The sequence below is a fragment of the Magnolia sinica genome, chromosome 6 (genome assembly GCF_029962835.1).
Source record: "Magnolia sinica isolate HGM2019 chromosome 6, MsV1, whole genome shotgun sequence".
Lineage (NCBI taxonomy): Eukaryota > Viridiplantae > Streptophyta > Magnoliopsida > Magnoliales > Magnoliaceae > Magnolia > Magnolia sinica.
The window spans coordinates 47,936,800-48,080,978 of record NC_080578.1 but is presented as its reverse complement, the minus strand read 5'-3'; the positions used below and the strand labels follow the sequence as shown (position 1 = coordinate 48,080,978).

General features: G+C 39.7%; 1 protein-coding gene, 4 long non-coding RNA genes, 1 other non-coding gene and 1 pseudogene across 15 annotated transcripts; 3 read left to right on the top strand and 4 right to left on the bottom strand.

Annotated features, from left to right (window-relative positions):
- Positions 1–36,015: 36,015 nt before the first annotated feature.
- On the bottom strand, positions 36,016–38,549 carry LOC131250024 (uncharacterized; annotated as a pseudogene).
- A 1,739-nt stretch (positions 38,550–40,288) lies between these two features.
- On the bottom strand, positions 40,289–40,975 carry LOC131250023 (uncharacterized). The gene is made up of 3 exons (XR_009172984.1): positions 40,931–40,975; positions 40,555–40,797; positions 40,289–40,453 (listed from the first exon to the last, which is right to left on the bottom strand). It is a non-coding gene; the product is annotated as an uncharacterized LOC131250023 (long non-coding RNA).
- Positions 40,976–43,869: 2,894 nt separating this feature from the next.
- LOC131250022 (uncharacterized) lies at positions 43,870–44,320 on the top strand. The gene is made up of 3 exons (XR_009172983.1): positions 43,870–44,064; positions 44,141–44,213; positions 44,301–44,320. It is a non-coding gene; the product is annotated as an uncharacterized LOC131250022 (long non-coding RNA).
- A 3,841-nt stretch (positions 44,321–48,161) lies between these two features.
- On the bottom strand, positions 48,162–52,280 carry LOC131248748 (uncharacterized). Of its 6 annotated transcripts, XR_009172420.1 has the most exons (9): positions 52,100–52,280; positions 51,622–51,770; positions 51,014–51,062; positions 50,680–50,768; positions 50,454–50,531; positions 50,187–50,280; positions 49,031–49,090; positions 48,742–48,826; positions 48,162–48,327 (listed from the first exon to the last, which is right to left on the bottom strand). It is a non-coding gene; the product is annotated as an uncharacterized LOC131248748 (long non-coding RNA). The 6 variants fall into 6 exon arrangements; XR_009172417.1 differs by lacking the exon at positions 49,031–49,090 and having other exon boundaries at positions 49,625–50,280; XR_009172421.1 differs by lacking the exon at positions 49,031–49,090.
- A 750-nt stretch (positions 52,281–53,030) lies between these two features.
- LOC131250021 (uncharacterized) lies at positions 53,031–54,550 on the bottom strand. The gene is made up of 3 exons (XR_009172982.1): positions 54,461–54,550; positions 54,192–54,270; positions 53,031–53,534 (listed from the first exon to the last, which is right to left on the bottom strand). It is a non-coding gene; the product is annotated as an uncharacterized LOC131250021 (long non-coding RNA).
- A 12,068-nt stretch (positions 54,551–66,618) lies between these two features.
- On the top strand, positions 66,619–117,082 carry LOC131248746 (uncharacterized). 5 transcript variants are annotated; one of them, XM_058249183.1, is made up of 15 exons: positions 66,622–67,338; positions 67,756–68,064; positions 75,747–75,926; positions 85,354–85,489; positions 88,928–89,265; positions 90,458–90,587; positions 99,441–99,569; positions 99,707–99,751; positions 101,632–101,711; positions 101,838–101,934; positions 110,977–111,066; positions 111,187–111,240; positions 115,312–115,377; positions 115,601–115,792; positions 116,684–117,082. In XM_058249183.1, exons 1-14 carry the CDS (start codon positions 66,875–66,877, stop codon positions 115,751–115,753), a joined length of 2,271 nt encoding a protein of 756 aa, XP_058105166.1. In that variant the 5' UTR covers positions 66,622–66,874; the 3' UTR covers positions 115,754–115,792; positions 116,684–117,082. The 5 variants fall into 5 exon arrangements, with proteins under 5 accessions (XP_058105170.1, XP_058105169.1, XP_058105168.1 ...); XM_058249184.1 differs by lacking the exon at positions 99,707–99,751 and having other exon boundaries at positions 66,621–67,338; XM_058249187.1 differs by lacking the exons at positions 115,312–115,377; positions 115,601–115,792 and having other exon boundaries at positions 66,619–67,338.
- Positions 117,083–120,293: 3,211 nt separating this feature from the next.
- Positions 120,294–120,442, top strand: LOC131250461 (small nucleolar RNA snoR77). Its single transcript, XR_009173388.1, has one exon. It is a non-coding gene; the product is annotated as a small nucleolar RNA snoR77 (small nucleolar RNA).
- Positions 120,443–144,179: the final 23,737 nt, after the last annotated feature.

Sequence of the window (144,179 nt, the reverse complement as noted above, 5' to 3'; positions counted from 1 at the left end):
GTGATGCCGTTCGGACTTACAAATGCGTCGGCCATGTTCATGGCCCTCATGAACCGGGTGTTTCGGCCATATCTGTATCGATTCATCATCATGTTTATAGATGACATCTTGATATACTTCGCGAGTCGGAAGGATCACAAAGAACACCTGCAAGTTATTTTCAATACTTTTAGGAAGAATCAATAATTTATACAATATCGAAAATATGACTTCTGGAAAGAAGTCAAGTTTCTAGGACACGTGGTTTCCAAGGAAGAAATAGTCATGGACCTTGCTAAGGTGGCCGCAGTTCAGGACTGGGAGCAGACCGATTCAGTTACAGAAGTGAGGAGTTTCCTTAGACTTGCTGGCTACTATTATTGATTTATTAAAGATTTTTCCAGGATAGCTAGGCCGTTGTCTCAACTCACTTGGAAGGATCTTAAGTTTGCTTGGAACGAGAAAGCAGAAGCAGTCTTTCAAGAATTAAAGGACAAGCTGACGTCCGCACCCAAGCTAGTATTGTCAGAGCAAGGGGTCAGATATACTATATACACCAACGCGTCTCGTGTTGGGTTGGGTTGTGTTCTTATGCAAAAGGACAGAGTGATTGCCTACACATCACGACAGTTGAGGAAACACGAAGAAAACTACCCTACACACGACCTAGAATTGGCGGCAGTCATCTTCGCATTAAAGCTCTAGAGACATTACCACTACGGAGAGGAGTTCGAGCTCTTTTACGACCACAAGAGCCTCGGATACATTTTTACGCATAGGGACCTGAACATGAGGCAATGATGATGGATGGAGACCTTGAAAGACTTTGAGTTTGAGGTCTCCTACCATGGCAAGGCCAACCTTGTGACCAATACGTTGAGCCGTAAGAAAATAATAGAATTTACGGCTCTGCTGATGATAGAAGAGTGGAATATGGTAGAGTTCGTGCGAGACTTCGAACAGAAGCTTACAATAGAGGAGCCATTCGAGAACGTCGCACACATCTATGTACAGCCACTTATTGATGACCGAATCATTGTGGCTCACAAACAAGATGAATTGTTGGTGAAAATGAGAGAGCGAGTGAGTGACAGTGAAGAATCTGAATAGAGAGTTGGCTCAGATGGGGGTTTTATGATATCATGACCGCCTGTGCGTCCTGAATCTCCATGACCTGAGAAGATAAGTCCTAGAAACCGCTCACAATTCAAAGATGGTGATGCATCCGGGCAGTACGAAGATGTATCGAGACATGAACCGTTTGTACTGGTGGGACTGTAAGTGCTATAGTCTCATGCTCCTTTAGTTGTCAAATTTTGTGGTGCCAAAACCTCTATATGTGTCTTGTGTAGTTTGTTGTTGTATGGATGTTCAAGACACTACATCAATGCTTCAAGTCAAGTACGGTGATCTACTTTAAGAAATGCAAGGTACTTGATCCTCTTCTGTAAGCTTCAATGTTCAGAACCACGTCAATCCGAAGAGCGCTTGTTCAAGTCTAAAGATGATGTTTAAAAATGAAGTACAATCTAAGAAGACAAATCCAAGCTATAGCAGATCGCAAGATCAAGCTACATCAAGTAGAGATCTCAAGCTTCATAAGGTTCAAAGGTCAACCTTCATCTGATTGAATGAAGTTTCAATGTTCATACTTCATGTCTCTGATAGACCTTAGATTAACCTTAGGGTAGGTCATTTTGAATACATAATTCATATTGAATCACTTTATAAGTATTTGGTCTGTTCTAAGACTAGTCCTGGACCTTGTTCGACTAGTCCTAGCACTGATTCGACCAGTCCTAGAAAATCCAGGACCAGTCCTAAGTTTGTTGCAATTGTTCGAAATTTTCTATTCATCTACGACCAGTCCTGGACTCTATTCGACCGGTCGTGTGAACAGTGTTGACTAGTCATCCGACCAGTCCTAGTTCTCTGACTCAAACTATAGCAACGAATCCTTAAGTCCTATGACCAATCGTAGGTTTTCTACGACCAGTCGTAGAGGTCCAACGACCAGTCGTAGATACCCTATGACCAATCGTGTAACTGTCTATTTCAATCTCGCTTGAAAGTTCAAAAATCCGTTTCATCTACGACTAGTCGTGGAGTACTCAGGACCAGTCGTAGGTGTGATTTTTGCATCTATAAATAGACGACGAATTTTAGACATTGATAACACAATTCAAGTAAAATCAAGGCATCACTCTGGGATAAGTTTGTGTTTATTTTTAACCTACATTGTGCTTATTTAATATTCTCTTTTGTTAGCTTATTTAATTTGATTTTCTTTCTATATTCCAATCTAAATTGAAAAGAGGAATTGTTGTATTCCTTCTTCTTGGAATCAAAATCAAATATAGCTAGCCCAACTGATTTAATTTAAAATCAATTAGAACATAGAACCATATCAAAGTGAGTATTGGACATTGAACTTCACATTTGAACTTCTACTCCAATTGGTTCTTTCGAGCTACAACAAAAGGAGAAATCCAGGTATTTTACATTTATTGTAAATTCAATTATTTTGGCTTTGTTTGAGGTTAAGCCAGAAAAATCTTATTGTGTTGGTTATCTAAGGAGAGCCAGAAAACTCATAAAGTGGGGTTTTTGAATTGTGTAAGCCCATATAAAATACACAATTGTGAAGGTTTTAGGTGAACCTGTGAAACCTATTTTGATAGTGAACGCTGATATTCCCTATATGAGGACATTAGGAGTGGAGTAGCTATGTGGCTTTTGTTTAACAGTTGGTGTACACACAGGCAAACTACTATAATTCTTTATGTCTTGCGGTTTGAATGTTCGTTTAATATTTCCTATCTTTTATCATTCAGAATTGTGGGATGTATGTATGGACGTGAATGTTGTAATATTTACATTTCAATCATTGTGGGAATGTTGTAATAGTTTAGACTTTACTTTCTGCTATTTCCCTTTATTATTCCTCTTCGGTTTGGGATATTGATACTTATAGTTCTAGTAAGGTTGTCCTGCCATAAACCCTTGGTTTTTATGGTGCAAGGTTGTCCTTAGAACAACGTTTGTATCAGCCCTCAAGACTTGAATTTGAGGTTGCTTTACAGTTCTGTATTGTGATTTGTTTCATTTCTTTTATTGGCTATCATATTCTTTAGTTTCCACTGTTAAAAGTTTAATTTGGCATAGTCCTATTCCTCCCCTCCCCCCCTCTAGGACATATAGCTTCGTCTTTTCGAGTGGTATCAGAGCCTAATAGCTCGTTTTTAATTCTTTATTCTTGGATTCATTTTCTGAGCTAACAATCTAAACTATATATAAAATGTCAAATTCTTATAGCTTTTCAGTCACTAGGCCTCCACCATTTGATGACACCAATTATGCCTATTGGAAAACCAAGATGAGGATTTTCCTTAAATCCATGGATGAAAGTGTGTGGCTAGTCACAATGAATGAATGGACCCCTCCTACCACTGAAGTGACTGGTATCGATGGTTCAAAAACAATGAGAATAACAGCTTATTTTTCTTGGACCATACTTCAGAAAAGTGAGAGTAGTGCAAATACAAAAGCACTAAATGCAATCACTTACACACTATCACTGGATGAGTTCAAAAGAATTATATCTTGTGATTCTGCAAAGCAAGCCTGCGATATATTAGAAATGACACATGAGGGTACATCAATCGTCAAGAAATCTAAAGTCCAAATCCTCACAACCAAATTTGAAGAAATTCATATGGAGGAAAATGAAATGTTTATGGACTTCTACACTAGATTAAATGACATTGTAAACTCTATATGGGGTCTTAGTGATAAAATCCCAGAAAGTAAAGCGTGTGCAAAGATACTGTGCTCACTTCCTGAACGGTTCAATTCTAAGGTAACCGTGATCCAGGAACTTCGTGATACGGACAATATGAGGGTAGAGGAATTAGTTGGCTCTTTACAGACTTATAAGTTAACTTTTAAAGCTCCAAAAAGAAAATCGATTGCTCTTAAATCTTCGAAAAATAGTTTTCAAGAAAATTCTGATTTCGAAAACTCTGAAGATGATATGGCGAAAAAGTTTTACAAAATTTTCAAAAGTAAAAAGAAGGTTGATTTTCAAAAAGTAAATGATAGGAAAAGATTTAAACTTAAATCTAAATCTTGGAAATCATTAAAAGACAGTCAGTGTTACAACTACCAAGATATGGGCATTTGGCAAGCAAGTGTCTTATAAAGGACAAACCCAAAAAGAAGGGTATGTTGGCTACTTGGGATGAATCTTCTAATTCTGAAGCCTCTTTTGAATCGAAGATTCTGAAACCGAGTCAGGCAATGAAGTTAAAACTCTTATGACTCTAGCCAAATTCACATTTTCAGATAATGATGATTTAATAAGTGAAGAAAATCTGAATAGTGATGGTGAAAATGAAGATGATCTTCAAGATGCTTACAATGCCCTATACAAGGAAAGTTATAAAATTGCTATCAAACTTAAACTTCAAAAAGAAAAATTTTCAAAGCTTAAAGAAAATTATGAGTCTCTTGTTTTAGAAAAATCCCATATTTCAGATTGCTTTGAAAAGACTAAATGCGATTTAGAATTCAAAACCTCCCTGATTGAAAATCTTAAATCAGAAAATGATAAACTTAAACTTGAAAACTCTTCACTTTTGAGTTTAAAGGATACATGGAGGTATGCTCAAGGAGATTCAAAGTTTGAAAAACTCTTATCCGGATCTAGAAAATGTGGCGACAGATCCGGGTTGGGCTATGATAAGAATATACCTTCTAAACAAAAGAATACTCCTAAGTTTGTAAAAGGAGAAACCTCTAACTCAAAAGGGAAAAGTACTATTCAAGGTTTTTCTAAAAATGTTAAAACTTTTCAAAAACCTAAAAGCAACTTTGTCAACTATAAAAATCAGAATCGAAACCCTTTAGCCAAAAAAATAGTTAATTTGCTTAAGGAGCTTTTAAAATCTAACTCAGTAGGTCATTCTTACAACAACAGGCAGAAGAAAACTAACTATTCTCCTAAACCCAAAACTGTTATGAAATGGGTTCCTAAGGTTACTTGCTTGGTTGCCCACACTGCTTTCAAAGCTACAAGTCATTCAAAGTGGTACCTAGATAGTGAATGCTCCAGGCATATGACAGGCGACAAGGCTTTATTTACCGATCTTAAAGATACGACTGATGGGTCAGTCACATTTGGTGATGGTAGCAATTGCAAGATTATTGGCCAAGGTACGGTTCAACTCTATAATCTTCCCTTATTTAAGAATGTTTTATATGTTGAGGGATTAAAACACAACCTGTTAAGCATATCTCAAATATGCGATAACAATCATAGTGTGAAATTTTCAAATCAAGGTTATTAAATCTTAAACAAAAAGGGTTCTGTAATATTAACTGGTCACAGGATTTCTGAAAACTGTTATATTGTATGCGATGGTAGCTCATCTAATCAATTATGTTACATGGTCCATACCGATGAAACGGAATTATGGCATAAACGCCTTGGACATGTACACCACCGTAATCTATATAGATTGAGCAAAAGAGAACTAATAAGAGGTCTACCTAAAATACAGAAAGTAGACAAAATATGTGGTGAATGCCAGATTGGCAAACAAATAAGGAGCCCTCACAAGAAAGTGAACTCTAATGCCACATCAAGACCACTCGAACTTCTTCATATGGATCTTATAGGAACAACGAGGTTGGAGAGTCGAGGTGGCAAAAAATACATTCTGGTGATCGTGGATGATTATACCAGATTCACATAGGTAGTCTTCTTAAGGGATAAATCAGAAACCCTTGATGAAGTAAAAAGAGTGCTCAAGCGGATTCAAACTGAAAAAGGTTCTCAAGTTAGTAAAATTCGTAGTGATCATGGATCTGAATTTGAGAATAACAGTTTTGAGAAATTCTGTAGTGATCAGGGAATATCGCATGAATTCTCTGCTCCCAAAACACCACAACAAAATGAAATTGTAGAGAGGAAAAATAGAGTGCTTCAAGAAATGGAAAATGTAATGTTGAATAGTATGAAGCTCCCTAGAAATCTTTAGGCTGAAGACGTAAATACTGCATGCTATATTATTAACCGACTTTATACATGTAAATCTAATAATAAAATTGCTTATGAACTTTAATTTAATAAGAAGCCTACTGTCAAATACTTTCGAGTTTTTGGCAGCAAGTGCTATATTTTGCGTAACCGTGAAAATCTGAGAAAATTTGACACAAAAAGTGATGACAGAATCTTTTTAGGATATTCTTTAAACAGTCGTGCATATCGCGTACTGAACAAAAGGACTGGTATGATTCAAGAATCTATAAATGTGGTCATAGACGATCATTTGAATACACCTACCCCAAGTTCAGATAATGATGAAGTTCTTTTAATTGACAAACTAGATACTTCACAAATCAAACTAATACTGAACAGAGGTCTGTTAAAGATCATCCAACTACTCAGATTCTTGGAAACCCTCTCACTGGTGTGCGCACTCGTAGACAACTAGAAGACATGTAATTACATGTGCTTCACATCCCAGATAGAACTGGCAAACGTAAAAGAAACTCTTTCTGACGAAAACTGGATAGTTGCGATGCAAGAAGAGCTTAACCAATTTGTGAGAAATAATGTTTGGTATCTAGTTCCTAGACCTAAAGATAAACACATTATAGGAACTAAGTGGATTTTCAAAAATAAGTCTTATGAACTTGGTAATATTATTCGAAACAAGGCTAGACTAGTTGTACAAGGGTACACTCAAATAGAAGGCATTGATTATGATGAAATCTTTGCCCCAGTAGCTCATCTTGAGTCAATCAAACTTTTTATATCCATTGCATGCTTTAAGAAGTTTAAAATTTATCAAATTGATGTAAAGAGTGTTTTCTTAAATGGTGATCTACATGAAGAAGTGTATGTGGAACAACCAATGGGTTTTGAAGACCCTAAGAACACTGATCATGTGTATCGCCTTAAAAAGGCTCTCTATGGTTTAAAACAAGCTCCCAGGGCATGGTACGAAAAATTGACTAGGTTTTTACTAAGTCATAATTTTAAAATGGGTAGTGTCGATAAGATGCTCTTTGTTAAGAAACATAATGATGATATCTTAATGGTTCAAATCTATGTTGATGATATTATTTATGGATCAACATGTACTAACGTAACTGTTGAGTTTGCAGATTTAATGAAATATAAGTTCAAAATGAGCATGGTTGGGAAATTAAACTATTTCCTAGGGTTATAAGTAAAACAATAACCTGATGGTATTTTTATTTCTTAAACCAAGTATGCCTTGAACTTGATTAAAAGGTTCGGATTTGAAAATGGTAAGAACTTTGATACTCCTATGAGTACAACTTTAAGACTATTAAAGGACTCTACAGGTAAAGATGTGGATCTTAGACTGTATAGAAGTATGATTGATAGTCTACTTTATTTAACTGCTAGTAGACCTGATATTGCTTTAAGTGTTGGTATTTGCACTAAACATCAGTCTAACCCTAAAGAGTCACATCTAACTGCAGTCAAGCGAATTATGAGATATGTTGCAAGTACTGCTAAATTGGGTCTCTGGTATACACATGATACTAGTGTTCAATTGGCTGGGTACTCTGATGCTGATTGGGCTGGTAATATCGATGATAGGAAATCAACCAGTGGTGGTTGTTCTTATATTGAAAATTATTTAGTTTCTTGGTTCAGTAAGAAACAAAGTTCTATATCGCTCTCAACTGCTGAGGCTAAATACATTACAACAAGAAATGCATGTACTCAGCTTGTTTAGATGAATCGTATGTTAAGCGATTATGGAATTGCACAGGAATCAATGATATTATATTGTAATAATTCCAGTGTGATAAATATTTTAAAAAATTCAATCCAACATTCACGTACCAATCACATTAACATTAGGTATCATTATATTTGTGAATTAGTGGAAGAAAAAATAATATCTTTAGAATACATTCCGACTGAGACTCAACTTGCTGACATTTTCACTAAACCGCTCGACAAAAGCAGGTTTATTAAATTAAAATTTGATCTTGGTATGTTTATTCAAAATTAATTATTCATGCATTTATTATCATGGTGTATATATATATTTGATACTTTATGTGGTTAAATTATAAATTTTTATGAAAAAATACATGTTTTTTCCTGTACACGACCGGTCGAGGACAGTTCAAGACCGGTCATGGAGCACGTTGAGTCTTTTATAATTTGGAAAAAAATCTCATCTTCCTCATTTCCTATTTCCTCTCCAACGAGCCGACGCCCGACCAGTCGAAGCCACCAACCTAGATCTTCAAGGTTAGTGCGTTATTTGCATTTTTCTTATAGATTCTAGTCTATATTACTTCATTTTCACTCTTGGAATAATCTATTTGATCTTTCATTGCAATTTTGGGGTTTTATTTTGAAAAATCTGATCTAGCAAAACCCCACTTTACATCCTTTGTATCTTCTTGTTTCCTTGAGTTTCTTGTTACAAATGGACTCCAGAGGGAAAAATAAAACAACACGTGGTGCTTCTTCTTCTAGGTTGAATTTAACTCGGCGACATCTTCGGTCTCTCAAAGATGATCCCTCATATGTGCGGGATTTGCGTATGCACAATGTCATTGTCGAACGTGCGGTTGATCTTAATCATATTGCTTAGTTTGGTATCCTATCTCTACTCTAAGCTGTAAGATGGGATAACATCTTACATTGGAGTGGGCCAGCATTCCAATATATTGCACAAGCCATGTTTGCATGTCTTTCTGACTTTTCTACTGAAAATTTATCATTTAAGATTGATGCTAGAGAAGGGCCATTTGATGTAGATCGTCATTTGATATCTAGCCTTATGGATATTCCTGTTAATGATGAGGGTATTCCTATTCATACTTTAACTGAAAAACCCTCTGAATCAGAGAAATGTATGCTAACTAGAGATCTATGCAATATGAATGTACAATGGACGCATAAAGGGAATGCGCTCCTCGCAAAGTATTTGTTACCCAGATACAAAGTGCTTCATAGAATTTTTATTTCAAATCTGTATCCTCGTTCAGGTAACAAAACTGAACTAACTTCTTTTATGGTTCGGGTCTTGCATTCTGTCATTTCTGGTACTGAAGTTTGTCTACCTTCCTTGATATGTCATTTAATTATTCAGTTTCGTCTCCATCCAGGTCATAGTGATATTCCATTTGCATATCTTATGACTGTTTTAGCTAATCATATGCTAGTGGCTATGCCTGTTGGAGAGGCTCCTATCCATCATCTCATTTTCGACAATTCTAATATAAACAAGATGAAATTGGAATTGGCTCCTAGCCAAGTGGATGTTGGTGGAAGTGGAGCTGAAGCTGGGAATGAAGAAGATGCTAGTGATCTTCCTCCTGATGATATTAACATGGATGACATTTTTGATGAGATAGAATCTGACTCTGGAAATGATCCTGATTATGAGCCATCTGAGTTTGATGCGCATTTACGTGCTTTGGAAGAGAAGGTAGAAAATATGAATGTTGCCCACGATTTAAGGTTTAAATATATGCGCAAGTATCTCAGGCGTATAAACAAGGGCCTTCATCAACTTGATCCTTCTATTCATGCTCCTTCTTCAGGATCTAATTAAGTGATTATATTGGTCTGTATTAACTTTATTACTTTTTACTTTTTGTGGTGTACGAACCTTAAGTAACTATTTTTTTATTTGAACTAGCTTATGGTGTGTGGACTTTTTAACTTGCTTATATCTTGAATAGTTCATCCATTATTTACTCTCCTGCTAATTATCATTTTATTTCTTTCTTTTTCATATTGTGACAAAAAGGGGGAGAATTTATTGGGTATATAGATTGATATTTGTGGAGGTAGTAGCATAAGCATTTCTTTTGGATTTATATATGCAACTAAGGGGGAGTAATATTTATGCTTGTTAACAACTGGTGTGCTTGTTAACAATTGGTGCATGATTCGTTAACCAGGATATAATATTTGTGCTTATTAACAACTGGTGCATGATTCGTTAAGTTAACAACTGGTGCATGATTCTTTAATCAAGCTGTAACTGGTTCTTTTATATATGAGTCGTACTTTTCTTCTTTGGAGTGTGTTTTGTCACAAATTTGACAAAGGGGGAGATTGTAAGTGCTATGGTCTCATGCTCCTTTGGTTGTCAAATTTTGTGGTGCCAAAACCTCTATATCTGTCTTGTGTAGTTTGTTGTTGTATGGATGTTCAAGACACTGCATCAATGCTTCAAGTCAAGTACGGTGATCTACTTTAAGAAATGCAAGGTCATGTACTTGATCCTCTTCTGTAAGCTTCAATGCTCAGAACTACGTCAATCAGACTGCTTGTCCAAGTCTAAAGATGATGTTAAAAAATGAAGTTCGTTCTAAGAAGACAAATCCAAGTTGTAGAAATCTCAAGATCAAGCTACATCAAGTAGAGATCTCAAGCTTCATAAGGTTCAAAGGTCAACCTTCATCTGATTGAATGAAGTTTCAATGTTCATACTTCATGTCTCAGGTATGATAGACCTTAGATTAACCTTAGGGTAGGTCATTTTGAATACATAATTCATATTGAATCACTTTATAAGTATTTGGTCTGTTCTAAGACTAGTCCTGGACCTTTTTCGACTAGTCCTAACACTGGCTTGACCAGTCCTAGAAAATCCAGGACCAGTCCTAAGCTTGTTGCAATTGTTCGAAATTTTCTGTTCATCTACGACCAGTCCTGGACTCTGTTCGACCGGTCGTGTGAACAATGTCGACTAGTCATCCGACCAGTCCCAATTCTTCGACTCAAACTACAGCAACGAATCCTTGAGTCCTATGACCAGTCATGGGTTTTCTACGACCAGTCGTAGAGGTCCTACGACCAGTTGTAGACACCCTACGACCGGTCGTGTAACCGTCTGTTTCAATCCCACTTGAAAGTTCAAAAATCTGTTTCATCTACGACCAGTTGTGGAGTACTCAGGACCAGTCGTAGGCGTGATTTTTGCATCTATAAATAGACGACGAATTTCAGAAATTGATAACACAATTCAAGTAAAATCAAGGCATCACTCTGAGATAAGTTTGTGTTTATTTTTAACCTACATTGTGCTTATTTAATATTCTCTTTTGTTAGCTTATTTAATTTGATTTTGTTTCTATATTCCAAACTAAATTGAAAAGAGGAATTGTTGTATTCCTTCTTCTTGGAATCAAAATCAAATATAGCTAGCCCAACTGGTTTAATTTAAAATCAATTACAACTTAGAACCATATCAAAGTGAGTATTGGACATTGAACTTCACATTCGAACTTCTACTCCGATTGGTTCTTCCGGGCTATAACAAAAGGAGAAATCCAGGTATTTTACATTTATTGTAAATTCAATTATTTTGGTTTTGTTTGAGGTTAAGCCAGAAAAATCTCATTATGTTGGTTATTTGAGGAGAGCCAGAAAACTCATAATGTGGGGTTTTTGAATTGTGTAAGCCCATATAAAAGACACAATTATGAAGGTTTTAGGTGAACCTGTGAAACCTATTTTGATAGTGAACGCTGATATCCTCTGTGTGAGGATATTAGGAGTGGAGTAGATGTGTGGTTGTTGTTTAACTGTTGGTGTAGACACAAGCGAACCACTATAATTCTTTGTGTCTTGTGGTTTGAATGTTCATTTAATATTTCCTATCTTTTATCATTTAAAATTGTGGGATGTATGTGTGGATGTGAATGTTGTAATATTTACATTTTAAGCATTGTGGGAATGTTGTAATAGTTTAGACTTTACTTTCTGTTATTTTCCTTTATTATGCCTCTTCAGTTTGGGATATTGATACTTATCGTTCTAGTAAAGTTATCCTGCCATAAACCCTTGGTTTTTATGGTACAAGGTTGTCCTTAGAACAACATTTGTATTAGCCTCTCAAGACTTGAATTTGAGGTTGCTTTACATTTTTGTATTGTGATTTGTTTCATTTCTTTTATTGGCTATCATATTCTTTAGTTTCCGTTGTTAAAAGTTTAATTTGGCATAGTCCTATTCACCCCCCCTCTAAGACATATAGCTTGGCCTTTTCAAGTGGTATCGAAGCCTAATAGCTCGCTCTTATTGCTTTTTATTTGGATTTAATTCCTGAGCTAACGACCTCCTGGATTACTTCAGCCCATGCTCATATCTGAATGGAAATGGGATTTCGTATGTATGGATTTCATTTCCGGGTTACCGAAGACGAGAAAGGGGCATGAATCCATTTGGATGATTATGGACTGACTAACGAAATCGGCCCATTTCTTCCCGATCAGAATTTCTAACTCCACAGTTGATTTAGCCAAGTTGTACATCAAGGAGATCGTACGGCTGCATGGAGTGCCTATGGAGATTGTGTCGGATCGAGACACACGATTCACGTCCATTTTCTGGTCTCAAATCCAGGAAGCAATGGGAGTGAAACTAAAGTTCAGTACCACGTTCTACCCACAGACAGATGGGCAGACGGAACGGGTAAATCAGATATTAGAAGATATGTTGCGAGCGTGTGTGCTCAATTTTAAGGACAGTTGGGATGACCCTCTTCCCTATGCTAAGTTCACTTATAACAACAGCTTTCAAGCGAGCATTGGCATTACTCCTTATGAAACCTTGTATGGGTGCCTATGTCGAGCACCACATTGTTGGGCAGAAGTTGACGAGAAGAGTTTGGTAGGCCCAAATTTAGTATAGGCGACCTCAGAGAAGATTGATATTATTAGGCATCGACTTCTTGTAGCCCAGAGCAGACAGAAGAGTTACGCTGATACAAGATGGCGACAGCTGAAATTCGAAGTTGGGGACCATATATTTCTTAAAGTTTCCCCCATGAAGGGAGTCCTTCGATTTGGCAAGAAAGGGAAGCTTACGCCATGATTTATTGGTCCATTCCAGATTCTAAACTGCGTGGGTATGGTAGCATACCATCTTGCCTTACCCATATCACTCACGGGCGTGTACAAAGTATTTCACGTATCGATGCTGAAGAAATACGTTCCTGATCCTACTCACATTATCAAGTGGGAGCAGGTGCATGTACTGCGACCAACACGAATTCTTCATAGGAAGGAACAGGTGCTACGAAGCAAGGTTATCCCACTTGTGAAAGTGCTATGGACACACCATACTGAGGAAGAAGCTACTTGGGAAACAGAAGCCAAGGTTCATAAGAACTACCCTTAAATCCTCGAGGAGTATGAAAAGGTACTAATTTCGGGGATAAATTTTTCTTTAAGGGAGTAGATTGTAACGTCTCTGAAAAATCCGTACAAAGACCGGAGTACCACCTCAGCCAGAAATCCCTAAGGACCGTATTCTGTAGAAATTAGATAAAAATTAATTAAGTAATAAACTGAAATAATCGGTGGATTAGTTTGAACCACTATTTATACAAACAGCAAGACCCAAAACCATCAAAATCGCTAACTCAACATTACTTAAAAAACCTAGGAGAAATCCTAAAAGCCTGTTGCTATCGGAAGCACATTGAAACACCGTATCAGACCTGGACTGCACGTCGAAAGTCTGATAACCGCGAAACTATAGGATTATGACCGTCTTATTGGGCTTGACAATCATCATGGAACCGAGCCCAAATAATGTCTAGAAATACACAACTAAAGCCCTAAGCAAAGTGTGTGAGAAACGTGAATATCTTTAGAAAACATAATGAAACTTAAGTAAATTGGGTTGTTCGCTTGCACGTGAAATTAAAGATTTCAGACCGTCAATTTCTGGCCGAACTTCACCTATGGATCAGGGAAATTTTCTTACACATATTGGTATACTTGTGGCCCTAATCAAGTGACAACAACCGTTGATCTGATATAGGTCCTTCATAGTTGATCGGCCTATCCAATCGCATTGAAACTACATCCTGGCATAGATCCATTGTCAGGGAACTTCCCTGTGCTGTAAGTGAGTAGTGGACCTCCAGATGAACCCCATTCGTCAAAAAAAGTCGCCCTTTGGAAGTAAATCAGGTATACCATGGCCCTAGGGCCATTTGCACCAGTTCTGAGCCTATATAAAGCCCTTAAACCACCCCATACCTATCCCGTACGAATTTTCTCTAACCCTAGGAGAGAGAAGAGAGAAAGGAGGAGAAAAGAGTAGGGAGTGAGGGGAAATCCTTAGAGTTTGTTACAGTGAATCTTTCCTGCTACTCTACGCACTGAATCGCCTTTACATCTAGCTAACCGATTCATTTCAACTATGATTTGGGTAAGAAATCCTAACCCTAATCTTGATTTAGAAAGCCAAATTGAGTAATCGACGAAATAGTTAACCTATTTCGTGATATAGGTACCCGTTGTTCTGTGTTTGGGAACGTAGAATTCGAACCGCGTCCGAATCGTGTATTCCAACGAAAGGTGCGGACTATAAACATTTAGGTTATAGTTTTCAAGGCTTTCAATGTCAGCAATGATTTATGTCTGACTTGATTACTACCATATGATCTTAGTTACGATGTTCTCGATAAATTATACATGTGTGAACTATGTTGAATATAAGATGCATTCCATGTGTTTGTTGAAATGTTTGAATGAGTATGAAATTCCGATTCATGCTTGTCATGATTTCTAATCTAAGATTCATGTTTGTTATATGTTTTATAACCGATGTTGTGTAATGAATTGCTATAGTTCATGTCGTAACTAATCTAGTCTGTGCATTTAGTAATGTGTAGTTTAAGTGTTTGATAAAATATTTGAAGGAGAAATTGTTGATGAATTATATTTAATAAGGGTATTGAGATAGGATTCTTAATTACCTTATCTATAGGTATAGTTTCCTTCATGTAACCTTAATTTCGACTACGCAATTTATGGATGGAATGCAATATTTGGTAACAGGTTCAGTGTGTTCGATGAAATGCTCAAATGAGAAGTTGAATTTGGAATATTTGTTAAATGCTGATATGTTTATCACATGTATCTATCTATTGCATCTGAGTAAGATTGGGACTGCAACGTAGTTCAAGCAATCGGTAACAGTTCCCGTTCGAGTGGCCGAATTAGTCTCGCCACATTTGATACGTTCGATGAATCTGGGTCATACGACGATTGTTGACAATGGTTAGGCCACGTGGAGTGCTTATGCGCTCCATGTCGCTTAATTCAGCATGCACTCGTACTAATCGAACTTGTCTAATAAACCAATTGGCCTATTGTGTGTTTACCATATATGGACACTACTCTTGAATTTAAGGTACCACTTACCAATGTAAAAACCCGTTTTAACCATGGTACCACGATCCGTTAAAACTTATGATCCGGGCATGGTGGTATGGGACATCGTGGTCGAGCTGTCGGCCTACGTTGCGGTGACGAGCCTCCCCATAGTGACCAGTGAGATACCTAAACTCGTGAGCCTAATACGTTGGTATGGGACATTATATTCGTGCTGTCGGCCTGCGCTGAGGTGACGAGCCTCCCCGTAGTGACCTCGAGTATAAACTCTTGAATTTGCCTATTCATTACTTTTCATTAGGGGTGATGCCCTATAACTTGCCTATCGTATGTGATTAATTAGGATTGACGACCCTAGATGGATCCTTTGGTTTGGGTGAATGATATAAAGGGAGGTACCTTAGCTTCCCTAATCTGCTGTATGGATAAGCCTAATTAATTACTTGGTTAACACGACCATGCACCGCATTGCATGAGCTTTGGCAAGGAAGTTGCTCGTTTAGGGAGTTTGTCATGCGCGAATGGTTGATGAAGTCGCTTGAGGGAGCTTTGTGCGAGGGCATACATCATTACTGCATATCATCCCTGCATTAACAAGAGTAGTTAGGGAATGATTGTTGTATTGCTTTATCATTACTGCTTAATTGAATTGATAACATGTTAACCTTTGCCTTATAGTACCACTGAGTTGATCACTCACTCCCACTCTGGGACGGTGTTTTAAAGCACCAACCAGACTCTGGTTTAGATGCAGGTGATGCCTGAGTCTATGCAGCTGATCTGGACTTCATAGATGAGGGGGAGGAATTCTCTTACGTTCAGCTATCAGGCGGGTCTGCATAGACCTTATACTGATTCGACGGGATTACGGGGATACATAGATTAGTTGAACATGTACATTTTGATATTTTGTAAATTTTGAAACAATACATGTTTATATTCAGCCTGGTATCATACTCATAATCTGGAGGTTGTGAAACACGTACATACTTTATATATTTATCTCAGTCTTCCACTTGCTAACTATATTAACTCTGGAGTATGATATGCTGATTTAGTATAATCTCACTTATGTCTAATGCATTGATATGAACAACATTTAAACATCATTATCCATGCTGCATAAGTGATGCATTGAATCTCGTGAGTTGAGCTTTGTTAAACCCTTGAAATTTTGGGCATTATAGATATTCTTAATGGCTTAGCTTCTTGGGTATGATTTTTATTTTCCTCATAGATGGGTTGTACCTGAGGCTCATCGTAGCATTTTACAGTGATTGCAAGGTCGACTACAAGATATATATCCACATGATCTTGAGTAACTATGACCAGAGTCATAGTCCTTTCTTCCTCAAATACAAAGTTTTTAATGTTCGTGCTCCCACTATTTTCAATGTCCTCAATGAATCTGGCATTCCCAGTCTCAACGATCCTGATAAAGTGGAAAGGACAGTAGAATCAAAGCCTTTTGACCTTTCTAGATATCCAATAAAAAAACAACTTATGGTTATAGGATTGAGCTTCCTTTCATGCGGGTTGTAAATTAGCTTTAGCAGGACATCTCCAAATGTGTAGATATCGAGGACTTGATTTTCTCCCATTCCATAACTCATAAGGGGTTTTGCTTACTGCCTTGTTGGAGACCCAGTTAAGGATATGAATTACGGTTTTGATCGCATCACCCCACAGTGATTCTGGTAATGTCAAATTGCTAACCATGCTTCACACCATATTCATAAGGATGCGATTGTGCCTTTCAGCCACACCATTTTGTCCTAGAGTACCAGGCATAGTGTACTGGACGGCAATGCCACAATCTTATAGGTATGTAGCGAATGACCTGGATTGTGACTGTAACACCCCGTACTTTTCAATGCTCGGGTGTTACCGTATAACCTAACTTAGTATGAACGCTAACCTACCTTACTTGAACAGTCACCCTCAATCTATCCATCTTAACCATTTGACTTTAACTATGACAACAAGACCTTTAAGAGTTTAGTTCAATTTGCCATGGATCCCTAATGACCTTTCAACCATTTGATTTTGGACTATTACAACTCGCCACACAGTCATAAGATTTGAGATCAATCTGTCCATTTAATCACCTCAACATGATTAAATTGACCCTGTACTTAAATAAATAAATAAATAAAAATCCTATATTAGAATCTGAATCATGATGATTTATCAAAATACACCTATCTAGTACAATTAAATCACATAAAGAAAATTAGAGCCCGTTTGGCTGGGCAGATTGGAAGGGATTGGAAGTTAAATCCCAGGATTGCCCGGACGTGCCAAACAGGCGGGGTGATCTGATCCCCGGATATAACAATCCCATGGATCTTAAGACAATCCACTGACAACACCATCATTGCCTTTAAATCTCATCCAGTCCACCCTAATCCATTCAAATATGCCTGAAACGTGTTTGGTTCGAGAGATTGGAAGGGATGAGAAGGTTTAATCCCGGGATTGGCCGGGCGTGCCAAACAGACTCCATATAGCAATCCCTGGATATAGCAGTCCCATAGATCTTAAGATAATTCACTGACAACACCATCATTACCTTGAAATCCATGCCATCCACCCTAATACCATTCAATCCCTTCCAATCCACCTGGCCAAACGGGCCCTTAGGGATCAAAGTCACAAGATCCACCATTCATCAGGTTACAACATCTCATCGGATTATCCATCCTTGGGAAACACAAGCCGAATCATCTACCCTCATATTTGATTGTCAGAACATACCTAAATGCTTCTTAGGATTCCTAGGACTATTAATAACTAAAGATGAGTCAATTCAACCATCGAATTATTTAAATCATTAGGATGTTGAGAGTCGATGAGTGGACGTTCACTTAGTGTGGCTCACTTAACTGTTAAGATTAGTCGAAGGATGAAGGATGAGGTACATAACTCGAGGCGATCTACTCACCTGGAGGAATACTTCTGACCAGAGGAAGGCCCTACAATTTTAATTTTAAATAATAATAATAATAATAATAATAATAATAATAAACAATATTATTAAGAGTGCTGTACCATGATATTTAATGTTATAAAAACATAATAGGTAATAAAAATCCATAATCTAGCCATTGATTTCTATCTTAAATGGTCCCTTGGACCCTTTTAACCATTGACGTTCAATTTCAGAATGATTCGACCATTAGATTGACGAGAATCCACAAATATGACCCAAATCAAGTTGTGGGCCCCACCTAAGCCTTAGATCTACCTAACCTTCAACCTAGGGCCCTGATTAGGAACCCCGAGATCGAATGGACAGGGTGGATTTCCCACAAACATCACCATGGGCCCCACACCCATTGCGTGTGTACACCAACGCGTGGGGGATTGACGCACACCGAACATGAACCTGGGTCAAACTAAGTTTGACCCGACATTTTCTAAAGAAGGAAAAATTCCTTCTTCCTTGCTTCTTCCAGCGTCCGTTTCAAACGAATTGTCCCCGTTTGTGTTGATCTGCGGCCCACCATCACGGCCCAGGGCCACGATCTGATCTGTCCATCTGGTAGAGGGGTCGCAAGAGATCCAAATCTTACAATATCACAAGTTTTTGGACCCGTTCATGCACACGGCATCGATCGCAAGAAGGCTGGCAGGTATGAGGATTGTGTTTCCAGCCGCTTCTAAACTAAACCATTGTGAGTTGTGCGGGCCACCCTGAGATGATCCAAACTGTCCATCTAATTCAGAAGGTGGGGCCGAACAAATCCACACCGTCCGTAAACACACATGCACACGTACATGTACCCAAACTCGAGCCCAAACAGAGTCGTGGGTGGTTGTTTCCATAGACGAAATCTCAATTTTTGGTGCTGCCAGCTTGGCAATCCGCGTTCTCTCTCCCCTTTCCAATCCTAGCCGTCTGTATCACGAAATCCTGGCCCTTCAAAGATAGGTTTTTTGTAATAGAAAGAGAATGTGAGTGAGCAGCCGTGGGTGCGCTGGCACGATCTCAGTCGCCCGTCCACTACTAAAAGCTCCTCCAAATACATCTAGACCATCCATTCCAACGCCCTTGAGTGCAAAAAAAAAAAAAAAAAAACCCTAAAAGGCATGCTAAAGACGTTGCCATTCGCTGTTCTTGCGGTAACACGAAGAAAGCCGTCGTTTCCTTCTTCCTTCGAAACCACCACCCAAATCCTTTCCAACCTTCGTTTCAATGCATCGAGAAGCTCCATGGGGTTCATCTGCACTGCCCAGAAGAGACACTTCGAAGAAAGATGTTGAGCGGAAGAAAACACCATTAATGGCTAAGTCATCTTCCCCGACGCATCTGTCGAGTTTTGGGTGTGTCGGGACTGGTTCTAGAGTCCTTCCAGTTCATGAAGCTCCAAGTTTCGCTAGTGATTCTAGGAGCAGAAGGAAACGAAACAGATGGAGAAGAGAGAACAAGAGAATGGGATCGAGTCGTTACCACGCTGCACCGCGACTCGCTGCCGTGTCCAGCAATTCGAGTCGGCTCGATCCTGGGCGTTCAGTTTCTGTTGCTAGGCCTTCAGCAGGGAGGAAAGAAATGGAACGAGAAAGAATAGAAGAAGGAGACAAAGGAAGCAAGAGAGAAGGAGAGATGGTGCGTGTTGCACCAATCTCGGCCCACCCAAGCCGTCAACCAGTAAGGGCCACTGTTGTGTCTGTTTTGGCTGAGCCAGAATCATCTAGTTCGGGCCAAGCTGAGTTCCCAGCAAAAGGAAGAAGGGAATCAGAGAGAGAGGGTTGCAGGTCGCCTTCTTGCAACTCCACACCTATCGAGTCGAGGCGAGGTCCCGACTCACTGCCATGAACGTGAAGTGGGTCGAATCCGGGCTAGGTCTACCGAGTTGGGCCTGTGTTTGCTAGACGTGTTTGAAAAAAAAAAGAGAAGAAGTAGTAGAGAGAGAGAGAGAGAGAGAAACATCACTGAGTCGACTCGGTTGAAGTCCATGAGTCCAACTATGCAAGTTGGGTCAAGACTTGCTGGATGCTACTCTTCAAAGAAAGAAAGAAAAGAAAAGAAAAAAAATAGGAAGGAGAAGAAGGAGAGGAGTGAGAGTGGGGCTGTCGTCATGTTGGCACTGAGTCGACTCGGTTCGAACTCGAACTGAGTTTGGTCGGGTCTAGATCGAGTCTGGGCCGAGGCTAGATAGGGTTGGACTTGCATGAAGGACAAGAAAAGAGGGAGAAGAGAGGAAAGAAGAGAAAGAAGATGTGTAGGTGAGGCGATGCTTGCCTCCAAGCCACGTCAAATTGCATAGTGTTGAGCTACCAACCCAACCTATGTAAGTCGACCTTCTCTCCCAAAGTAAATCATTTGGTTTATTATTATAATTGGTATTGCTATAGTTATTGCGATTATTACTCATGTTTAGCTATTAGCAGGTTATGTATGCTAATATTAGTTATTATAAATGAATTACAACCATTGGATGTTAAATATTAGTATTTACTTGTCATTCCTAGATATTATCATTGATAATAGATCACATCATTTATTACCATCATAATGGTCATTATTATCATGATAGTTAATTTAATTTCATTGTTAACGTTAATGATAGTTTTATGATTAACATTGCGATCAATCATACATCAATTAGCATTTAAATCCTAAATATCTAAGCTTGGAATTAAACTCTAGGATAAAGCTCTAAACCTAGGTAATCCAAACCTTAGGTTGGATGGTAGGTAAAAATCCCCTAGGTAACATAATTAAGATCCTAATGTTAAACGTAGCTGTAGATAGTTTGTAAACCTTGATCTAACCATGTGGTTCGCAATTCATGGTAGGATTTGATTCTTAAGGTGCGCACGCTCCCTAGCAACACTAGCTAGAGAACTGGGTTGTAAGGTGATGATTTCTTCCCCTTAAGCTTTCCATTTCCAAATTAGTCTAAGTAATAGTTTTTACTTGAAATTACAGAAGTTATCTCATAGCATGTGATTTTTTAAATTCTTATGGCATAACTTATGCTTGAATTATAGTTGACTGCTATGAACCATGATTTCATACAATAACTACTTACATGATGGTTTCATTTAAATTTCAATTGATAGTTCTTATCATGACTTATTATGATTATCATGAATCAACTTACGTCTGGTATGCTATATCTATATGCTTTCACATGAATTGTTGCAAGTCACTTATGAATCTCTATTCACTACACTTACTAATGGGTAATTCCCTTTTGTGTACGAGAACCCATACTTAGAATGTAACAAGATGGGTTGTGGTAAGAAATGGGCTCTCAATTTAGATGTTATACAAGACATGAAACCCTAATGTGGGATTTACCATCCATGGGACATACGGCTTGAGCGGCTTAGAAATGATCTCTTTTAACCGCACTGATTTAGCCTTACCTGACCCTTTTTGCCATTTTGATTTGAAATCCATGTACCCTTTTGCTGCTATGATATGATATTTGTCCCATATTTTGAGGTTTGTCGTCATGACTTCGATGGCCTATACCATGTGATGGTAATCCCTACTTATTGAATTTGATTGGCCACTGGTCGACGGGCATCCATTAAGCATCCTAAGATGGAAAATCTCATGAGTCGGGGATGGTGGTCATGGGACACTATGCCCGAGCTGTCGGCCTATGCTCGGTCATGAGCCCCCCGTAGTGACCATTGAGTTACTTAAATTGGCTGATTGTAATTGGAATAACAATGGTTTGGCTAATCATGCATTCATAGTATATTAGCGATGACGGGTGGCTAATTCTAGATGTTGTAGCACGTGCCCTTTTATTGGGGTATCGTTTCGCTAGCTCTCAAACCACCGACTATCAAACCCTTGGTCACTATGATGTACGAGTTTTGCTACGCTAGTGACCTACGTACGAGATGTGTACGATAGCTTAGCCCCATGCTGTATGAGATATGCTACGCTGGTGACCAGTCATTTGCATGAGTGACGAACCTAAGTCCGACTGGATGAGCATCCCCAGGTCGATGTTCATCCACGCATCCATGCATTTAAAAAGACTGCATCATGTATGGTTTTGAATGCCTTGTTATTTTTTTAACTATGCTTAGATAGGGTGGCTGTGTGTAATCTTGAGGAGAATTCACACTGAGTTGGTCACCCATCCATCAAATATATAACCGTACAAGTAGCACAGGTGGCTTAAGTGATTTTCAAGTTCAAATTGACGAGGAGCTGGGTACAAGTACTAGGGGTGCATGACTGTATTGTCAAGAGAAGTTGTGGGGTCTTGCGACTCAAATTTACATGCATTCTATTATTTCTCATGTATTAAATCATGTAAATCTTGTATTTTTTTAATTTCAGAGACATTGGTTTGTATAAGTCATTATGGGCAGCCTCTTGTACATTCTAAATGTAAATACAAAATTTTCTTTATATTGATTTGTCCATTCTATGTTAAACTGCTAACTCTGAAAGATAAAAAAAATATATATGTGGAATTTGGCTTTCTATAAGTTAACACTCGGGTTTTTAGGAAACGAGTTATATACTCGGGTCCTAAAACACGGGGCGTTACAGCGACCTGATTTGTCATATCTACTATAGTATTCACTACTACAGTTAGATTTGACAACTTTAATATTTTTATCAAGTTGATTTTCAACTTTGGCCTTATAAATTTTAAAAGCATCCAAGGTATCTGATTTCTCACTAATAAGGTAGAGGTACTCGAAATGAGAGTAGTCATCTATAAAGGTAATAAAATATTTATGTCCACTTCAAGAAGTTGTAGGGAATGGTCCACAAATGTCCGTATGTATCACCTCTAAGAGTCCTACACTCCTTGTTGCACCTTTCTTTCTAGTTCTGATTTGTTTTCCTTTTATGCAATCAATGCACACTTTATAATCAAAGAAATCTAGAGAATAAATAATTCCTTCTCGCACAAGCATGTCCAATCTCTCATGAGATATATGACATAGTCATCTGTACCATAACATGAAGGAATTCTCATAGTCTAGTTTTCACTTAAATCTTACTTTATTTCCATACAAGGTATTAACTTTATAGACATGTGAGGCAATCAAGTCTAACTAGTATAAGTTGTTCACTATAGAGCCGGCGTCAACTTTAATAGATTAAAGTAAATACTGAATCTTTTATTCTCGAATTGAAATGAATATCCCAATTTATCCAAATGAGAAATAGAAACTAAATTATGCTCTATAGAAGGCACATAAAATGTATCTACTAAATTAAAAAAATAACCAAACTCTAACTTAAGCCTATAAACTCCAATTGCCTCTACATCGACCTTGACACCATTGCCTACGTATACTGAGCGCTTCGCATTAGTTGGTGGCTTGACCTGTAGTAATTCCTATATAGAAGTGCATATGTAAATAGTAGTTCCTGAATCTATCCACCAGGAATCCACCGACACATCGGTCAGATTATATTCAAAATAGATAAAAACAAAATTATTACCTTTCTTTATGAGTCATTTCTTATACTTTTCATAATCTTTCTTTTGATGGCCTACCTTTTTGTAAAAGAAACAATTATTACCTTTAGCCCGTTTGCGGTTCGATCCATTTCCTGATTGATTCCCATGGTTTCCTGCTGGAGGACCAGAGGATCCATTATTAGAACCTGGGTTCCTTTTCCTTTTCCCTTTATGCCCGTGCCCATGCCCATGTCCATGTCATGAGGTCACCATATTAATATTTTGTACTTTGCCCAACTGCCTAATCCTATCCTCCTCTTGAATGCACTGAGAGATCAGTTCGTCCAATGTCCACATGTCCTTTAAAGTATTATAATTCACCAGGAACGTACCGTATTGAGAGGTAGGTTGTTCATGATCAAGTGAATCAGCTGGTCATCAGTAAGTACAAGACCTAGAAAGTGGATCTTAGATACAACTTCGATCTGCTCTATAATATATTCATGGATATTTCCTTTTCTTTTGTAGGATGAGCGAGTTAATTTATTCAAAAGAAAACCCACTTCAGCTTTATCCAATTTCTTGAATCGGTTTCCCATTTCGATCAGTAAGCTTTGGCCTTATCTACTTTAGGCATGACACTTCTCATGGACTCAGAAACCGAATACTTTATAATTTTGAGGCACGTTTCATTTGATCTAAACCATGCCTCGTAATGGTTACTTTCTGATAAAGAGGCATTATCAGATGGTTTTGGCGGTTCTGGTTTTACCAAGGCAAGGTCTAATTGCAGGCAACCCAGTACAACTTCAATGGATTCCTTCTAATGAGCATAATTAGATCCATTTAGGATAGGAACGTGGTGCGTATGAGTTAAAATTAAGACTGAAATAAAAGAGATATATATACCCACATTAGTATATTATTTCATAAAACAATTTATGAATAGAAATAAATATCAGGCGAAGCTTAATCAATTCAATTACTAAGTAGGGCATCAACTGAATTATCCAAGATAAAGATGGGCCTAACCATCACATCCTGGCGAGGATCTGTTACATCATCATTATTCCTCCTGTGGGAGGTAATGATAATATATTAGTGATCCTCCTAAACATGAAGCTAAGCAATGTCAATTATGTAAATCTGAAACACTCAATACTTGAGTCTTTCAGTTTTACACCACCAGCACCATTTACTTCAACCATTCATGTTCCTATCAAACGGTAATCGTCTGTGTTTTTGTCACCGTATGTATGAAACGTGAATGCAACTGTATGCAATCCTTTAACTGAATCCCAATATTACAAGTCTAAATTCGTGAAAATTTTCACTGATTGAGGTCACTATGGTGGCTTACACAACCAGATCTAATCTGATGAATTTGGACTAAGGATTGCGATTATAATCCTGCCCTCAACGAATTATATCCAAATTAGTCTGACACGGCCCACAAGGTGGTTGGTAATGATCATTGGAAAATAGAGGAACCTTAAAGAGAAACAGACTGATGTGTTTCACTCTTTATGATCCAATGGTCTATATTAAGTCATAAAGGATGGGTAATGGGCCCATAACTGAGCCGAATCAAGACTCTACATGATCAGTACATGTTTAATGAGCATAACTAGTCTAGCTCCTGATACTCACATGATAGATACATAGTATTAAACTTTATAATTTGACATGTAGATCCATCCATGGGTGTCCATAAGATGGATGGATCAGCCCATAATCTTAATATTCATTAAATGAAGGTTATGTTCTTTATTATCTATCTAGTGAATGAACCAGATTGAGTGCTCATTGTGAACCAAACATATGGATCAGATGTGGGCCTACATATGATCTGAATTGAATGTGAACTATATGGTCCAAAAGATGGGCCCAACAAACATCCATGTGTATGATCTACTGATGAGGTCCACCAGTGATAGGAGGGAATGCATCTAATGTCCCAGGATATAAGTGATGGGCCCAGTGCAAGTATTAGGCCCAATCAAAGGGATTTAAGTGGATCCTGATTCATGGAATGGGCCCAGCACGAGTATTGGGCCCAACTAAAAGGATATATATGGATCCCGTTCGCGAGTCTACATGGCAGACCCGAATCAACTACAATCGGGTCCACTTACCCGATAGAATAAATGGGAGAAATCGTGATTTCAACTCAAAAGGGCAGAATGCCCTAGACTCTGATGTAGCCACCCCTTCTACGACAGAAACTGCCAAGAAGGAAGATCGTTGATGTCCCCTCCTGCACGATTCTAACACCCTGGATCCTGATGGAAGTCGACATCAACTAAGGTCAGAATCCATGGCTGCAGTGGTGGAAACGCATAGTGTTCACAACCCCAAGTGTAGGGTTGCGATGTAGTAATAATCTCAGTGAGACCAAGGTTGAATCCAGAGGGACTAATCTTATGTGTCTATTCTGAGAGTAATTAGAATCAAAACTAGGAGAAGATCTAACCTAAATCTGGAACTATAGAGAGTAATTGTGAGAGATTGACTAAAACTTAAGAAATTCAAAGGTGGGAAACTAGGGTTCCAAGGATCCACTTATAGCTATTAGGATGTTTTCTTATTTGATTCAAGGCACTCAATTGGAATTGGAGTCTTAACCTATCCAATTGGAAGATATTCAATAAGATCAGATCTGAACCTCCATTGACCTAATTCTCAATGGATGGAAGTTGTGAGGATTGGAAGTAATTTCATCACTTAACCATGCCCTTGAGATAATGGTAGACAACAGGATATACCGATCCAACAACTAACATGGGAGATTTGTGAAGGATAGAAGGGATTCCATCACCCATCGATGCCCAAGGGACAATGGAGAACAACAGGATTTCCTATTTTCACAAACTCCAAACAGAAAAAGAAAATACTTCAAGCCATCGCAGATCCATTGTAATTTCAGTCACAACAAACCATTAAACATTAAAAGTATTCTTTAAATATCAAACTAGAATCGAAGGACTTCAACAATAACAAGAATCAAATAAGAAAAACATCTCAACCATGCTATAAGCTTCACCCCTTAGCCCTAGTTAAGGAATCTAGCCAACCATAGACATGATTGGATTAAAAATCCTAGAAGAAAGCATTAAAAACTAAGGAGAAGGGAAGAAGAACTCTTGGGAAGCGGCTCCGCCTTGTTACTCTGCTCCTCCAAACCCTATATCTCCTAGAAAGACTTAGGAAACCCCTATTTATAGGGAAAGTTCTGCAAAATTACAAAATCGGATCAAATTTATGCGGTCTGCATAAACATTGCGTAACCGGTTCGATGTCATCAAAGGGGTTTGAATCCGAAAATCGCACCTTTTTTTTCTTTCGCACTGCGTAAGTCTCTGTGTCATTGAACCATCCTTTGATGTCATCGAGTGAAGCTTCGATCCATTGAACAGGTCTTCGAGCCATCAAGAATGTGTCTAAAATAGTCCAGTGAGTTACTTCAATTTCTTCAATAAATTCGATGTCATCGAGCAGTCTTCGATGTCATCAAGTACCTTCCTTCGAGTCATCGAACATGTCTTCGATTGATCGAGAAAGACACCTAATATGTCCAGTAACCAACTCGATTTTTCCTTATAAATTCGATGTCATCGACCAGTGTTCGATGTCATCGAATGGTTCCCGATGACACAATCTTTGTGATTTTTGTGCTTGTTCTTTCGACTTCCTTCCTTCTCTACTTAGTTTTCTTGGATCTTGGAGTCTTGAAATCTTCAATCTTGGTCTCTAAAGATCCCTTCTTTGCTTTGGCAATTCTTGAGCACTAAATCTATGCTTTTAACATTCTTTTCAATCCAAGTTCTTAAATTCACTTTGTAACACAAACGCATGTAAAATATACCATTAAGCCATATTATGTTTGTAAAACCAAGAAATAAATGGGGGATAATATGCAATATTTGACCCTCAACACACAGCTGTCGACTGTCTAAAGATGGAGAGGTGCTAAAGAGGATTTCAAAAAATGGCTACAGATGCTGTCGAAGATGATTTGTGCATCCATGGCTGCCTTCACCAATGATATAGGTAAGGGATTCAAAATCCCCAATTCCCTATCTGAGATTCAGAATTCGAAATCCCCAATCTGAATTTGGGAACTATAATTTGAGATTCCTCATTAGGAATTCAGGATTTAAAATCCCTAATAGTACTGGATTTAGGGTTATAGATCTGAAATCCCCAATTCTTGGATTTAGGATTTAAAGTCCCTAATCTGATTGAGGGAGTTGGAATCCCTAATCTGCGGATTTAAAATCCCAATCTCTAATTTGGGAATCAAATTCTCAATTACTAATTTGGAAATCGAATCCCGGATATTTTCAATTTCTCTGATTTGGGATTCGAAATCCCTAATGGCTGAATTTGGAATTTGAATCTCTAATTGTTGAATCCGATCATCCATACCGATGCACAGTGGCTCTGATACCAATTGTTAGACTTTTCTAATTTGCAGAATTGGCCCATAAATCTCTCTATATATAGAACATGGTGATCAAAAGAGGAAGAGGACATACCTATCTGAGAAGCCATAGCTGAGGATAATAGAATACCTTGATCTTCCTCTCTTTACACCCGAATATAGAAAATTAGATGAGACTTGTGTTTCTACAATGGTGAAGGATAGGGGACCTAGCCTCATTATATAGGTGATGGGGTGAAGAGAGTTTGAAACCCATCAAAACTCTCTTCCCACTGCTCCACACATACGCATCCTAGTAGCACTCAAATAGTTGTTTATCACAGCTATAACACTCCAACCCCTTATGAAGAGCAATCCAGAATTATCACAATATAGTGGGGTCCACTAGTTTACCCGATAACATCATCTAGCCTTAGGATAATCTAGATCGTTGATCGATAAGGCCCACTTCATAGAAATCTTACACAATAGTGCCCCAAATTTGCTGATTGAGGGTCCTTTTATAGGTGTGGAATTGCTTAAGTAAAAAAAATGTAGATTTTGATGTTTTGTCCATGCTCCCCTTGATTCAAGGGTTGATTGTCCCCCCTAATAAAGGTTAAAGGGCTTTAATTGCCTTCTAATTTGATGAAGGTTGCTTTTCTAAAAAAGCAAAGGAACAAGTTTGTAACACCCCAGTTCCTGGAACCTGAGCACACTACTCATTTTTCAAAAACCCGAGTGTTAACCTGTAAATATCCCAAATTTCACATACATTTTTTTTATCAGAGTTAATAAACTAGCGAGACAGAAGCAAATCAAGTATAAGAGGGAGTCCAAGTATACATAACCAATATTTCAAGTGGTTACCCAAAAACTTATACAAACCAATGTCTTAACCTTTAAAAATATAACGGAATAAATTAAATACAAATGAAGTCAGGAAAGAGAGTCGCAATGTCCTCTAGCTCCTCCTAATCCACAAGAATGCCAGTATGCGCATCATCTATGCCTCATGCACATTGAATACGGTTCGATAGCGTCAATGGCTATCGCAGTGAGGTATAACCCCCAAGATTTATCGTATCATCAAGATAATTAACCACAGTTATCAGAGAATGTATAACAATTATTACACAATGATTATCATGGAAATCAGGTAAGGTTCATCAAATACGCATTCATTAAATAAATTATAGAAGATAATCTTGTTTAAATGCATGGATGTATGCACATGCTTACAGACCTGGGGATGCACGTCCAGCTGGTAAAAAGTCATCCAAGGAAAACTAGCCACCTGAAAAAGTACTCAAAGGTATGCCCAAGGAGAACTAACTACCCGAAAAAGACTATGATATATAGATCACCCAAGGAGGACTAGTCACCCGAAAAAGTATACACAGGTATGCCCAAGGAGAACTAACCACCCAAAAAAGACCATAATAATATATAGATCGCCCAAGGAAGACTAGTTACCTGAAAAAGTACATAAAGGTATGCCCAAGGAGAACTAACTACCCGAAAAAGACCATAATAATATATAAATCACCCGAAGAGATCTAGCCATCCAGAAAAGTACTCAAGGTACGTCCAAGGAGAACTAGTCACCCGAAAAGGACCATATGCTATGAAAATGCATGATTAGCCCAACCATTATTATTCCAATTTCAAACAATCATTTTAAGAAAGCTCAAAGGTCACTATGGAGGGTTTGTCACCTAGCATAGGTCGACAGCTCAGGCATAATGTCTCATTCCACCATCTCTAACTCATGAGGCTAGCAAATAGGGTGTTTAAAGGTAACGTACACAACTAGTAGCCAATTATAGTCCTACAGGTGGAACTTATCATCATAAAGTTGTATAAAATAATCCATTAAAACGCAAAAAGGGCAAGTATTCCATAAAAGCCGCAAGGGCCAAATATTCTACCTAATGGTGTGATTAAAAGGGACTATTCCCCAAAAGCCACATAAGCATAAATGGTCCACAAGATGGTAGTTCCACCTCAAACATTTTATTTAATCTTATCAAGATAATTGACCACTAGCTTGAGGACCACCAAAAACACCATAAAGTAATTGCAAGTGGTAAAACAAGCCATCTACAATTTGAATAGTACTTATACATTTAAAATTTAATCTTAGTCCAAAACATATGTAATTGAGATCTACAACATGTTCATATTATTGAATTAAAGTCCAATCATCAGTTATTTATAAATAATTACACATGTAGAGACTAACATTTACCATCATTTCCTCTAAATACTATATTAAGAAATTAATTAATATAAATAAACAACATTAATTATCATGATTTAGTAAAGCTTGAAGGGTGATCCTCACCTTTGGTGTGGACATACTTTGCACTTCTCGTCAACGACCGATCCCGAATTTAAGACACTTCGGATCTAATCCAACCCCGGTTGATCTTTAATCAATTTCTCACAAAGGTTTATACCTAAAGGATTTAGATTCCACACTTAAATATAAATTTGAGTATTAACTAACGTGAAATAGAAATTACATAATAAAACCCAGTCAACTTACCTAACCCAACTGACCTGACTACGCTAGCTGGACATACTTCAACTCAACTTGATCTTAGTGCAGTCCATATGAAGGAAATACCAATCATTGTTTAAGTTAATACTTAAAATCAATATTCACAGATATATCAGCATTTAAAACCACACTATAGAATGGGCTTACCAAGGTTTCTTGAATCAACTTGGTTATGATTCGATTCGATGTGAACCCGCCACTCCACTCGAACTCAATCTTATCGCGTCGCCTTGTTGAGATTTGGATAAGCTCATCTTGGCTTGTTGTAGACCAGAGGGTTGACTCAGTGAGTCGACTCAGAGATTGGTTATCTCTTTCTTCATCTTCATTTTCTTCTTCTTCTTCTTTTCTCTCTATCTCTTCCTTTCTTCTCAATTTTTTTTCTTTGGGGAGACGGGCACCCAAATGGGGTCGAACCAGCAACTTGAAATACAAGGCTCGCCAAGTTGTTCTAACCAGTCAGGTCGCCCAAGCTGATCAGCAGTAACCCGAACCGCACCTTTCCTCTCTTGGTCTCTTCTTTCTTCTTCCTTCAGATTCATTTTCTTTCTCCTGAAAGGGTCTGGAATTGGCCCCAACTCGCTCAGCTTAGACCAACTCGGTCTAGACTTGGTGAGTTGAGTCCATCTGACTCAACACGGTAGTAGACGGGCGACGATCTCTCTCTCCTTTCTGATTCTCCCTCTACCTTCTGCTTCTCTCTCTGTCTTCTCCTCTTGCTGGAGAACTTCCGGTAACGTCCTCCAAACAGGCTTGACACGGTCTAGACTCAACTCGATTTGAGCTGGTGCGATGGCGCATGCTCTCTCTTTCTCCCTCTCTTGTTTTCTCCTTCTTCTCTCTTCCTGATTTCCTTCTTCTGCTGCTCTTTTTCTCCTTTTCTTCTTTTTCAAGGCCAGACATGGCCTGGACTCGGCATGCACATACAGGCTTAGAAGAAAGCCCAACCAGATCTGAGCCACTTATTGCAGCGGCTCGATGCGGCACGAATGCAAGCAGCATTCTCTCTCTCTCTCTCTCTCTCTCTCTCTCTCTCTCTCTCTCTCTCTCCTTCCACTCCTTCCTCACTGCTTCACTTTCTCTCTCACTGTTCGCCCATACAGAATCTGGACTCGGTCATGACTCGAACCGAGTCGACCCAGCTTAATGCAGCACTTGAATGGCGGCGATTCTCTCTCTCTCTCTCTCTCTCTCTCTCTCTCTCTCTCTCTCTCTTAGGTTTTCTATTTTTGGAAGGGGGTCGCCCTCAAAAGTGCACTTTAATAGCCTCCGCTAATCCTCTTCTAGAGGATTCAAATACAACTAATCCAGGGGATTAGTTACGGGTTCTCAGTCCCAAACCGCGAGATTTTGGGATGGTCCAATCGAGCTTTGATTGCGTGTATTTGATCAAGTGCCATGGATGCACTTCTGGGGTCATGTTCCATCAGTTGGATGGCTCTGATCGAGAGATGGGCCACATCACAGGTGATGGGTTTTATCGGCTCATCGGAAGATGGCTCAACCATTAATGGCGGATCACTTCCCAATGGTTGATCCATCGATCCACTGCACCTAGACGGTGTGGATTTATCCCCAGACCGTAGTGCGACCCATATTTTGGACGAGCTCATACGTAATCTTGGTAGTTCGTGAAATTTTCAGCTGCGGGCGCTATCTCGCGAACTCACGTTTTTCTCGCGAGAAATCCGATTCAAGTGGGTTGCTTTTGTTGGTTGCCCTAAATTTTAGGGCCAGGATGTATTTGACAGGTTCTAGGGGTCCATGAACGGTCAGGATTATTCAACCTCTTGGAATGGTAAGATTCCATCCGCTTTTTCCACCCAGCTAAGCAAACCTAGAAGGAGGTTGGAACGGAGGGCAGAGATTGTTTAGAATTAAAGGTTGAGATGGAGGGACTGAGCTGTCTCCGTTTGCCAGCTCACAAGAGGAACGGAGTTTCCATTCTCAGAAAGGTGCCGCACATGCCTCGCTTTGCTCCTCAGAAGTGCGCACGTGTGAAATTTTTGAGATACAAGATTCATTGGGTTTTTGTGAGGACTACCATCCCAACACGATGGACGGTTCAGATCGTTGATCGGGACCCAATCGGTGGGCCCGATTTCAAATCTCTCGCTGGCGGAAAACAAAGGAGAAAAACTCTCCTTTTTCCTTATTCTTATCGGGTCAACACGGTCAAACCGTGTTGACGGTTTCGGTGTGCTGCGAGTGCACAAAAAACTTTTGTACATGCAGCTCAGGTTGGGTCTACAGAGATGTATCAGAGAAATCTACTCCGTACATTCGATGCTACGGGTCCGATCATGACCTTTGACCAGCAATCAGGTAGATCCAAATCTCAGTGGGCCATATTTCTAATTTATTTTGTTCTAACTGTAGAGTTCTATTGGTTTGATAGTTTGGTCATTTCGTAATTGAACATCAATGGTAGAAAATGTTCTAAGGGAACACCTATCTAAAATTCAATGGCTAGAATATAGATTAGATGGCCTAATACATATTCATAATATTTAATATCACTTTTACATTGTTTTTAATATTCTTATTATCATTAAAATTATTAGTATATTTTTAATCACTAAATACTTTTTTTTAATCTGAGGGTTCTCTCCTCGGGGGATGTTTTACAGGTTTTCTAAAATAAATTATCATCATCATCATCATCATCATCATTATTATTATTATTATTATTATTATTATTATATATAATCATTATTATTATTATTATTTTTCTCTAGCTTATTTTTGTGGGTCCCATTCCAATCAATGCCATTTATTCATTCACTCGGACCCTATCAGTCTTTATTTTGAAGGACTGAATCATTTTATTTTTGTAAGTGGACCACAATGCATGGGTCTTAACCTTCAGTTATCGATTTATTAAAATTAACAGCTGGATAGAAACTTGATCCATGAGTGAAGATTACTCACAATGGTCACACTTAGGCTAGATTAGAGGCAAATGTTTAAGTAGGCTGAATATTTGTTTACACCAGGTTAGGTATCCATAGTAACACTCAAGTACTGAAAGCTATAGGGTGTTATAATCTACTCCCCTTAGAGGAAATCTCGTCCTCGAGATTCAGTGTTTTCAATAGGTTTAGGGACAATTATAATATCATTTGCGGTGATTCTAAGCATTCATTATTTTCCTATAAAGGTTGTTTGTATGTACGAATGTATACTACTAGCTATTAGAACTGGGGTTGTTACAAAGTTACTTGGTTCCCCTTGTTTTTAAGAAACCTTTTTGAATTTTTATTAAAGAAACCTTATTAGCTTGCTATTAATCTTGAATTTGGTTTAAATAAATATATTTAAAGCTCCTTAACAATATTCATGAATTACTTTTTTTTAAGAATTGGTGTGTTGGCACCACCTCCTTGGATCATGGGATCCCTTTGACTTTTGGGATCCATTGCTTTGTTAGTTTAACTAATGACTCCTTTAGGCTATTTACATATTACTTATATTTCTTAAATTTAATTAGTTTGTGTCTAAGCTTTCTTTAGAACTCATAAGTTGACACCCTCTCCTTAAATCAAGGAGATATGTTGAGTTTAAGAAAAGTTGTTTTTAACTTTTTTAATAGTTAATTATCTTGGCTTTTGGTCACTTCATGGAACCATTTGAACTAGTTATTTGTATTTAGCTTAATCAATGATTTTTTCTGGAAAAAGTTCTCCATGACATCACCTTGATGTCATCATGATACTATTTTAGAGGAACCTAGGGCATCCTTATGCACATGAGTGTCGGTTGATTGATATATCTCGAGATCATGTGCACGTATCTGTGCACGGGAGGTATTGTCGGATTCGTACCGAGGAGGCGGTCATCTTAATATAGGTTTCAAGTCTTTTCACCGTTGTTTTTCTCGGGTGAGGACATTGGGGTTTTCCTGGGTACATCAGGTAACCTGTTGAATTGTAGTTCGTGTCATAACCTAGTTAAGGAGAGATATGAGTGTCACACTCGTAAACTTGTGGCCCACTTTTAGACAACGAGATTGTCTCCTTTAAAGAATAAATTTTGATGTAATTTTAGTCATGGGTGTTAGCTTCGAAACATGCAGTCATTTGACCCAATCGAAGTTAAGACCGCAAAGTTATTGGACCGATAAGGTCGACTCTCTATTGACCAAGCAATGGCCTAAGTTGGGTGGGCCATATCTCAAGATATAAGGATGGAATTGACATAGATTTTTTAAATGATTTCTTAAATGTACATGTGAGATTGAACGTATTGGATTGGATATTGGGTGTCCACATTTGCTCAAAAACTTTATGAATGGTATATTATTAAAAGTTCCCTAGAAACAAATAGATTGGGTCCAAACATGAGCCCTAACCTAATTTGCATGTTCTGAAAACATATGTTGACTTAGATTGGTTCATGGAGCACTTGACCATGAAGATCCATCAGATTAGTCCATGGACATTGGTTGGTCGTTTTGGCAGTTAATTCATATAGAATTGATGATTATATGTATGATTATTTGGTTCCCTATTTGATCTATGATTAGTGACCAGACATGTGGAATATGTGGGGACACTACAACAAATGAGACTTTTAGCGGCGCTCACAAGCGCCGCTATAAGTTCATTAAAGCGCCGGCGATCCTGTTATTGGCGCTAGTCAAGCGCCGATAAATGGGTATGTCGCTAAAAGTATTGGCGGCGCTAGTAACTTCTATCGGCGCCTTTCTGAGCGCCGATAACTGTCTATTTTTCCGACGCGAAAAAGCACCGGTAAAAATCAATTAGAGCGCTGGTAAAAATGGTTTGTGGACACTTTTTCTTGCGAAAAAGCGCCATAAGATTTCTACACAAGTGCCGGTAGAAGCCTTTGTATGGATTTATGAGGCCCTAGCATGCCAGTAATTTTTTTTTATTATATATAATTCAATCAAAACCTGTATTTTTTAAATATTTGAAACATAAAAATGATGCAATACAAATAAAACTGAATATTAAACATAATTTATATTACCACACAAAAAAAAAAAATATTACAATAAATGGTCTTGAATGTAAATAAATAAATAAAAACAAATCCTCTATATGGTCTTACTCCTAGCACGAGTGGCGTCAAAAGGCTGAAGTGATTTGAACTCTGGATTGCCCCACTTGTATGCAACGAGAAGAGTGGATCACCCACCATTAGCCCTTTGAAAATTGCTCCTATGATAGCCAGAACCAGGCTAGTCCTTAGCTACTCCATGGAAGTTGGTTTTTCGGCGCTTTACATGGCTTCCCATCAATGGCATAACCATGGTTACAATGTTACTCTACTTATAGTATGGGGTCTATAAAAGAAAAGTGCTAAAGCATTGACAAGAGATTATATACATAGGTTCGGTCAAAAGTGCTAAAGCGGACATCTTTGAAATAACATAATTCAATCTCACCAGCATGAACACATTATCACCCTTAACCAGTGATAGCATTGATACTAACCTGTTTTTGGGTGTACACAGAGAGGTGCCTTTAGCAAATGATTCATGTGTTTGGACACCTAAAATGAGACAATGTTTTCGTGAGAAGAATGAAACAAATGCATGGATCACGGATATCAGAATCCTTGAATGCTACACATAGAAAAACATTCCACAAACCTCCATATCCAGTCTCGGATATGTATACGAGAAAACAATCTCTTCAACACACCGACGAAGCCCCTGTGCCTGAAACACGGAATGATTGTCAAAGAAAATGGGCTTAGAAAAGCAAACACAGATCTAAAAATGCCTACCAGATGCAAAGATGCACCATACCTTTTGCTTCCCAGACTGCAACGCATGTTTTAATTGCTCCCATCGGACAACATTAAGGTCTTCTTTTGAGATGGACCGTCGGTTTTCCTGCCACCTTGCCTGTAGCTCTGTAGCAATAGCTGCAAATATTGCACTATTACAATGTAAATAATGCTCTTTCCAAAAACGAGATTTCCTAGCAGACAGAAACATGTATCATGCTTATTCAAATAAAATCATTAGAAATGATTTTTGAGTTGCATACTTTCATCAGGAATCATGTCAAGGATCTTTTGATATTTCTCTTCGGATGCAAATAATTTCTGCCCACCAAGCAGTTTCTCTTCAAAAAAGACCTTCAAGACATCTGTATATGATCTCCTGCACCGCATGCAAGTATCTTCGTAATGAAAAGAGCTTAAATGACATCTTCTCAAGTTCCTTAAATATGTAAAGCAGATCATCGAGACTTACTCCAGTAAAGGATGCAGAGCTGGACCCATCAAAGACACTTTCTTATTACTATTTTCATTTCCCTATAACAGAGACTACGTCAGGGAGTTCCATGACATTGGGTCCTAAGAAAGATCTGGTATGTTGAAATTATTGACAGTTCAGTTATTGCTACCTTGTATACCCTGAAGTAGTCTGCAATAGCTGCCCTCTGTTCATTAGTCAACCTGAAGAACGGTGGCAGAATAAACACCATCTCAATACGCGTACAAAGGTCATGGGCAGATGAAATTCATGTTTCAGACTATATGTACAATTTACCTCCTCGCTCTCCCATCACAAACCCAACAATGAACACCGCGTCTGCCACTATATACCCAGAGTATGTGATTAAAACCAAAATCATCTGCATTAGGATACTCATAAAAGAAGTCAGTCATATCACCCTATAAATACATTTCCAAGGAAAATCCATGACATAAAGACCCGAACATCGACTATATAATATGGAGAGAAAAAAGATCCTGATGGAGGCTTTTTGAGGTACTTAGTTAATAGATATAACAGATAGTACAAAAGAGGAATCATAAGATCGTCAACCAGAGGCTTTGCAAAGTATACTGGGGTTTCAGCTCTAACAGGTGGGGTCCATAGTCAAGTGATCCAGAACATTGGTTAATGTCATTCCAACATGGATTGACCATGCCCCATAAATCTCTTGGACTGGTTTTTTTTTTTCCAGTTGAATGTAGAATGTTGTTGTATTTCTATTCTAATCTACTTGTCTGCTACGAATCTAAATGTTACAATTTTTAACAAGGGGCTTTTTGGGGCATGATCCATCCTCATTGTGATGGAAGGCCTCGATTCAAGGATCCTATCATTCCTTAGTATAAAATACTACCACTGGAACACCATGTAACCAAAAAGAAAAACTGTTGTTTCCCACCTCTGAGAGCAATATCCATCACTTTAATGGCGATGGTCATCAATGGCAGCATTCTAAGCAGACTTCTGCTCCTGAGCAGCAGTACCGAACATCATCATAATCGAACATATCCTATCAAAGAATCAAGCATTAGAGCTAAATAAAGAAAAAGCCCCACCAAACAACCACCTTGTTTGGTGGTGGTTGGTGGGGCTGGAAACATTCAGTGTCCAGTTCAGTTTATGTCTGCCAGAAGCTTTATACTTACAATATCAAAAACGAGCTCCCTCTCTACTGGCATGAAAACATTATTACCACCTTGTGCATATGCATGCCGTTTAGCAGGCTGGAAAAAAAAAAAGACATAAGAAGAGCTTAAGGATAGGAAATACATCAGCAACCATTAACTACTTGACCACCAAAGAGAATGTGCAAATCATACATCTACACTGTATACAGGTCCAATATCAATCTTAAATGGGCACTTTTCTTTGATAGAACTTTCCAGTTCAGCCGCGTTGTTGAACGATTGGAAGCGCAGATAAATGTCATTATCCAGTGTGAAGGAAAATTCTCTCTGGCCAAAGTAGGACAGGTCACATGCTGGATGCTTTCCATCTATAGACAGGCAGAAGAGACGGATAGTAAATAAGAAACATCCGAAACATAGCAAATAACAAAGATATGATTCAAGTTTGTCAGGGTGTCAAGTACCATTTCCATACATCATCCATTTAAAGATCTCAGCATGTGGAAAGAGCTTTCCTATCATGAGAGAAACTAGCACTTCAGACAGTTGTATCAGAGAGATTGAAACAAAGAAATCAGAAGCACATGACAAATGTTTTTACAGGGTTTTGGAAAATGCCTAAGCCAAAAGTTTGTAAATACCATTCGCTTTTCACATTTCAGAAGTGGGCCCATGTTTCAGTGATCCAAACCATTGATATTATGAACCCCCCCTCAATGTGGATGGGCAATGAACCAAACAATCTCCTAGATAGAAGAATCATAACCCATTGATGGGCCCCACTTGATGAATGGCCTGGATCTTGTTTGTGTATCTGCCTCAGAGATCCTCTTCAATCCTCTTTAGGTGATTCTCCCTTGCATTCATCATCCAGAGGAAGACTAGTATCAAAAGCAACAATTTCTTTCCCCTCAAGAACCAACCTGCTTAAAATAACCCAGAGATATGTAACTCCATATGTCTTTGTCAAAATCAATTGTCAATTGTCAGGCAACCCATGTATCTTGATCCCTTGGGCCAAAAATAAAGTGATTTTTCCATTCACATATTGCAACCAAGGCTCAAAATAGCGGAATTATTGATTTGAAGTGGGAGTAGCACATATTTAGAAGGATAGTGCAACTAAGAGTCTCAGTATTACAGTTAACATCAGTTCACATATTGCAACCAAGGCTTAAAATAGCAGAATGTATTGTAAGAATGCATTGTGACACACCCATGGGGCAATATGATAAAATTGAATTGTGCTGGTATTGGTAATGTATTGCAAAAAAAAAATTGTATGCCGTTCAAATGATAATTTGAACCCTGACTACAACTAACTATTTTCAATATCAACAATGCTTTCGGTACAAACTTCTTGTAATGAGAAAAGAAGTCCAAATCTGAGTATCTGCAACAGTGTAACATAAACTTAAGGAATAACCTAACACTTAAAATGACAGACAGTGTTGGCTTACCTGTGCAAAGTGCTCGAAAATTCTCTACAGCAATGACAAAAAACAAATAGAGATTAGGTGACATCCAAAAGCCATATGAGAAAGCACTGGAACAATCAACAAAATGGCAATGGGTTGCAACTTGTAAGGAAAACAAAATGACACTGACATTGCTAACCACAACAACAACAACAACAATAATAAAAGCCTAATTCTATACATACGAAAGAAAAGCCTAATGCACTTACATATCTTCTCAAATTCTGTGAAGGATCGTCCCTGAAACATAAAATTTCAACAATTCAGTCATATAATCTGAAAGTTTCAGATTTTAACATGGGTAACATCCATATGAAAATGCTGAAAATATCAACATAAAGCAATTAGAGATTACACTGCCAACAGAATTTTGGATCAACCCACTTCTCAACCTGTAAAAATGCTGAAAATTTCAACATAGTATTGCTGCATTAAAGAAATATGGAAGAAAATGATACAACTCACCTTGACGCTCAAGCCTTTCTCCCTCCTACTTTACCCGGGCTTGGGACCGGCAATGCAAGTAGTTGCATTAGCGGAGTTAAAAAAGGGGCTTAAGATCCATTTGGTTTGATAAAAAATTATATTCATAAAGATTGATGTGATGACCAAATGGAGCTTAAGACTTATAATACTTACATAAATGTAGTTGTTCTCCTTCGCTTGGCTTCCATCATCTAACACTACGACAAAAAACACATTAAAAAAGGTCAACGCCATCCTATTAATGTTGTAAAGAAACATGGAAAGAACAAGAGTTGCATTGAGTTATAAAGAAAATTGATAAGAACAAGAGTAAATCATGTTGGCTAACTTGTTGATTTAGTTACCCAACCTGTCATATGCATTGGATCTTAAGTCAATCCAAATTCCAAAATGAGAGTTAAACACTTTCTATCCAAAACCAATCACACATCAGTCCTAAACCCATGCACAAAACGTAAAACATTTACAAGAGAGAGAGAGAGAGAGAGAGATCCTTTCATTTAGCTCAATCCATCTCTCCTTAAACCTACAAAACAAAACAATAAAAAGAAATTAATTAGTACTCGCATTCTTGTATAAGAAATTCTATTGTATATGAAAAAAAATAATAATAAAATAAAATCTGACCTTACACATAATAGAGGGCCAAACAATACTCGTTCCAATAGCATCCCCAATTGTTTTATATCATCCATAGGGTCTTATCAAAACCTCCTCCCGTACTACTGCCACATGAATTAATACTTCCCAAAAACCAATTCCAAGTTCGTGCCCCCCTACTTTTGTGAGCGGATCCTTGCTCAAAACAATTCCTTTAGCAATAGTAACCCCGGGTTTGACAATACTTGTAAGAAGAACTCTAGTCACATCCTACAAAATAAAATTCACTATTTGACAAACTGCATTGTATTGAATAAACACTCATCCGTATACCACATATAATTAAGAACACAATAACATCAAAATATAATAAAAGAACTATTCACTTGGTATAAGGAATTACCCCAGCGCTAGTGCAACTCGTGGTCTTCCCCTTATTCGTCGAGTGTAAATGCAACTTTATCTAGCACATAATCCTCCGGCTTCCCTAATGCACGACCTATTCATGGGAAAATAGTGGATTGTTCTATAACGGTGTTACCATAGTCATCATTTCGTATTGGTCGGTTGAACCTTGTCTCCACATTATGCAAGTACCTCGAGCAAAAAGTTAAGCATTCTTCCGCCAAGTACCCTTTTGCAATTGAACCCTCGGGCCAACTTTTATTACGTACATATGACTTCAATGTGTGTAGGTACCTATGGTCACCAATATTAAACAATTTAGAAATATATGATTGATTACCGTGACTGGAATAGCATGAAAAATAAATTTAATTTATAAATATTTGTACCCACCTCTCGATGGGGTACATCCATCGGTATTGTACCGGTCCTGCTAGTTTGGCCTCACCCGCTAAATGAATCGGCAAATGCACCATAATATCAAAAAAAGCCGGTGGAAAGATCTTTTCTAGATGACAAAGTGTTACCGCAATTTGAGATTCCAGCCCATCAAAATCTTTTACTTGGCCAACTTTGGAACACAATTCCCTAAAGAAATTGCACAATTCAAGCAAGACTGAGCTCACGCACTTAGGCAATGTTGTTCGTATCGCTATAGGAAGTAATTGCTGCATCAAAACATGACAGTTATGACTCTTGAGCCCTGAAAACATGACAGGCAACCAGTGTTACCGTACTACCTTTTCCACTAATATACTGATTTTGTTGGAAATCAGTACCATGTAAATGGTCGGACCCACCACGAAGATCATGTGATACATAAATAAAGGTAAGATACTCATCATTCTGGTTGCACGGTTGGAATCAATGAACAATCCATCTGGGACGTCGAATTCAATTGCAAGTCAGCGTAAAGGTCAAAAATTGTGGGCATGTTGGGGCTCCATATATAATAAGTTGTTTATTGTCATTCACAATCACAAGTATCATTCATCATCCAACTAACTATTAACAACATTTACAAAAATAAAAGACATCCAACCAACTCTATATAATAACTTGTAACTTAACCTGCTGGGAACCGTCATACACCGTAATATCTTACGGCAGAGCGGGTTCTGAGGAGTTACAAGTTGGGCCTCTACTCTCTAGGAAAACACATAAATGAAGCGACAAAAATATAAATTAAGCAAGATCAATTATTTATGGAAGAGATTGATGAATAATACCTGGCAAACAAATGGAGAGAAACCCGCTGACTTACTTTGTAGAGCTATATAGGAAGAGATTGCTTGTATTGGTTCTAAGAATCAAAGATATGCAATTTGGAAGATCATGTTGAATTTCATCTAAAAAGAGGAAAAAAATCTACAGCTGAAATTCTAGAAGATACTAACATAGAACTTGGAAATTTGTTTGGAAATTTAACATATGGACAACAACTTTCAGTTTTGCTCTCCATTAAGCACCAAAAATGACAGAACAACAAATAGAGAATTGTAGCACCAAAATGAATTGGGACAGCACCTTATCGCTTTGGACATCGATTTGAAGCTTGCAACAAGTATAGTAAATAAGATAATGATTCTCTCTCAACTCTCCTTGCTTACAGATGGGACACCAAACCCTGTTGTCCTTGCCAACCTGGCACCCAATTTAGACAGTCTATACATGTAATCTATAAGAAACATAGTTATTGGTACACAAGTTAGAAGATTCATGCAACTACAATAAAAACTAAAATTCAAGAAAAGCGCAAATGTCGTGTATAGCTGTTTTTGTTGTAGTGTTGGTTGCATGTGGCAGCATATGAAGCTCGGAATGTGGATGCATCATGAACCAAAAACTTAGTTGAAAATACTTGGACAATGCATGCAGCATGCAAGCACTTCAAATCAAACAGTCCAAATTGTTTGCACAGATAAATTACAGTCTGATTGTTGGGCTGTTTCGAGAAGTGGGCTGCAATTCTTTTAGGTACATTCATAACTGACTCAGGAATTGGTGGCAGACAGAAAGCTCTTTTTGTGTAGCAGTGCTTTGCGCTTTCAAATTTCAACTGCTCGTTGAGATATGAAACAAGTGAAATTGTTTATTATTTGGGGACAGAATGTGAAAAAATGATAACTGTCATTTAGGTCCCATTGTGCTGCCTCAAGCATCAATGTTTCACTGTTTCAACTTTCAACTGTTTGTTGAAATTTGAAACAAGTGAACTTTTTTGTTATTTGGGGATGGAAAAGGAAAAAAAAATTGATAACTTTCATTTGGGTCTTGCAACTGCTCGTTGAGATTTGAAACAAGTGAAATTGTTTATTATTTGGGGACGGAAGGTGAAAAAATGATAACCGCCATTTGGGTCCTGTTGTGCTGCCTCAAGCATCAATGTTTTGCTGTTCAGATTTCAACTGTTTGTTGAAATTTGAAACAAGTAAACTTTTTTTGTTATTTGGGGATGGAAAGTGAAAAAATGATAATTGCCATTTGGGTCTCGTTGCCCTGCCCCAAAAATGATAACTGCCATTTAGGTCCTGCTGCCCTGCCCTAAAAAATGATTACTGCCATTTGGGTCCCACTGCCCTGCCCCAAACATCAGTGTTTCGCTGTTTCAACTTTCAACTGCTTGATGAAATTTGAAATGAGGGGAACTGTTTTTTATTTGTGGATGAAAGGCAAAAATAAAAAACAGAAAATTGATAATTTCTATTTGGGTCTCACTGCACTACACCAAATGCTTGATCAAATTTCATAGGGCTCCAAAGGTGCTGGAGGCAGGTGGGGCCCACTTCCATCGTCATTCAACGATGATATTCAACCATAGAGGAATGCCACTATTGGGTTTTGTTCTGACCTTCCAAGAAAGAAGGGAAACCAAAGAATTCCACCATTGCTGATAAATCAATTACCTCTCCTGCAGGGCCGACTGAAAATTGCAGATTTTGGATGGTCAATGCAATCCAGATCAAAGAGGCTCACCATGTGTGGAACTTTGGATTATCTAGCACCAGAAATGGTAACAAACAAAGCACATGACTACACAGTTGACAACTAGACCTTGGGCATCCTCTGCTATGAGTTCCTTTACGGCGTCCCACCTTTCGAAGCCGAGAACCAGGAAGATACATTCAAAAGGTTAGAAAAGCTTCATCTGCCTATCTACATTTCCCAAAGTTTACACAGAGCTTATAATACTACCATCTATGTGTAGGATTGTGGAGATCGACTTGAGTTTTCCTCCCACTGCTCATGTGTCTGCAGAAGCAAAGGACCTGATCTGTCGGGTATGATGATCAGAAGCATCTATGTATTGAAAATCATTACGCATAAGCGTCTATGTATGTGTTAACATTCTAGTTGTAAATGTGCAGCTTCTGGTGAAGGATTCTTTAAATTACAGCCCAACAAAATTCTTAACGCAGATAAATTACAGATCATATAGTTTGCACAATAGAAAATATGAGTAAAGCACCTTCAGTATTGTCAGCTGCTCAACATGATCTATCATATAGTCTGAACTGTTGAAGTTTCTAGGATGACTGTGGCTCTATCACAGTGCACTCTACCTGATGAATGGCCTTGAACTGTGACACATGGAAGTTGAATCATAGCCCTTTCAAATTTACGCAAAAATCCATCAGCGGTGAATTCTTACAAATGTTCTGGCCCTAATATAAGTTGGATAACAACCCTTTTGAATTAATGCAACAAAAAAAAAAAAAAAAAAAAGCACAGGCCCGCCAATCTGATCCATGTGGGAGGTACAAGTCCGTGGAAAATTCCTTCCAACACCTTGTAACAACCATATTAATTGTCATGACGAAATGAAAACAGTGGTTGAAGAACAAGCTAAATATCAAATATGAATGTCTCACACAATGCATGAATGCTACATGTACAGCGGCAAATACAAATAGCAAGCTGATTGACTCCAAGAAAAAGGGCCTGGACTTAAATCAATAAATGCCCATCTGATACAAAATATGTACAATAAATAGTCCTCCAAAATGTAGATTTTCTCACTATTATGTGATTATTTATCTGGAGATTGGATTAGTGGTCATTCGTTATGCTGTTAGAAAATGGAAAATACCTATTGGTCCTATTTCAACAAACAAGTGTCCACGAACCAGTGGTTAGGATCTTGCTCTGCATTTTCTGGATTCCCGCATATCAAGCTCTCATACTTTGCGACCATTCAGATCATTTAAACAAACAACTGTTTTTCTATTGTGGAGATGATGGCGTGTCCTTATCTACTACGTTTTTAGCACATACAAATGGGTCCTGCTGTAGATAGCCATCCATGGAAAAACCATGCTATCCTACTCACTGGATAAATGGTGACAATTATTAGAACCTGGGCAATATTCAACTTTCAAAGGAGAATAAACAAACAGCTGAGATCTCAAGGTTGTATTTGGGTGGCCCACCTGCAGACGGCTCAGATTCACAGAAAAATACAGCCACATGTACTATGATGAGTAACAAGAAACTAAAATACAATCATTAACAGCAATATGGGAAGGGGAAATGATCTAATTCTGCAAGTCAGTACAACATCAGAGTAAGGTTCGTTGAAATTAGACAAGCCATCTCCATCTTAAATGATCTGGATGGTGGGATAGGTGGGCATCTTCAATCATCCATGACCAAAAACCATCTCCACAGGGAAGATGGTAACCACTGTCAGATCAAACGCCTGAAAATAGAAAGACATGAAAACAGAGAGACATTCCATATTCCGTAATGGGCCAGCACCATCCAACCCCACATCAACAGTGCATTAGCACCATCCAACGAGGATACATTTGAAGAAGCGCCATGAAAATCGCAACAGAACATGACAATAGAAAAACAGTTGTTTGTTGAAATGGACTATCTGCTGGTGATTCGTCTCAAATCCTAAAACAGTTTCAACAAAAATGATGGACAAGATACAGACAGGAACAATATATGAAGGTTTTAGCTAATACCTTTGAACTTGTGAATCAGATCAACACCATCAACAACCCTGATTCGAGAATCTGCAGATGTAACAAGCACTTCTAAATTAGGGATTCGACCATGCAAATCCCTAAAAATGGATTCGACAATGCAAATTCCTAAAAATGGATTGGACAACGCAAATCCCTAATTAGGGATTTGTATTCAACAAAGCATATTCCTAATCAAGTATTCTAAAGTAGATCATACCTGAGAATCTGAGATTCACCAGCAGCAGAAGACCGAACTGCAGCAGAGTGCAGAAAACAGATCCAAAACCCTAGGAAACAAAAGAGTAGCAGATCTAGATACTACGGAGAGATCCCAAAGCAGCCGTGAGAGAGAAAGAGGAGAGAGAGAAGGAGAGACTCGTGGAGTTGCAAAGAGAGAGAGAGAGAGAGAGAGAGAGACGGGTAGGAAATAGGAGAGTGGTGGAGTTGCAGAGAGAGAGAGAGAGCGAGAGAGAGAGACGGGTAGAAAATGTGACAAGAGTTTTTTTTTTTTAAAATATGGTACGATATCCGTCGTTGGGCCTTCGTTAGCGCCGATAAACGCGCAGCGCAAATGCTGTTTATACCGCTTTTTGTTGTAGTGGGACCACACACCCTCAATGGATGATGGTACCACGTCTAATAATGATGGTCATGTGGGACCCTCATTTTGATGAGCCTGCCCATGCGAGCATGAGCACCGCTTGTTCGATCAGATTTCTATTCGATCGCCCAGTTACATGCTTGGGAAAACCTAGGTGGATTGATGGATTGATGATCTAACACTGGACACCGAGTGATGTGGTCATTGGATGGTGTTGGATGATTTTGATTGCTTATACTTAATTAGACGGTGTCTCACCCACTAGTTGGTTGTTTGGTCCCATATTGCACAGGAAAATGTTATTCCTTATGAAAAAGCCTCTAGATATTTAAGGTCTAAATCTTGATGATTAGACATGTCCAGAGTGAAATATGGACCATTGGATCCTTGGTGGATCGATCTCACCCATTAGATATCGCATTGGGCTATAATTTAATAGTTGGCCCAAGTTTGATGTGGTGAACACATATGAAGGTCCAGATTGAGTAGTCGAAGGCCTGATCATTCACTTATATTAGATCAATCCCTATCTTACATCGATGATGGTTCATGGGTTGGGTTTGGCATGATAATCATAGTGATGTTGATGTGATTTGTGTCACAAGGTATTACAAATATTGATGGTGCTCTGATCACATATGTGGATGTTCAACATAATGTGCGAGGAAGGACAACATAGTCCAAATAGACACGGGCTGATATTTGATTATATTACATGCTTGTTGTTGTTATGAGAATGTATGTGTTAAGTTCTTGTATGGTGTTGCATTTGCTGACAACCACATGCCTTAGTCCACACTTTACATGGGATGCTAGTTTTTTAATAGATTCTTAAGACTTTTGGGTTTGTGTTATCCTTTACCTGTTTGGTGCAGTGGGAGTCGTTGACCATGTTAGGGTTACACCAGAACAGTCTATATGCCCAAACACATTATATTCCCTAGCACAAGATGAAAGAACAATAAATTCTACGGCTTATGGTCACATACATGACGAAGTTAAATACGGTTTCTGAGGTTGTTAGTTCCGAGCAACTTTCTGGAAATGGTCCCAAATGCTCGAGTTAGTACTCACCTTAGATTGAGTTTATATGTCATACACAAACCTTATCCATACGAATTTGACCCATAGTCTACAAAAGAGCCCTTCGTGTTCTCTTCCAAGTTTGCTAAATGAAAAAGAGATAATAATGTAGCCAAAAGTGTACATGTTGGCTTCTAGCTTTAATGTGCTCCATAACCAGGTGTGGAACATAATCTAGGCCATAGACATATGCTTGTACCCGAAGGGTTTGTTTGGTACCTATGTTAATGCTTATGTTCAAGTCGTTGAGAGGTAAACTACAATGTAATTTTCCCCGTGGCCAAAACCGCCGCCAATACTCATTAGCGGCGCTAGTCAAGCGCCACGTATATCGGTAAATGTTTTAGCGGCACTAAGTGCTTATACCGGCGCTTGTACGAGCGCCGCTAAATGGAGCCTTTGGCGACACGCTTTCTGGCTTCCCGACGCTTTTGCTGAGCGCTGGAATTTCTAGCAGAAGCGCCGCAAAATGAAATCGATACAAGCACCGGTAAAAGTCTTTGTACAGATTTAAGAGGGCCCAATAATTTTGTTATATTATTATATATAGTTCTATTGAAACTTGCATTTTTTTAATATTTGAAACAAAAAATGTTGCAATATAATTAAAACTAAATATTGCACAAAATTTATATTACTATATGATAAAAATATATATAATATTTATTACAATAAATTGAAAATGGTCTTGAATTATAAATAAATAAACAAACAAATCCTCTGTATGGTATACTCCTAGCACAAGTGGTGTCAAAAGGCTGAAGTACTTGTAAGCCTTTTGACGCCACTCGTGCATAACATCCTGCACACATGGCAAAAAAAAGAAAAAAAGAAAAAGAGTAAAAGTAGCATTTAACAAATTGATGCATGGAAAACAATCAATCCTTTGATCCTTTGTCCTTAAAAAGTCAAAAATTATCAAGTGATAGAAATGCCCTGTGGGAAAAGAAGCCTGGGGGAGAATATCTAACTTTAGGAATTGGTCCTCAACCCCCTGAATTCAAGTGATAGAAGTGTAGTTGAACTTAATTGCAAAATGTCAACCAGATGACAGACACAAGCTGAAGTCTGTTGCATACATATGAAGGAATGCGTACGTGCACTATTGGATTAGTGCTCTCATTCCTCTGTGACAAAGAAAACATCTACAACATACCATGTCAGAAACATAACAGAAACTTCGGGTTTGTGTTGCTGGAGCTTGGACCGTCAAGGATTCACCCCTGCATAAAGTCTGAGCCAAATGATAAATTAAATTAGATGTGTGTGCAAATGAATACCAAATGGCTCCTCCATTCCACGAGACTACGAATAATGCATTAAAGCAATAACATAATGGAAAGACATGAAAAGACAAATTAGGAATTAAAGGCATGGGCTCTTAGAGATTGATAACTTATATAAATAGATAGATTCCATCTTGTCGCTACGAAATTACCTGTCCCAATTAACTGGATTAAGCCATACATGTTACAGCACTCATTATCATTGTGCTTCTCTGGACATCATTCCATAAGAAAAGCTTTTTGGACATAAAATTGTAGCCTTAGAAAATCTCTCTCTCTCTCTCTCTCATATTTTATATTTTATATTTTTTTATTGCAACCATCATGCAGATAACTGGTGAGACAGTAGGAGAAGTGAAGGTAGTAGTAGATATGCACGAAAGGAAGGCAGAGATGGCTAGACAATCTGATGCCTTTATTGCTTTACTTGGTGTGTGTGTGTGTGTGTGTGTGTAAAAGGAAAATATGCAAATCCTTTAGTCAAAACCACCAACACCCAATTGAAATTTTAAAGCAAAAAAGATTTATATATATATATATATAAAGGAAGAAAGGAGACTTTAATTATGTTTGTTTGGGGTTTACTAAAAAACCCATTTTGAGTTCAAAGAAAGAGATCACAGAACCATGTTTTGATGGCCCAAAACATATATCCAGATTTGAGGAGATTGATAAACAAACAAAACCCATGGTCTTTTTCTTTTTTTCTTTTTACTTTTTTTAGAGGGTCAGGGCTAGAGCCTCACCTGATGGTAAGACCTTAGGTGCACCATCCTTCCAACTAGGCGCCTCTAGGCGCCTCTCCTGTTTTGAGTCATGCTTCTGCATCCCACTAGTTTATATTTGAAACTATTTTGAAACATATACTTTCCCACTCCCACACCCGAATTTGTTGGTAATATGCTTGGTCTAGCTCTCTGCTAGGAGAACAGCGCACGAACTCAGATACTAAGCTGGTTGTGTTACAAAACCCATGCTTTGATTTTTCTCAAAGTTGTGAAAACAGTAACAATAAAGGTTGCAGATGGGCCAGTATATGCTGAATGTATGTTAGAATCCTGCCCATGAGCAAAGACATGGGTCTAGGCCAACCCAGCCCATAAGCTAAGGATCAGGCTCACTGCTGGGCCAGTCCCACCAGCAAAATATCCGGCTCAGCAATGTTAACAAAGTTGGATGGGGCTTTTCATACTTGTTATTGAGGCCCTTACACATGCAAAACCCTCTCCAGACCAATTAATTATTGTAATGGCTTGGTGGATGCATTGAATGATGTATCTCAAGGAAAAAGGAAAGAATTAGGAATACTGAAGTGCTTGAGCTATGAAATTGTTGACAACTCGACCATCATCAATATTCATGCGTGGCCCATAAGTATTGAAAATCCTAGCAATGCGGATTTCTGTTACAGAACAAATCCAAACATCAAGGGCATACATGAGGATTAAAGTCAAGTTCTTCACATAACCAATACATTTGTTTATATTTCAACAGAGAAATATCATTTCACAAACAACTTAATAGAAGCATCAGAGCTTTTTTTGCAGAAACACAAGGAACAGTGATATCTTTTACCTATGCCATATTGCCTATGATAATCAAACATCAGAGTCTCTGCTACATGCTTCCCTTCATCATAGCAACTCCTAACTCCTACAATACATCCAACATCATTCAACACGAGAGTGTTACATCCCAAATTCTAATAATTAATCATTAAAGAATCAACAAGGAAAGGCATCCACACGAAAAAAAAAAAAAAAAACAGAAAATTGATTGCTAGAAAGAAGAGTAAACATACCAATTGGGTTAACATTTCCCCAATACTCCTCCTTTTAGGGATATTCAAGAGGATCACCATACACCTCTGAAGTAGATGTCAGCAAAATCCTGTTGAAATTAAAAGTTTTTTCATAAGAAACAAGCATACTTAAAAACAATGCAAACAGCTTCTGGCAGTACTTCATGGTTCCCTGACATTAATGACATTGTTTGAGAAGGGTCCCACAGATTCCTTGCTTGCATGTGCAAGCATTTTGGTTTATCTCAACTGGGTTTCAATGTCCAACTTCACGGCTTCAATCTGTTAAGGCTGATACTAGGAAAAAAAGAATCTGAGGGAAACTGAACCTCACCCATTCAGAAGGAAAAGTAGGAACAAAAAAACATGAGAAGGTTGCTGACCTGCATAATTAAGAAACCATGAGAACAATCAATCAGATATAAACAAAGGCAACAGAAGAGGGGGGAAATCCAAAAACTTCTGATGACACAAATTAACAGACAATCTTTCAAAGAGAAATGAAATAAAATCAGCTAAAAGGCCCATCAACTAATAGCCATAAACCATCACACAAAATTCTTGAAATAAATAATAAAAAAACAAAGATCTGTCATAGAGCCAGTTCGCAAAAATAGAAATAAAATAAAATAAAATAAGAAAAGAAAAGGAAATCCTTCTGCAACAGCAACAACAATGATGATGATAATGACCACATAAAGCAATGCTTTAAAAGCAGGACCTGGATTCAACCCATTTTTTATGGGCAGTTCAGTCCAACGAATGGTCAATGAGTCAGACCTGGTCTGACTCATTTCAACTCCACTTGGGTCCTCAACCCAAACCAAACAATTCCCTTTAGTTTTAATAAAGTTGCAGTATCAATTAGAAAAGAATAAATAAAAAAATAAAAACAAAGAGCACCACTAACTCATTTAGTAAACATCCAACTCTTGTTGTTACCTCAGTTTCAAAAGGTTCCAGGTCAATGCTAGCCAATCTGTTCAAACAGACACAGAGACAAGTAAATGATACTTCTCATAACAAACATAGACAGGTGGCTCTACATGCATGGGAAGATATTCAAAGTAGAAGCCTGATTCCTGAGTTCTCTGTGTACATGAAAATATTGATCAGAAGAAGAAGAAGAAGAAGGAAATTTATTACATCTATAGCAATACATGGAAAGTGATGGATGTGCATGCCGTGCTGTGAAAGAGTTGCATATTCATTCCCTTATATATATATATATATATATATATATATATATATATATATATATATATATATATATATATATATGACACACACACACACACACACACCACAAGTAAGAATCATTAAATAATTCAATAAGAAAGCACAAGCACAAAATGGATCAGTATGCTTCAGAGTTCATGTTCTAAATAAAATGCATAATGCAACAAAAGAAATTACAAACCTGTATACATTCATTCAATGAATCCAACATACTCACACAAATCTTAGTCTCGGGCTCTTGCATGCCAGTTGCAATCCATGGAATATATACTTCAGTAAGCATGAAAGATTGGATATCAATATATATTAGACAATGAACACAAAATACAGAGCTAAAGATGTTGAGTAGCTGTAAATGTGAGGATTACCTTATGTAAAGCTTCAACTAGAGCAGGAATTATGTAATCTGATTTGCTTCTGTTAGAAGCAATCAATGCGTTAAAGGTGACAAGCATCATTTGCCTTAGTTTGGTGAAATCCACTTTTTTTTTCTTTTTCTTTTTTTTTTCAAATTCAATTTCAGTATGGCTGATGTTGTGTGCAGCTTTAATGTTCTCTAGTAGATTTTAGATCCAACAATTAGCATAGCACATTTCATTCAGTACCAATTACTCCCAAGACGGCACAATAAAAGGGAAACTACATTACCTGCCACCTCAATATGTAGAAGCTTTTGGGGAGATCTTTGCTGACGGTTTTGGAACTGGGAAGGATAAATGGCACACCTAATGTTATGAATCCCAGTACCTCTCTGGATGAAGGACAACGAATAGCGAAGCGGTAAAGACTCTCTAGATAAATGGCACACCTAATGTTATGAAATCCGTTGCATAGAAATCATAGAGCATGAACTGTCATGCTCCAAAGAATGTGACCATATGACCCCAAGTCTCCATGGACCAACTCTCTATTTTATGCAATGAAATCTATGAAATCTCTATGGAAGAACACTTCCAAAACCAAAACGACTCATCTTTAAAAACTTTCCTGTAAGGCATAAGAATTTTTTTAAAACACAATGAAATGCCTAAAATCCCGTTTTGAAGCATTTGTGAAACCCTTGTGAAATGTTTATGAAATGTAAAAGAAATGCAAGTGAGTTGTTTGTTAAAAGCAAGTGAATCCTTTTCCGCCATTCCACTCTATCGAGGTTTGAGTTTTGAATGACATTTTATTCGGATACATGTTGGTAAGTGCCCTGATAGTGCCCAATCCAGTCAGAAAAAAAAAGGTTTACATGCTAAAATATAGCATCTGTATGCATAGCAGTTTGTTTATAGTAACCTATTTGCAACTGTGTATACAACTGTTGAAATCTAGGTTACACATGGTTTTGGCAAGTTTATGGATGTTAGAACTCTTTAAAACAGATGGCACTTTAAAGATAGATTAATGGTTTTGAACTTTTACTTTCCCTTTTTTTCTTTTTTCTTTTTTGTCTTTTTTAGGGTGATTAATCATGTTTACACCTGACTTTGAGTCGAAAAGGTAGTTGTGGAAATTATTTCCTCCAAAAATCATGACCAATGAATTGGACAGAATATACATATAAAAGTCAATACCATCCAACTATGCCTTCGAAACTAACCAATTTTTATTGACAGAGCACCAGCAGCCTGCGTATGAAAAATAAAAAAAACGAAATCAATGTCTTTCCAACATTGGAAAATGAAATGGTAACATATAAATGTAAATAAATGCATTTAATGAAAGACAATTTGCATGTGTGATATGAAGTCCAACCACTATAATGCAACAAGAGCTGCAAAGATATAATTGCTAAATATTTAGGCATAACATTTACAAGAAAGGATGGGATAGTTCATGAGCATGGATTACGCTTGACATTTACCTATATTTTCTCAAAACAGGGGAAGCACATCAATTAAAATACTTAACAAAGAAAGAAAGAAATATAATTCATCAAGCAGAATGTCACATGGAGTTGAATATTAACATGCAACAGGGCAGTTGTGGGCACATGTACTGTAAGTATGCAATACAACCATCCAAAAGGTTGATCCAATCATTGGGTAGGGAGGCACCAAAAATCAGGCAGACCCAATCATCATGAGGACTACGCCATAGATAAGAATCAACAACAACTCGAAAATTCCAATTTCAATTTGGGGCCCACTGTGAGATGTGTATGACAACCAACCCTTACAACGTCGAATCTCGTCGAGAAGTCAGGATATTAGAAGAAATTTGGAGAAATAGGAGTAGAAATCTAGGGTTTTGAAATGAGTGAGTAAGTTGGAAAAGGGCAGTACCTTAAATTGGAGATGGAAGAGTGTGGAATGAGATCCGGATCTGTCTTTTTACTCTCTCAGCTCACGAGAGGAGAAAGTCCTAAAAAATACACAAGAAATCCACAGATGAAAAATGGAAAAAGAAAAAGCATCTTCTCACTTGAATTTTCTGAAATCCAAACCTTAGTTCTAGATCTAGTAAATCCCCACCATAACCGTCAAAAAACCTTGCAAAGTGCAGAAAATAGATCCAAAACCCTAGGAAACAAGAGAGTAGCAGATCTAGATACCTAATGGGTTATAAAACTGCAAATCAAATAGAATTCAAATTGAAAAACTCCACCCGTCACGAAATCCAACAAAATTCAGATAAAAAAACTCCAAATCGAAGTATCGAACAAATCAGAACTGTATCACACAACAAATCATTTCTATGTATTCGCATCAAACAACCTAGAAAAATTCCTAATTAGGGTTTCAACATTGAATTAAGGTTTTAATGTAGTAAATCCCTAATTAGGGTTTCAACATTGTAAATCCTTAATTAGGAAATCACTAAGGTTGAAATTGATGAAATCTAGACTCTTACCTATTTCAAATCTTCATCTAAGCCCAAAAATTAATAGCAGCTCACGTGAGAGAGAGAGTCGGGGGTAGGAAGAAGCTGAGAGTCCTGCGAGAGAGAGAGTCGGGGGTAGGAAGAAGCTGAGAGTCGGGAGAGAGAGAGAGAGAGAGAGAGAGAGAGAGAGAGAGAGTCGGGAGAGGGAGAGTTGTCGGGAGAGGGAGAGAGAGAGAGTCGTCGAGAGAGGGAGAGAGAGAGAGAGTCGGGAGAGAGAGAGTTGTCGGGAGAGGGAGATAGAGAGAGAGAGAGTCGTCGGGAGAGGGAGAGAGACAATCGTCAGGAGAAAGAGAGCTGGGAGTGAAATGGAAATCGCGTCCTGTTTTTAATTTTATATAACATTCGTAGCCCGCATTTAAATAGCGCTAGTGTATGATGCACCCAAAGTGCCAGTTTTATACAGTTTTGTTGTAGTGATTCTATGAAGCTCGAGAAAGGGGTGTTGGTTAGTGAATAGATTGTGAGGATGCTTGAATTGGTTAATGAACTAGAAATGATTGGGATGCCAAAGCAAATGAAACAACCTTAAAGGGGTTGGACATCATCCTGATAAGAAAAGCAAAGAAAATGGTTAATGCATGTACGAAAAGGAATGTTAACACTATGGGACGCTGGGTCTTTTAAGGCAAAGTGCAACACCTACTATAAGCAACTCACTTGAGAGGTCAATGTGGAAATGACTCTCTCTTCTCACCTTCCATGGATCCCAAGGAATGGTACTTGGTGTATCATCTGACAAACTGCTAACCTGTTTGTACATAAAGTTAAAAGGAACAAATTGGAAAGTGAAGTAAATGATGAGGATGCATTGGCCAAGAGTGAGAAGGCATCATAGGCATAATATGATAGGAGTAGAGTGGCAATTGAGAATGATTGGATCTTGGGTCTTCGACCTTGATGATCTACTTAGTTTTTATAAACATGTTTTATGGATCATCAATCTACTCGATATGAGGCGGATAATTAATAATTATTTTTTTAATATATATATATATATGATTTCTCCTTATTAGCTTTACTCCACAATTATCATTGTTCTTGTTGATGTAAAAATTTGGTTCACCCTTGCCAAGCTCCAAACACTCGTGTCGAGCCCTGTAAGCCTGCACAGGAGAAGAACAAAGTTAGGCTTGGAATCTGAGTCTAAGTAGTGTAGCTGGGGCTTAAGGTGTGAGATATTGCGTACTTGTTCCTCTGTATGAGTCCCCTATTTATACATTTTAGTTAAATTGATCTCGTCCGACAATCTCGGCACGATCTCCTCCATTAGGCGGAGAACATGTGCCCACTGATATTGTCGGTTACGCCACGAACGTGGATTAATGGCCGATCTTGTCGTGTGTTATGAGGTTAAATTAGAACGAATGTGCCGAACATATCTAACCCTAACAAGTGCTCGGACTACGTCGAGCCAAGCGTATCCTGAACACTGGTGACCAATTACTCGGGTGGTCCGAGCCCATGCATAGCCACGAGTTGGACCTTTGTATTTTTGTTATTGTGCCTTTTAGAGTATTTGGTGCATTTGCTCGTTTAGCCGAGAAGGCCCTAAAGACCGCTTGGATTGGCCAAGTATTGATGTGGCTATTTCGGGTCGGCTTCATTTGTAGTCAGTCCAGATTAAAACAGAAGCCTCCTACTCCTTGAGTTTGAGCTCGGACTCAGGGAGTAAATGCCTGGGAAATTGAACCACCGTTCCATCCATCAGGGTGAGTTGGTATGACCAAGACGAATCATCGTAATCATGTCCTTTCGTTACCATGGCGACGTACAACTGTGGCAGCTTTCTCCGGTACGAGCCTGTGATTGACGACCACGTGGTAATGGTTATAGATTCGAATCACTTAAGCATGCGAGAAACTACTGCGTGGATGCCGAGAGGCGAAGGGTCGTTTGCGCATTAAATGCTATTTAATGTTGGTGGCGCGCAGCTTGGAGGATGCCAGCTCGAATAAACGGTCTGCTGCCACGTATGCAGCAGGATTCGAAGTTGTGTCATTTCATCTTCAGAGATATTTGTTCGTCATAATTACAAGCGGCCGACTAAGGCTATAAAAGTCACCTTCCACTTTCATTTGAATTCTCCTACACTTCCTTTTCTTGGTGAGTTTTCGCTGCTAATCATCCTTCGGAGAGCAATTTCCTCTGAGTTTTTCCCTCTCGATTCTCATTCAACTTTTCTTTTGTCTTGCTATGTCGAATGGGTCAGACAAAGTTCGAGAAGTCCAAGCAGTCAGGAATGACTCCGAGCCAGAGAGCACCGACTCCAGGCACGGAGGCTCGGAAGATCCCTTTGAGGCGATACTTCTCCGACCTCCTGCGAAGAAAGTTGTGGGTCTTAAGGCAAAAGGCCGAGCCAAAGGGTCAAAAAGAATACCTTGGGATCTAGCCGGAAGGGCCGTGGCTGGACCCTCGGGAGATCTGTCTGAAGTGGTTGTTCCCAGGGGCTCGGTCTTGGTCAAGTCCCAAATGGCCCAGATCCGGGCAGACTATCAGATTCCCGACTCAGTGCAGATCAGAGCTCCTTCCCCTCTCGATGCTCCAGGGGACCCGGCCGACGGGGATATTGCAATCTTCATTTACACCCTCCAGTGTGGGCTTCAGTTTTCAATCCACCCTTTCATGTGTGTGATGACCGCACGTCTAAGGCTAGCTCCAGGTTAGCTCATCCCTAACACCTGACAAACCCTAGTTTCTTCCTTCATCATTTGGCGTCAACTCAAGAATCAAGACCTGACACCGAATGAGTTCCTGTCCATGTACCAAGCCAAGCACGACTCATGTGAGCTGTGTTGGTATTATTTCTCAGCGAGAAGCCAATGTGCCCCAGGTCTCATTACCAGACTCCCTTCTTCCAATAAGGATTAGAAGAGCAAATGGTTTTAGGCCTCTGGAGAGTGGGAAGCGCCTACATCCGAGTTCGGCAGTCTGCCAGTCAGGGTGCCGACTAAGTTCGCCAACTCAGGTTGAATTTTTTAAGGCTTGTGTTTTGCCTTAAATATTTTGATCTGCCCTATTCTGATCCTTGTCTTTTATTTGTAGATTATCCGAAGGGTCCTCCTGAAATTTCCTCCTTCCTCCGAGCCCAAGTTGTCAGGGCCCAGGTACTGAAGAAGGAGCAACGCATTTGACACAACATCATCAATCCGAAAAATCTTTTTCAGTCCAGGTTTTGTAGATTCAAGCCCTTTCTTATTGCCCTGGGTGAGTTAAACTTATATAGGATCTAAGTTTTCCTTGTAGACATGTTCCTGAGCTGAGCTTCTTTGATCAGGTATGGCTGAAGCCTCAGGTTCTAAGAGAAAGAGGGGGTCGCGCCCCCCTTTTAGTGTGATGATGAGTTCTAAGCCTCGCGTGAAAATCACGTCGAGGAAGAAAAAAACTACCCCCTCCGTGGTCAAGCCTACTGCCACCCCTTCCCCGACCATCAAGGTTCCTCCGGCCGCCCCTCGCCCTCCTCCCGGGATGGATAGTGAAGTTGTTGAAGAGATTGTTGCTACGAATCCCTCTCTTGATAGGCTTGAGAGGGACATCATGAAGGGGGCTAAGGATGTCATTCTTATGGTTGCTGAAGTAGCTTTCTTAACTAGCAAAACCGATACCTTGCCCAGAGGTGATGTTGTGCCCGAGGCTGAGCCCCAGGCCTCAGCTGCTAGTGGTGTCGGGGGAGCCGCCGAACTGGTTCCCCCCTTGGGATCAGAGGTATTTTCACCCTACTACCATATGTCCCTCTTAGTTGACTGGGCGGCAAAACATGCGCCCGAGACATTGATTGCCAACACCCTTACTCGCCTTCCTGAATCGTTCATCAATGACTATGCCTTGGTCTGTTATACAGTAAGCTTTCCACTTTACTTAATTTGTTGGCAATGATCGTTATCTTACATTTTCTGACCTTTTCTTTCTCAGGTGTTGCCGATGTTTCTCTTGATTTGGGAGAGGCTGTAGGCGATGACCAAAATCGAACGGGGGAGGGCTAAGCTGGAGGAGCTCCTGAAGGCCTCATCTAAAGAACAGGAGAAGCTGAAGGGCCTAATAGGAGAAGGCCAGTTGAGGGAGTTAATGCTCCAAGGAGAGGTCAACGGGCTTTAGTCTCGCCTCGACTTGTCTGAGTCTGAGCTAACGAGCACAAGGGCTCATCTTGAAAGGGTGGAAGAAGATAATACGCGGCTGGCGGCTGAATAGGGGCAGGCCAGACTTGACGTTGCTGAGGCCCTGGCTGCACAACGGGCCGAGATCAAAGCATTGGTTGCTTTAGCTACTGCCGCGGCCGCTGAGGAGTTTAAGTCTTCGACGGAGAGGGATGCCGAGATTGATTGAGTCTACTATTACGCCTACAACGCTTGTCTGGACGACATTAAGAGACTCTATCCAGACCTTGATTTGGATGCCTTGGCTACCGAGGAGGCTGATGACACTCCTGCTCACAGCGCTGCCCAAGCCAAAGATGCTCCTGTTGCTCAGCCCCCAAACGTTGTCGATCCCTCTCCTCGTGTTGACTAATTTTTTACTTCTATCATTTTGTAATCGAACACTATGACGCTTTTACGCTTTATACTTATTAATTTTATTTTTTAGTTGATGATTCCATTTGTTGGTTGTAGATTGCGTTTGTGGGAGTTGTCGAGTGACGAGTCGACCTCTTCTTTAAGGGTTAGCTCGTCGAGGGATTTCATTTCTGCATATGAGAAATGGCCCCTCGTAGCATGCTTAGTTGATGAGGAGATCATCTTGTAGGTGATCAGCTTGTCATCAGGATCTTCTTCCTCAGGGGAATTCCCATGTAGACTGACTTAATGTAGAAAATAACATCTTTATTTAAAATGTTGTCATAACAAGCAGTCTCAACCCTTACATTGTCCCCCTTTATGGATAGTAGATCTTCAAATGCTCGGCATTCCAGGGATGTGGCAGTGATCGTCCTTCCAAATCCTCCATGCGATAGGATCCCAGTTTGGTCGAGCTAGCTACTCGATAGGGTCCCTCCCAGTCTGGGCCCAAGGACCCCACTTCGGGTTCTATTGTATTCTGGAACACATGGCGAAGGACGATGTCTCCTCGTTAGAATCGCCTTGTTTTAACCCTATAATTGTAGAAATGGGTGACCTGCTGGTGCTGAGCCGCAACCCATAGTCTTGTGGTGTCCCTCAGTTCTTCGAACAAGTCGAGACTTACCACAATCTGCTTGGTATTCTGTTCATCTTAATAGGTCTGTACCCGAGCAGTGGAGAGTCCTATTTCGACTGGGACGACGGCCTCCATGCCGTATGAGAGGGAGAACAAGGTCTCTCTAGTAGTTGATCGAGCTGTATTTATGTATGCCCATAGAACGAACTGGAGTTCCCCGGCCCAATTACCCTTAGCCTTCTCCAACTTTGTCTTAAGGTGATTCTTGATGATTTTATTCATAGCTTCCACTTGGCCATTGGACTGAGGGTGACAAGGTAACGAGTAGGCGTTGACAATGCCGAGCCTTTGGCACATACCCCTAAATCTATCGTTGTTGAACTGCTTTCCGTTGTCAGACACAATGGTATGCAGGATGCCAAATTGATAAATTACATTCTTCCAGACGAAATTTGTTATCTTCTACTCGGTGATCTTTGCCACAGGCTCGACCTCAGCCCATTTAGTGAAATAGTCTACCGCTATGATTGTATATTTAGTTTGTCTTTTGTCTCGCGGCAGGGGCCTAATGATGTCGATCCCCTATTGAGCAAACGGCAACAGCCCAATCATAGGGGTTAGCTCTTCCGCCTGTTGCCTCGGGACAACAGCAAATCTCTGGCATTTATTACATCTTTGGATGAAATCCTTGAAGTCTTCTTAGAATGTCGGCCAAAAGTATCCTTGATGGATACTCTTCTGAGCCAAGGCTCGGCTGCCAGAGTGATTCCCGTAAATTTCTTCGTGTGTCTCTCAGATCACGTACTCTCGCTCATTGGGTCGTAAACATCTTAAATACAATTGAGAGTACCCTTTTTTATACAGAGTATCTCCTATGATTGTATACCGTGCTACTCTTACTCTTAGACGCCGAGCTTCCAGTTTGTCCTTAGGAACCTTACCGTTCGTGAGGTATCTAACTATAGAATCCATCCAACTCGTAGTCATTTATACCAGGTTGATGGTCCCTTAGTCGGCATGATCAATGCTCGGCTTATCCAGAAACTCCACAGGGACGATCCTTGGGATATTCCCTTCAGTTGCCAAGGCCAGCTTTGCAAGGGCGTCAACCCAGGAATTTTTAGCTCTTGGTATTTGACTTACGATACACTCCTTGAATTTTCCCATGATCTGTCATGCCTTGCCTAAGTAGGATATCATCCTAGCTTCCTTGGCCTCATACTCTGTCGACACCTGATTTACAACAAGTTGAAAATCGCACCGAACACTGATGAACTAGACTCCTAGGGTAATAGCTAACCTGAGCCCAGCCAATAGTGCTTCATATTCTGCTTCGTTATTTGATGCTTTGAAGCCAAGCCTTATCGTGTACTGAATGGTTGTCATATCGGGCACGACCAGGACAATTCTTGCTCCTCATTTTGAGCACATATAGGGTCCATTTATTAGTCCTTATCTTTGCCCTGGCATCCTCGGGTGGTGAAGGAACTTGGGGAACAACAGGGTTCATCACAGAGCCTGTAGGTGTCTTCGGATCGGGTCCTCTGAATTCACAATTTTAAGTGGTGAACTCTGCTATAAAATCAGCCACTACTTAGCCCTTGATTACAGTCTTTGGCCGATGCTGTATATCGAATTCCCCAAGCTCAATAGCCCACTTGGTTAGGCGTCCGGATACTTCAGGCTTCTGGAGCACCTGTCGAAGTGGTGAATCGGTGATGACGATGATGGAATGCGCTTGGAAGTATGGACGTAGTCGTCATGCAGAGATGACCAAGCCCAAGGCAAGCTTCTCCATACTCAGGTACCTTGTCTCTGCTGGAACTAGTGCCTTGCTGGTATAGTAAACAGGATGTTGTTTTCCTCCAACTTCTCTAAAAAGAGCCGAGTTGACGACTGATGCAGAGGTCGCTAAGTAAAGGAATAAGGGCTCTCCTTCCTCTGGCTTGGACAACAATGGTGGCGACCCTAAATATTGCTTCAGCTGCTGAAAGGCCTGCTCGCAGTTTGAAGTCCACTCAACCATCATGTGACCCTTCAATTGCTGGAAGAAGGGAAGACACTTATCCGTGGCTCTGGAGATGAAACGGCTGAGTGCAACGACTCTTCCAGTGAGGCACTGGATCTCCTTCATTGTCTGAGGCGAGCTCATATCAAGGAGGGCTTTGATCTTGTAAGGGTTTGCTTCAATGCCTCTCTACGATACCTCTGTAGGATAGAGAAGGTCTTTCTGAGGTTTGAGATATAGTCAGATGCTCTGATGCTCTTTACGAGCATGTCATTGACATAGAACTCCATGGTTTGACCGATCTGCCAGGCAAACATCTGGTTTACCAGTCTTTGATATGTTGTACTGCATTCTTCAGGCCGAAGGGCATACTCAGTAATAGTAAAGTCCCTTGTCTGTGACGAATGTCGTCTTCTGTCTGTCAGGAGAATGCATCGCTATCTAATTGTAACCAGAGTATGCGTCCATGAAAGTGAGAAGCTCATGGCTAGCTGTACTGTCGACCAATTGGTCAATCCTGGGGAGAGGAAAGCTATCCTTGAGACAAGCTTTGTTCAAGTCCGAGTAATCTACGCAGACCCGCCATTTCCCATTAGCCTTCTTCATGAGCACCACGTTTGCAATCCAATCTGGATAATGAACTTCTTCGATGAAACCAGTGTCGAGGAGCTTAGTAACCTCGTCAGGCTCGAAGGCTCTTCTCTTTTGTTTGACTGGCTTATGCTTTGGTTCCACGTTCAGCTTGTGGACCATCACCTCTGGAGCAATACCTGGCATATCATGATGAGACCAGGCGAAGACATCTCTATGCTATGCTACTTTAGAAAGTTGAGCATCTGTGTTCGTTGACTGTCGGATAGCGATGATCCGAGTTGAACTGTCTTGGCAAGATCCGTGTCATCAGACGGGAATGCCACAAGGTCCTCCATGGAATAACTTTCTTCTAAGGTGTCTTCTCTGGGGTCAAGCACGTTGACTGTAAGGGCTTGTTTTACCGCGCGCTTCCTAACTACCACAGAGTAGCAGTGTCCTGCCTCTCGTTGATTGCATCGGAGGAATCCAATTCCTCCCACCGTAGGGAATTTTATCATCAAGTGATATGTGGATACTATTTCTCTCATGGAGTGGAGGGAAGGTCGTCTAAGGATGACGTTGTATGCCGAGGGCATGTTTACTACCAGGAAGTCGACCAACAAAGTGACCTGATTTTGACCTTATTCGGCTGTGACTAGGAGGGAGATTGCTCCCTCTGAGATCACCTTATCACTAGCAAAGTCATGTAGTGGGGTCCGAATGGGTCGGAGGCGTGATTTGTCAATCCCCATCTTGACGAATGCTTCAGAATATAAGATATCGGCCGAGCTTCCTGTATCGACCAAAATTCAATACACTTTTCATTTGGCTATGGTCATTGTGACCTCCAGTGCATCGTCATGGGGGTGCTGAATCCCTCGCGCTTCGTCCTCTGTGAATGTCAAGCTGCACGGGCTCATCCGAGGTTCCTTACTCGGCCTGTTGGCAAGATGGATATAATGATCAGCATCAGTGTTACGAGCGTGGGCTTTTCAAGCTTAATTTGAATCCCCACCTCCTGATGGTCCCCCATATATTATCTGAATCTCAATGGCATTGTCCGTTGCTCAACTCGATGGTTCATCCTTCCGAGGTTGTTTCTCTTCTTTAACATACTATCGCAGATGTCCTTTGCGAATAAGAGTTTCAATCTCTTCCTTCAAGTTGACATAATCGCTGGTGTTGTGCCCATGATTGCCGTGAAAGCGATAGTATTTGCGCTTGTCTTGTTGACCTGCTTTTGTCTTCATGCAGCTTGGCTAATGTAACAGCTTCTTGTCCCGGATATCTAATAGGATCTGCTCCGGAGACGTGTTGAGGGGAGTATATGAATTGAATTTGCTCTCCGGTCTCCTACTCGGCCTTCGATTATGGGAGGTGCTCTCGTCCGACCTCCTTTTGTTTTCTTGTGACGGCACTTCATCTTTCCGCTTCTTTTCTTTGGATGAATATTCCTAGCGTTGGTTATTCTTTCGCGAGTTGAAGAACTCTTCAGTGTTCAAATACTTTTGAGCCCGACTTATGAGTTCTTCAAGCGTGGTTGGTGGATTCTTCCCTATAGAGAAGAGAAATCTTCCATCTCGAAGCTTGGATATTATTGCGGTTAATGTAGTTTTATCAGAGTAGTCATCTAGTTGTAGTGCCTCCTCATTGAACTATTGGATGTAATCTTTCAATGGTTCCCCATTTCTCTATTTGATAGTGAGTAGATAAGTAAACGGCTTGCGACACTTCTTTCCAACAATGAATTGTTTCAGGAAGGCTTTGCTGAGCTCAGCAAACGAGCTGATTGAATTAAGCTTCAACTGTTGGTACTAATTCCTTGTGGCTCCCATGAAGGTTATGGAAAAGGCTCTACACATCATCGGCTCTGAGGCGGATTGAATTTGCATCCAGGAGTGATATGACTCCATGTGTTCGGTCAGATCTCCAGAACCAAAGTACTGGATGATGGGAGGCATTCGAAACTTGGGGGTCATGATTGCTCCCATAATGTCGCTCATGAAAGTAGGTTCGGTCTCCTCCATCATTGCCTCAACTGCTGTGGGGGCCTGCGCTTGGTAGTCTCGGCGCATGGTATTCATCTGACCTCGAAGTTCCTCGAGCCGAGTTTCCCAGGCATCTCTGTTCTCGGCTACTGTTTCCTGAGCGTTATCGGGCTCAGGGGTCCTGCGCCTTCTCCGTTCTATCTCATGACGGAGATCAGTCGGAGCCAATGCCGAGGTCTCAGAGACGTGTGTTGGGGCTTGATTCGATGGATCCCGCAGTCGCGTTGTGATCCGAGCAGAAGCACCTCGTGAAGCGCCTTGGGACTCCAAAGGTGTTGGACACTCTGCCATCATTGGAGCATTCACCTCTTAATCAATATGTGGATGTTGTCTGTTCATCTATTGCCTCATCTAGCTGACCTCGTTGACTAATATCTCCATTTGGTGTTGTAATGCTTGGTATTTGCCCCCTCGATTCCTGGATCGCTGAGTAGGTTCTGTTGGTGCAGACTCTATCTGCAGCCCAGAAGTAGAATTCCGCGCCCTAGATGGCTCGGGATCAACCGCGACAGTTGGAGCATGCATTTTCTTCTTTCCTTTCGCCATTTCTCCTCGGTAAAGTACGAGTGGTTTTTTTGCTCTGCTTCCCACAGAAGGCGCCAAAAATTTGATGCAAAAATCTGGTTCACCCTCACCGAGCTTCGAACACTCGCGACGAGCCCTGTAAGCCTGCACAGGAGAAGGACAAAGGCGACCCTAGCTAGAGTAGGGGACCTTCCGATGCCAAAGTCAGGCTTGGAATCTAGGTCTAAGTAGTGTAACTAGGGCTTAGTGTGTGAGATATTGCGTACATGTTCCTCTGTATGAGTCTCCTATTTATACCCTTTAGTTAGACTGATCTCGTCTGGCAATCTCGGCATGATCTCCTCCATTAGGCGGAGAACACACGTCCACTGATATCGTCGGTTACACCACGAACGTGGAATAATGGCCGATCATGTCGTGTGTTATGAGGTTAAATCGGAACGAATGAGCCGAACATATTTGACCCTGACAAGTGCTCGGACTACGCTGACCCGAGCGTATCCTCTACACTAGTGACCAATTGCTCGGGTGGTCCGAGCCCATGCATAGCCATGAGTCAGACCTTTGTATTTTTGCTATTGCGCCTTTCAGAGTATTTGGTGCATCTGCTCGTTTGGCCGAGCAGGCCCTAAAGACCGCTTGGATTGGCCAAGTATTAATGTGGCTGTTTTGAGTCGGCTTCGTTTGTAGTCGGTCCAAATTTTCCCATAGCAGTTCTCTTGTGAATTTTGTTGGTATGTGTGATTGACCATAGATATCTCCAGTCTCTAAGGTATCATCTCTCACAAAAAACTAGCATTGAATTTCATCTAACATTTAAGAGAGACATGGTGTAAGCATTATTGGAATTTCACTAAAGATATATGCATACTTATTAGTACTATAGACTCATGTGATGCCTAGCTAGTTGGAATTAATGATGGGCACAATACATTGTTAATCAGGTATATGACACAACCTAGTTTTTCCACAACTCATTGGTTGACCAATGGTGATGAGAGTTGTTGTTCTGAATGCATAATTGGTCAATGCATGGTTAATCACGGTTTTGAGATAGTTTCTAATGAGTTTTGTAGAATAAGAAGATCAAGAGCCTTCTACTGTTGACTGAAATATTCGTCTCCGAGTTTGTGCGTTTCCATCCACAATGCTAGTTTTTTTCCATTGACTTCTTTAAAGATTATATTGAAGGTTTTGTACAATCCCTAGTGGATGAAAATTTTTAATTATTTTATTGCCACTTGTAATTCACATTCTACTGTTGTATTTTTGGTATCTAAGAGATTGTTATCTTAATGATTAAAATCTTCTAGTTGGGATGGTAAGGCTTGTACTTTCATTATTTTTATTATATTAAATTTTATTATGCTAGATGATGTAATTTTTGTCTTCACATGGTTTTTCATGTAAGTTTGATGATTTACCTGCCGCCGTTGAAAATGATTATTATCCATTAAATATTTTTATATAATTAATCTCATTAATTTTACACGTATAAAAGGAAGTTGAATGGTTTCCCAACACGGAGCGGAGTCTTCTCGAGCTTAGCCGCAGGCTTTAAAATGAGACGCATGACGGCCTGGCCCGGAATCCGTTCGGCCAGCCGAGCCCAATACCAGCCTTTCCACGCCATCTTCGACACGTGTGGCTCGCTCTTGGCCGTTAGTTTCCCAAAGCCATTACTCCCGATTCTCTCTTACATTCGCGCGAAAAACTGGTAAAGAAGCAATCCTTGAAACACTTCCTTCTCCGATTCTTCCTCGTCCTCTCTAAAAAAGCCCTCTCAAAATCCAAACCCTTCCTCATGTTCTCCTCCCAAATCCTCTCTTCCACCCTCAAACCCTTCTCTTCCCATTCAAATCCCTCATTTCCCTCCCACCATCGCTCAAATGCTCTCCCAATCCCTCTCTCTCTCCGCTTCGAACCCTTGGAATCTCAGCCGAAGATTGAAGAATCTCCGAGATTCCCCTTCGAACCCTCGGAGTCTCGCCCTAAGATCGAAGGATCTTCTGAATTCCCTGCCGATCCTTCGGAATCTCACCCGTTGATTGAAGACTCTTCTTCGGGCAACGAGGATTATAGAGTGGATAAGAAAAGCATCGATCATGGCGGTATAGATGCGAACGGAGACAAGGAAGAGAAGCGGATATCTGGAATTCATGTGCCGAGGCAGAGATATATTTCAGTTTCCAAGGCAGAGCTTCTCGATGGTATACTCTCTATGTTCGAGTCGCAGGAAAGCATCGATGACTTTCTCCAAGTGTCTTTGTAAGCTCTTACTTTAATTTTTTCTCCGTCAGTTAGGACAAGAAGAGATACAATGTGGGTCCGACCTGATGTTTGGTCTGTATCCTCATTCATGTGTACTTTGTGCATTGGTATAGGTGAACTGATGGTTAAGAAAGAAGAAAGTCTTTGACACAAAGGTTTTCTCTGCTTAAAACATGTTTTCATCAACCAATACGAGCTTCTCTAATTTAGAAATCTCTCATTGCAGCCTAAATTAGATTTGAAAATTCTTTTGTTTGCTATATCTCCCAATGTCTTGTTATTGATTTTCTACTATTAAAAATTCATTTTCTTTATTCCACCAGTGCCTTCTTTTTTGGTCATTAGTCTTATACATTAATGTTATTTTATTTGATTTGGAATGGCAAGTACCTAACATTGTTGTTTATGATTTAGATGCTTGGACTCCATTATTCATGCTGAACACAAAAGCATTTTAGAGGAGATGCGAATTGATTATTCCCTGACTCAATCGCCAGAATCCAAGGGAAACAGTGCGCCATCTTTGGCAGCATCTGAAGAAGATCTCATGGACAGCTTGCAGCCTTTAGCTTCGGATGATTCTCTTGGCAGCGAGAGTGTGGGAAACAGTCCGGAGAAGGACAAAAATGTCAAACCACCACCTTTCTATTATGGTTTGGACCTGAGTTTTCTGTTACGTTTATCTGTCAGAAGGTCTAGAAGAAATTCTGTTGCGGAATCTAGGTTCATTGCTCATCCATTGCTCCTTTTTTTATATAGTGAGGGTAGACTGGTGACCTAGAGTGAGTTAAATAACAATTGTCTACCAGAGAATGCTTGTATTATAGTAATTATTATTTTTTTTCGAAAGATAGAGTGCTTGTATTATGTAGACTTATTAATGTGGAATTGAGGATATTTTGGGGCTGTATATTATGCACTATATCATGACTGTTTAATATGGACAGCAACCGTTTGAGCTCCATCATCTGCTTTATGTTTTTTTGGCTGTTGCTTCTAATCCAATTGACTGGTTGATCTTTGACTGGCTAGGTCATTTGAAGTGGCATTTTTTTTTTGTTAGTCTGTCGTTTCTAACTTAAGTATCAGAGTTTTGAACAATCAGTATCTTGAAATCAAATCTTATGCGGCAATGCCACTCCCTATCATATGAACTTTCTGATGGGCATCTTTCCTCCTCCTTTCTGATGGCTAAGAAGTTTTCATCTGTTTAATGAAAGAAGTTCTTCAGAATTCAGATAGTAACAATGGATCCTTGCAGCTTGATTGAAAAAAAAATAAAAATCATGGAAAGGCAACAACATTGTGCCTGAAATGATAAAGTTGCATGTTCTAATATAAGTGTGTCCATGTGGGTTAATGGTATATCTGCTAATGAACATAAACTCAAGGTTTTACTCCCCTCTTCCACAAGTGTGAGCATACTCATGACCTTATGACGCAGGGAAGGACATGATGAGGTCGATCACTGTCTTCCTCAGGGATAACTACTCCGAATCCACGGAGCTCTCTGGATTCCTCACAGAGTTTCTCTCTGGATTCCTCATAGAGTTTCCTCGAAATAATTTTTAATAAATTCGAAAATAAATTGATTGATGATAAGAAATGAATTTACCATCCTTTAAATAATGAGCTCAAACCTAGGACGAAGTTTTAGACTCAAATTCTAACTCAAACTCCCTAAAAACGTGACTTACTATAAATAGTAAACTTGCCATTTATAGACGGTCACCATTCCTACTAGACTTCATGGTTTTCGGCCAAAAATAGTAGGTGTCCAATTTGGCCTAACCACGTTATTCTCCTAATTTTTCTAAGCCCTTTTCATGTTGGGCATGGCACGATTCCTAAAACTCAAAGGATCAAAAGTTATAATCAAACTAAAACTTCCTATTTATAGTAAAAACAAAAATAAAAGGGACTTTTGATCGTCGATCTGGTGGAATCTTGCAAATCCGGTGTGGGAAACCCAGGAAAACAAGTTGGTTGGCTAAAGTAGCTTCTCCTACCCCAAAATAATTTATGATACGTCGAAAAACTCATTCCGGTTTGCGAGATATGACTGTTTTAAGGTTCTGACAGTCCGGATCATTTCTGCCTCCGATTGGGCCTTCTCTAGTCTATCTTTGCCATGAAAGTGTCCGTGACCCGCTCTACATCAGTCCCTTCCACTTCAAAAGAACTCGACCTTAAGTTCTCATCCAACTTCGGCTCATGATACTTGATCGGGTCTTCAACGTCGAAAGTACATGAGATCTCCATGTCATCCGGAAGATCAACAACGTAAGCGTTGTCATGGATCTTTCGGAGGATTGGTACCGGTCCAATCTTCTTATTCTTCAAAATTTTGTAGGTTCCGGTCGGAAATCTCTCCTTGAGTAGATGTACCATAACATGGTTGCCCACCTCGAATACCTTTTGTCGCTGATGCTTGTTGGCTTGCTCCTTGTACTTGTCGTTCGAAGCTTGCAACTTAACTTGCACATATGCATGAATGCCCACGATTTGGTTCTCTATGTTCTGCTGCAACACTCATGCCCGAGAGCTTAGCCAAAGGGATCAAGTTAAGTGTGTGGTGGGGCACTCGACCATAAACAATATGGAATGGGGACTTCCTTGTTGAGCAGTTCACCATGTTGTTGAATGCAAACTCTGCTTGAGATAATGTCAAATCTCATTGTTTTGGTTTGTTACTTAAAATATACCAGAGGAGGTTTCCTAACGTGTGATTCACAACTTCAGTCTACCCATCGGTTTATGGGTGGTAGGAACTATTGAACTGAAGTCGCACATCGAACCGATTCCACAAAGTCCGACAGAAGTGGCCAATGAACTTTGTGTCACAGTCAGAAGTACTGGTCTTGGGAACCTCATGTAACCACACGACCTCTTTGAAGAATAGATTCGTCACGTGTATTACATCGAGAGTCTTCTTACATGAGATAAAGTGCACCATCTTTGAGAAACGATCTACCACCATGAACACTGAATCCATGTTGCATTGTGTTCATGGGAGACCAAGCACGAGGTCAATAGATAATTCTTCCCAAGGGCTGTCAGGCACAGCTAACGGGGTATAGAGGCCTGTATTTTGAGAATGCCCCTTAGAGGTCTGACAAACATGACAACTCTGCACTACTTTACCCACATCACGTACCAATTGTGGCCAGTAATACCGCTCCTCAATAAGAGCCCGCCTTTTGTCTCGCCCAAGGTATCCACTAAGGTCACCTTCATGTAGCTCTCGAAAATCTGCTCCCTCAGAGAAATTTGGGGGATGCACAGTTGATTCCCTTTAAAAAGGAAACAATCATACATATGTAGGTCACTGGGATGACCCTCTTGGCATCTCATTCATGCATCCTTAAAGTCATCGTCCTTGGCATATAGCTCCTTGAGATGGTTGAAGCTGACCACCTCATTGCTCATCGTAACAATTAGTGGTGCACGACGACTAATTACATCAACTACCTTGTTCTGCTGGCCGGACTTATGCTTTAGAACGAACATGAATTCTTGCAAAAATGCAACCTTTCTAGCATGCACACGGTTCATGTTAGTCTGACTATTAATGAACTTTAAGGCTTGATGGTCAGCGTAGAGAACAAACTCTCTTTGAATCAGAAAATGCTATCAATATCGCAGCGCTTGAACAATTGTGTATAGCTTAAGCTTAAATGTCAACCACTTCTTTCGGGCTTCGCTGAGCTTTTTGTCGTAGAAGGCTACCGGCTTGCATTCTTGTGATAAAATTCATCCAATTTTGACATGTGAGGCATCACACTTAACCTCAAACAAATTGTTGAAACTGGGAAGAACCAAGACGTGTTGTGGACAATTGATGCTTGATTTTAGCAAAGCTCTTGTCAGCCTCATCGGTCCACTGAAACGGGAATTTTTTCATGCAATCTGTAATGGGTGCGACTATAGTGCTGAAATTCCACACAAATTGACGATAGAAGGTTGTCATCTCGTGGAAACTTCTTCATGAATGTTTGTCGGAATCGCCCATTCCCTGATGGCTCACAACTTTTCATCGTCCACAAGGATGCCCTTAGATGTCACAACAAATCCTAAGAACAATAAGTTGTCCGTTAAAAAATTTCACTTCTTCAAGTTGATGCACAACTTATTAATTTTCAAGACCGGTAGCACCTTCCTGAGATGTTCCATGTGCTCCATCTCATCTTGGCTATATATTACGATGTCATCAAAATATACTACCACAAATTGGCCAATGAACAGCTTCAATACTTGATTCATCAGATGCATAAAAGTGCTCGGTGTGTTTGATAGACCGAAGGGCATGACCAACCACTCATACAACCCTTGGTCTTGAATGCCGTTTTTCACTCATCACCAAGCCGGATATGAATCTGATGGTACCTGTTCCTTAGATCGAGTTTAGAGAACACCTTGGTATTTTCTAGCATATCAAGTATGTCGTTCAACTACAGTATCGGGAACCGATATTTAATGGTAATCTTGTGTTAATTGTCCGATTGTCGACACACATGCGCCAACTCCTATCTTTCTTTGACGTTAATTAAGCTGGCACGACACATGGGCTCATGCTCTCTTTTAAAAGACCCTTACAGATCAATTCCTCCACCTGCCCCTGAAGTATCTCACGCTCTTTCGAACTCATCTGTTAGTGAGAGTGGTTGTGCAATCTAGCCTCAGGGACAGGGTTTATATGATGTTGGATGTCCGGCATAGGGGGCAATCTATTAGGTAACTCTTTGGACTATATTTCTTTAAATTCATTCAGCAACAACCTTAAACTTGGAGGAATGTTTAGCGGCTCCAATCCCTTGCCCTTTATTACCACGATGTACACCTCGTTGATTTCCTTAGATTCTTCCATGAAATTCCGAATGGTCAGAAGGAAGCTCCCCTCCATTTTAGAAGCTTTAGGGTGGTTCTTTGGTGCTATAAGGGCAAAAATCATTTTTTGACCAACCTTGACAAGACGTAAACATTGTCTCATCCTCGGTAGGTCGCATCATGGTCAGATTGCCATGGTCAACTGAGTAACATATGACATGCTTCCATGTCGACCACGTCACAAAATACTTAGATCCTTATTATTTCTACCAATTGAAAATGAGATAGTGCATTGTTCAGTTACCCTAGTCTCGTTCATATTTTTTATCTACCCAATCCAGTAAGGGAAATGATGTTTTGTCGTAAGTAGCCACAACTTTTCTAGTATCACCTTCGAGATGATTTACTCGCTACTGCCACTGTCTATAATTACATCACAGACCTTGCCGTTGACGGTACACTGCATATGGAAAATATTACGCCACTGTGGGTGCACCTCCTTCCTTGGAGTGTACAATAATCGCCTCATGACCAATGATTTGCTATGATCCTCAATCAACCATTCTTCATCATCAGCTCCTTCCTCAGCGGTTTGTTCATCTTCATCAAATCCAGGGCCTTCTTCTGCTGCCTCACCTTCAGTGCCCCTTCGTTAATGGCCAAGTGGGTTACGAGGTACTAATGGCAAGTGTTTCATAAGTGGCCCGGTTGGTCACATCGGTAACAATTGTTTGGCCTTAGTCAACCATAAAGATTTGGAATCATACTTAGATCTGTCGTTGTGGGTGCTGCATGTTAAAGTCTAGATGGACCGCTCCTTGTGTCATGGTTTATGGTTGTAGGAGGTTGAGGATGCCCTCCTACTGGTTCCCTTTATTTGGCTAGCGCTAAATCCTGCGTTGGACCCGTCATGGGGGGCTGAGTCAAAGGATAAGGCCGAGTAGGGATTCTTGCAAACTGTGTTTCCGCCATACCTGTCAACTGAACCGCTTCATCCATGGTCCTGACCTGGTTCATCTGAATTCGGTCTTGAATTGCCGATTGTAAACCGCCTATGAACCATGCTACCTTCTGCAATTCAATTCCGAGAAGTCATTCCACATTGCCAAATGCTGGAATTCTTTGGTGTAATCTTTGGCAGTTCGATTCCCCTATCGACAATTTTGGTATTAGTGGAACAATATATGCTCATAATCACTGGGGAGAAATCGTGATGAAAGAGGGCATCTCATCCGTTGCCATGATTGGATGGCTGCCTTATTCTGTCGGGCACGTGAGAATTATAACTGCTCCCACAATGCAGAAGCATCCGATTTTAATTTAAACGTAACCAATTTCACTTTCTTATGTTCTGGCACGTCCATGTAATAAAAATACTGCTTTACTTCGGATGACCAATCAAGGAAGTCTTCTATATGCAATAAGCCATTAAAACTGGGTAGTTTGGCCTTACCTCGATATTCTCTTTAGCACGATCTAGTTAATCGTCTTCATGGTTGGTCATTGGGAAACGACGCTGCCGATGTCCTCGTTGCTAGAGCTAGACTCATCTGGGGTAGCCTTACGATTTACCTCTGGAAGCGCTCTATGGAAATCGGGGTTTTGCCATATAGCGATCATGGGCGGTTGAGAATCGCCTTGGGCTCGGGGCAGAATTAGCGCATCCACAATAGGGTCAAGGGTTGCCTGCAACCCTTGCATGGTCAATTGACTCTCACGGTGGAGAGCTTCCATATTCCAAATAGATAACAAATCCCTAGATCATCGTCCATAGGATTTTGGTCCATTCTGTTGTAACTTGCCATCAACTCGAGGGGAGTCCTCGCTCCGATGCCAATTGACGTAGGAAAGGACGTGATGAGATCGATCATCGTCTTCCTCAGGGATAAGTACTCCGAATCCACGGAGCTCTCTGGATTCCTCATAGAGTTTCCTCGAATTCACGAGGGATAAAATATAAATAATATCTAATAAATTTGAAAATAAATTAATTGATGATTAAAAAAGAATGAATTTACAACCTTTAAATAATGAGCTCAAACCTAGGACGAAGTTTTAGACTCAAACTCTCTAAAAACATGACTTACTATAAGTAGTAAACATACTATTTATAGACTGTCACAATTCCTACTAGTTCATGGTTTTCGGCCAAAAAAGTTAGTGTCCAATTTGGCCTAACCACGTTTTTCTCCTAATTTTTCTAAGCCTTTTTCATGTTGGGCACTACTCCTAAAACTCAAAGGATCAAAAGTTATAATCAAACTAAAACTTACTATTTATAGTAAAAACAAAAATAAAAGGGACTTTTGACCGTCGATCTGATGGAATCTCTCAAACTTGGCGTGGGCAACCTAGCATAGTGGGTTGGTTGTCTAAAGTAGCTTCTCCTACCCCAAAATCACATATGATATGTCGAAAAACTCATTCTAGTTTGCGAGATACGACTGTTTTAAGGTTCTGGTGGTCCGGATCATTTCCGACTCCAATCGGGCCTTCTCGGGTCCATCTTTGCCATGAAAGTGTCCATGACCCACTCTACATCACCTTATTAGTGGTTTGATGAAAGAGGACTTGGATATATTATAAATATGAAATATGTTGAAGATTTACCTCAAACTATTCGGCTAATTTCATGATGAAGCTTTAAGGGTTATTTGGAAACATGAATGGTGGGGTGGAAAAAGATGTTCCATTTTGAGGAATTTTACAGTACCCATATTTGGCTACTTGATTTGCTTTGGAACAAAATTTTCATTTGGAAAATTTTTTGACAGGAAATGTCCCAGTTTGGATGAAAATTTTAAACCAAAACAAGGAGTTGCTTTTTTCCTAGTTCTTTTTCCTCTCTCCCTTCCTAATCTTCAATGCTACTATCATCCATCAACCACCGATGATCATCATTGGGCGTCACCATCTGGCAGTGACTGGAATTTGGTAAGTGATGGCAATGATGAGTATGATAAATTGACAATGATGGTTGAGGAAATCTTTGATACTTACTGGTTGGGACGCTTCACATGTATTCTTGTAAACCAACAAATAAGGTGAAATTACTTCTTAAGTGGTCAACTATTATGATCAATCTTGTGCATGTGAGCCCCGCACTTGATTCAATGCACCCTCTAGGCTAGGCCATCATGGTTGGAAGTTTACTGCCATAACATTTAGGCAACTGTGAGATCAAGAATAATGTTCTCCTAATAATGTCAGAAGACAAGTAATATCGTGATTGTATTGGAAATCTGATTTTACCCATGGGATAAAGAATTCTGATTTTCAGTATTGAAGAAGGAACTGGAAGTCTTTCTTTGTTTCCTCTTCCTTAAGATCTGCATCTGTTAATTATACTGGTTCTTTACTTCTTATTCAGTTTGCTACCGGAGTCTGTAGACATGCTCTTGTATTATGCCTTTGCTGTCTGGTAGGTAGACTCATTGCTCAAAACTGTAGCCACTCAAGCTGTGTTCTTATTCTTGATTTTGTACTCAATTCTATGTTTCAGCTAAGGTACATTTTTAATGGTTAAATATCTTTATCATTTAGCTAGGACTTTACTTATGATAGGCAATTGCGTGCAGAATTGCTGTAGCGACTCGTTTCCAGCGAGCTTTCATGAAACTTCTACACAATGCTGAGTTTGAGGAACTATCAGCTGCGGATTTGCTGCTGACATCTGCATTAAATACTGATTATCTCCTGACATTGCCAATATATGTTGACTGGAAGAAAGCGTCAGATTCTAAAGCAATAATATTCAGGTAAGGTCTATTACCTTACGATTATGTCTCTGTTTCTGAATGATGCTGTGTAACTATCTCAGCATTGTATTGCCTACAGAAGTGCTTGATTATGAATGCATTCACGACTTTGTCCCCTTGTTTTTATTATCATCATCATTATTATTTTTTTAAAGTGATTAGGATGACAGAGATACTCAATATACATGAGATTTTGAGGTAATGTAGATATGAATTACTTGAATTGGACTGAAGAATTGGGAGCTGATCTAGATCCTATGATTTTAAATGTCACACTGTTTTTGTGATTCATCTAGCATGTTCCACTTGAGACAGAGATGTTCTTTAAAGGACTTTTTTGACCTGTGTGGATATATTATTGATTGCCTGGTGACTGAGGCGGCATGTTTTATTGTTGAGGGAGGTGTTTCAATACTAACTTTTTAAATAGGGAATCAATCATTTCCATTGTTGTAATTCCTATATTTTTTGGTACAATATTTACTTTTTTCCCTGTAAATTTCATTGTTTGATCAAAGAACAAAAATAGTATTCCCTAAGACGAACATTTCCATTGACGCACGAGACGAGTAAACATATAGGGTCAGTCAGATGAATCCTGTTATCCCATTCCACTCTGTATCACTTGACATGTGAGATGTCGGGATTCATGATAAAAGTAGAGGCCAAAGTTTCAAACCTGTTATTTCCATTTTCCCAATCTATGTGGTGGATCCTTTCCATCTTCCGAGTTGATCGGGTAATGCTCCAATCTATTGGGGGGTTTCTTTGGTGCTTGGAACAGAATTGGTATGGGATGCAAGAGGAGGAAAGCCCTTTGGCGGATCTTTATGCATGCTGTTTTATAGTCGGTGTGGGCTCGAGGACCACTACTGGGTCTTTAGCAATTCTGGAAGCCACATTGAGACGGTCTTTCTCAAAACTAAGCATTCGGTGATGGGGTGGGGCAAAGTTCTCTTTGATTGTGGGATTGTCAGGGCCTTTTGTAATTTACCTGGACATACCTATATACTCTTGTCAGGGCCTTTCCTGTTTTGTATTCAGATGATGCCTTGTTAGAGGTGGGCATTGAGCCGAGTCGAGTTGAGGTGGGCCAAGCTCGGCTTGGCTTGTCCATGGTGTACTTGAGTTCGAGCTCGGCCTCGAGCTCAACATTGAAGCTTGGCTTGTTTGCCAAAGTTGTCGAGTCGAGCTAGTGGTTCGAGTCGAGTCGAGTTTACCTCGAGTCGAGCTCAAGCTTGTTCATATCATCATAAACAGAAATTTAAGTCTATTATCTTTCTTTTGTACTGATGGACATTATTGGACGGTTAAAAATTAGTACAAGAGTATATAGGTATTTAATATATATATTATAGGATAAGTAATCTAACAACTCAAACAATCTTCCTCAATAAGTTGGGGATTCTCCAGTCCATGGCATGGTTTGACAAATCATCCAAATCCAATACACGTCTCCCAAAACATACCAGGATCACCCATGAACAATACATCTGTATCAGCTCAATACAGAGGCAATACAGGACAAGACCCACATCTGTGGTGATGGATACATCCACCAAAACCGTTATGCAAATGACAGTCCACTGAGGATATTTAAAGGGGACCCAACCCAAAGTCCAACACATGAGACCCAACTTCAAACCAGGTTGGTGGTTTCCAATCCAAACCCAACTGGAGAACCTTAATAACCCAACCCCAAAATCAGGTTGGGTCAATAGGATTCAGATTGACCCACACCCAAGCTACAGCTTTAACAAATCAATCACATCAGGACAATAGATGTAATTTCCTCAAGTAATTAGATCACAAATAACACTTCCAAGATCTAAAATAAATATCAAGAATCAGGCTGATATCAGTAAAGGGCTTTGGGGTCTTTATGAATTTAAGCAGCTCAGTGAATTCAAATCCCCACAATGGCAGAACTCAAGTTAGCAGAAAAGATAAAGGGTTGTAGGAGAGAACGGCAAAATCAATCAGAGTAGAGCTTATTTATTACAGCAATTTCATCCGTTCCAGATCAAAAGATCAAAGAAGGGGCGAGCATCAGCTGCCGTCACAACTTTCAATATCAACTAAAAAGCAAATTCCTAAACAGCCCTCAATTTTGCTGGAAATAGACGAGAAACCTTCTAAAGTTAACTATTCTGAGGGGCATGTTCATCAAAAGTCCTTTAAAGCACCATTAATAACGAGATGGAAGAAAGGAAGTGGAGATTTTAGCAAAATACCTAACTGCGCATTTTAGCATCATTCAATTAAAAAAATGTAAGCGGAGAGAGAGAGAGAGAGAGAGAGAGAGAGAGAGAGAGAGAGAGAGAGAGAGAGAGAGAGAGGTTACGTTAGAAAACACCACTATCATTAGATTAAGAAACAGGGAAAAAAAAAAGATTAAGAAGAAGAAGAAGAAGAAGAATATTAAGAAGAGGAAGAAACAGATTCGTGCACCTTGTCGGAATGTCGGGATTGGCCGATTGGGCAAGATCGGGTGGACCGTGGACGTTCGGGTAGCGTTGCTCGTCGGGCGGGTGTGCGGAGGCAGCAGGCTGGGTGCCGGGTGGGAGGAAGAAAGGGAAAGGGAGGAAGAAAGAGGGCCGTGTGGCGGGGTGGGGTAGGGTTTTCTTTTACAGTTTTACTTGGGGTAGGGTTTTCTTTTACAGTTTTAATATATATATATATATATATATATATATATTCTAGAAAACCTAAACCTATTCCTAATCGAGCCGAGCCAAGCTTGAGTTTGAGTTTCGAGTCGAGTCGAGTCGAGTCGAGTTAAAATGGCCCCTGGTCGAACTCGGCTCGAACTCAACTCGAGCTCCACTATTTAAGCTTGAGTCGGCCCGACTCAGCCATTCAAGCCGAGTCAATCCTGAGCTGACTCGAGCTGAGTCAAGCGAGTTAGTCGAGCTGACTCGACTCGTGAACAGCTCTATGCCTTGTCATCCTTATTTTGTGTAATAAATCTTTGGAATCCTTAAAAAGAAAATTTTATGCAGGTTGCCAACCTGACGCAACCTTCCTCAACAAGGATATAAAGTCTTATCAGAGGGCACCTCAAAAAGCCACTGCAACATACTCTCTCTTATATCCGTAGAGTTCATGCTAGAATCCTCTAAGGCCATAAACAAGAGAGAACGAGAGAGGCAAATCTACACCTGCACGTGTTCTATATAGCTAGGAAGAACAACATGCACTGAGGCTGATGTAATCGCCATCAAGTTTCAGCCTAACCGCATCCAGTTGACCAACCCTATTAGAATTGAGCTTGGTATGCTGTCTATAATGGCGAGATTACAATTAGCCAATGCCGGAAACTTGTGACTTGGTTCAGACTTGGGCAGACCCTTACGTTGACTCAAAAATTAACCAGGTGACTCTGGCGAGTCCTTTTTTTTTTTCCTCTCTATGATAAATCTTTTAGAAATTTAAATATACACAGACATCATTGAAAAATGTCAAAAGGAAAAATAATGAATGTTCAAGTAGGAAATGAAAGCAAATTTGTAAATAAAGAAATGAGCAAACATATAGTGTTTCTAAGGATTCCATAAATCTGGGGTCCATGGTGTGTTGATCCAGGCCAGTGATCTGATGAGCCCCACTGTGGATGGGGAATTCCCCAAATAACTTTTATATTCGGAAAACTCAAAACTTCAATATGTGGTCCACAAATTGATGGTTAAGAGAAAGGAAAAGAAACATCCACATTTAAGAAAAGACTAAAGATTGGATTGATAGGATCTTCCAATCTGAGAGATTCTTTTGGTGCATCCCCATCCATGGCTGTCAGATCCATGGCTAAGAAAACATAACCTTTAAGCCCATATGGGATCTTGTGCCACAGTAAATTGTACGTTTGCCGCTCACGTTCTAATGTGTACATGGCCACATGATGATTAAATTGCATTGGTTTTTGGGCCGTGCATGTTCCACTGGAGGGCCTCAACTGCGACAATGCTATCTCTGATTATAGGTCTTTGTTTTTAGGCTAATGCATGTTCCATCTAAATTGATTGTTGGGGATTGTTCTGCGGAATCACACAAAGATGGATCTAGGATAACAATCCAAGAGCACCAAGCAAACACAAGAGAACACAGATTTAACGTGGAAAACCCTTTTGGGAAAAAACCAAGGCACAAAGCGACAAATCTTCACTATGAAAGTAGAAATTACGAAGAGAAAGGACTTACTCGATTCGAACAACCTTGAATCTCACCCTTGCTACACCCTTTACAAGTCCTAGAACCCTTTTAGAAACCCTTTAAATACTTTTAAGAAACCTTGGAATATCTTAGAATGACCCTAGGAACTATTTATAGATTAGGAAATCCTACTTTCGCACCGACTTGGAATAGTCCAAAATCCGCCTCAAATTTACGCAATCCGCGCACAATTTGCGTAACCTCCGACTAGTCGAACCAGAGCTCGAGCTAGTCGAAGCGCACAATTTGCCCAACCTCTGACTAGTCAAACCTGACCTCTGACTGGTCGAATTTCTCGGAAGTTCCAAAATATATTATTGCTAGAATTTCAGCCGAACTTTCTCGTGCTAGTCGAATATCCTCAGATTTAAGACATCTGTTAACAACAATCTCCACCATGTCTTCAATCTTCAAATGTGTAGCTTCTTGCTCTCTTCTCTTATCTTTGCATCACATCATAGCTTCAATTAACGCTTCTCGTGCACACTCCGTCTTCCTTTTACGCCATCGCCAAGCCCATAGAAGTTGTGTAAAACTTGAACTTCTCTGTAGGAACGACCTTAATGAGCTTGTCTGCCGGATTCACGCTGGTGTGAATCTTCTTCAGTGTTACGCCTCCTTCCTCAAGCACTTGTTGGATAAAGTGGTGATGAATATCAATGTGTTTAGTACAAGAGTGATAAATGAAATTTTTAGCCAAATTTTTAGCGCTTTCGCTATCACAATTAACCGGCACGGCTTCTTGCTGAAGCCCTAACTGATTTATCATACTTCTCAACCAAACACCTTCCTTAAACGCTTTTGTCACTGCCATAAATTCTGCTTCGGTCATGGAAAGAGCTACCATGGATTGAAGCTTCGACATCTAACTAATTGTTCCACCCGCTGGTACAAATGAGTAACCTGAAGTCAACTTTCTGGAATTCACACTGCTTGCATAGTCTAAATCCACATACCCTACTAACTTTGCTCCTGTCTTCTCAAAAGTTAAGACGTAGTCTTTCGTACCTCGAATGTATCGAAGTAGCTATTTCACCGCTTCCCAATGTTGCTTGCCGAGGTTTGATATGTATTTGCTCACAACACCGACTGCCTGTGAAATATCTGGTCTCGTACAGACCTTGACATACATTAAATTGCCATCTGCATTCGAATAAGGCACATGAGACATAACCTGCTTTTCCTCATTTAATTTGGACATTGTTCTGAGGAAAGCTTGAAGTGAGCCGGATGGGGAACATTTACTGGCTTTGCCTAGTCCATCCCATACTTGATCAGCACCTTTTTAAAGTATTCTGCTTGTGATAACCAAAGCCTGCTCCTTTTCCTGTCTCTATGAATATCTATGCTGAGAACCCTCTTTGCAACCCCCATATCTTTCATCTCTAATGTCCCTGATAACTGAGTCTTCAGTATGTTGATTTTAGATATATTATGATAGGCGATCAACATATCATTAACATACAATACTAGGATGATGAATTTGCCATCACTCAGTGTCTTGTAATAGACACAGTGGTCGTATTCACTCCGAGTAAATTTCTGACTCAACATGAAAGAATCAAATATTTTATACCACCGCCTAGGCGATTGTTTCAGGCCATACAACAACCTCGCTAACCTGCAAACCTTTTTCTTTGCCCCTAGCTAACAAAGATGTACTTTTTGGCTCTATGGTGTAGCTTATCTCTCTCAACTGACGGTACATGAGAGTAAGCCTCACAACCAAATATGCGCATATCTGGGTAGTCCAGCTTATGACCACTCCATGTTTCCTCTGGGATTTTACGTTCAATTGCCATACACCGGGATCGATTCACCAGGTAGTAAGCCGTGTTAATGACCTCAGTCCATAAGTCCTTGCCCAACGCAACATTACTTAACATGCATCGGGCCTTCTCCAAGAGAGTTTGATTCATCCTCTTAGCTACACCTTTTTGTTCGGGCATGTGGCGCACTGTGTTGTGCCTAATGATCCTTTCATCTTTGCAATATTCATTAAACTCAGTGGAAGTAAATTCTCCACCATTGTCAGTCTTTAAAACATTTATTTTTCTCCCTGACTGTTTTTCCACCATTGCCTTCCATTGTTTGAATATGATGAAAACTTCGGATTTATGTTTTATGAAGTAAACACAAACTTTCCTGGAGTAGTCGTCAATGAATGAAATAAACCATGACGACCCCCCAATGGAAACATCTGGCGATAGCCCTCATACGTCAGAGTGCACATAATCAAATACTCCCTTACATAGATGTTTTTTAGATCTAAAAGATAATCTAAATTGTTTACCATATATACAATGCTCGCATATATCTAAATCGGAATTTTTAAAAATTGGAATCAAATAACGATCAGATAGTACCTTCGTGCCCCGCTCGCTCATGTGGCCTAGACGAGCATGCCACATATGTACAGACGTGGAATCTGTAACAGCCACTGCAGCTGCACCTGTTGAAGTGCTCCCGATTAACCTCTAAAGGTTTCCGTACCTTTGCGCTTTTATAACCACGAGTGCCCCTTTTGAAACATTAAGGACACCATCAATACTAGTGAACTTGCACCCTATAGCCTCTAGTGCACCAAGAAAAATTAGACTTTTCTTCATATCAGGAATATGCCTGACATCAGTCAAGGTACGCTCCATCCCATCAAACACCTTAATGATCACTGTACCAATAGCCACAACATTATAGGCATTCTCATTGCCCATAAAGACCTATCCACCATTGCATTCCTTGTAACTGGCGAACCAACTTCGATGAGGAGTCATGTGATATGATGCTCCTGTGTCAAGGATCCACTCATCTCTAAGATTGTCATGCAAGTGTCCGACCATAGACACAGACAAAACATCACCTCCACTTGTTTCTTCATCAGATGTGATAACATTGGCCTCCCTGGAAGAAGCTTATAAGTTTTCTTTATTCGCTTTAAGATTTGTGCAATCCTTCTTCATGTGTCCATTCTTCCCACAGTTCTAGCACTTTAGTTTTCCTTTGCCCTTGCCCTTGGATTTGGATCTAGGTCTTGAAGATCCTCTACCTCGCTCAGTATTTCTTCTCCTTGTAAACAGTGCATCAGAAGATGACCCCAAGCCACCGTTCATCTTTCTCATGACCTTCCCTTGAAGGGCTGAGATAACGGTGTCCACACTTAGGGTTTTATTTCCAGTGCACAATGAGTCCCTGAATGACTCATATGGTGGTGGTAGAGTATTCAATAATATACATGCTTGATCTTCATGTTTGATCACTTCCTCCATGTCCAGCAATTTGCAAATCAGTTTATTAAAATTACTGACGTGGGCCTCCACATCTCCACCCTCTGCCAATCTGAAGGTAAACAACTGTAGCTTCAAGTGTAGGCGATTCTCAGTGGATTTTTTAGTATAAATATACTCTAACTTCGCCCATAAACCAGCTGCAGTTTTCTCTCTCAAAACATTATAGAGGACCTCATCCGTGAAACATAAACGGATCGAGGATAATACCTTCTTATCAAGAGTATTTCAATCATTGTTAGTCATAGTAGACTTTCTTTCCTCAAGAGCACCATCCTCACCTTGCTTGGTTAAGGAAATGATCATCTTGATATTTTATAACTCAAAGTTATTTTTCCCCGAGTACTTCTCAATATCATACCTAGTGCTTCCCATTGATGCTAATCCTGTAGATTCAAATCTGTCCCAATGATTGCTTTGATTTCACTTGTTGGGGATTGTTCTGCGGAATCACACAGAGATGGGTCTAGGATAGCAATCCAAGAGCACTAAGCAAACACAAGAGAACACAAAGATTTAACGTGGAAAACCCATACGAGAAAAAAACCACGGCACAAAGCGACAGATCTTCACCATGAAAGCAAAAGTTACAAAGAGAAAGGACTTACCCGATTCGAACAACCTCGAATCTCACCCTTGCTACACCCTTTGCAAGCTCTAGACCCTTTTAGAAACCCTTTGAATACTTTTAAGAAACCTTGAAATATCTTATAATGACCCTAGGAACTCCTATTTATAAATTAGGAAACCCTACTTTCGTACCGACTTGGAATAGTCCGGAATCCACCTCAAATTTATGCAGTCTGTGCACAATCTGTGTAACCTCCGACTGGTCGAACCAGAGCTCGGGCTAGTCGAAGCGCACAATCTGCGTAACCTCCGACTAGTCGAACCTGACCTCCGACTAGTCGAATTTCTTGGAAGTTCCAAAATACATTGTTGCTGGACTTTCAGCCGAACTTTCTCGGGCTAGTCGAATTTCCTCATATTTAAGACATTTGTTAACAACACTGATTAGACAATTTTTTTGTGCTACGCAGCTATCTCTAATTATAGGTCTTTGTTTTTAGATTTATTGACCCAGTATCTCCGTAATGATGACAACTTATCTAGACTTCAATCACTTGAAATAGAGAAATGATTAGTTATAGTGCCCCTAGTTGAATTGGACACTTGGACAGCTCAAACAGTTGATCTGGACTGTCCAATAGGTTGAGCACATATTTCATGGTTACAATGAATACTCAGAAGCAATCGGATGATTGAATCTATTAGTAAGATGACCTTCTTTCTTATTACTATCCATGTTCCATGCCATGGATGGGATGGTTAGGATCATCTGATAAAAGTGATGCTTTAGAACCACAACCAATCTATGGTGGGTTCCAACAAATAGATGTATCAAATTGTTGATTGGACCTAATTTTATATAAATGACCCTAGTTGTTGATTTTATAGATGCTTACTAGGTGGTTAGAGTCATTGTATCATGATGAATTTGCATTGTTTGGCAATGAAATGTGTGTTTGACCTGATGGACAGTCCATATCAATCATTTGGACCATCTGAGTGTCCCTATGCAACAAGGAACACTATAACTACTGGTGCTCTGCCTCTGAGATCACTGAATGATTTTGAATACTGAAATTTGGATACACTCATACAAGGGAAGACTTTGAGACATCTTCTTTGGCCAAGCTATTGGCTAAGGCATTGCCACCTCGAGGATAATCTGAAAAGAAGTGGGGCTGGCACCAGACATCAATAAAATCTAATTGACCATAAATCGCCTTTTCCAAGGGGCCTTGCAGGAAGATGATGCCCAGCAAATGGCATTCTTGGAGTCCCCTTCAACAGTAATATGGCCTGAAACTACTTGCTAGTCGGCTCTTTTTTTTTTTTTTTTTTGTATATAATCATCGCTTCTTGTACAGGCGCGGATATGCTACTGAAAGGCAGAAGGGGTTTTTAATTGGTGAAAAGCTGGATTATTTACAGTCGAGGCTTCTGCAAGGGATTTTCTTCACTATATCAAGACCATTGGAAAAAGTTGGCTTGTGGATAAATGAGGTTATTCGTGTGATATGATGTCTCCTTTTACTCAACTTTATTCTTTTGCTGTATTTGGAGCTTGTTTCGCTTTTATGTAGTGTTCATCATAATAATATGCAAAGAGGTTGTCTTGAAGAGAGAATTTTTTATTTATTTGTTTTATTTTATTTTATTTTATTTTTTTTGTGAAGTATAATTCATGAAAGATACACAGTTCCACAACTTAAATAACTATCCAGCATCTAGTAAAATACTAAAATTATATCAATATTTATGATTTTCCACTTCATTTCCTTCAATTTACATATGAGCCTTGTTTGAACACCTATGTAATAGGTTTAACAAAGGTAAGGATCGAGATTTTGGTCTTCCATGCTATGTGATGCTTCCTTTTGTATTTTCTTTGTTTTAGTTGAAGGATGCTGAATTCTAGTTTATATTTATGGGTGAGTTGATATCTTTCTCATATGTGCACTAATGTTTAAGCTTTTCTAACAAAATTATTTCACTTATGCCGGATGATTGGAAGCTTGGCGTATTAAAAAAAAAATCAGAAATGATGGTTGTGATAAAAAGTCATGAGCTTAGAAGAAGTGGCTATGGAGGCATGTTTGGATATGTGGAATCTAAGGCAAAAGAAAAGAAAAACAATAATTATCTAGTGATGATTCCATGAAAACCATTGAAGCATGGATTCCAATTTTGAGTTCTTGTTTAGGTAGAAAGTGGAAGTCTCGTATTCCTCTCACAATACTTGCTTAATTTCATGTGCCAAGAATCCAAATTATGGAGATGTGTAATGATTGCTTGGTGGAATCCACCCTTTCCTTCACTATCCAAACAACAAAGAGCATCACATCAAAGGAAATCCCTTTTCCTTTTTGGCTGTTTGGCATGGAATCATGGCTTAAAATTTTTTTCCTACAAAATGTAGTGGTTTTCACTGAATAAGAGGGGCAAGGTGACCCTGATATACATGAATGCACATAATGTTTGGGAACATGAACACGTCTCCAATATTTAGAATATTGGTGTCCTTTCATGTATTCATGGCCAGGGATATGGAAACATGTATCAGTATTGCTTATATTATCGTAGATACTCGGAAAAATATCGCTGTTTGGTGGAAACATTAGGGACGTTGGGAAAGGTGGAAATTTTCAGTTAAACTTCAAGAGATGTTAAAAGACACCTGTTTACATATATTGCAAAAAACAGCTATGTATAATAATTTCCCATTTTATAGGAGCCCAAGCCATGTGCTATCAAAAAAAATTAGTAGAAAACAATATATAAATTTTTAGCCTATCAATAAATCAGCCAACACTCATCAATATATAAATTTTTCACATCATTAACAGAGAAAACACATATTTTCCAACATAAAAATGGATAAATTAGGATTCCCCAATTGCCCCAATTTTCTACTTAGATGTTAAACTTTTTGCCACAAATCCATGTCAATGCATGAGAATCATGCATAGACATAGATTTCCATTACAATCCATGCTAACATTTGGAAAAAAAATAAAAAAGAAGAAGTTTCTATTGATTTTTCATCATCTTCGAGTTCCGGCCTGTCTCCACTTCAAGGCGAGATTTCTTCCCCAAATCCAAACTTTGATGTAATAAAAATCAAGAGTGATTTAAATAACCTAAAGGAAAAAAAAAAAACAAAATCTCACAAAAATGGAGATTTTTTAGGTTTTTGGGATTTCCCCAGTTTTTTTGTCGATTTTGGATTATTTATGTATGTTTTGCCTGGTATCAAGGATATTATCGCTAGCGAACTTGTGTATTTTTCTGAAAATATTTTTGGTATCGAAAATATTGGCGACAATTGAAATTTTTTTAAATAGCAGAAGTTTCAATATTGCTGACCTGGAGATACTGATAATATCCCGATATTTGGAACTCTACACGTCTCTGAGATTTTGCCAAACACCTTTGCCACTGGCATGGACATCCCAATCCTAGCATTTGGTTGAGATTTTGAGGATTGGTAACATGAATATCCCTAAACACCATCTCAAACTAATTCAAACACTTGGTAAAATGAATTGCTGAGCAAAGTTCGTATGCTCATATATGTTCACATTTTCTTTAGCGAGTCTACAAGCCAATCTCAAGAGAACTGCAGGTCTAGATTGACACTTAGAAATACTATGGAAATTGGTGGATGAATATAATGTTTGTGTGCTTAAGGAAGACATGGTTAAATGAAATATGAAAGGTGATTGTGTTTACACTGCATTAGAGGATTTTGTCATCATGATGATACCAAATCTATAAGGACGCTATGCTGCACCATAACACTGCTGATGGCATATATGTTTTGCAACGCATATTTCAAACACCATTTAGACACTTTCCGTTGCTTCTCTACTCTTCTAAAGACAAGAAGTGGACTAAGGAAAATGTTTAAACCACCTGTGAATGACAATCATTTGCAAGGACAGACCTATTCAATAACATAATAAGAATTAGCCTCCATTTTTTCGTGTTTTTGAACTCCATTATTTATAAAACATTGCTACTGGCTCATACTTTCCCTCTCGGGGCAAGGTAAAGGTGTAAGCCTCATATCTAGTGACAACCATAATAAAAAACAAACCTAACCATTTACATTATTAGTGTTCTGCATTTAGTAATGATCACTTTAGGTTTTTGGAGGGCATGAACTTAACTGATAATATGAATAGCATTAGCAAGCTTTTCACCTAGTTAATAAATAGATGAGATTGCTCATTAGACTTCAGGGGTCCTGGTAGCAGGTTTATGGTAGGAATTATCCAAAGCTTTCATTTCATGAACAAAATGCATTATATATACAGATAACCTGATTATTTATTTTAAATCAAAAATAACCACGAAGTAATCAAATAACCTGATTATATATTTTAAATCAAAATAACCACAAAGTAATCAAACACTTGGAGTGGACCATTCTACCATGTTTACAGTGAAAAAAATCCTAAAAGAAAGTGTTTTTTATTTTATTTTATTTTAAAGGAGCATTTTTTAACACCCCTTCAACCTGAGATAAGTTTCTATAGTACCTGAACGGCTGAACTGACATTCCTTTTTTCTTTTTTTGAAAAAAGCTATGAAGTAATTAAATGCTTGGAGGACCATTTTGCCATATTTATGGTAAAATTTCCAAAAGAATGTGTTTTTATTTTTATTTATTTATTTTTTTTAATTTTTAATTTTGAACACCCCTCAACCTGAGATAAGAATGTAGGGGTGGATTAATTTATGGTGTTATTGATTTGTACCAGCCAGTTGTATTTATTGAGTATTCTCTCTTCTCAGATTTTGGCTGATCTTTCTCACGTTTTATGCATTTCCCTCCTAGTATATTACTGCATGGGATGCTAGAGCATATTATATTTGCAGTATTGGGTGTTTTATCCTATTAGGTGAATGTGTTTACTTTCTATTAATTTTCGACAGGCAATGAAAAGCGCTAGCCAGACAGAAGAAATCCAAAATTGGATTGAGAGATTTAGGACTTGGCTCAAGGAGCTATCTTTGCCTCAAGGGACACATTCTTATGATGAAATGGCACTCAATGAGCAACTGGTAGTTGACCAATTATCAGATAGTGACCTTCCTATTTGGTTTGCCGCACAAAGAGCTGTCCCTCGATATGAAGGCCTTCTATCATCAGTACTTGGACCTCGTGGGAGGCTCTTAAGGAAATTGCTCATGTGGATCGGAATTATTCCCTCCATGCCAGAAACATCATTCAAGATTGATAATGCTAGTAAAAGTTCCGAACCTTATTTGAGGTCGGTGCAAATTGAGTTGCAGTTTTCGTTTGTTAAGGTCACATGCTCAGAAGTCTCTGTGTTATGAAGTGCTTATACATCCATCATTTCATTCTTTGTGTGGACAATGATTTTGGTTTACCATTATTTTCTTACTCCTGATAGGTTTTCTTTCAGCACTAAAGTGAAATTAAGTGAACCAGTAATCGTAGATTACCCACTGCCAAGTTGTATCCAAAGGAAACAAATTGTTTACAAATAATTGACCCAGTAATTATTTGATAGAAAATGTTAGCATTGATAATGCAAACTTTCTGGGAAAGAATATTTCCAGCACTATATTAAAAGGAAATGCTTTAACTAGAAAGGGGTAGCATTTTTAACATATGCAATAATGTAGAATGACAAATAAGGAAATTTATTTTTGCCTATTTCTTTTTGGAAAGATGATGAAAATTTTATTATGTGAAAACCAAAGGGGTATGAGTTCCCTATACAAAAGCCCTCATGGCTAACACCTACTTTGACCAAAACATTGACCATGGAATTTGCCTCTCTTTTAAGATGAGCAAACAAAATTCTTAGCCTAGAGGCAAGGTCACAGATCTCATAATACAGAAAAAGTTTCTGCAGCTTCGTCATTGGATTGTAAGCCAGAGAGACGACGTACTTGGAGCTGCTTTCCACAATGACTGGCCCACTGAACTTTTTTGATAAAATTCTTGAGGCTGCTCTAATAGCCTTGCCCTTGTCTTTGGAGGCATCCACCTAACAAGCAAGACCAGAAAATGACATATGAATTACTCCCTTATCATCTCTTAAGATGCCTTACATAAACTGATGCCCAGGTTACCAAGGGAAGACCTGTTAAAGTTAAGATTCCAAACGTCAAAGGCTGACATTTGGTTTCCCCTCTTTTCCTTATCAATGTTCATGTATCGTCCTTAGCAGTGGAGTTGACATGAAATTACAGGGAGAGCCCCATAGTGAACCCTGTCATTACTCAATTTGAGTTTCCATTTAGCCTGTTCCCACTGTTGAATTTATGTATATTTTCAGCAGTAACTGATGAAGATATGAATTTTTCCATTTACATGATGGGTTCCAAATTTCCAATGTCTTCTAGTAACCAGTTATTACTTTTCCAAAGTAGCTGCTGAGAATGATATTCATCTGATGAATGAACTCATAATTGACAAGCTGTTGCTACCAGGCCCAACTCTTTATCGAGGATATCACTTGCTGACATTTGGAAACCTGCTACACGGGAATCTTGCGGAAATGATCTCTGGAAAATGTTTAAAACGTCTATATCTGTACTTTTTTCCCAGTCAGTTCTCCAGGTAATCCCAACCGTGCAATCTCCTCTTTAGGTTACTTGAGATAAAAAAATCCCACCAGGATGAGATTTTGAGGCCTTTCCATTGACTTACCTCATTATTGCCAATAATGATCAGTACTAATACTATGTTCTTCTTTGTTTGTTTATTAGAATTTTGTGTAGGCCAAGTGCCTCATCTAGTTATGGTTCCTTGATTCCATTTTTTCTTCATGGCTTTGGCTGTCACACGATGATAAGAAATCATGTCATGTACAAGTTGTAGAATTGTGTGCTTGTTTATGGATTCATGCTCACTAGTAATAAATAAATTTCCATATTACATTCTATTCCCTTGGACTTGTTTAAAATCAAGTCAAACTGCTTCTGCGGTGGCCTGGTCTATTTGCAGTGAAAGTCAGCACATAGGTCTTCTTTGTGCTTGTCTGTGGATTGATGCTCACTATTAATAAATAAATTTCCTCGTTACATTCTATTCTGCAGAGACTGGTTTGGAAATTAAGGAAAATTGCTTATGAAGGGACTTGGTCTATTTGCAGTGAAAGTCAACACATGCATTTTCCCATGACTTGCACCTACTGTTCATACATAACTTTTCCTATTGATACTTAAAATAGTTGGTGATATGGATTCATAATTCAGTTAACAGCTCCAACGGGCTGGTTTGTGCTTGTTATATAATTCTTCATTCCTTAGGCTAGTGTATTTGACTTCATAGTTGGGTTTCATTTTTTCAATCTGGGCCATCCTTCAATTACAAAACACTTCCATGATTTTACACTGCTTAAGTATCTTCTTATGAGCATAGAAATATGTGAATATTCTCATATTCCACCAATGACTAAGCGAGGTTTAGAATTCTTTTTTTGGATAATGCAAAAGATGTATTCAAAAAGTGGAGAGAGATACAAGTGGGTGATCATCCAACAAATAAGTATGTTGCTTCTTTTACAAGGGAAAGAGCCCCATGGTTGGTACTGCAAAGGGGGAGAGTATATGAAGGGTTTAACTTACATGACATGCTTCCAATTTCGCTGAAAATAAAGACGAGAGCCCAAGGCTCATCGATCTTTGACTTAGCCCACCAGATGACATTTTTAGACCTGGCTTCAGTCAAGAGGGGCCTAAAATGTGATTCGTAAGTGTTCTAAGGCTGAAAAGGAGAAAGCTCAGTTGGCTTGGAGAAGGATAAAACATTAGCATCATTCTAGTTTGAACAATTCTATCCATTCTAGCAGAGGCATGTTTACCACTGTAATAACCACCGAAGCTTCAACTTCTAAGTATTGTGACCATTCAACATGTGTTTGGAGTAAGGGCTTTCAGATTGTAGCCTGCAGTTCCAAAGTCCAAGGGCAAGAGTTGCCGTCTTCCCAATTCTTATAGAAGTGCTCGATTTCGTGTTTTATTTATTTATTTATTTATATATATATATATATATATTAAAGTTATTATTATTATTATTATTTTTTTAATAGCATATGGGATCTTGGCCATGTTGTATAAAATAGCATCATGGATGACATAGATAGACTTCTCAGTATCAGACTGGGGACACAGACTTCTGTTCAATTTCTAGAGTACTTATCAATCAGCGTTTTGATTGTCTTGGAATTGTTTATTATGAATTGTTCTAAAAAAATTTCAATATAAGATGCTTGCGACAAGCCCAAAAACTTCTTGGGTCAATGTCTTGTAATTTTTACTCCTAGTATAAAGTCTACCTCATTAAGCTCTTTCATTTCATAATTCGATGATAGCCATTCTTTGGTTGAGAGTAGCATTCACATATCATTGCATGTTAATAAAGTATGATAAACATACAAAGATAATATAGAAAAGTGCTTCCCAAATCTCTTCACATACATGCAATTGTCTTCTTTACACAAAGAAAATCCAAAAAAAGTAATGGCTTCATGGAATCTCATGTACCACTTCCTCGATGATTGTTTTAGTCCATATATAGACTTCAAGAGCTTACAAACCTCCTTGCCTAACCTTTCTCAATATATTTCACAGATTGTTTCATATAAATATCTTCTTGTATGTCTCCATTCAAGAAAATAGTCTTTACATCCATCTGATATAATTCTAGGTCAAGGTAGGCTACAATAGCCAAAATTATGTGAATTGATGTAGATCTACCCACAAGTGAGAACATTTCTTCACAATCGACACCTTCCACTTGCATAAAACTTTTTTCTCCTAAACGAGCTTTATACTTATCAATTGAACCATCTATCTTTCTTTTATTTTTGAATAGTCACTTATTTGCAATTTCTTTACAGCCAACTGGGAGAGCGACTAGCTTCCAAACAATAGTCACTTATTTGCAATTTCTTTACAACCAACTGGGAGAGCGACTAGCTTCCAAACATGATTTTTCCTCATTAAATCAATTCCTTTGTTTATTGCAAGAATCCAATCTTCAGAATTTGGTGATGTCAACACCTCTTAATACAAACCAGGTTCATCTTCATTTATTGTGATGTAGGAGTATGATTCACCTACTATGTAAAAGTGTCTTTTAGGGATCCTACCCCACAAACTTCGTTGCAACTTGAGTACATTGGTCAATGCACTTCCACCATCTTTAGGAATAATATGAATGCCCTAATTATCATTGTTTAGACCACTGCTCTCACTTCCTTGAACTGCATTTGGCATCTCATAGAGTTCTACTTCTATCCTTGGCTTCTTTCTACTCGGATGTCTATTTTCCAAAAATGTCACATATTAGGATTCAACAATGTCACATATTAGGATTCAATTTCAATCCATCTACATGGGCCTTGCATACTAACACATACTCCTTCAAATGGAAGGATTATCGAAAGAATGTGCACTTAACTATTCTTTTATCTAATTTGCCTATGTTTGGAGTAGGAATTAAGACGTGACCCAATAAATCCCATGGAAGTAGATCACCCAATGACAATCTCCTACCTATCACAATTCAAAAGGCATTTTGAGAATCAATTTTGAAGGAATTCTATTTAATACATAAGTTGTAAACAATGCATGTCCTAAAAAGGTAGTTGGCAGATGTGTGTGACCCATGACAGATTTGACCATATATAGCTAAGTTCTATTTCTTCTTGTAGCTACACCATTTTATTGAGGAGCAGAAGGCATAATATACTATTGAGTAATGCCGGCATTTTCACAGTATAATTTGAAGATATGTGATGTGTAATCTCCACCCCTATCTATCCTCATCAGTTTGATTCTTTTATGTATTTTATTCTCTACTTTTAATTTTTATTTTTGAAAATAGTTGAGTGCTTCTGAATTTTGAGAAATTAGATATGCCGCTTTATATCACGATTGTAATCAATAAAAGTTATACAATATTGACAACCATTTCGAGCTCATACATTCAAAGGTCCACCTATATCACTGTGTACAATATGTAAAACTTCTTTAGATCTGGTTGCCTTAAGGAATTGTTTTTTAGTTTCTTTTCTTGACGCAGAATATTAACAAAAGGGCAAATATATTCTTGTCAATGTTCCCAATAATCTATCTTGTGCCAACCTCATCATTTGATCTTTTCCTATATACCATAAAAGACTTAGATGCAACACTAGCATCTCATACACCTAAAAAAAGAAAAAAGAAAGAAAAAAGAAAGAGCCGCTTGATATTGATAAAGATCTATTTATAACATTTAGGTGGAGTTGTATACATGAAGTGGGGCTGTAGTGGTTGTGGAGGTTTCATGGGTTGATATCTAGGTGGATACAGTTGATTTTGAGGTGGATATGATTGGTATTGAGGTGGGTGTTTGATGGGGACATCACGCACACACACACACCCCCTACACACGTACACAAGGAGGAGGAAGGCCTCACCATCGATCTAGATCGATGACGACATCCATGGAGGGCCTCGTAGTTAGAGGGCTGTGCTATGGTTCATTGGAGTGGACCCGATCATCATGTGGATCCCACCATTAGATCTTATGATCGTGACCCACTACCCTAAATGATCTAGGACTTTGAGTTTTGCTTATTATCGTTATCAGGAACATCATGAACGGTTTTGATTGCATTAATTAGTTGTTATTTTTGTTACTTCGTCTTTAAGTTATAGTGTGTGCACATGGCGCGGCCTTTGGGGTATAGGGTTCTCTTATACATAGGCAACCCCTTGTAGGTTTTTGTTATTATTATTATTGAAGATTATGAATAAAATTATGCGTTTTCCTGCTTCTCTAATTATCTGAGTTGTGGAAATCTAATTGGGTGCGAAACCCTCCCTTCTTCGAAGGGCTAAATACCGTGGTATGAAGCCACACCCATCCAAAATCGCCCCCACCTTCTACCCTTAATATTCATCATCTCCCACAACCATCCCATCATCAAATCCACCCCCTTTTGCAACCGATCCTTCATTTACAGCAGATTTGCAAAATCAAGCCCTCCAGGAGGGTTGAAACTTCGGCAGAACACCGTGCACAGATCGGACGCCTGATCGGCCTGAAACTTGTGTGTGGGTGGCCCACCCCTGGCCGACCAACCCCAAGTTGTCCTTTTTTGGGATCGTGGGTCCCACACACGTGCAGGCAGGATCCCACGCACGTGCGTCTGGGCCAGATTGATGTCCACATGTGTGGACTATTTTCAGGTTCTCTCTCCTTTAATCCTCTCCTCTCTCGCCTTAAATCCCTAACCCTAACCCTAGATAATCCTAAATTCCAAGTTCTATTCTACTTTTGCAAACCCTAGGCTTTCCCGAATTGAAACATGTGAATCCCTTGGATTGGGGAATAATCCTTTGCAAGAGTGGATAAATCTACTCTCCTTTGAGCATTGTTTGGTTTATAAATTTTAATTGATCTAGCCATAACATGTGTAGGCTTGGACCCTCGTAGATTCCCCTTGTTGAATGCTTGATCTTACGTGGGATGTGGAATTTTTGTGATTGTTTCTAAATTATTATGATCTAAAGCCTGAAATCTTGCATATCATGTTTAACTTTCATGTCCTGCACCAGCGTTGTTGGTAACATGGTGGGTATGGACAAAAATGAGGGGAAATGGGTGGATAATAGCACATATTGGATTGATTATTGGGAGCACTCTATTTGTGTGGTTTCCTAAACATTTTCTTTGACGGAATATGCTTCTTTCGACTTTTGGCAACAAAAAGCACACTGCTTCCAGATTGAACAACTTTTGACTCAATCTCATGTTCTAGATGATGGGCTAAATCCTTGAAGTTCTTGATTGCTCCATTGTATTTAGGATGTCGTTGATGTAAGGACCAAGAATTTGGCAGAGATTGAAACATTGCTATAATTTTAAGGTTTTCTATCAAGGCACAACTTACATTCATAGATCAATTATCATCTGTTCTATCTTCCTAATATGGTCCTTAATGAAGCATCCAATTGGCATTCTATATGCATCGAATTCCTTTTACATCGTTTTGATTTTGGCATCTGATATTTTGGCATAAGACTCAATTAGAGCATCCCACATTTCCTTGGCAGTCTCATGAATTTCATACGTGAGGATCAATTCTTTGTGCATAGAGCTAAGAAGGATATTTCTATTAGTTTTGTTAATTTTTTTCCATTTCTTGTATTTCTAAGTTTTAGACCACTTATTTGAATATTCCTCCCCCCCCCTCTTTTTTTTTGGTATTCTTCTAACGGTCTTTAATGTGCACAACACATTTTCTTCATCTAATGAGATCCTAATATATCTATGCTAGTCATTAAAATTATTGTTATCAGATTTCTCCATGTTTAAGAGGTTGTCCACGACTGATTTAGATGCCATTTCTAGTCACTATATAAGGTGAGAGAGGATCCTATATTAGTCAACCTGGAAACACGTCGAGACACTATAATTTTATTCAAGCATAATCATCATTAGTGGTCCAAAAGGTCCAAATTCGTATCACCCAAACCAATTGACACGAGATAATACGGTGATTGTCAATCTGGCCCAAAACTTCCACTTATCTGATTGGACGTAGTAGAAACAATCAAAGTCAAAAGGACAATAAAAGAATCCATCCATGGCAATAGTCAGGTGACCCTGACGCATGATAAATCTTAATAGCTTAGCAACATACTAGTGTAGCACCACTATAAGTTAGTGTGTTGCAACAACATTGCATGCCATGAAAACTACAAGTATGACATCTGTTGAATATTACCATGAGATACAAACTTTTGTATAGGATGATGAAGTGGTACATCGGCAATTCATTTCATTGTTCTCTCATCAGAATCATGTTAATCATGTCATTGACACCACTATTGGATGCAAGTGGATGATGTGGTACGTTATACTTGAGATTATCATAATTATGGATCAAGCAAGATGATTACATGACTGAGTTGTGGAGCCAAAATAGGGAACCCAGTGGCCTGCTTAAATCAACCACATGTGGGAAGACAAGCTAATTCACCTTCCCGGTCTGATCACAAAGATGGTAATGCCAACGACATGGTCCCGGTCAATGCAAGAGGATGGGTCCCACATTATGTCTCATCTCTTGCTTCTCTCACCTCTTAGTGAAATAGGGAAAAGCACAAACGGTATAGCCCACAGAATGCATGGCCCAAGGAGCACAAATATGTAGTCCCCAGAAAAGATCGTGAGTGCGTGGCCGACTAGATGGAGGTGTGAATGTTAATGGGGACATCAAAGGACTTACTCGGGTGTACCAGAGACGGAGGTGACCACCCACATAAGCGCAACTCTCTTTGTGTATGGGAGATGAGTTCTAGATGGGGCTCGACGGGTCATTTTGAAGACCCCACATGCATTGAACGTACATCAGGAAGACCCCATTTTCCGATGATGTGGTTTGCTTAGGAGACCATTTCAGTTAGGATTTTTACTTTTGTGTCGATCAGACTGTTGAATCTTGTCGATCAGGCCATCAGGCCACCAGATTTTCCAAATCTGGGCCCCTTGGACCTTGATCTTACTTTTTTTTTTTAATGGTTTCTTTCTTTTTTTTTTTTTTTTTTTTAAGGATTTATTTGACGGTTAAGATTGATAATAAGTTTTTTTTTTTTTTTTCCTTATTTTGAATGATGAGCCATATCACTTATGTGAGTGGCATAGTAGTAATTATTTTGAAATTTTATTATAAAAGCATAAGGGGTGGACGTCCAACCCTAGTGGAGAAGTTTGAGAAGAAAAAAAAGAAAAAAAGAAAGACTTTCTCGTGTGAATATATTTTTCCTTTGTTTTTTAGGGTTTGTGAGAAACCTTCCCTTCCAATTGAATTGGGGAAGGGTAGAGGCTTGTTTAGTGGTGGATTCCCTAATGTGCATTCATCCTCTTTCTCTTCTTCAACAAGTTATTCCTCTTCTCTTTTCTTCTTCCTTTCCCTTCCCTTATAACCTTTTAAAACTTGTCAAAACCCAACTTAATCCATCCATTTTCTTTTCTCCCTGCCCATCCACGTGTGGACCTGGACGCACGCACATGTGTCTATACGGACCTTCACGTGTGGGCCCCTTTTCGTATCTTTTCCTCATTGATCTCCCTCCAACACTACCCCATCCCTATATTCTTTAATCCCTAGAACCCTGACTCCCAAATCGTAGTTTGTGAACCTAAAATCCTAACAAAATCTGATTTTTTTTGTAAAACTTTTCCCAAACCAGAATTTTATTTGCGTCATTATCTATTCACTTGTTTGTTGCACTACCCATGCTAGATTTGAAGTTCCTACTTCCAAGTGGGCCAATCTCTTATTATTTTATATTTTCGTGCATCGCGTATGTGATAACCTAGGACCTTTGTCTTACAAATCTGAAATTTCTAAATCTATTATGGGGATTTGTTTGGTTTTACATGTTGATTGCTGAAATTAATACGTAATTGATCTCTCATCTTGAATCATAGGTTAGTTTCCATCGTCCTACATCAACTTTGGTATCAGAGCCTCGTTCTAGTGTAGTATAGGTGTTCGACAAAATTCCTATACCCATAGTAGAGCATATAGATTGCATATAACTTGCTGAATTTTCTGATTTGGGTTTCTGAATTTTCTGCTTGGGTATTTTCAAAGTACTATATTACTAGAGGTTTCAGATTTAGTGAATTTAAGACACCTAGTTGCTGAATTTTCAATTTTAGCCTTATTAGAATCATTCTAGGGCTGTCCATAGGGTTTAAGGTACTAACGGTCTTCATAAATAAAATACATGTGCATCAACAATATCACATTGAGCATCATCAAATCTGATTTTTGCACCGCATTTATCATATATTTGATTCAATCAACAAACTACTTGAAGATTAGAAGAGCTAAAAATTACAAGTTCTTGGGATGTTGGATTCAATCAACAAACTACTTGAAAATTTCATAACTGCTTTGTTTCTGTGACATCAGTCAAGTAGGGTTAATGAAGCAGTTGTATTCAGCTTTATACTGAGCTGCATAGTTTATCATGTACATTTGATCAATGATATTTTGTTGAACCATGCTGAAAGCATTGCCTTTAAGACGCCAGCATCATTTGGTCTAGAAGGTTTACCGAGGATTTTGATCAAGTGTAGATCTCTCAAGAAAAGGAGATTGGTAACTGCTCTTTGATTTTCAACCAATTGAGTAGGTTGGTTGAAAATAAAAGAGGGACTTCTAAGATGAGAAATTAATAACAGTTGATTCAGTGTTCATAATGAATCATACATTCCACAATTGCTTTTCCTCAATGATGCTGTCCCATCCTTTTCTTTTTGGCTGTGATATATTGGTTATAACAGCATTGAGTAGTTACAATTTTGTGAGGTAAATATTTTGCTGGGCTTTTCAAATGAAACCTTTTATATGTTTGCTGTCTTAGTGATGTTTAACTTTCGAGTTTAGTTCTGGAGTAGGAACCAGCTTTTGAAGAATTAATATTGCTTTATACTGAGGAACAAGGTCAAAGAGAGACTGAAGATGAAGCCGAGATTCCTTCTTTGCAGTTGAAGATCTATGAGAGAATCCCTATTCCGGATCTTCTTGTGAGTAGTCGTAACATTTTGTTTTGCATGGTCTTTTCAAAGCTCGTATGATTTTCTTTAGCTATTGTTGATTGCTTTCCTTGTTGTAGTTACCATGTTGAGATGCTTTTAGCAATATTGTGGTTAATCTTTTGCAGGTTATTTTTCCCCACAAAAAACTATCTTTCCGGATCCTAGATACGGTATGTCTTCTTCTAATGATCCATACAACAGCTTTGGTGAGTGTATTAAGAATCAGGAGCCAATACTTCACTGTTTGGACTGATAATATGCATATCTATTACAAGTTTATACTATTTCAACACTACAAGCACAATGGATGGGTGTTTTTATTAGTCAAAGTGGGTCTGATGACAGTTCCTTTAACTTTATTTCTTAGTCATAAAACCCTAGGATGATTTTTTTTTTTGTGTGTGTGTGTGTGTGTGTGTTAGTTTTGGTCATTTTTAATTTAAGAGCCACCTTTGAACTGATATTGTTGTAGAGATGGCCTTTGGTATGGTGGAAGGACCATGAGTTATTATCACTTTAATTTGAAGTTGGGCGATGGTGTTGTGTTTTGATCTATGACCTGGCTTTTGTATGTGCATCCTTTCTGAACTACCTCTAGGGCCTTTGCTAAGTTACCACTTCTGGTGGCTAAGTGTCAAACTCTTGTTATGGGCTGCCTTTACCAGTCGTTGTGCATTAGGTCATTTTAGCCATCCTGGCATCCCATTACAATTACCTCTAGTGGCTTTACTTGGCCTATCCTTGGCCACATGTTTCACAACAATCTTGGTCATGCGGTATCTAATCATGTAGTGACAGGACTCATCATCCCAATTTAACATGCATTAGCTGCTGAAAGGCTTCAAAAAAAGATGTTGAAAGGAAATGACTGTTTACATGCATTCTACTATGGTTTTAAAACTCAAACAATTTGACATCCCTCAAAAGTCTGTTGGGTTGAGTTTTCTCTAGTCTTGAACACCAATATTTTGATTTCTGTCTTTTTTATTATTATTATTATTTTTTTAAAAAGTTTCCCCAAGTTTTGTCAAGTTGAGTTGATTGACTGAGTCAACTAAGGCTTGAATGAATCTTGACCAAATTGTGGCCAGAAGGTTTTTTATTTTTATTTTTTATTTTTTATTTTTTATTTTTTAATTTTTTAAATCCGAAGAAATCCAACTGTGTTGAGTTAGCCAGCCAGTCAAGTTTTTTGGAGTTTTCAGACATTGCATTCTACTATAAGATATTACATGGAGAAATACATGTCATTAATTTGTTTTAAATGTGAGAATACATGGTCAATAGACTTTACCTTTTAGGTGCAAGGTTAACCTTGCTCTGAGGTCCGACAATAGTTTGTGGATCAACAGTCTCAGGCATGACCTGAAGGAAGTTGTCCCGTGGTTTTAAACTTGAAAAGTTGACTTGAAAATTTGTCAAGTGGAGTCAATTTTGTGTGTGTGTGTGTGTGTGTGTGTGTGTGTGTGTGTGTGTGTGTGTGTGTGTATCAATAATATTTAACAGTTAAAAATTATAAATATCTCAGAGTCTTGGTGAAGTTTGTCAATTTGAATCGAGTCGAATTGACCACTGAACCTAGTCTTGACAGAGTTGTGACCAAATCAAGTGTTTTTCTTTTTTAGTCTTAATGAAATCTGCCCAAGTTGAGTCAAGTTTTAAAGCAGAGGTTGTGCCTTAAGATCCCAATGGAAACCTCACCTGCTAATTACTCTAATTATCAGAAGGTCAGTTGACTCTTGATTGTAATCAACCTATCAACCTGTGTAATAGTCGATTACATTGCACCTGTTAGGACTTTTGTTATCTCATTGCCAGTCCACAGAGGCTTTCAGCAGGTAGACAGCCGGTGTCAAACTTATGCCATTACTTCCAACATGAATCCAAAGAGAGATTCATGTAGCCGACCCCAATTAGTTGGGATAAGGCTTGATGATGATCATGATTATCAGAAGGTCAGTTCTGCATGTCCATGATTTTGGCAACAGATGATCTGCCAAATGATTTTTTACTATACCTCTCAATTGAATATTGCAAGATTTGCTTGCAGGTACGCTTGGATGTTGCGAGCATTCTGGGACTGTTGGCATTCTTTGTAAATTACAAATTTGAGAATATTCTTTCATCTCCGTAAGCATCAACTCGTACTTCAATTGGATGCTTTGAAGTTCAAGTTTGAGGTGTATTGAAATTTGATTCTCTTTCATGGTACAGTTTCCCATGGTCTACTGATTACATCATATGATTGTCATACAGGTCAGCAATTTTGCTTGATGTGATCGCAATTAGTGCACTTATAATATATGTTACACGTGTAGCACTCGGTTACAAACAAACCTGGGATCGTTATCAAGTGAGTTCAACCTTTCCTTTTCTTTTTTTTTTTTTTAACCTACCCCCCCAATGGGCATTTGAACCCAGGACTTTAGTGTTGAAATGCAGCGCATCTACCACTGAGCCAGAGTTCAACATTTCCTTGCTGTAAAAGTTTGAATCCGTTCCGTTCGGATATTGATCGGTCTTGGTTTGACTGCTTTATCCATTCCCTTGATGGATCGTATTTCTGTTTCCTTTGTAAATGAGGGAACCATGATAAGTCAATCTCTTGCATTTTCTTACAACAAAAGTCCCTAATTCGGTCTTTGTTCTAACTAATTTCTTGATGGTTTCGTGAGCATTGGTATGTCTGAATTTTTAGGCAATGGTTTTTATTCTAAAGGCTTCTATTTCTATCGTGTTGTATCTTGCATTTCTTAGGTCAAAGTGGCATATGTTACCTTGAAGTTTAGAGACCGTGATATGTGTGGAAATGAGATGGAAATGAATCTTAGTAAATTGAATGATTAAAAAGAGTTGTACAAAAAGAAAAAGAAAAATAAAAAGGCCAACCCTAAATCTGTGAAGCCGAACCAAATAGAGCTAGGACATGGCGATACTATTGTTCGGAGTATCCCCGATATTACCGAAATATCCCTAATATTATTTTTTATCTCCAGCTTGGCAATATCAATTACATTGGTAGTATTAGAAATTCTAGGTATTGGCGATGTATCGCTAAATATCACCAATATTTTCAAATGTGTAAATTCTAGTTGTCGCATGTACACCAATGTATCACGAATATTTTCGACTTGTGTAAATTTTAGGTGTTGCTTGTATCACTAGCGTATTGGCGACATTTCAATAAATCGCCAATTTATTGATATCACCAAAAATGTGTTTATTAAAAAAAAATTCCGTTTCAATTTTCGTTTATGGGCGCATGGTGGTTGTATGCAATGTTCAAATTGTTGAGGATAATATCGATAATATCACGATATTATATTGTTATTACAACATGGCGATATTGAGACCACAATCTTTCGTTGCCTTTCCAGTCGTTGACGATATCTCGGCGAAATATCATGTGTTGTCGATATTCTGAAATATCAATGGATGATTGAATGGAAGGTTGGATGGATGGTCGAATGGGATTGATGGGATGGTTGGACTGATTTCTTACAACAACACATGCTTAAAAGCCCCCATTAAATGAAAACATACTAGTTATGCATTCTTTTTGCAATTTTTTTTATTCCTAAATATGAAAATATGTGCATTTTAGCATCTCTAGAAGTTTCACTGAAAAATTCCACCGTTTTCCCCATGTTTTCCCAATGTTCCTCCACATTTTCAGTTATCGGTGATATTATCGACGATATCGATATCGATATCGTTTCCGTATCCCTGGTTAGTGAAACTTGTAGCGATACTGATTCTTCGAACACTAGCGATGACCATGTTGATGATAATGATGTTGATGTGCACACACGCACATGTGGGATCTGGTATGTCATTGCCCTCACAATTGGAGGTTGAATTCCTTGATTAGCATGCAAAACATGCAAAATCATGAATTTCTATCTTCCTTGTAGCAATTCCAATTTCTATCTCGATTTCTTTCTAGAATTCAGGTTTTGTTCTCAAATATCAATGAGAGTTGGTCAAAATTAACTAAATACTATATTAGAAGCATAAAATTATGGGATTTTTTCTTCTTCTTTCTTTCTTTCTTTCTTCTTCTTCTTCTTCTTCTTCTTCTTCTTCTTCTTCTTTTTTTTTTTTTTTTTTTTTTTTTTTTTTTTTGGGTATTATTTGAGAGAGAAAAAAAATGCAAAGGGGGTTGTTGGTTTCAATGTATTGACAATAGTACTATTGTCGATACAAAGAAGCATATAACACGTGATATATTGGATACAATGCAATATATTGTGATATGTCGCACAATACAAGAAAGTCTTCTGACATTCGGCCTATTTCGTATCGGGGACTATCGATACCGATAGTATTAGTTGATATATCGACCAATACTATCAATATTGTAAACACTGACGTAGGCTGCATACACTACATGCCTTGTAGCTTGTAGCTTACGCTATGACACCTATAACATATGCTACAGGGGAAATATGCCATTTTCACATTTACGTAGCGTTTTTGCTATGCTATGCTATGTAGCATATGCTACAATGCCATTGCAAACACTATCAGAGACTGATCACCCTCCTGTCTCAAGTTACTTATTTCCTAGTAAGTACTGTAAATTCTAGCCATATTAGAGCATGAAGGTATGGCGAGAGAAACAAGGAAGGTGATGAAGGTATGGCAAGAGAAACAAGGAAGTATAAATGATCAATTGGAAGATGCAAGGTCACTTGCTAAAGTGAAAGGAAAGAAAGCAATATCGGATCCAACATCAATTGCAATGTTCACGAAAGAGGAAAACCCGGAAGGATGGATGGTGGTTCGTAGAAAGAAACCAGAGTCAAGGAAGACATCCCCTTTGACTAAGCTCCCGGCGTTATTTGTAGTAGGGTTTCCGGCCGACTGGCTCTCGATGAATTTTGATTGAGTCTTCGGGTGTGCTGGAAAAGTCATGGAGTTTGTCATCCCACGAGCTTGGAATTCCTCCGACAGCCATGGTTTCGGCTTCATCTGAATGAGCTAGGAGGACAAGGCAGAGAAGGCCGTAAAACTCCTCCACGGTGAAAGATTTGGAGGCTTGCAATTGGGTATGCAGAAAGCTTGCTTTGGGCCTGATATAAAGAACAAGGAAGCTTCAAGGCACGGAGTCATTGGTCGAAATTTGAAAAAAGTGTCAGCATGGAAACAGAGTCAGAGCTTCCTCAAGAGACAGGGCAGTGGGGAAATATACAACTGTGTCTGGGGTTAACAAATCTTACTAAGACACTCTAAAAAGCAATCTCATGTAGGATTTTAATCACGCAATTGACAACCCAGGATTAGGGGAATCATCAAAATCCAAACCAGAAAAATGGATTTGGAGAGGAATCAATTGAAGGCCCTGTTATTTCTATCCACCAAAAGGTGGTAGATGATTCACAAGAAGCGCTGGAATTTAGCTTCATACTTCCATCAAACCAGGGACAACAGTAGCATTCCTCAAAGAATGGTTGGAGCAGAACTGCAATTTAGAAGATGATGATGTGGTGGTTAACATACTAAACGATGATCATGCTCTGGTTTCAGTTAGCTTGTAATCAGAAGCAGATAGCTTCTGCATGTCGTGCAATCTGTTTCGGGACGATATGGTTCGAAGCATCCAAAAATGAGAGCTCTTGTTAGTGTTTGATGGGAAGAAGTTTGGGTTTGAATCTGGAACTTGCCTTCTACTACCCATCATCGTAGTCCGTCCTAGTCTCATTAGGCCTGGGCAAAGTCAGATATTTCACCTTTATTTTCCTGTGAGGAAAACCCTAACAAATGTAGCCCACTGTATATGGTTTGTTCCGTTCAGTTTAGTTGATGTGATTTGAAGAGACATCAACTTGGATGGCAACATAATGCTATTCTTTGATTCATTCTTGGTATCCATCTTGACAAACGTAAGAATTTTGGATACACACTAGAGAAAATTTCCAGCTGAATTGAATGTCAAACAAGTAGAAAGATGTATATATCTACAAACATAATCAACCAGATTATTACTTGCTTTTTAGTTGTCACCCGTATAGTATTTTTTTTTTTTTTTCGATTTGTACCATTAACAACTTTCACACATAATTTTTGTCTTCAAATATGACTTTACCCTTGAAATTTGATAGCATATCCAATTATAATGAGAGATGGCCCACTTTGACCCATCACATGAGTAGAGCACACAAGTGGGCCTTACACCCCTTTTTTGAATATGATTACACCAGTTAGCAAGTGGTGGTACAATGGAGGAAAGGGATTAGGTTAGGTCATACCCAAGCATGTTAGGGTTTCTGATGCAGGACAATTAACCACTTGCTCTAAAAGCTCGAACCGTTAGATTATAGCGAATTAATCCCTTTATCTCATAGCCTAGGCCCCACATCTCATGGGTTAAGACCTCAGCCGAACCCCCCTCGTGGGCCTCAAATCACATGGGTACCACCTCACACGGGCCGCTCACCCCGAGTGTGTCCCCGCATCCCATAAGCTACCCCACTTGAGCCCGGTGTGAAATGCTCATTAATCACCTCCGGTGAGGAGTCTCGAACATGAAACCTCCCCCGTGGGTCCCGCCCACCCTGAGTGTGCTCCTGCATCCCATAGGTGACCCCACTCGAGACCAGTGTGAAAATGCTCCTGCATTAATCACCCTCGGTGAGGAGTCTCGAACACGAGACCTCCCACTCTGATACCAATTTGATGTAGGACAATTAACCACTTGCTCTAAAAGCTCAAACTGTTAGAATATGGCGAATTAATCCCTTTATCTCATAGCCCAGGCCCCACATCTCATGGGTTAAGACCTTGGCCGAACCCCCCTCGTGGGCCCCAAATCACATGCGTACCGCTTCACACGGGCCGCCCACCCTGAGTGTGTCTCCGTATCCCACAGGCTACCCCACTCGAGCCCAGTGTGAAATGTGCATTAATCACTCCCGGTGAAGAGTTTCGAACATGAAACCTCCCTCGTGGGCCCCACCCACCCTGAGTGTGCCCCTGCATCCCACAGACGACCCTACTTGAGCCTGGTGTGAAAATGCCCCTGCATTAGTTTCCCTACAAAGAAGAGAAAAAAAGATAAAAAGAAAGGAGAGAAAACAAAGAGAGATAGAAGAGTAAGGTATTGGATCACTTACACTTTGACACTATGCAGTAAATGATAGAGAAAAGAGAAGAAGAAAAGAAGGAAAGTGAGAGGAGAAGGAGAAGGAGAGGAGAGAGCTTAGAATGCTCCACATGCCTCCATATCTCTTTTATTATAACTAGGCAATCACTTAATACAAGAAATTACAAATATACCCCTCTGACTAAAATATAAAATAAACCAATGACTTATGGGCCTAAAGACTATAGCCCAAACATATGACAAAGGCCCAACATAAACGTAAACATATGAGAACCACATGAGTAACTGTGGGACCACATTTGTGACCAGGGTGGTCCACACATTTGCTCATAATGCATCAACATGACCGTTGAAGATAACTGCTGGATTTAAGCTTATAAGTTGTAATCTACAACCCTGAATTCTCAGGTTGAACTATTAACTTCTCCATCTTGGAGTTATGGGACCGACTATCCTAGATGTTGATGAGGAAGCCGTATTTAATTCTCAACAAGTAAAAGAATACTAAGTACCAAAGCTTCAAACTAATCAATGCCAATTGACTGCAATTAATCAAATATAACTTGTGGCAACCTCAAAAGAATACCCAAAAAATCATTAAAAAGCTCCGAATACCAACAACAAACCAAATCACCAAAGAGAGGAGGGGATTGAATAGTTCAATCCCCAAATACCACAAAATCTTGAGAGAAAAGATCTCAAATACTTGATTGCCACAAACCAATTTCTGGAAATCTGGAAGAAATAATTCAAACAACCTTGGCCAGATCTGAATTTCCAGTAAATCCTGATTACCACAAAGGAATTTCTGGAAATCTGAAAAAAAAAAAAAAAAAAAAAAAAAAACCCAAAAAACCTGTCCGAATCTGAATGTCCAGCAAGTCCTGAATGCCCAAACCAGTTTCTAGAAAATATGGAAGAAGACAAACGACAAAACCTGTCCGAATATGACTGTTCCGCAAATCTTGATTGGTGCGAACCAGTTTCTGGGAAAAAAAAAAACCTAGAAGAAAATAACCGAAAAACCTTTGCCGAATCTGAATGTCCAGCAGATCCTTCAAAATAAAAAAATAAAAATAAAAATCCAAAAACACCGCAAGATCCCTCCTTTCGACTGACATTCAAACTGTGATCAGATCACCAAGACTTTCAAACCAAGAGAAAGAAGAAAAGAAGATTAGAAGACAAGAAGGGAAAGAAAGGAAAAAAGAAAAGAAGATTAGATCAAGGAGAGAAGAAACCCTAGGATCTTTATAGCTTTGATATCGTGTTAGAGAGAATAAGTAGCTTAGGGAGAAGAAAGACAATGTTAGGTTTGGACATCCAACCCCTATTCTTCTGTATTAAAATGATTGCCAAATTACATAAAGTGCCCTTAGTACATAGGGTAAAATGGAAAAAGAGAAGAAAATAAAAAAAAAGCCATGGTGAGACTATGAGGACCATGGTCATATAAATATACGTCCACAGCCTGTTGTATAGAAGTATCAAATTGTTGATTGGACATATGTTTCTATATAAATATCTTAATCATCCATTTTAGAGGATACTGATTGGATGATTAGGATGGTCCAATCAATGTCCTGAGGGACTCATTGCCTCCACAACTGTGTTGCTAATGACATGACTTGATCATTTCCACATATATATACATACATACATACATACATACATATATATACATACATACATACATACATACATATATATATATATATATATATATATATATATATATATATATATATATATATATATTTCCACACACACACACACACACACACACACACATATATAGTCATATGCAGATACATACATATATGATATGTGTGTATCTAATAAGACCACAGATCGGTTTTACAAGAGAAATGACAGTACATGGAGACAAATTTATGAATTTAGTACATCTGAACTTTATAAATTCAGTTCCATCTTTGTACTGTTTCTGTCCTATAGCTCAGTTACCCAGTGTTTTTTGTCAAAACTGTTAGGTCCTGAATCTTATCGCGGCTTATCTATAAAAGAAGCATAACACATGAAAATTCTGCATTGACTCACAGCACTACATAAATAGATAGCAAACTGTTAATGGCTAATTGAATAATCTCTGATAACCATTAGTCAAGAAATTTTTTTTTATTACATAATCGTTTTCTTAATGTTTCATACTTGCATATGAACTGAAAATTTCAGTCCCTAGTACTGATAGCTACCCTGCAGCTAAGCATAAAAGAAGTATTAAGAAATACAAATTCTTTGGGTTTTTTTTTTTTTGAAGAGGTATCCAACTTCATTGAAGAGACACAATATAATGGCCAAAATAATGATTTACCTTACTATCACTCCAAATGAAAAAAAGGCCAACAATATGAGACATAAGAAAAGCAAAAAGCTCATAAAGTCACCAGAACCAGAAAGGCAACAACCAACCATCAGCCCTATGGCTGTTCAATTCATAGCCTTTGACATTGCACATGATAATATATCGATGATCTCTCTAATCTTCTGGCATACACCTCTCCAATCCCTGAAGCAGTCAATCTTCGACACATTCCTAATTTCACTCATCACCAAAGCAAACTCAACTAAAAATTCCTTCTCTGAAATTTTAATATTCTCCACTGTTGTCACCTTGTTCATGAAAATTCTTATATTTCTTCTTCCCAATACTCCACAAAACAGCAAATGGGACCATCTTCCACATAATCCTTCTTTTTCCTAGGAAAAGTGACACTAGACCATCCTTCCCATAAATCCTCTAGCTAAGCCTGCATCACCAATTCAATACTGAACAGCAACGAGAAGTGGCTCCAAACCACTTGCCAATGAAGGAAAAGGTGGTCAATGGTCTCTTCTTCCTCCTAACCCATAAAGCAGATGTTTGGGAACTCATCATTTGTACAAGTTCTGCATTAATGGCTCAGTGATTAATCTCTGATTATCATTCATCAAGAAAATTTTCATCACATCACACCTTTTCAATGTTGCATGTGAAATGAAAGTTTCAGTACCTAGTGCTGGTAGTTATCCCCACAATTGAATGCTTGAGGCTATGAAAGTGCTACCTTGTGCTTTCATTCTAGCACACTAAGCTAGAATAGGTAAAAGAGGAAGGGCAAAATTTATATGGCCCTACGTTATGAAATAGTTAAACTGTAGGCAGTTCCATGTTATACTTAATGTTGACATGAAATTCATCTTGATATCACTTATACTGACTGTGAAACCTACAATAAATTAGTTTTTCAGAAACTTCATGAAATCATAAATATCCACACTAGAGTTTCTAGTGGCCTTGTCTACTGCTCCATCATGATTGCAATTCAAATTAGTTCAACTATGTCGCCAGTCATGCAAAACACTTGCTGAAGATGTACACAGTGTTCGAAGTATCAGTATCGCTACAAGTTTCACTGGCCAGAGATACAAAAACAATATCGATATCGCTGATAATATTGTTGATAACTGGAAATGCAGGGAAACATGGGGAAAACGGTGGAATTTTCAGTGAAACATCGGGAGATGTTAAAATGTACATATTTGCATATTAGAAGAAAAAAAAAATAAATGCAAAAAGAATGCATACATATAACAAGTTTCCATTTAATAGGGCCTTAAAAGCATGTGTTGTTGTAAGAAATCAGTCCAACCATCCCATCTAGCCTATTTAACCATCCAACCTTCCATCCAAATATCCATTGATATTGCAAAATATCAAGAACACATGATTTTTCACCAAGAAATGATCAACAATTGGAAAGGAAACAAAAAATTGTGGTCTCAATATCGCACATGTTGTGATATCGACAATATCGAGATATTATTAATATTATCGATGAAAAATTGAACACTACATACAACCATGTGCTCATGAAAAAAAAAATAAAAATTTGAAGTACTTTTTATTAATAAACAAATTTCTAATGATATCAATACATTGGCGATATTATTGAAAAATTGTCGATACACTTATGATACAAGCATTACCTAGAATTTACTTAGCAAAAAATATTGGTGATACATTGACGATATTGATGCATTGGCAATACAAGAGACACCTAGAATTTACATAGTTGAAAATATTGATGATTACATTAGCAATATTGATATGTTGGCGATACTTAGTGATACATTGCTAATACCTGAAATTTCTGATACTACTGGTGTTATTGGTATCACTAATAGTGTTATCGGTATCGCTGAGCTGGAGATAAAGATAATATCGGAGATAATTCGAACACTGGATGTACATTAATAATAACATACTAATATGGTCGTCCTCTATTACAGCTTCTAGTCAACAAGACGCTCTATGAGAAAACCTTAGCAAGTGGCTTTGGCTCTGTCCACTTCCTTCTGGATGCCTCTGAACAGCAACAAGTGAGCAAGTTCCTGAAGTTGACCATTGCTTCATATATATTGTTATGAAGCCAACAAAATTTAGTTTATCAAGGCTGTTTTTTGGTTTCCCTATTACTGTGACATTGATATTCCATGCAGTACAAGGAATCAATTTTGGCCTATGCTCTCCTACTACAAGCAGATGAACGTGAGGTGGGTTTCTTAACACTTCCACAATAGAGACCTCATAGTTTATGTTTGATAATCCTTAAGCATGATAAGAATTAATATCTGGTATCGGAGTTAGTGATGCTATCATCCTTTGCATTTACAAGTATAATGTTTGATAGTTGTTTTGTGTAGATTTTCCTGACAACTCTCAGGCTCACTGTGTGCATTGATGTAGTGTGCATTGATGTCATGATCATAACTATACGAGCATTGCATCTTTTAGATCTTAAATGTTTGCAGAGTCCCCCTTTTGGGTAACATGCAATGGTGGGGCAAAAGCAGTGTTGGAAATGATCTTCTCGTCAATGTAGCAGGGTTTGGTAAACACGTTTCTCTGGATTCCCTGCTATTCTGTGCATCATTCTACTTGAGCATGTCCTTTCTGCTTTTGGTCTGATGGTGGCACATGTTTCATTGGTGTAAATTTAGGCCTTGGTTTATTACTTGAAAGTCTGATAAGAGGGATTCCATGCATGCGTACGTGTGTGTGACTACTCAGTGGCATGTCTAGCAACTGGAAAAGTGCATGTATTAGTTGGATGTAGCGCTGTGGGATGGGACTGTGTTGGCATGCTAGTGTTGTGAATGTGTGCCTCTTGCATGACCAGTCCCAGTGCCCAGATAGAAGAGGAAGGTTGATCTCTGGTTGGCAGCTGAGTGACTGGAGGTGTACATGTTGGGCGCAGCATGGTGGGACTGAGTTGGCATGCTAATGTTGTTAGTGTGTTCCTCTTGCACGACCAGTCCCAGAGCTCAGGTAGAAGAGGAGGGGTGATCTCTGGTCGGTAGTTGATCATAAAACCTTGGCAGTCTACCACTTGAAAGTCCGGCCCTAAATTGTTGAGAGAAACCTTGAGAGAGAGAGAGAGAGAGAGAGAGAGAGAGAGAGAGAGAGAGAGAGTCATGCTCACCTTTGCACATGTCCTGGGCACAAAATCAGAACGGTCCATGTGATGCGGCACCCCCTTAAACACCCTAGGGCCCAACTTTCACCATGATTCAAAACTCTGGTGGGCCTGAGGGTTTCATGGGGTGTCGCATCACGTGGATGGTTCAAATTTTGTGCTCATATCACGTGATATGAGTTCTCAAAAAATTCTCACGAGTTATTGTGAGAATGGGTGCGCAGGTGAGCATTCCTCTCTCTCTCTCTCTCTCTCTCTCTCTCTCTCTACACGCACGCACACATTGAAATGCTCACCTGCGCACCAGTTCTCACGAGAACTCGTGAGAACTTTTTCAGAACTCATCTCCTGTGATATGAGCCCAAAATCTTAATGGTCCACGTGATGCAGCACCCCATGAAACCCCCGGGGCCCACCTTTCACCCCGATCCAAAACTTTGGTGGGCCATGGCAAAAGGAAACAGTTTCCTCCCTTTGATTTGTCTCTCTCTTTTGCCATGTCCCACCAAAGTTTTGGATCAGGGTAAAAGTTGGGCCACGGGGGTTTCATGGGGTGCTGCATCACGTGGACCGTTTAGATTTTGGGTCGTATCACGGGAGATAAGTTCCGAAGAAGTTCTCATGAGTTCTTGTGAGAACTGGTGCGCATGTGAGCATTCTTCTGTGTGTGTGTGTGTGTGTGTGTGTGTGTGTGTGTGTGTGTGTGTTTATATATAGCCCACCAAAGTTTTGGGCCCTGGGGGTTTCATGGGGTGCTGCATCACATGGACCATTCGGATTTTGTGCCCTTAACACGTGTGCAAAGGTGCGCACGTGTGCTCACCTAAGAAGGTGCGTAGGTGAGCATGACTATATAGGCTGATCTTCTGCAACTATTGTAGATTGAGCTTAACCTACATAACTCATTCATAAGCATGTAAAAGGTGTTCATATATGCCTGAAACTTCATATACGCCTAAAACTTATTCATGTACCTATAAAACTTAAGTGTTTTGAGTGGTTGTCCATTGTTTTCTATGGTCGGGCCCAACTAAAGATTGGATTGGCCTGATTTTTTGGATGCCCCATTTTCATGTTGGGGTGACCCTGCTGGATCGGTTGGATGCCATACACATACCATGGTGGGCCCCACACGCAGTTAGTTGCATTGCCTTCTCATCTACAGTAGTTGTACAGTAACCAGCCTCACATGATATATCTATATACTTGATTATAGATATATTTTTAATATATGATCACATACAGCTAGTTGTGTGATACACGTAAGGTTTCACCTTTTAATTGCAATTCCAAAATTTTGAAGGAATCTTTTTTTCAGATTAAATGTGAAAATACTTTGTACCACCTTATAATTGGGTGCATATGTGATCATTCCTCCTTAGTTAAACATCACCTAGCAGCAAAGTGCTTGCCAGTCCCCAGTCCAGTAAAGGAAGCTTGAGGTCAGATGGGCAGCTAAGCCTCAAAAGTTTGCCAAGAAATAATGATAATTATGTGTGTAGTGAAATGGGATTTGTAGATTCAACCTCTAATAGTTGGGACAAGGTTATGATGATGATGACTTGTTTAGTAAGGATTTTTTTTTTTTTCTTTTTGTTTGTTTGGCCTTCCATTCTTTATGATTACAAAGGAATAGTTTGCATGCACATGATTTGTAAACCACCATAAATATGCCACTTGAGCAATCTACATCATCTTGGGAAGAATTCATAGTAGTGTGTCGTTTACTTTTTTCATTTCTTTTCTTTGTTCAGAGCCCACTAATATACTGAAGGTGATTTATTTTGAAGATGCACATTGCAGGGTTACTGTGATTATATCGTAACTCATCTATATTTGTTGCTGTAGTATTTGTATTTGTCTCTTTATTTTAGTCAATATAACATTTATAATTATAAACAAATGTGGTTCCTTAGTCATGCCTTAGTGGTAGAATCACAAGAGTTTCGACATGAGGTCATGGGTTCGAGTACCCATTGTGGTGAAAAACCAGTGTGTTGTGAGTGCGTGGTGGTGTGAGTGCATGTGTAAAAAGAAAAAATAATAACAATATATATATATATATATATATATATTTATATATATATATATATATATATATATATATATATATATATATATATATATATATTATAACATTGCTGAATAGACATGTGGAATTTTCCTCTCTAGGTCATTGTAAACATCTCATCTTTACTCCCTGATTTCCTCATATTCTCCTCTCTTAGTCATTGTAAACCATCTCATCTTTACTCCCTGATTTCCTCATATTTTCCTCTCTTAGTCGTTGTAAACATCTCGTCTTTACTCCCTAATTTCCTCATTGCAATTTTCATAATTACGCACCGCACACCACTCATGTCTCGCACTCATATTTGATCCTGTCATATTATTTTAGTGGAGAAAGACTTAATTATCAACATGTAGAGATTCATAACAGTGATTTCTAGTGGTTTTTTAATGGGCGGTCGCGCAATTTTCCAGTTTCCCTACTGGGGGCCTAAAATCCTTATTTCTCAGGAATCAAACAACATACCTAAATATATCCTTGGGTTTATGCATCAAGTGTCCAATGAACAAATTGGGAAAAAGCAAGTTGTTTATTATCTTTCAAGAGCAATTGTGATAGTTCCAATACATGTAAAATGACAAATTTTTAACACCAGAATTCCAAAACTAGTCTAGAAAGGCAACTTTGTTGAAGTACCTTGATATACATTGAGGCACCATCCTCTCACGGCTCAAGCTTTTAGAGAAAGTGGTTGCATGGTATCAGAGCAGAAGGTCTTGTCTTCGAATCCCGGGAGCAGCAAATATGCCTCAGTGATATATTCTCCCACGGGGGGCTAGGAAAATCAAGCCCAGCTCAGGGACCAGGAAATCAAGCCCGGCTTTTTTATGGTGTGAGTGTACCTCCACCCTTGTCTAGTATGTTCCTGTGCGAAGTTCCACCCCGCACGTGCGGGTGAGTATTAAAGTCCCTTGATATACATTGATACACCATCCTCTAACGGCTCGAGCTTTTAGAGAAAGTGGTTGTTTGACAAACTTCCCATAAATTTTCTTTTCTTTGTTTGTCCAGCAGTTTGGTAATTTCAATTTGTACCAAGACTTATTCCTATTCTCAAGTGTATTGCTGGCAATGCAGGCGGCTTCTCGAAAAAGCATTGGGGATACCTGCGAAAGATTCATGTATGATAAATTCAACGAAAAGGTGAGTAAATATTCCTCTTGTCCTTAGTAGTGAGAACCTTGAGCCCAAGGTGCTGCTCCTGCTCCCAATTTCCACTTCTACTTTGGAATCTCAGTTCTGCTTGCTCCATAGGCATTCACAACCCACTCGACACCCAAATCCCTTTCGTTCCAGCAATGCTTTGTGCAACTAAACTCCAATAACGGTAAGTGTGCGGGCCAAACTAATTCATGATTATATGCAGGTTGAAATGCCCATTGATAAGGCTATGGATACATTGCTAAGGTTAGGTCTTGTAGCAGAGATATCTCCAGAAGGCAGCTTCAGACTACAGGCTCTTCCATGTTCCAAAGCATATGAAACCCTCAAAAAACGTTGGGACAGCTTGCTAGGATGAAAGATCACAGCATGTTTATTTCCCTAGTTTTGGATATAGGTATGCTGACGAAGCATCAGTACTAGATTTTACCTTAATGTTTGTTAGTGTGGAATGACACGAGTCATGTAGATTCATTTAATTAGAACAGCATGAACCAGCCATGGATGAAACTACCTATGACACGCACACACGCACGCATGTGTATATCAGATGTACAACAGTAAATGTAAAGTATTTAGGCCGTGGAAAATTGAGAAATTGCTTTCAGACATTCTCTGATTGCCATGGAGATTAGTGATGATTGACTTTAACACATCCTAGACAGCACCTTTTTTGGAAAATGAAGAGTCTTGGTTATATAGATTGTGAGCAATGACTCCTGGTTGGCCCATGATCAACATCCTCACTTTTCCATCTCCCCTTGAATCCAATGGCTCAGACATGTGACTCTGGAATTTGTACTCCTGCATATCAGATTTTGCTTAGCCTTATATGTACATGTACATATGCATGTATGGCATGGTATCATCTCTTCCCCACTTAACGGTTTTTATCTTCTAACTTCAAGATAAGATGGTATGGGTTTGGTATAGACCAGAAAGTAGAATTTGATGAAAAGCACCTTTCAACTTGGTATAATTTGAATTATATCCAATAAGAACGAACCTATATTTTCATTATATGACATGCCAAAGAAAGGCCAATTTCTAGACAAGCTTGTGGTACAAAATTCGGCAAAAATCTCTCAGCCCTTGCTTCCCTGAAATTTGGAGAAGTGTTTTTAATCCCTGCTCAGAAGTAGAAAGGCCAGTTCTACTTCCTACTTCAGTTTTCATTTCTAGTGAATCCTCTTTTATTTCCTAATGGTAGAAGATTTTTAATCACATGCATTTCTAGTTAGCACCGTTATTTAACACAGTACATCATACCAGCTCATTCTTCTTGCAGGCAATAGAAGGACCATAATTTTTTGTGGGCCTTAGCCTTCGACTTGTCCGGTCTTGAACCATAAGCAGGTTTGGAAGCAAATAGAGACCTATTTACAGGCTCGTAGAGCAGCTATATTTATCCAGTGGTCAGCAATGGCTAAATTATCTGCATTGAGCAGCACAATAGAAACTTCATATTTCTGGTGCAATAGGATATATTATAGGTGATGAATGGTGCAAAACGCATTCCAAGACAACCTCATGATCAACAAGCCAAAAATAATCTTTGTAAGGGTTATGCAGATGCTTTCAGATTTCAGGTCCTCCTCACCACTGTTTCAATGAAGATCAGTCCATTCCACCTCCAATTTGTAAGTAATAGCTTCAAATCACTCTCTAAGCTGATTCTCGTGTGCCACATCTGCATTCAGTTTGTACCTTGCATTGTGACATCTCTGGTCATAACATTGGCTTCAAAGAATATTGGATAGAAAACAAAAGTCTTTGGTGCTTCAATGATAACAGACAATGGCAACAGCAACAACAAGTGATAGTTGTTGCAAATGTTAGCCTAACACTCCAGTAATCGTGGTGTATGTGGCTGGAGTAGATGCTCTTCCCATGATGTATTTACATGGTACCTGGTAACATAGGGTGTCACTGCTCATTACTATTGCTTTCCTTGGTTCTCCAATAATGACTTGATAGGTTGTTTGGTGGTTTGGGGTGGCTTTTTGTTACCAGTGTTATGAACAGCGTTTTAAAATCCATACAGACTGGACAATTGGATGGGTTCATCTCATTTTAGTTAATAGTAATTATGTCTTAGAGATTTTGGTAAGAATTAAAAATAATCATGATAACCCATAATTTACATAAACTGTGATCTCTAACACATAATTACCGTCAATTAAAATGACATGTAATCATTTTTAAGTGGCAGTCACACATGCCTTACTAGCTAAAATATTAAGTCCAGATAGAATCAAATCATTTTTAAGTGGCAGCCACACATGCCTTATTAGCTAATATTAAGAGTCTGGACAGAATTAATAGGGCTTTGAGAACTATTATATATTTTCTTCATTTAAATTTTTTTGCATAATCCTTTTTTTCAACCTGCATGTGCATTGAGAAGTGTTTGCGCCTGCATGTGCATCTGTCCATATTGTGTGCATGTGTTCGTGTGTTCCTTTTGAATTAGCGATGCTTGATTTTGTTGGGCCTTTTTTTCTTACATTGTTTTTTTTACACAGGCACTCACACACCACAATGGGTGCTCGAACCCATGACCTCGTGTGTTGAAACTCTTGTGAGTCTACCACTGAGGCAAGAGTAAGGACCCTGATTTTGTTGGGCCTATTCAATCATTATTTTTAGCAACTTTTGTCATTGAAAGAAAATCTCCCTCTGAAATTGTTAACCTTCAATTGTGTGTGTGTGTGTGTGTGTGTGTGTGTGTGTGTGTTGACTCAAGGTCGAGAACTCGCCCAAGTTAGGGTTGAATCAGATTTGACTTGTGGTACCAATGCATACTGGTCCCAAACTCAGCATGTGCACTAGATGAAGATTGTCCACTAGAATGGCTATCATGGATGGGCCGTAGTTCAAAATTTGCACTTACCATGCTAACTGCATAATTGGGATTAGGGGTGGCAATGGGTCAGGTTGACCCATGGGCCAATTAGCTCGATTTGCTTTTAAGCCAAGTTTGGACCAAAGTCGAGTCAGGCTCCATTTTAGGGCAACCCAACCCAATTGGCCTATATATTGAATCAATGTGTTGGGCCAAATACCCTAACTTGACCCAACCCATAACCTAAAACAAAGGTATCCTAATGTACTAGTATGATTATGGTGTGACGTAATGGTCGTTACAGAAAATTTACCCATAAAGGCCATTACAACACCTATAATGGTCCATTACGCCCCTTTGTAATGGTCTATTACGCCCCCACGTAAAGGCCATTATGGCCCATCATGGGGCGATAAAGTTTTTTTTTTCAATAAAAATAAAAAAGAAAGAGAGATCATAATGGCCTTTATGAGGGTCGTAATTGCCGTTACGGCTTGCATCATAAATGTAACGATGGTGGCCGTTATGACAACCATTACCGTTATGAAATACCTTGAGTATGATTGCTTTTATGTGAGTGTGTGGATGAGATGAAACAAACATGTGCCATTAAAAAGCTCAACCTCATAAGCATACAACGGAGAGCTCCATACCCAATGACCACTTCAAGAATACCGAAGAAGCTTAACATGAGAGAGAAAGTTGGTGTATGGGTTTGGTTGGGCGGATCAGTTGAGCCCAACCTGACTATAATTAAATGGGTTAGGTCAGGTCGGGTTTGAGCTTTATAAAATTTAAGTAGGTCAGGTGAGGTTGGGTTTACCAGTAATGGGTTGGGTTAGGGCTAGATTTCTTGACCCGTTTATTAAATGGGTCAGATTGGGCTGATCTTGACCAGAAACAAACTAGACCCATTTTGAAACCTAAATGGGATCTGAAATGGGACATTTAAAAACTATAATGTGCATGACCTAGTACTGAATCGACAAGACTTATTTAAGTTGGCTTGCAAAACTAGTGGATTTGATGCCCATCTGTGTCCTTAATACGAGTCACTCTTAAAAGGCAGGTAGAGGCTAAAAGGTGGATTGGGTTACAATGCTTAATGGGGAGAAGAACCTTTGTTTATTTTTATTTTTTATTTTCTTCATATAAATTCCCTAAAGACACATATTTTATATGTCCTTTTACTATATAAAACATTTTAATTTATTGATTAGATACTGAGTTGAGACAAATGAAGACTCGGTCAGATGAGTCTCCGAGTTGATCCTGGCTGGGCATTTAGTCTTGAGTGTTCTTATTTTTGAAGAATGGACCTTCACCTCACCGCAGATTGGATCATAAGCCTAGATGATGACGGTGGGTGAGTGTTTATTCCCACGGTTTCCTATAGTGTGGTCTACTTGCCTGATGTCCCAATTGAGCTGTTGAAACGGATGGTTTTAGTGGATATAACACCTACACCTACATCACTGTGGGCCCTCATAGAGCTTAGGCAGCAGGCAGTCTGCGTCCGTTGAATGGAGGCTGTTGGTGATTTTCTTCGAACAGGTCATTTTTTCTCGTACGAGCGTGTCCCACCTGATGAATGAATTAGCCTGCAGCATGATGGTCTGGATTTGGCACGTGTGCCAACGTTTGGCCTCCCTCTTTGGGGATTTTACCTTTTCAATCCTTCGCGCGAATCTTATTTAGCATTATCTGCCTGATTAGGGTTTCTTGTGCGAGGACTGCCTATAAATAATAAGGCCGGGAAGTCAGAAACTATCGGCAGTCGAGGGAAACGTCTCTCTCTCTCTCTCTCTCTCTCTCTCCCTCTGGATTTCTTCTCTCGAATTCTGTTTTGCTCTCTCTCTCTCTCTCTCTCTCTCTCTCTCTCTGGATGTCTTTTCTCGATTTCTGTTTTGCTCAATCTGGATTTGTTCTTTCGATTTCTGTTTTGCTTACTCTGGATTACTTCTTTCGATTTCTGTTTGGCTGTGTGTGTGCGTGCGCGTGTTTTTCTGTGAAATGTAGGGTTTACGTAGGTAGAGAAAAGGAGCAAAGAATCAGGCAGCCCCTATTGCCGGAGAAAAAGAGATGGCATAGGAGGTGTTGCTTTGCTCCCAAATCAATATCTTTTGCTCTTCAGATGTGCTGAGATGGGAATGAGATCTCTCTTCTCTTCTTTGAAGCTCGTCTAGTAAGCTCAAGTACATCTCTCTCTCTCTCTCTCTCTCTAATTTCTTTTTTCTACCCTTAAATAACCGTTGTTGTATTAGATTATTAGATCCTGACCTGCTTCAGGATGAAACTAGGCTAGGCGCCGCCCAAAATACGGCCTGCCGTCCATCATGTAGGTTCCCCTAACGAAAAACCCGAGCCTGCTTAATCAGCAGTTGGGCTCCCGTAATGAATGGCTAAGAAACCGTCCTTTATCCCTGTTTGAACTATATCTAAACTCGATGGACGGATTCGATCTCTCACCCCTACTCCACATTGAAACATGTAGTTTAGATGAGCTCTCTTATACACCAGTTTGGATTCATCCGCCCCCATCTTTCTAGCCAACTACTGCCAATGGGGGCTGGTCTGGTCCGTCGTTTCCGGCCACGGTCTTATCAACAAGGCCTGATGGCTGGGATTCTCTACCCATCCATTTATTTATATGGCTGGTCTCATGCTCCTTTTCATACTGTTGGCTTGATCCAAACTGGCTTTGCTTAACCTGTCAAGTATGGTTCGTATTGGCCAATGCGAAACCGTATCAACCCAATACGATGCCAGAAATGCATTGCAAATAGGACGCCTTGAAAACTGATTTTTAAACACCGGTGTAAATCTCAAGTGACTCATATAACATGAAACAATGTTAATTGAATGCCCACCATTATAAACTTGGCTGCCATGAAAGTTTTGGATCAAATTGATATTTGTTTTTTCCCTTCATCAAGTCCTTATGCCCTAATCAACAAGTTGGATGTCAACCAAACATTATAGTGGGCTAGAGGTTTTTAATGGTGGACATTCAATTAATACTGTTTCCCTATGGTGTGGTCCAAAACACCTACAAGATGGTCTTCCTCACAGGGCATTAACCAGTAGCCACGTGGCTATATCAGTGCCATCTAAAGCCTTGCCAAATATATAATTTAAAAAAAAAAAAAAAAAAAAACAGACGATGAAGAGAGGGTTTTAGGAGAACTTATTGGCTGTTGCATCATTCTAACTCACTTGTAACTAGTGCTAGGGCTGTACATTGAGTCGAGTCAAGGTGGGCCAAGCTCGGCTTGACTCGTCCATGCTATACTAGAGTTCGAGCTCGAGCTCGCCCTCAAGCTCAACATTGAAGCTTGGCTTGTTTACCAAAGCTTTCGAGTCGAGTTCGAGTCGAGCTAGTGGTTCGAGTCGATTCAAGTTTATCTCAAGTTGAGTCGAGTTTACCTCGGTAGGGTAAGGGAAAGAAAAAGAGGAAATGGGGATAGGTAGGGTTGGGTAGGATTTTTTAGTAAAAACTTTTAAGTTTTAATTTTTAAATTTTTTTTTTTATATATAAAAACCTTAAATATTATATATATATATATATATATATATATATATATATAATAAATATTAATATAATATATATTATTAAAATATATTACTCGAGTCGAGCTCGAGCTTCGAGTCGAGTTGAGTTGAAATACACCATGGTCGAACTTGGCTTGAACTCAACTCGAGCTTTAGTAAACAAGCTTGACTTGCCTTGAGTCGGCCTTTCAAGCCGAGTCAATCTGAGCTAAGTCGAGCCGAGTCGAGTCGAGTGAGCTTTTTGAGGTAGCTTGACTCGTGTACAACCCTAACTAGGGTTGAAAGTCCTGACATTAGGTTGGGCTCGGGCAAGATGTATTTGGTTTGGTCTCAAGCTTGGGTATATAAACACCAACCCGATAAAACTTGGGTCGGGCTCAGGTTGAGGTATCAGGTTGCCCGCACCCAATCGATATATAAATTATAATTGAGTGTGGATTGTCTTTCTTGAAGGCACATGAAATTCTTATGTCTCAATATCGATATTCTTAATAGGAAGATTTTTTATTTTTTAATTTTTTTGATAATTCTCCACTCTAAATATTTTCTATCCAGATTTCTTCCTTGTATCCTAAGCTATATAAAATGATCTGGCTTTAGGCGTGCTGCAATTATATTGAATCTCTCGGTCTCCCATTTACTTGTAATGGCGATCCATAAATATATGAGTCCTTCATGACCTCATAGGGTCTCATTGGTCCATGCCATTTCAGATGACTTGAGCTAATAAAGTATGTCAGATTTCTCTCTCCCAAATAGATTGCATGCCACACAACAAAATTTCTAAAGGAGTAGTTGTCCTATATTTTACCTTGTTTGTTTAGAAAAAATTAAGCTTTTATACTGTAAATAAATGAGTATATAATTAATAAAATTATAAGTATAAAAAATAAGACGGTATTGAAATATAACAGATTAATTTAATAACAAAAATATTAGCATGTATCCACCTGACCAATCAGACCCGACTTTCAGCCCTACTTTGATTTTTTTACATTTTACAGAAGTAAAAGGCATCCATACGGCCCCTAAAATCTAATAAAACCTTTTAAATGAAAATCCTCAAAAGAAATCTCTCTCAGTGTGTATAACTGCGGATGATTTATTTTTTGTTTGCTCTGGATGATAAGACTATTGGCCTGTTATAATGATTCTTAATAGAAAAAAGAAAAAGAAAAGAAGGGTGTGATGATGCAAGTGGAAAGAAAGGAAGAAGAGAGAAAATTGAAACATGCCTAGGTACCTCGCCTGGGTACCTTGGGTTGCTTTTACTAGCTTGGGGGTAAACATTTTTGGCTTTTATTCGAAAAATCAGGCTGTTTCAACTCCTAGGCAGGCCACTTATAAAATTATAACTAAAAGGTCTAATATACACTGTATGGTCCACTTCAGTCTTGGAATAATACAATTTTTGGATAGTTTTTTTCATCATGATGAGTCAATGCTATATGAATGGATTGGATGCACAGGAAATAGTGGTAATTCACCATTAAAACTTAATGTGGGCTACAGAAGTTTTGGATCAAGCTGATATTTGTGTGGTTTCTTCATCCCAGGTCTTTGTAAGCATTCATTGGCCCCACGAAGTTTTATTTATTTATTTTTTATGGTAAGGATTCAATCACTGACTTTTTCTTGTTGTCTAGTCCACCTAAGATTTGGATCTACTTAATTTTTGGGTTGGTGTCCAAAAATGAGCCATCAAAATGGACGGTGTGGATGCAAGGAAAATGCATCTAATTAGGCCCCACAAACGCCCCCCTCCCCTCACGCATGAACATTTTGGATTAATGATCAAACCTCTATTACAATTTGATCATTGTCTTTTCTTCCAGGGATAGTCCTGTCAATGGGCTGGGTTGGTTTATTAGGCTTTCAGACCTACTTTGCTTTGAGCAGGCTTGGGTTGGAAATTGGTTTGTCACGGAGTGTCTGTATTTGAACGCCCACCTCGAAATAGCTGTTTGTAGGTAGATGAAACTCTTGTTTTGGGTCAGAGTGTTTTTTGGCCTTTTGAAACCTGACCAAAATTGCTGGTTCCAAATTTACTCAACGAATTAGTTGCTAAAATCGCCACTTGCTGAAAACCAATCGGCTTACAAAGTAGACAAAATTTTGGTTTTCTTTGAAAAAGAAGCTTTTGCAGAAGATGCATCCAAACGGGCCCATAGGTTTTGAAGGGCATTTTCATAATGTGTCATTCATGGCGGCCCCATGCTTATGGACAAGTCGGATTTTGCAGAAAAGAAGATGGGGCTTGGGCTGTGGCTGTCTCTGCATAGTCATTACTGGATGGACTGGGCTTTTCTTTATTTTGTTGGATTTGATAGCCCTAGTTCGGTATAAAATGATCATTTGATGAATCGAGTTATCTGCAATTAAAGGTGGGGTGCATATGATGGACAATCCAAAATGGCTGATTGCTTGAGGTGAATATATAAACTGTCCAGGAGAAACTTGATGGGCTTTTAGTGCCTCTCTAGGTATAGGAGGTGTTCCTGCCAAAAGAAATTGTCCAGCTCCCAGTGTGTGTGTGTGTGTGTGTGTGTGTGTGTGTGTGTGTGTGTGTGTGTATCCTTGGACAGAATCCCAAACGGAATCGGAAACAAATTTCGCGGATCCGGTGGATCCGTAAAATTCTGCGCAAAACGTTCAATGTCATCTACACTTAAACTTCGATGACATCGAAGTCACTTCGCTGGAATCAAAAAATGCCAAAACTGTCCAGAGATAAAACATGGATTATTTAGAAATCTTTGATTACTTGACCTAGCTTCGATGGCATCGAACACATCTTCGATGTCATCGAAAAATGGCACCAATATGTCCATCAATCAATAGAGGAAATCCGGGAAATACTCAGTACCATCGAACCTGTCATCAACAGACTATTGATATTACGGATTTAAGTCATCTATCAACAACAATCTCCATCATGTCTTCAATCTTCAAGCGTATAGCTTCTTGTCCTATTATCCTATCTATGCATCACATCATAAATTTTTTTTTTTGTTAGCTTGTTAGTACACCCACTGTCAGATCACACTTCACTGTTAGCCACCCCCACTAGGGAATCGATGCCAAGACCTTAGTGTTGAAACGAGGTATCTGTGCATTGTATCATAACTTAATCAACGCTTCTCATGTATATTTTGTCTTCCTTTTATGCCATTGCCAAGCCTAGAGAAGTAGCACAAAACTTGAACTTCTTTTCAGGAATTGCCTTGTTAAGCATGTCCGCCAAATTCATGCTGGTGTGAATCTTCTCCAGAGTCATGCCCCCTTCCTCAAGCACCCGTCGGATAAAATGGTGACGAACATCAATGTGTTTAATACAGGAGTGATAAGTAGAATTTTTAGCCAAATTGATAGCGCTCTCACTATCAAAATTAACTAACACAACCTCCTTCTGAAGCTCCAACTAATTTATTAAGCCTCTCAACCAAACACTTTTTTTAAACGCTTCTATCACTATCATATACTTGGCTTCGGTCGTGGAAAGAGTCACCACGAACTGAAGCTTCGACATCCAACTAATTACTCTACCCACTAGTACAAATGAGTAACTTGAAGTTAACTTTCTAGAATCTACACTGCCTACGTAGTCTGAATCTACATACCCTACCAACTTTACTCATGTTTTCTCAAAAGTTAAGACGTTGTCTTTTGTACCTCGACTGTATCGAAGTAGCCATTTCACCGCTTCCCAATGTTATTTGCCGGGGTTTGACATGTATCTGCTCACAACACCGATTGCCTGTGAAATATTTGGTATCGTATAAACCATATCATACATTAAACAGCTAACGACATTCGAATAAGACACATAAGACATCATGCTTTTCCTTATCTGTTTTGGGACATTATTCTGAGGAAAGCTTAAAGTGATCCCCATAGGGAATGCTCACCAACTTTACCCGGGGTCTATCCCATACTTGATCAACACATTTTCAATGTATTCTATATGTAATAACTAAAGTTTGCTCTTCTTTTTGTTTCTATGAATATCTATGCCGAGAAACCTCTTTGCGGCCCCCAGATCTTCATCTCGAATATCCGTGATAACTGAGTATTCAGTACATCGAATTCAGGCATATCATGACTGGCGATCAACATAAAGTACAGTAATGATGAACTTGTCATCACTCAATGTTTTATAATACACATAGTGATTGTATTCACTCCTAGTAAGTTTCTGATTCAACATGAAAGAATTAATTTTTTTTATACTACTGCCTAGGCGACTGTTTCATGCGTACATTGACCTCGTTAACCTGCAAACATTGTTCTTTGTCCCTTTAACTTCATTGCCCTCAGGTTGTTTCATGTAGATCTATTTTTCCAACTCCCCCATATATGAATGCAGTCTTGACATCCATCTGTTTCAGCTCGAGATCGTATTGGGCAACCAGCGCCAACACTAATCTGATAGACACCTTCTTAACCATCGGCACGAATATCTCAGTGAAGTCGATTCCTTTTCTTTGAGCATAACCCTTCGCTATCAGCCTCGCCTTATATCTATCATGTTTCCTTTTAAACAACCACTTGCATCTAATCGCTTTTCGGCCTACTGAAAGTTCCACCAGCTCTCATGTGTTGTTTTTGTGCAACGAGTACATCTCATTGTTCATTTTCGCCTTTCACTTTTCTGCATCAGGCTCATTAAGAGCCTCCTGAATAGTAAATGGGTCCTTATCTGTAATGATGACATATGCGATATTAGAGTCATCCCTGTATCTTGTCGGTGACTTACGATCACACGGTGAGTTTCTTCTTGCAGGTGGCTGCTTCACCTACTCCTATACCTCTATCTGGGCATCTGTTTCTCCCTAAGTATCATCTATGTTAATCTAAACATCTATAATCAACATTTTCGGTTCCTCTTACTCCTCTTGTTCATTCTTGTGGAATAGGGAGTTTTCATCAAATTTGATGTCACGACTAGTGATGACCTTGCCTGTGGCTTTCTCGTATAACCTGTAGCATTTTACACCAACACTGTAGCCAACAAAGATATACTTTTTGGTTCTATGGCCTAACTTATTTCTCTAAACTAACGGTACATGAGAGTAAACCTCGCAACCAAATATGCACAAATCTGAGTAGTCCATCTTATGAGCAATCCATACTTCTTCTAGGATTTTACAATCAATTGATGTAGAATGAGACCGGTACACCAAATAACAAGCCGTGTTAACGACCTCAGTCCATGTCCTTGCCCAACCCAGCATTACTTCACATGCATCAAGCCCTCTTCAAGAGAGTCCAATTCATCCGCTTAACCACATCGTTTTGTTCAGGCGTGTGGTGCACCGTGTTGTACCTAATGATCTCTTTATCTGTGCAATATTCATTAAACTTAGTGGAGGTAAACTTTTCACCATTGTCAGTCTTTAAAACATTTATTTTTCATCCTGACTGTTTTTCACCATTGTCTGAATACGGTGAAAACTTCAGATTTACGTTTCATGAAGTAAACTCAAACTTTTCAGGAGTGGTCGTCAATGAATGAGACAAACCATGTCAACCTTCTAACGAAAGCCTCTGAAGATGGCCCCTATACGTTAGAGTGCACATAATCAACCACTCCCTTACATATATGTTTTCCATATTTAAAAGATAATCTAAATCGTTCACCATATATATAATGCTCACATATATCTGAATCAGAATTCTTAAAAGCGGAAGTCAAACATCAATAAAAAAATACTATCATGCCCCGCTCGCTCATGTGGCCCTAACTAGCATGCCACATACGTGCAGACATTGAATCCGCAACAGTCGCTGTTGCTCCACATACTGAAGTGCTCCCGATTAACTTGTAAAGATTTTTGTGCCTCTACGCTCTCATAATCACGAGTGCCCCTTTTGAAACTTTAAGGATACTATTAAGATCGGTGAACTCGCACCCCATACTCTCGAGTCCACCGAGAGAAATCAAATACTTCTTCATATCAGGAACGTGCCTGACATTAGTCAAGGTACGCTTCATCCCATCAAACATTTTCATGCTCACCGTACCAATAGCCACAACATTACATGCATTGTCGTTGCCCATAAAGATATGTCCACTATCGCACTATCTGTAACTAGTGAACGAACTTCGATGAGGAGTCATGTGATATGAAACTCATGTGGCAAGGATCCACTCATCTCTACGATCATCGTGCAAGTGTCTGATCATAAACACAGACAAAACATCACATGTGATTGTCTCTTCATCAGATGTGATAATATTAGCATCCCTGGAAGAAGCTCTGAGTTTTCTTTCTTTGACTTACGATTTGTACACTCCTTCTTCATGTGTCCTGTAATTCCACAGTTTCAATATTTTAACTTGCCCTTGCCCTTGCCATTGATTTGGATATTGATCGAGAAGATCATGTATCTCACTTAGTATTTTGGCCTCTTGTGAGCAGTGCATCATAAGAGGTCCATATGCTACTATTTATCTTTCTCATAGCCTTCCCTTGAAGGGATGAGATAATGGTATCTACACTCAGGAACTTATTACCGGTGCATAATGAGTCCCTGAATGACTCATACGATGCCAGAAGAGAATTCGGCAAGATACATGCCTGATATTCATCTTTGACCAGTTCCCCATGTCTAATAACTTGCAAATTAAGTTATTAAAATTACTGATGTGGGCTTCCACATTTCCACTTTCTGTCATCCTGAAGTTGAACAACTGCAACTTTAAGTGTATGCGATTTTCAATGGACTTTTTAGCATAAACGTCCTCTAACTTCGCCCACATATTCGCTGCAGTTTTCTCCCTCGTAACATTGTAGAGAACCTCATCTGTCAGACACAATTGAATATAGAATTTGGCCTTCTTATCAAGAGTCTTCCAATCATCATCACTCATAGATGGTCGTCGTTCCTCAACAACCCCATCTTCGCCTTGCTTAGTTAATAGGTTAATCATCTTAACTTTCCATAACTCAAAATTATTTTTGCCTTAATACTTTTCAATACTATACTTAGTATTTCCCATTGATATTGATCCTTTAGAATCAAGCCTGTGCCCCAACGTTAGCTCTAATACCACTTGTTGGGGGGATTGCATAAGCACACAGAGATGAATCTAGGATATCAATCCAAAAACACCAAGCAAAAGAAAGAAGAACACAAAGATTTAACATGGAAAAACCCTTTAGGGAAAAAAACCATGACACAAAGCGATAGATATTATTATAAAAACATAAATTACAAAGAGAAAGACATTACCTGATTTGAACAACCTCGAATCTCACCCTTGCTACACATTTTGAAACCCTAGGACGATTTAGAAACTCTTTGAATCACCTCCTTGCTACACCCTTTGAAATCCTAGGATGATTTAGAAACCCTTAGAATACCTCAATCCCGTTTACACCCATATATATAGCCTTAGAAAGAATCCCAAACGGAATCAGAAACAAATTTTATAGATTTGGCAGATCTGCAAAATTCTGTGCAAAACGTTCGATGTCATCGAACACCATTCGATGTCATCGACACTTAAACTTCGAGAGCATCGAAAAATGCTAAAACTGTCCAAAGATAAAACATGGATTATCCGGAAATCTTTGATTACTCGACCTAGCTTCGATGGCATCGAACACATCTTCGATGTCATAGAACACTCTTCGATGTCATCGAAAAATGACACCAATATGTCCAACAACTAACAAAGGAAATCCAGGAAATACTCGATGAGATCGAGTTAACTTCGATGGCATCAAACTTGTCATTGATAGAATGCTGATATTATAGATTTAAGACATCTATCAACAACAAGGTTCGTCGAATACATCTCGACCCGGACATAGCAATGCTTTGAGAGACTAATTGTTGGACTTGGGTTGTTGTTAATATTCCAAACTGGAATACTCTTGGATGGGGATGCCAAAAGAAGAACAAGAGGAACGAAACTTTCAGGTTGAAATTTTAACCCTTCAATTATGCAAATGGTTGTGGGAACCATTCATGTTCAAAGCAAAAGGGGCAAATTATCAAAGGGTAGAAATAATTCAATTGAGAGCTTATTTGTTAATTTTCTACCCTACAAAATCAGACTGGGTTTGGATCAACTTCAAAGGCTAGGCTTAACATGTATTTGAGATGAACTTCACCAAACATAACCTCAGTTCTCAAGTTGATAAGGTAGTTAGTGTTGGATTTTTTTTTTTTTTTTCCAAAGTGCAACGAAATAAATCACGCTTGAAAATTCTAGATTTTAGGATTAGGTCGTAGGATCTCTGATTTGATAATTCAATGTTTTTAGAAAAAATAAAAAAGCCATGGAAACAATCCATACCTGTGTGTATAGAAACCACTCAATCTTGTCACAAAAAACTAACATGTCAACCCTTGACGTAGAGTGGTGGACTCCACACACACACACCTAGCATGCACATGTGTAGAAGTGGACGAGCTCTCTCTCTCTCTCTCTCTCTCTCTCTCTCTCTCTCTCTGAGGTGACGCCCAAGTAGGCCTGGGTGTCCTGGCTCCCTCCTCACTTTGGAGTTCCTCTTCCCTTTGTCTCTGGAGTTCCTCTTCCCTTGAAATATCAAGGACTTATAAAGAGAGTTAGGATTTTGAGGGAGATGCCACTTATGGTACTTTACCATCCTAAAATGCCCTATTGTAACAAAAAATTTGCCTATTTGCCTTTTTCATCACCCTAATTGACCAAATTTCCCCATTTTCCATAGTTATTATCCTTTGTCAATACCATTTATAGATCTTAACTGTAATGGACAAAAAAATCGTCCAATATAGATAAGGTCGGGTTGCAACTCCATGCACTCAGTAAGTGTCACGCCCCAGACTCGGTGATCAGACTCACAAGGAACTCGATAGCCGGTTCCGACGGCAACAGCCTCCGTAACACCCCATTCTTGGCTCCTGAGATAGGATTCCGATCCTGGGATCCTGCAAGGAGGATTTCCATATCACAATTCCAATCTAATAGAGCATACCCAAGATCATAGCGAGTACATCTCAGAAATAAACCAAGGAATACACTGCAAAATCTACTATGAATTTAAACTTTACAGGTATAAGGTTCAAAAAGAAATACATAATATAGAAAGAGGGAAGGAAAGGTCTACAACAGGTCCTCAGCTCACGCCAATCCAAATCCACAGCTCCCCACTACTACGTTGACTTAGGATCTCCTGCACTCATCAATAGTGCATAAGCTTATAGAAAGCTTAGAGGGTGGTGAAAGTGTGTGACAATGGTGCGCAAAAGAATAATGGGGGATGCAGAAGGGAAATGTGATTAATGCCAATATCACTAACCTTACCCAGGCTAAGCCATGAATGCAGGAAGCCATATCAAGGCTATGCAATGCAATAAGGCTTATACAGCCGATACCAATGTAATCCAAAGTAATGCTAATGCTCATAATCAGTCCACATATCCCATATAGTTCCATCATAAGGAATATCATTGGGGTCAATGTACTACAGGATGACTGTTGCTCTCAAGACCGCACAGTCAAATGAGGGTAAGAGACCACACTACTTGCCTGTGGATAGCCAACCACCAGCAAGGCTCGACGGTAGCGGACCCATTCACGAGCTAGTCAGACTCAGCCTAGACTACATCCCATCTCAATCAACTACATGACAGTGGGAGACGTGACCTAACGGTGTCAGGAACTCCGACACTCATGATTTTCACTCGGTCACGACGTTGAGGTGTCTTATAGGTACCTTGAAGGTTTAGGGGCTTTCACCCAGGGATATTCTATGTACCCCAATGCTCAAAAAGAATATTTTCGGTGTCTACATACAACCATCCATGAATATACCTGTGGAGGCAAGGCCCTGATGAAGTAAGAGCGATAATATCCATGAGATGCGATACCAAATGCATGAGTCACGCATACCAATCATACACCAGCTCCAAGCACTCAATGTTCACAAGAGGGGAAAACTCCATCCCTCTATCATACCAATCCAATGACCCCACACTAATGCAATCCAACTGCACAATGATGCACATCGATCATGAGGGTGAAATAGGTGCGCCATACGGCGATGATGACATGGAATACACTCCTTCCTAAGGAGGGATCAAGTTTAGATATATATACAGATACTCTAAGTAGCAATCCTCTAGTGGGGGCCCAATAGATTGGGGTAGCACACAAGGTTAAGGAATACAATATATGAACCTAGAAGGGTAAGCGGTCCTAATAAGGGTCTATGGTAGGCCTTTAACCACCCATGGAAAATCCATGGGCCTACCTTAGGATCACCAAAGAAGACATCTAACCTCAACTGGTTCCTAAGAGGTAGCTCGCCCCTATCCAAATACGAATCAAGGCCCAAGGCCTATACCAATCATGGGCCTAGTGGGCAATCATACAAAGCCCAACTCATATGCATTATTGTGGGCCTATAAACAAGGTTTGGGCTCAATCATAAAGGTCATAAACCCACATATTGTGGTGGGCCTAATGGGCAACCCGTTATTCCAACCATATGGGCAATTCTTATGTGTAATTTAAGTGAATTGGGCCTTACAACTTGGCTCAAGTTTAAGGTTATTTTAGTGGGCAACCAAAGGCCCAACTACTTGTGTAATTTGGCCCACAAACCCATCACAATAATATGGTAAATATAGGCCCAAAGGTCCAATGAGCCTATCTAGAAAGTTCTAGCCCAATAAGGCCTAAATAGTCCAACAATTAGCTAAAAATTATGGACCTGATAAAACCCAACTGGGGTGGGCTTCAAATGTGCACTAATTAAGCCCAAAAAAAGTAGAGGTTAACATGCAAAGCGTGTACACAAAAAAAATCCTCAGCCTGGTGGGCCCCTCAACCCCCAAAATAATCATCTATATATAGAAATTTCTGGGTACTTGCTGAAATTTCAGCCTACTCGCTTCTTGGGCCTGCTGGAGCCCAGAAACTGGTAAACATGAGGTGAATATAGTTCCCAGGGTGGCCAACAATGTGTACAGGGGGTCCCACTAGAGGAAGGGAGTGGATATAACACATATATCAAGTGGTATGGCTGGGCGTCCTAGCTTGGACGGTCCATGGGGGCCATGGAAGGCTGCCCCAAAAGACATCAAGGTGGGCCCCACTTGTGGACATCCCACTAGGGAATGGGCTACGTCCAAGTGGGCCACATGAGAGAGGGGAACGGCTTGGATAAAACCATACATCAAGGTGGGCCAAATGGGGTGGACGGCCAGCCCAGCTAAAATGTTCAGCTGTGGGCTGCCAGTCCAACTGCAAACACCCCAAATTTTAAGTGGAAAAAGGGTGGCCCACATACCTGAGATGGGTCCCTACATGATGGGCCACAAGATGGGCCAAATTAGGAAGGCATAAACCCAAGCAAAACATGAAGAAAACACATGGACAACAGTGTAGGAAATTAAAATCTGCTGCACAAAATATGTTGCTGTCCATACAATGTTCATCCATTAAAGTGGGCCCAATCTTGTCCCAAAAGGGGAGAGATGAGTGGCCATAAATTTTATTTGAAGGTACAACAAGGTGGGGTCCACAAAAGTGACCCACCAACTCAAAAGGTCAAGCTGATATTAGTGTTTCCCCTTCATTGAATAGGGCTGGACAGTCCAGCAAGGTGGACCGTCCCCCCCTATGGGCCTGCCCTTTTAGGTGCTTATGGATGGATAGATGGAGGAGGGATTTAACATAGTTCAAGGTGGGGTCCACTCCTCCAAGGGACACCCCACATCAGGGAGAAAAGGGATTGAAATCATGGGTAAACCCCAAGCCAAAAATCAGATACAACATTCCATGCAAACAGTCCAGAATTTCTGGACAGCCATATATAGCTGGATATACTAACCCATATATGGATAAATACATTAAATAAAGAGAGGTGTGGCATTCCTATGTGGGCCCCAAAAATGTCCAGATCGTAAACTCAAGTCTACACACCTTGCATGCATCATTTGGGCAGCAAATGGGACACCCAAAAATCAGGGAAATAGTTGGCATGGGCGTCTCACCATTGCTAAATTTTCTAGACGTCCCAAGGTCCACCAAATGGGCCACACACACATGAGGGAAAATGAAGGAAAAAAGGAGAGAGAGGGAAACAATCTAGCCATAGGGAAAGGGCACCGCCACTAATGAGCCCTCCCAAGAACAATCACGCCCACACATCTTCATTGATTTATAATTACAATATGCATCTAGCACATGCATGGCCTATAATCAAAATGAATGGTTGGGATGTCATCCCTACCATGATGGTAAGATCTAGATGACCCATCATGCTATGAAATCAAAAGATACCACCATGATGGGGTCTATAGAGGAAAACCCCATGCATGGGACATGCATGCATAAGATAGGCCATTTGGCCACATCCAAGGAATTATGTAGGATCTCCACCATTGATTGGTAGGTCCTACACTTCCCAAATGAAAGGAATAAGAAGATCTATACTAGAGAAATAAAATTACACATCTAAAGGAGCACCCACCTCTTAATCTCCACCAAAACTATATCACCTAGCTCCTAGTGCACCATGGAAGCAAGATCAATGGGCAGGATGGGATATGGATGGATGGATTGAGAGGAAATGGAGGAAAAAGGGGGTTGGAATATGAGAGGATGGTGGGGACATCCCACCCTCTTGTTAGGGAGAGAATGAAAAGAGAGAAGGGAGAAATGAGAGGGAGAGAAGAGAGAGAGAGAGAGGTGTTGTAGAAATGCAATGATGGTCTCTCTAAAAGAGACCAGCTAGATTAGAGAATTCCATCATGCTCTCTCTAGGGAAGGGAGGCATGGGTTAGAGAGCTCATCATAAGCTAGCAAAAGAAGGGCTAGATGGTGGCTATAGACTAGGGATGGGTGGTGGTGTAGGTAGTGTAGAAGATGGAGGTTTGGGTAGTGTTGGTTGGAAATTATACAAATGGGATGAGCCATCTTGGAAAAATGTGTATACCACTCTAGGTGGGCCACACAACCATGATTAAAGGGCTAAAATGATGAAATGCCTACAACTTATGATCTACACATCGGATAGACACATGGGACGCGGCATCGGAACCGCAACGACGATGCAAACAAGATGACATAGGTTTCGGGTTGATCCAGGTCGGGTTAACGTGACCGGACTTAAGGATGACAGCAAACACTATCCACGGGTCGCCGAAATTTGACTAGTAGGACCGCGAGATCAAGAGAAGCGAAATACACACACTCACATACACACACATGCACTCGGGTCGGGTCTTACAACCCTCCCCACCAATAAAGAAATTTTATCCTCAAAATTTACCAAATCCAGGATAAAATGAAAGGCAAAATACCACCATCATATAACAATCATCAAAGAGAAGGCAATGCATACAATCATATATCAATCAATCATCTAACAAATGGGGATAACGCTCTCTAATCTCGACCTCACGTTCCCAAGACACCTCGGTCTCCGAATGATGATTCCACTGCACCTTCACCAAGGGAATGACCTTAGTCCTGAGAACCTGCACCTTTTGATTAAGAATACGGATCAGCTGCTTAATATAGGAAGCATCCTCACGAACCTCAAGGGGCTGCCAATCAATCACAAGTATGATGTTCGACCCACACTTCCGCAACATAGAAACATGGAACACATTATTGATCATGGACAACTCAGAAGGTAAGGCAAGCCTATAGGCCATAGCGCCCACGCACTCGGTAATCTCGAAAGGTCTAATGAATCTTGGGGCAAGCTTTTCCTTTACACCAAATTGAACTACGCCTTTCATAGGCGAGACCTTGAGATATACCATGTCCCCAACTACAAACTCGAGGGGTCGACGCTGACAATCAGCAAAACTCATTTACCAATTCTGAGATGGCGCATCCTTTGCCTGATAACATCAATAATCTCCAACGTCTACTACACAAGCTCGGGACCTAGGAGACAATGCTCTTCAACCTCGGTCCAACAGCTAAGAGATCTGCACGGTCTACCATAGAGTGCCTCAAAAGGAGCCATGCCGGTAATCGCCTGATAGTTATTGTTATACACGAACTCGGTGAGGCGTAAATGCTCGTCCCAACTACCCACAAAGTCGATCATACAGGCTCTGAGCATATCCTCAAGGATCTAGTTGACCCTTTCGATTTGCCCATCCGTCTGTATATGATAAGCAGTGCTGAGATGCAAAGTAGACCCCATAGCTTGCTAAAAACTCCTCCAAAACTGAGACGTAAACATGGAGTCTCGGTCAAATACGATCAAAGCCGGAATGTCGTGCAGTCTCACTATCTCCTCAATGAAGATCCTTGCCAACCAGTCCATAGACCAGGAAGCACGCATCAGAATGAAATGAGCCAACTTCGTCAGACGACAACCTAGATGGTATCGTGACCGCACTGAGTCCACGACAAACCCGCGATGAAATCCGTCAACACATGCTCCCACTTCCACACTGGAACGTTTAACGACTGCAAGGGACCATGGGGTCTTTGGTGATCGTCCTTGACATGCTGGCAGGTGTCACACTTGGCCACGAAGTTAGCAATCTGGTGGTTCATCCCTGACCAAAAGTACTGCCTCCTCATATCTCTGTACATCTTCGTGGAGCCCCCGTGAATAGTAAGTCTCGATTGGTATTCCTCGGTCATCAAATCACGACACAACTCTGGCACGTCTGAGACAACAATCGGCCTCTGAAGCGTAATCCACCGTCGGAACTAATCCGCCAGTTTGACTGCTCCACGGATGCTACCTTTGCTCGGTACTCTTGAAGTGACTCGTCCGTCTGCTGAGCCTCGATCACCCTAGCAACCAAAGAGGGTAGAATCGACAAGCTAAGAAAGCTGAACAATAGAAGAATGCAGACTGAACTCAAAGTCAAACTCCGAAACATCCTCGAGCATCTGCTACTGTCGAACCATCATCTGTACCACCAGGCCTCATGGCTGACGGCTGAGCGCATTTGCCACCACGTTCGCCTTACCCTGGTGGTACTGAAGGTCAAAGTCATAATCTTTCAACAGCTCCATCCATCGCCTCTATCGCATGTTCAAATCAAACTGCAAAAATAGATACTTCAAGCTCTTATGATCCGAGAAGAGCTCAAACGTAAACCTATAAAGATAATACCTCCACACCTTCAGTGCGAAGACAATTGTTGCTAATTCCAAATCATGGGTGGGGTAGTTCAGCTCATGGACCTTGAGTTGGCGCGAGGCATATGCCACTGGCTTCCCATACTGCATCAGGACAGCACCCAAGCCAACTCTAGAGGCATCGGTAAATACATCAAAACCCTCACACCCATAACGAAGAGTGAGGACAGGAGGGAACGTGTGGCGGTCCTTCAACTCCATAAATGCCTCTTCGCAGGCGTCACTCCAGACAAACTCGGCACCCTTCCGCGTCAATTGGGTTAGTGGTGCTGCAATACGAAAGAAACCCTCGATAAAACGACGATAATATCCCGCCAGACCAAGGAAGCTACGGATCTCGGATGCATTCATGGGCTGGTCCTACTGACGCACGACATCAACCTTCTAGGGGTCCACATCAACACCCTCCCTCGTCACCACGTGACTGAGGAACTTAACCTCCTCTTACCAGAACTCGCACTTCTCCAGCTTTGCATACAGCTGGTGGGCACGGAGGGTCTCTAGCACAATCTACAAGTCCTCTATATGGTCCTCCCGGGTCCTCGAATACACAAGAATATCATCAATAAACACCACCATGAACAGATCGTCTCGTTCATCAACTGCATAAATACAGTGGGCGCATTGGTCAGTTCGAACAACATGACCAGGAACTCGAAGTGACCATAGTGTGTCCGGAATACCATCTTCAGAATGTCCTCCTCTTGGACCCGAATCTGATGGTAACCGGAGCGCAAGTCTATCTTGGAAAAGAACTTTGCACCCTACAACTGATCAAAAAAATCATCAATATGGGGAAGTGGGTATCGGTTCTTGATAGTGACTCTGTTGACCTCGCGGTAATCCACACAGAGCCTTAACGAGCCATCCTTCTTCTTCACGAACAATACCGGGGCTCCCCAAGGTGAACTGCTGGGACAAATAAAATCCAACTCTCGGAGCTCATCCAACTGCTCCTGTAGTTCCCTTAACTTCATCGGTGCTATCCGGTAGGGGGCCTTCGAGATAGGCGAAGTACCAGGCACCAAATCAATCTGGAACTCAATCTACCGATGCGATGGCAAACCCAGGATCTCCTGGAACACATCCGGGTACTCATAAACAACTGGCAACTGCTCAATACACCCTACCACAGAATCCTCGACGACACAAGCCAATAAACTCGACAACGGCTCTCCTCTGGGCTTGGTAACGAATAGGAACACCGGCAAGTGGAGAATATGAAACGTGACTGTCCTTGTGGCATAGTCCAAGACGGCATAATACTCCGTAAGCCAGTCCATACCCAGGATAACATGAAACTCCGCCATCGGCAATATAAACAAATCAGCGGGAAGGAACATCTCGCCCACCAGCACCGAGTAAGAAGGGCAATGACAACTCAACACAACAGACTTCCCCATGGGAGTCAAAATGGCTAAGGCCTTAGACGTGGACTCCATTGGAATACCGTTCGATAGGCAAAACTGCTCGGCCACGAAAGAATGAGAAGTGCTGGAATCAAACAAAACATGGATAATGCAAGCAAAAACAAGAAGAATACCCTCGACAACGCCACCGGTTGATGACTGCGGGTCATGATCCTGCACCTCCTACGCGGAATAGAATCTTCCCTGAGCTGGCAAAGGAAACAAGCCTGAAGACTACGGATCTTGAGTCTGCTCCTACTGAGCGGCAATGTATACTTGACCCAAGGACTGGGGTGGTGCATATCCCCTTGGCTGCTGCTGCTGCTGTGGCCGCTGTGGAGGCCTGCCTGGCTACCTCTGCTGTTAAGGAGGAGCCCTAGGAGCAGGAGCCAAAAGCTGTGCTCATTGTTGATGCTGCTGTTGACGCTGAGGAGGATGACGAGGAGGCAACTGCAGTGGCCTCTGCTGTTACAAGGGGAGAGGGAAATCGCACCTCCGATGCCCAGTCTGCTCACAACCATAACAAACGCTAGAAAAAGGGTTAGAAGATGGAGCGGCTGGCTACGCTGATGATGATGAAGCTGCTGTCTAAGTTGCAGGCTGTCTAAACTCGGATTTGCCCCTCCGTCTCTGCTGACGGTGCTGACGAGAACTGTCGGTTGATGCTTTTCTCTTCCGATCTCCATCGGAACTCTGCTCTCGTGATCTCTGGGTCATGGCCCAGTCCTCCACGTACACCAAGGCCCTATACACAACCTCATCAAACATCCTCAAGCAATGGCCCACTACTCGGCTATGGAGAGCGGGATGCAAGCCGTTCTGGAAATGGCGAGCCCTCATCTTCTTGTTATCGAAGAGATAAGGAGCAAACCTAGACAAAGCCAAGAAATGGGCCTCATAATGGGACACCATCATATCACCCTAGACTAGAGTCTTGAACTCCATAGCCCTCTGCTCCTGAACATGCTCAGGGAAGAACTTCTAGTCAAAGCGGACCATGAATTCCTCCCATGTCCAAACAAAATTGGGCCCAGCCATCCTCGACATTGACGACCACCAATGACGGGCCTCACCTTGAAGAAGAAAAGTAGCTAAGGAAACTCGCTGATCAGCCGGACACTGCATAGTATTAAAAATCCTCTCAATCTCTATGCGTCATGCATTAGTGGCAGAAGCGTCAGGCTCACCCTTAAACCTCGAGGGATCATGCTGTTGGAACTCTTTGGAAATCGCGCTCGCACGCGATAAATCGGTCTGCTCGGGAACCTGGGCGGCAACAGGCTGACAGGCATGCATGCAGTAGTGACGGCCTGCATCAACTACTAGAAATGCTCAGCACCGACTGACACCGTCGGAAACACAGGAGCGGCACTCGCCTCGGGTGGAGGCATGAGTGTGGCTGAAGGAGCTAGAGCCTCTGCAACCGGAATAGCAGGATCGAACGGGGGAATTGACAGGGGAATAGGAGCAACTGGGGGTGGAATCAGGACCTCAGGAGCTGTGTCCTCAATAGCGGGAGCTGGACGCGTTTGGGTAAAACGGGTCGCTAGAGCAGGATGAGAACCTCGGCCAGGGGCACCATGGCCACGGGCATCACGGCCACGAGCGCCCCGCTTAGGTGACATCGTCTAAAGAAGAACAAGGATGACAACGTATAGGGTCAGAATATTACAGGCTTAAATGAAAGAAAGGCTCTCAGGACACTACTTGTCCTAAGTTTGTAGCAGATATACAATGTTATCCCAAGTTACTCCAAAATTACTTGCTATGCTCTGATACCAACTCCTGTCATGCCCTAGACTGAGTGACTGGACTCACAAGGAACTCGATAACCAGTTCCGGCCGCAATAGCCTCCATAGCACCCCATTCTTGGCTCTTGAGATAGGATTCCTATCCTACAAGGAGGATTTCTATATCACAATCCCAATCCAATAGAACATACCCAAGATCATAGTAAGTACATCTCAGAAATAAACCAAGGAACACACTGCAAAATCTACTATGAATTTAAACTTTACAGGTACAAGGATCAAAAGGAAATACATACTAAGAAAGAGGGAAGGAAAGGTCTGCAACTGGTCCTCAGATCGCGCTAATCCAAATCCACAGATCCTCTGCTACTACGTTGACCTAAGATCTCCTTCATGCATCAATCATGCATAAGCTAATAGAAAGCTTAGAAGGTGGTGAAAGTGTGTGACAATGGTGCGTAGAAGAATAATGGGGGATGTAAAAGGGAAACGCGATTAATGCCAATATCATTAGCCTTACCCAAACTAAGCCATGAATGCAGGAAGACATACTAAGGCTATGCAATGCAATAAGGCTTATACAATCGATACCAATGTAATCCAAAGTAATGCTAATGTTCATAACCAGTCCACATATCCCATACAATTCCATCAAAAGGAATATTACTGGGGTCTAATGCACTACAGGATGACTGCCGCTCTCAAGACTACACAGTCAAACGAGCGTAAGAGACCACACTACTCGCATGTGGACAACCAATCATTAGCAAGGCTTGACGGTAGCGGACCCATTCATGAGCTAGTCAGACTCAGCCTAACCATGCCCTCTCACTTAGGCGGATAAGGCCACATCCCATCTCAACCGACTACATGACAGTAGGAGACGCTGAAAGTGCCCTGGTTTGTCAATTAGTATGAGTGTTGAGTCAGCAAGACATGTGAGCCCCACAGGAAGATTGTTCAAGCATCCGCCTCAACAGGATGTGTGCCCGAACTTGTCAAAGGTAAACCTTAGCCTCACATCCCATGTCCTAAAACACCAGGTATATAAAACCCTTAAAAATGGATAGAATATCTTAGGGTTTAAGGTGAGAAAACTATTTTGCAAAATTAGGAAAATCTCTAAGTTTTCTGCTTTTGTCGATTTATCTACCTTTGTCAATTTATCGATACGTAGTTCAATGAAATCGAACCCTATTATCGATGTCCTCGAAACTCACTCGATATTATCGAATTGAGGACTTCAAATCTCTAGCAACTACAAAGAATTCTGGACTGAATTATCGATGAATTGATGGAATGTTCGATATCATCGAATTTTGAATCTTGAGTTTATTAAGACGGCTCGATAAAATTGACATCTAGTCAGATGTGTTTAATATGCTGTTAAGGCAATTCATGTGATTTTTGATATATCAAAGAGAGCCTTGATATCTTCAAAATTCAAACCTTGATGATATCGACAAACCTTCGATGATATCAGATTAGGACACAAAACTATCCAGCAAGTTTACAGGTAAAACATTTCAAGTATAGAGGATCACTTAATAAAATTGATATTCAAATATTGATCATGTCGAGACTAGGTCGATGTATCGATAAATCGACAAAGGCAGAAAACTTAGATATTTTCCTGATTTTACAAAATAGTTTTCTCACCTTAAACCCTAAGATGTTCTATCCATTTTAAAGGGTTTTATATACCTGGTGTTTTGGGACATGAGATGTGAGGCTAAGGTTTACCTTTGACAAGTTCGAGCACACATCCTGTTGAGGCAAATGCTTGAACAATCTTCCTGTGAGGCTCACTTGTCTTGCTGACTCAACACTCACGCTAATTGACAAACCAGGGCACTTTCAATCTCCCCCTTTGTCAATTATGTGACAAAACACCTGAAGACCGAGAACAACTTTTAGACAAGCACTCTAAATTGTGTGTACATGAACTTTACACAATTTTATAAAGTTATCGAGTTTGTACTTACACACATTCAGTAGATGCTCCCCCTAACAGCAATCTCCCCCTATTTTTTGCAGCTGCTCCCCTCAACACCTGCACCACCATCCATAAATAGATACACACACAATTTTCCTTCAGGTGTGGATTTGTTCTCCCCCCTTTTTGTCAATCATTGGCAAAGGATAATGTAACAATGGATATTGACTAAAGTTGCAGCATATGGGAGAACCAAAATTCAGAGCTGTGATTTTAACAGAAAATAGTAGTATAACTTTAAATGACATGAATGACATATCAATTTTCAATTGTTAAGGAATATGCAGGAGAAGACAATCACAATTCATACCAGTATTTCACAGAATTTCACGCATAATTGAGAGCAGAGAGAGACATGGCAGCAAGGATATATGAATTATCAAACAGCCATCAACAAAAATATCCAAAATAAAAACTGTCCAAGCTTGGCAGTATTTCATCATCCATCCCAAAAACAATCAAACCAAAATCCTGGCCCAACCATGGCCACTTCAAAATACAAGTGTTTTCCTCATGTAGAGGATATCCATAAACCATAAAAAAAATTTTAAAAAAAAAAAAAAAAACTGTTAGACTTTTCATGTTAGGTAGCCATCACATACACTCATAAGATCACAAGGCATTCAAAAAGATATCCACGCCCATACGCTGAGATGAGTATCTGGTGTATGTGATGGCATGAAGACTATCGATACTATAGTAGAGGGGCTGATGAAGACGGTGTTGTATCGTCTCGCCGACATGCTATCAGATCAACCAGTTGCTGCACTGACTGCTGCACCCCAGCCACCAATCCTTCCAAGACAGTGAACCGTTCATTCATCATTTCCTTTGCTCAAAAAGAATATTTTTAGTGTCCACATATAGCCATCCATGGATATACCTGTGGAGGCAAGGCCGTGATGAACCAAGGGTGATAATATCCATGAGATGCAATGCTAGATGCATGACTCACGCATACCAATCATGCACCAACTCTAAGCACTTAATGTGTACAAGAGGGGAAAAGGCCATCCCTCTATCATACCAACCCAATGACCCCACACTAATGCAATCCAACCACGCAATGATGCACATGGGTCATGAGGGTGAAATAGGTACGCCATATGGCGATGATAGAGTGGAATACACTCCTCCTTTCCAAGGAGGGATCAAGTCTAGATATATAGACAGATACAGAGCAATCCTCTAGTGGGGGCCCAATAAATTAAGGTAGCCCACAAGGCTAAGGAATACAATATATGAACCTAGAAGGGCAAGCGGTCCTAATAAGGGTCTATGGTGGGCCTTTAACTACCTATAGAAAACCCATGGGCCTACCTTAGGATCACCAAGGAGGACATTCAACCTCAACTGGTTCCCAAGAGGTGGCCCACCTCTATCCAAAAATGAATCAAGGCCCAAGGCCTATACCAATCATGGGCCTAGTGGGCAACATACAAAGCCCAACTCATAGGCACTATTGTGGGCCCATAAGCAAGGTTTGGGCTCAATCATAAAGGTCATAAACCCACATATTGTGGTGGGCCTAATGGGCAGCCCGTTATTCCAACCATATGGGCAATTCTTCTGTTTAATTCAAGTGAATTGGGCCTTACAACTTGGCCCAAGTATAAGGTTATTTTAGTGGGCAACCAAAGGCCCAACTACTTGTGTAATTTGGCCCACAAACCCATCACAATAATATGGTAAATATAGGCCTAAAGGTCCCATGGGCATATCTAGAAAGTTCCAGCCCAATAAGGCCTAAATAGTCCAATAATTAGCTAAAAAATATGGACCCAATAAAACCCAACTGGGGTGGGCCTCAAATGTGCACTAATTAAGCCCAAGCATGATAGAAAATAGGGCAAGATGTGTGTGTAAACAACCCCAAATCTGGTGGGCCATGCTGCCCCAAAACAAATACCTATGGGCAGCAAGTTTGAGCCTATTGCTGAAAATTCTAGCCCACCCATTTTCTAGGCCTGCTGGAGTCCAGCAATAATTATTTTATAGAAAATTCCTGTTTGAAATTGCGGTAATGACCACTTTAGTTGAAGTGGGAATATGCCAATATGTCCTAAAGGGGGGTGAATAAGAATTTTTAATATTTTATGACAATTT

What these genes read in the sequence shown, in the direction of transcription:
- LOC131248746 (XM_058249183.1), top strand. Translation starts at nt 66,875, where the DNA reads ATGTTCTCCTCCCAAATCCTCTCTTCCACCCTCAAACCCTTCTCTTCC. An exon ending in AATTCTGTTGCGGAATCTAG is followed by an intron (nt 68,065 to 75,746) that starts GTTCATTGCTCA and finishes AATTGCGTGCAG; the next exon opens with AATTGCTGTAGCGACTCGTT. An exon ending in TTTCCCAGTCAGTTCTCCAG is followed by an intron (nt 90,588 to 99,440) that starts GTAATCCCAACC and finishes GTTCTGGAGTAG; the next exon opens with GAACCAGCTTTTGAAGAATT.